Source organism: Leptodactylus fuscus, chromosome 7, assembly GCF_031893055.1.
Source record: "Leptodactylus fuscus isolate aLepFus1 chromosome 7, aLepFus1.hap2, whole genome shotgun sequence".
Taxonomy (NCBI): Eukaryota; Metazoa; Chordata; class Amphibia; order Anura; family Leptodactylidae; genus Leptodactylus; species Leptodactylus fuscus.
The window spans coordinates 109654026-109798204 of record NC_134271.1 but is presented as its reverse complement, the minus strand read 5'-3'; the positions used below and the strand labels follow the sequence as shown (position 1 = coordinate 109798204).

Genomic DNA, 144179 nt, shown 5'->3' with positions numbered 1-144179 from the left:
CTACACCCTTGGCCTGGGCCAACTCATAGAATCTCATGGCTTTCAGTACCACTGCTATGCCGATGACACCCAAATATACATCTCTGGACCAGACATTACCTCCCTGCTGGCCAGAGTTCCAGATTGTCTAGCGGCTGTAGCCTCCTTCCTCTCCTCCCGCTTTCTCAAACTCAACATGGAGAAAACAGAGTTTATCATCTTTAGCCCATCCTGTATGGCCCCTCCACCTGACCCATCTATCAAAGTTAATGGAACCCCACTTACCCCTGTCCCACAGGCCCGATGCCTTGGGGTTACCCTGGACTCTGACCTATCCTTCAAACCACATATTCAAACCCTCAACACCTCTTGTCGCCTCCAGCTCAAGAACATCCACCGAATCCGCTCCTTCCTCACCCCGGAAACTACCAAGATGCTCGTCCAGGCCCTCATAATCTCCCGCTTAGACTACTGCAACACCCTTCTGCATGGACTCCAAACACCCTCGCCCCCCTCCAGTCCACCTTAAACTGTGCTGCTCGCTTAATCCACCTCACCCCCCGATCTTCATCGGCTGCTCCCCTCTGCCAGTCCCTCCACTGGTTACCCATAGCCCAGCGAATTGAGTTCAAGCTACTAACGCTAACATACAAAGCCATCCACAACCTGTCCCCTCCATATATCTCTGACCTCATCTCCCGCTACCTGCCCACACGTAACCTCAGATCCTCCAACGACCTCCTACTCCGCTCTGCCCTCATCCGCTCCTCACACAACCGTCTCCAAGACTTCTCCCGTGCATCCCCCATACTCTGGAACTCCTTACCACGACACATAAGACTGACCCCCACAATCACAGGATTCAAGAAGGCCCTGAAGACTCACCTATTCAGGAAGGCCTACAACCTCCAATAACACTATCACCGCACCGCCATCTGTACAGTCTCCCCCTCTCCTTCTGTCTCTACCCCCTTCCCTCATAGATTGTAAGCCCTCGCGGGCAGGGCCCTCTACCCCACTGTGCCAGCCGATCACTGTTAGTATTATATCTACCTGTATATTCTATGTAACCCCCAAATGTAAAGCACCATGGAATTAATGGTGCTATATAAATAAACAATAATAATAATAATAATAATCAAATCCCCCTTTTTACACAGAGCATGTTTAGAAAACCCTGCCATAGATCTCAATGAGTCGGTCCCAGTCTGTATATGGCCAAGAGGACTATGCTGAAAAGGATACTGTAATACATAAAATGATTTCACGACACTCCAGAAGGATGGGAGACCAGTGGGAGGGTTTCACCCCATTCAGGATCAGTTGTAAAGTATAATCCAGGTACATGGTAAATTGGATAATTGTGATTTATTTGTGCAAAATTAATCAAACGTAATATGCAATCCAAAAGGTGTGTGTAAACGTTTTCCGTCCTTATAGGACCTTCATCAGACCACTGGATTGCTTGAGGTAATGAGAAATAGAAGAACCGAGCATAATGAGGGAAGTGAAATATGGAAGCTGCCACTGTAGAGAATGCTCCGGCATATTACGGTGGATGAAGTTTGCATAAATAAATTGCGATTACCCACGATTTACCGCATGCCTGGATTATACTTTACTACTTATGCTGAAAAGGATTGCATTAAGGCTAATACTACATGGCAACTTCAGCTGTGAATCCCATCATGCACACCACAACCACAACAATATTTTGCCCCTTTATATATGCCCCCTTAACTGGCCCCCATAGTGATTTAGGCCACTTCTTGCTGGCCCCTTGGAGTGCTGAAAGGGAAATGGAGGTGGAGAAAGCCATGGACAGGAGTGGGGAGTGGCAAGTAAATAGCGGCATTAATCCAGTGGGGAATGGCGTATTACAAAAAAGCAGCAGGGGGGCAACCAAGCCCCCTAAGGAGATGGACCCCATATGAGCCACTACAGCTGCTATGGTAGTAGTTCCATGAATGATCCATTCTTTTTAACCGGAACTGGATGTTAGATTGTAGTGGTTGTTAATGTATGGCATTAATATTAGAGGAGGGGTTTTCGCCTCCACATTATATGTTCAGGAACGTCTACCAACCTTGGCAGCACCTTGCATGGTCCTCATAGGAACAGTAGTTATTGTTTGGCATCTCTATATTTATACGTTATGTTTTTATACAGCATATGTATGTATGTTATACAGTCCTATGAAAAAGTTTGGGCACCCCTATTAATCTTAATCATTTTTAGTTCTAAATATTTTGGTGTTTATAACAGCCATTTCAGCTTGATATATCTAATAACTGATGGACACAGTAATATTTCAGGATTGAAATGAGGTTTATTGTACTAACAGAAAATGTGCAATATGCATTAAACCAAAATTTGACCGGTGCAAAAGTATGGGCACCTCAACAGAAAAGTGACATTAATATTTAGTAGATCCTCCTTTTGCAAAGATAACAGCCTCTAGTCGCTTCCTGTAGCTTTTAATCAGTTCCTGGATCCTGGATAAAGGTATTTTGGACAAACAATTCAAGTTCAGTTAAGTTAGATGGTCGCCGAGCATGGACAGCCCGCTTCAAATCATCCCACAGATGTTCAATGATATTCAGGTCTGGGGACTGGGATCGCCATTCCAGAACATTGTAATTGTTCCTCTGCATGAATGCCTGAGGATTTGGAGCGGTGTTTTGGATCATTGTCTTGCTGAAATATCCATCCCCGGCGTAACTTCAACTTCGTCACTGATTCTTGAACATTATTCTCAAGAATCTGCTGATACTGAGTGGAATCCATGCGACTCTCAACTTTAACAAGATTCCCGATGCCGGCATTGGCCACACAGCCCCAAAGCATGATGGAACCTCCACCAAATTTTACAGTGGGTAGCATGTGTTTTTCTTGGAATGCTGTTTCTTTTTGGACGCCATGCATAACGCCTTTTTTTTATAACCAAACAACTCAATTTTTGTTTCCAAAATGAAGCTGCCTTGTCCAAATGTGCTTTTTCATACCTCAGGCAACTCTATTTGTGGCGTACGTGCAGAAACGGCTTCTTTCTCATCACTCTCCCATACAGCTTCTATTTGTGCAAAGTGCGCTGTATAGTTGACCGATGCACAGTGACACCATCTGCAGCAAGATGATGCTGCAGCTCTTTGGAGGTGGTCTGTGGATTGTCCTTGACTGTTCTCACCATTCTTCTTCTCTGCCTTTCTGATATTTTTCTTGGCCTGCCACTTCTGGGCTTAACAAGAACTGTCCCTGTGGTCTTCCATTTCCTTACTATGTTCCTCACAGTGGAAACTGACAGGTTAAATCTCTGAGACAACTTTTTGTATCCTTCCCCTGAACAACTATGTTGAACAATCTTTGTTTTCAGATCATTTGAGAGTTGTTTTGAGTAGCCCATGATGCCACTCCTCAGAGGAGATTCAAATAGGAGATCAACTTGCAATTGGCCACCTTAAATACCTTTTCTTATGATTGGATACATCTGGCTATGAAGTTCAAAGCTCACTGAGGTTACAAAACCAATTTTGTGCTTCAGTAAGTCAGTAAAAAGTAGTTAGGGGAATTCAAATCAATAAAATGATAAGGGTGCCCATACTTTTGCACCGGTCAAATTTTGGTTTAATGCATATTGCACATTTTCTGTTAGTACAATAAACCTCATTTCAATCCTGAAATATTACTGTGTCCATCAGTTATTAGATATATCAAACTGAAATGGCTGCTGCAAACACCAAAATATTTAGAATAAAAAATGATTAAGATTAATAGGGGTGCCCAAACTTTTTCATAGGACTGTATGTGTAACATTTTATTAGGGAATTATTACAGTTACTATGCTGCAGTATATTTCTATCCAGATGCCCTGGTCAATGCATAAGCCAAGGTAATATTAAAAACAAACCAAAGCAGTAAACCAAACCTTCAATTTTTTTGGCATATTTTGATTACAATTTCCGCTTTTTGCATGAATGATCCATGTTATTTTAATCTAAATAAATTGGCTGTTTGCATTTTATGAGGTGCAGTAAATTCAACATGCCAGTGAAAAAAAAAACTGTGGTAATAGTGAGGTTACTGGGTCACCAATTACAAGTCATAAAACAGTAAATATGGTTGCTAAGCTAAGTGAAAGAATTTCGGATCTCCGTCCCTCTAAATTGCCTCCTGGTAATGATTACACCAGCACATTCCTCTTACTTTTAATGTGAGTGTAGCTTTAAGTCAAATATGTCCATAAAGAATTTATATATAGTGAAATAAATTCCGGTCTGAAGCCAGATGTAGTCAGAAAGCAGCGGCATTAATGAATGGTCCTGCTAGTGAATTACCGCAAAGCCATTCCTCTATTTAGCCATCTTAGTTTCACATTGGACTGTGAAAAGGTTCTTGCTGCAAGTGGGTTTTTGTGCGAGTAGGCAAAGGAATTCTGGCTATGTGACGGTGATTAAACCAACAAAACGGCTCTTTGATTCGAGGGAAACAATCGTTGTGTGTTCCGTGATTTTTGGCTTTTATTATAAATGAACAAAAAAATAAAAAAAAATGTATGTGCTTGGCACTTTTGTACTGCTGAGGATGCTTGCTGCTTTCCTTAGGGAAGCCACTTAAGCAATTCCTCCAGGGCCTCCTAGTGGGCTCCCTCTACAGGGTGTCAATATCATTCATTCCTCAGAACAATTGAAGGTAGGACACACCATGAACAGCATTCCTTGCATTCCTCTGATATGCGCCTTGCCATGTCTTAGATTTTCCTCTTTGTTCTTTCTTTATTGTGGTTGCACCTCCAGACACCGCACTTCCTGACCTTACTTGCCTTAACGGCTGATACCGGGGCGATATGAATTAATGGTGTCCAATTCTCAGGTTATGCTGGAAATATATAACAAATAGGGATTGGTGCTGCATGCCCATAGTATATCATCTTAACGTCAATGGTTAGACTGAAATAGTATGCTTATTTTATTATCTGTCCATGCAAGGCCAGTTTAAGGAGCCCCGGCCTTTAAGGTATAAAAGACACTTACAGGCCAACCCTTCTTTATGACTGGATAGCATCTTCAAACAATCATAGGTAGTGGTAAGGACTTTGTATAGATTCCCTAAGCCCCCAAGGTCTACAAATACAGTTATGCAAACAATTATATATCAATTTCCTGATATTGCTATAATTTCTCATATAAAGAGTAACTTTCACTACATCCACCATCCAACAGTGCCATCCCACTGACTCCATTTTTTTTTCTCTAGTCCCCACCATTGCTCATCAATCACTGCAGATACAGATGTACCTCTCAAAAAGCTCAGAATCACACTCCCTTGCCTGCTCCTGCCTGACAGCACCCACTTGACAGCATACAGCCTAATTATCCTATCAAGCACCAAAACTAACAGCATTGATTGCTCCGGAATGGTGGGGGCTAGAGAAAAAATTCTTAACTGTTCTGCAAAGAACTGGAGTTCTTGGAAGTGATGAAAGGTCACTTTAAAGAGGTTATCCAGTTACTAACATTGATAGTTTATCCTTAGTATAGGCCATCAATATAAGATCCACAGTGCTTTGACAAGCAGGACTTCCACAGATCACTGGTACCCAGGTAACCTGAAATTTTTGCAACTCTTGCAACATAGGGGCTATGATGGGAAATAATACTGTGTGGACCGGGCACTTTGAAACGTTATTCTTTATGGTGACTCTGCTACATGACATTATACTGTGTTGAGGGACCACTATGGGCTGTTTGCAGGATTTGTTATAGGACATTATACTGTGTGCAGGGGCTGCTATGGGACATTGTACTGTGTGGAGGGGCCGCTGTGGGACATTATGTGACATTAGTGACGTGGTGGCTCCCCACGTCACTCTCGGTGCCAAAACCCAAATCCGCCCCCTGTGTGATCTAGCCCTTACTGTGTGTGCTTCAGTGCGTGGCTAGTGTGAAAACAAGAATATTTCAGAATCTTTTTATATGGATAGTCATATAAAAGAGATAAAATGTTTAAGATAAGAACTTGATTTATATAAGTTGTTTTCCAATGATACATTCCTTTTTAATATGGCACAGTATAAAGAAAGGCAATATTATAAAAGACACAGCAGGAAGTGCATAAAACATTTATAATCAGACTGAATAGAATGCGAGCTGTGTCATATCTTTTAACATGCCATGCTTTGTCAATAAAGATAAAGGTAGAGTTGTTTATTGTGGATTTATGCCAACATCAATTTAGATGTTTACATCAGGAAGTCGTGCAAGTATGGGTTTTTGTGAGACGTGTTTTTAATGTTCAGTAACATAATGCGGCCTAATAACATTGCAGTAAAAGAAATTATCTCAAAATATTTTGGTATTTAGATCTTTAGCATTGAATTTAGAGATGGGCGAACCTCTGAAGATTTGTTTCATTGATTGGAAAGGTTTTGCCCAAAAGAGATTTGTTTTGGGCCAAACAAGTTTATTACAAACCAGAGGTGAAATTATTATACTCTGGGGTCCCTTCAGAACCCAAAGAATAATAGCTGGAGACCCAGCGGAGGTGTAAAGAAATAAAAAAATATTATACATCCTATCCTACTAATATTATAAATGTGAAAGTTTGTATGTTTGTGTGTTTGGACGTTTGGTCCTCAATCGCAAGAACAGCTGAACGGATTTGCCTAACATTTGGCACATACATAGATTGTAGCCTGGAAGGAAACATAGGCTATTTATTATCCCAGTAAATTACTGGACTACACGACCGCTAACAACTAATTTATGTTCACTGGCGGCGAAAGTACCCGAGATGACATCATCACAGGTCCTTCAGCCGTTCTCTGATACACTCGTGTGAGCGTGTGGGCGGAGTAATTTACGCTGAGACCGGGCAGTGTGGAAGATGAAAAACATGGCGGCCACTTGACTCTTGCAAGCGGAGCGCACAGGCAGCTTTACTGTGGGGCCATGCGGTGTTTATCGGCTGCACCTTCCCTGTAAGTACACCGGTCGAATGTAGTGTTCTACCTCAGCAGGGGAGGTCCAGGGGAACTGTGCCTAATTACGTCTAATATCAGTTCTGCCTGCTCTGCCACAGCAGGTGGTTACACCTACGGCAAATGCAGTGTATTTTCAGACCCCAGAGTATTATAATCAGAGACCTGGGGGAATAAAAACATAAAAAATTACTGTTTCTTACCTGTCGCCGGCTCCTACGCTGTCTTCTCCGCTGCGTCCTTCTTCTATGACGTCGAATGTGACATGACCCGGGAAGCAGGCCAGGTTCATGTGACGTCAGAGACGTCAGACAAGTAGGAAGGAGGCCTGGCAGGATCGAGGAGAGGTAAGTAACAGTGTTTTTTACGTTCCCTTACCTCTCCCGGTCCGCCGATCATTATACTCGGGGGTCTGCAAAGACCCCCGAGTATAATGATAGCAGCGGTAGTGGCTGTCACTGGGCCCCGAATGTCCCGGGCCCTGTGGCAGCTGCCTCCGCTGCTATGGCGGTAGTTGCACCTCTGGTGTAAACCAAAGTCGGGCCAGTAGCGAGCATGCAGCCTGTGTGTGGACACAACAGGGAGGGTGGCCGCAGGCAAATTGCAGAAGTACCCCTTCTGCCTTTGCTAACACACAAGCTTCTCACACAGTGCCTTTACAAACACCACTGTCAGTTGCCAGATGTAACAGAACTTAGGCACACCTAGAGAACAGCAAACTTTGCCCCCATAGTCAGAGATGTACAAACACCTTGGTATGCTGCACATATGCCAAGATGTAGCAGAGCCACCACGCGGGCGCAGAAACATTATAGCCGACAGCAAATCAAAACTTATCCGCATGTCTTCGCCAGTGGATGAAGTTGATAAGGTCATAGTTGTGTTTACGACTAATTGACCAATAATCTCGGGTAACTGTCGTCATCCTAATTAATAAAGCTGAGGGCCGGAGGTCAAGAAATCACACCACTCTGTGTATTGGTATTCATTCTTCTCTCAGCTAAAATGTATGCTGACACACTTTTTTATTGAGCCCACAGAGTTAAATAGCATCAGAGAAAGGAAGTGATATAACAACGTAAGTTTTCATATTAATTCCTGATTGGTATGACACATCTCAATCAAACAGAAAAAGTTTAAGCAGTGCCATATATAGCCAGCTGGTCCCAGTCCTGCGTGGTGACCTTGGGGCACTGTCTTGTGGCAGCAAGCCATGCATTTGTTTTTCTTGAACCCATGTTGGATACAGGCACCATCTTATGATATAACATTATAGCAGTTTCAAGCATAAGCAACTATATCTAGCATTCAGCTTTTAAGGCTAACAAAGTTTTTTCATAAATTACATAATTATAAACTTCACAAACTCACGGGCAGAAGCTAGTACAGTATAATGCAATTAGAATGGTTTGAATCAAACCAGATTTAACTCAAATTTTCCAAATGTCTCAGTGGTTCCTCACCCATGAAATAGATGTGAAATTATTATACTTTCAGGTCTCTTCAGACCCCAGTGTAATAAGTAGAGGCCCAAGGAGGTATAAAAACCTTAGTTATACTCATTGTTCCTCCATCTTCCCTCTTCTGGCTTCCTTTCGGCATTCAGAGCTTTCTTTTGGTCCTTATGTGGTCTCTTTCAGCCCCTTGGGTGTTGTCATGTGCCCTGGGGTCGCCACTGAGGCCTGGGATTCGGTCTCAGCAGTCACATGGGGCATGCTGACTGAAATAACCCTAAGGCAGATGACGTCAAAGAAGAGGACCGAAAGAGAGACACCTGAGAGAAACTGAGTATAAGCCCCCTTGCACACAAACATATGAATGGTCAGCGTGCTATCCAGGTTTTTCGCGGATAGCACACTGACCCATTCATTTCTATGGGCCTGTACATATGTCTGTGAATTACCGTCCGTATCTGTGGCTCCTATTCATTGACTGAATAGGGCTGCGGAAGCACGGCCGATGCATGGGTGACACATGAGCCCGTGCTGTTCATTCATGGCAGCCGGTTAGCACACCGTGTGCAAGCGCCTTAATTGTTTGTTACTTTTTTACATCTCTCCTGGGGCTGCACCTATTATACTCTGGGGTCTAAAGAGACTGGTTCACTCATCTCTAATTGCATTATATTGTATGTATAATATATAGTATTATAGAATATTGCTTTAACCTCTTCACACTTCATTAATTTTTCATTTTTAAGTTTCCGTTCACAGAGCCCCATAGGGCTTTTTTTTTTTTTATTGAACAAATTGTACTACCTACTGGCATAATGTAATATTCCAAACAAAGTACTGGGAAGCCAAGAAAAAAATCTGAATGAAGTGAAATACAAAACAAAACACATTTGTTTTTATGGTATTCATTGAGTATTAAAAATTCTATTACCTTTATTCTGCAGTTCAGTATGATCACAGCAATATCAGATTTATATAGTTTTTGTTATAATTTAATACCTAATATTTTGTTTATATTTAGTTTATTTAGTTAGTTAATATTTTTAGTTTATATTTAGATTTAAATTTAAAATTTAGTTGTTAACATTAAAAAAAATATTCTATGTATGCATGTATGTGTTCTGGTATTGGGAATATTTCTCTATTTCTGTTCAAGGCCTGGTTCACATCTTCTTTTGGTATTCCGTTCGAGAAGTCCGCTTGGGGACCTCCCAAACGGAATTCGGGAACAAATGCATTGACAAGTGGTGAGCAATGAAAGCACATGGACCTTATAGACTATATTGGGGTCCAAGTGTTTTCCACGCAGTGTCCGCACAAATCATGCAGAGAGGAAAATACCTCATGAACTACTTTCCTCTCCGCATGACTCGTGCAGACACCACGTGCAAAACACACGGACCCTATTATAAACTATGGGGTCCGTGTGCTTTCTCTGCTCACCACTTGTCAATGCGTTTGGTATTCCGTTCGGGGGGGGGGGGGGGTCCCCAAACGGACTCCCCGAACAGAATACTGAATGCAGATGTGAACCAGGCCTAAGAAACTGTGTAAAGTCCTTTTTGTGTAGGACAAGTTACAGTTTATATTGATACCATTTTGGGGATTGCATAATGTTTTTGGTTGGTATTCAATTTATTGCCAAGGCAATGCAGTGAAATAACATATTGAGGTGTAACTGAGGGTTTATTGACCTCTATTGCAGTAATATTATATTTTTATGGAAAATGGAACAGCTATTTGAAGTGGTAGTGGTGTTCCCTAAGTGCAGCTTCTGTTTCTCAGGCCATGTGACATCATGTTCATCAGACACATGGACTGTTTGCAACTTAGTCGATTTTATTGAATAGGGTCGAACTGTGATACTAATCACTGCTACTATTATATGTATGTCTCTGGGAACCTGGATGTTGCACCCCTTCTGCGCTTCAATTGATGACCTGTTCTAAAAATGGGTCATTAATTGATAATTACAGAAAAACCCATTTAAGGCAATGTATAGAGTGGTATGTACTGACTCATAAAGGACTCATGTAGTGGCACCTTGAGTACTAGCGGCTCTGCAAAACAGGACTGTTAGGACTCAGTCAATCTTGCATTAGATATGGTTATTATAGAGCATAATGTTAAAATTCATTAATATTGCCCAGATCAATGGTCTTTTACCATGCTATCATTTCCAAGAATGGCCTGCTTGGTTTGACTCCCCTCCTCTTTTCTTGGTTCCTTGCCCCGGGAGGGACAGTATTTCTAAATATGTACCCCATTAACATTGCGCTGTTTAGCCGAGCCATATGTTGAGCCAAACTGTTTATGCTCCACTGAAACTCCACCGATCTCTCTAAAGTCCTATAAATGAGCATATGAAAGAAGTGCTGAGTATCAAAGTAAAATCTATGGAAATATTTGGTTCTATAAGTAACCATGAGCACAGTTAAAAGCTGAGGAAAACATCTGTGTTATTTATAATAAAGGAAAAAGTATTGGAGGCTTGGCCGGCTCCCAATAAAATAAACTGCGACAGCTGGCGTTCAGCTCTGCCATTCCCCCACAATATCTTACTCCTTGTTATATTTTATTTGTTTGCATCAACATCTTCCTTTCTCCATTAAGAGATGATAACACCTAATAAAACCAAGTCACAAAGCTTCGGCGTGTCGCGTGTAATAAAAGAGTGCGGATCTGTGCAGCGTTAATTATTACTATAGATTACACGTCAAAGGACTCTTTCCACTGACAGGTCTGTAAATAATATTTTCAGAAACATCACATTGTGATGTCAGAACCTGACAATTCTATAAAGTCAATCTCTTCCTGCAGAAGCCACCTGTCACAGATCACTTTTATAGGTGGTTACTTCCCCTGTGTCAGCATCATACTTTAAGAAAAGAGGTTCTTCAGCAGCTGCAGTGTGTAGGAAACAGTTCTACAAAGCTTATTTTTGAAAATCTTAAGGCTAAGGTCACACACAGCAGAAAAGCAGCTAAAATATGCTGTGGAGAAAAATAGTTAAAATGCAGCAGAAAAAAATGTAGCAATATCAGTATAAGTCTATGGGGAAAAGGCAGTGATTCCGATTTGTTTTCTAAATGTGTGAATGAGATTATACAAACTCTAATTGACTTTGCTGGTACTGTAAAATGCAGTGTTTTTTTCTGCAAAAGCCCAAAATGCTCGAATTGCTCACTAATGGGCAAACCGGTACTGGATTCCCCGTTAGTGAGCGATTGCTGCTTTCAGCTGGATGTGCAAATGCATAAACAAACCGTGCAGCCTACACTGACTGCAGAGTATGACCTTTGCCCCGGCGCAGGCGCAATGACATAAGTCATCAGTGCCTGCAATCAACAGGAGAAGGACCCCTAGTGGTTCTTCAGGTAAGTATATTTGTGGGAGGGAACTACTGTGGAAAATGTAATACTGTGTGGGGAGGGGAACTACTGTGTAGCATTTAATACTGTGTGGGGAGGGGGGATACTGTGGAGCATTTAATACTGTGTGGGGAGGGGGATATTGTGGAGCATTTAATACTGTCTGGGGAGGGGGGCTACTGTGGGGTATATAATACTGTGTGGGGAAGGAGGCTACTGTGGAGTATATAATCCCTTGTGGGGGCCACTGCGGGGAAGATTCTATTGTGTGTGGGTGCCACTGCAGGAAAGATTGTACTGTGTGAGGGCCACTGTGGGGCATATTGTACTATGTGGGGGTCCTGTGGGGCAGATTGTACTGTGTGTGGGGAAACTGTGGGACAGATTGTACTGTGTGGGGGCCACTGTGGGCATATTGTACTGTGTGAGGGCCACTGCAGGAAAGATTGTACTGTGTGAGGGCCACTGTGGGGCATATTGTACTATGTGGGGGTACTGTGGGGCAGATTGTATTGTGTGGGGGGAAACTGTGGGACAGATTGTACTGTGTGGGGGTCACTGTGGGACAGATTGTACTGTGTGGGGGCCACTGTGAGCATATTGTACTATGTGGGGGCTACTGTGGGGCAGATTGTACTGTGTGGGAGCCACTATGGGGCAGATTGTACTGTGTGGGGTCACTGTGGGGCAGCCTGTACTTTATGGGTCCCCTCACTATTTATATCACACAGTATCTGTTTTATATCAGACATAATATTAGTACATTACATTAACATTACATGGTCACTATAAAACAGATCCTGTGTGATGTAAATAGTGAACATTAATTGTCCAATAGTACCAAATACAGAGACCTTTGCCTATCTATACAAGCTCTTTAAAGCCCCACTCACACGACTGTAATTTGTGAGTCCACAATTGTGGATCCACAGAGTTTTAAGGTTTAATTGCGGTGTTGGCACTCTTTGATAATTTATTGGGTTTTGGGTTGCAGTTTGGGCACTTGGTCTCAAAAAGGTTCGCCATCGCTGGGCTAGTAAGTTAGGCTCATAAAGAACATATACTGCATGATGTCCTTTATAAGTCACAGAACGATCTGGATTGAATGGATTTTGCCTCTTACCAGGAGGCCCACTGAAACTCTAGGGCTCAACAAGATCTGCAGCCAGCCCTGCTGTGGGCTACCAGAAAAATTATTATGGTAGCCAACCTTGCATCAACCCCTAACAAATGATTTCAATAAACAGAGCTCCAGATTGAATCCACTTTTCTTGTGAAGTGGTAAATCTGTGCCAGCCAGTCTACTCCCTGTACATGGACCATTTCTTCATTACTCTTCTTGGGACCTCCTGCAAGATTATCTACATTTAATTTATTAAAGGAACCGCTTCACAGCTGACTCTACCCCCCTCACTCCCCCCCAAACACAATGAAATCCATAATTTGGATGAGCACTAGGCTAGTCCATGCATAGATCCAGATGGTAAACCCTTTTAAAAGAACAAAACCCCCTTCTGTTAGATAAACAGCTTGAGAATTATGTCATGTTCACTGTATGAGGAGCTAGAAGCCCCACATGCATTATGTTACGTGTCTATGTACATTATGTAGATGCCACTTTAAGTTTTAGAGTTGTTTCAGTCTTTTTCATGTCACTACTTTAATGGTTTATGAGGTTGTTAATAAATGATATATGTAAATGCAAGATTTTATATTTTACTAACTATATCAGTTTGCTGTACTATTCTGCACGGTCTATAGAAGTGCGAAATATCGATGGTTACAATATTCATGTAAATGGGAAGCAGGGGAACTGCTGCTCTGATAACATTATGTATTATATATTTCTAGCATTTATGTCTCTCTAATATATTTATGTAAGGGCAGAACACTACATCTCATCTCTTATCCAAAAAGGCATTGGAAAATTTAGTTGAGTTTGGCTAATGGGAGCAATGACAATACAGCCTATAGTTATGAGTCCACTGTATTCACAAGCAGAGCACTTCCCCACCTCACTTCTGCTCCCATGTCTTACAGTGTCCTGTATATATGCGCATACATAGGAGCATGTCAAGTAGGAAACACAAGCCATAGCTTTCATATCACTTTATCATAGAATAAATGGACGTGTATTACATAGAATAAACAGATGTAATGGTTTTTTTTAATTTCCAATGAATTGTCTTCTGTTTTGTAGAACTTCATATTCCAAGCAGAACACCGTGCACCTTGCGTTGTGAGGATTTATACCAATGCATTTCTGTAAATCTGCCAAGAAGTAATCCAGTATTTCATCACTAGATGCCATTGTGTCCTGTTTCTGTAAATGTCCATTTTCTTGAAATGTAATAGTTTCATCCATTCCTCCATGTTTTACAACTATTGATCGGAGGATCATTTTCATTGTGAATGTTGTAAGGTAACTGGGGAAATGGATACTCTATATTTTCCCAATTGATTAACACGGGAACATAATAATGAGAAGGAGCTTAACTGGCAGTAATAGGATAGTCAGCTCTATTCTTTCTTACTGGCTTTCTTGATCAATGATACACTCCATCAGGGCACTTCAATGAATTCCAGGTCACCAAACACATTTTATATAAATCAATAAAGTTTTGTGTTTCATTGTAAAGCCAGGATACAGACTTATGTTCTAGGCGTCTTGCAGATGCATATCTTTACATATGTATAGTAACTGGGGTCTATCCTCTAACCCAGACATCCACAACCTAATAGGATGGCTGTAATGTATTGATCTTTAATGCTATCTATCTGTCTATCTATCTATCTATCTATCTATCTATCTATCTATCTATCTATCTATCTATCTATCTCATATCTATCTATCTATCTATCTATCTATCTATCTATCTATCTATCTGTCTGTCTGTCTGTCTGTCTGTCTGTCTGTCTGTCTGTCTGTCTATCTGTCTATCTATCTGTTTGTCTATCTATCTGTTTGTCTATCTATCTCATATCTATCTATCTATCTATCTATCTATCTATCTATCTATCTATCCATTGGATAGAAAAGTCAAAGACAATGTAATAATTATGTGGACTTAACCATCAAGATGTTACTTTTTGGAGGGCAATCAAGGGTGTATAAAAGGACCTTGGAGAGATCAGCCCCCCCCGGTGACCACGTTCTGACCAGCAGTTTGTAAATTTGGTGTTACCTTTTGGATTATTTAAATAGGTCTCCTGATACTGTCATAATCTGCATATAATGTCCGGCAGCTCCTGAAGCCACTCTCTCATGGTAGCACCAGGGTTTAACAGATGATGAGACAGGTAAATGTGGGGCCACAAATACAGTATTATATTAGGAAATAATGGGGGTATATGGGAACCCCCAGTCATAATTTGTTTGGGGCCCCAGAAATGGAAAATATTCCCCTGGGTATATGTGCCATAGTAATACAGAGGATGGAGGTCATATTAGTCTAAACCAATGGTTCCCAAACCAACAAGGGGTTGCAAGCCATCAGTGGCAAATGGGCAGGGTGCCTCATGACATGGGGGGGTTGGGAAGAGCAGAATTATTTTTTTAATCAGCCACTACTTATTGTATGATTTGCCGTTGGTAGTAGCCAATAATTTTTACACACCTGTCCATGCTCCTCTGCTGCCACCTCTAGGTGGCGCTGCACTGACATCACATTACTGAAGAATACCAGGACGTTACGTACAGCATTGTGGCCATCAATGTATGGGGCCCCTAGTTTTGACAGGCTTCTCAATATCAACAAACAAATGGGGAAGACCTCAGATCTCCAACAGAAAGTGGGAAAGAGAGCACACAATACCAGACCCTTCTATTTTGGGGATCTAGATGTCTCACCAACACCACAAACCAATGAGACATCTGACTAATCTGCCAAACAATGGCCTACATTCTGCTGCCTGCACTATTATTAGAATTACTTCTGCTCATAGTAATTCTAATAATACCAAGTAATGAAGGGACTTTCTATTCAAAAAAAAAAAGACGTTCCCTCATATACAAGACTGTTTTCTTGATTTGGAGTGGTTTGTATGTCAGCATGGGCTCACATTATGTGTAACATGCTCATAGGGCCCTGGTAAGTGATGGTGCCCACTATCACCTTCAAAGCAACTAGCTTCTAACTACTTAGGAATGAACCTATAACCTATAATAATGCAGTGCAATCTACAAGCAGCATGTTATATAGCAGGGGGAGCGGAGCAGGGTTATATAGCTTTCTGGGGAACAATTCAGTATAACTGGTCCAATATTTATTGAAATCGTTGCTGTTTCTGTGCTCAGGACCCAGTGAGTAGCTGCACTATATGGTATTATATTTATTAATAATTTATCAAGCTTCTTTTCTTCCTTTGTAAATGATTTAATTGCAGAATGACAATCCAAATCCCTCAGCAGACTCGCACTGTACTATACTGCCATCCAGTCACTTCCAGTGCTCTCATCTGACTGAACTGCTACTGTGTGTGCTGCATGTCTAACCATGTCTCAACCCGCACACACAACTCAGCTTTCTAATACTGAGATAGAGAACTTATTAAACATCCCTTATATGGATTTTCTCACCTCCTCCTGCTCTATAACATTCTGCCTGCAGATCACCCTGTATTCTCAGCATCACGGATCACCTTGAAGTTGTATGTAAGGGATTGAACTAATGCACTTTATATCTCACAATTACTTTTGTGTTGTTGGAGAGAAATTTGGAGTGTTATATGGTGATCTACTGAAGAGCAAGGGGGCCATATACTGTTGCCACACGGGGGTCCTGTGCCATCTATATCCACCCCTGGTGTGTGAAAAACAGAAAATTGGTAACCCTGCTCAGACCTCTTATACACTTTCGATGACATCAGTTCCATATTGAGATCCTCTTCTTGCTGTAGTTATTTTGGAGAGCCCACATCTTTATCATTTTGTAGATTTTACCCTGAATGTAATGTATAGAAATTAAACAGATGGCCCAAAATCCTATAATCTACAAAATCCTACAGATATTAGAACTTTTCCGGTTTAGTGACAACCACAGCCATGGTAAACATAAACAGGCTTAGTCCGTGTAATGCATGAGAGGAATGTAAAGATAAAAGAATGAAATTCATAAAACTCATAGACAAAGAGTTCTAGGTTATAGATACATATAGATTCTAACTGTAGCCATTGGGTGGACTGTTTATATCCAGTTGCCGACAGTCATTGATGATACTAGACTGGGAGCGAATTATTCAGAGGGTTCAGGGTTCACAGTAGCTCAGCATTTTTGCTGACCTAAGCCAGTCCAGGACAAGTTGTCCTGGACTGGCTCAGCGTCACCGTCTCGGCAGCCCGGCACGGGAAGCGAGCGGTGGATTGGGGGAGGCCCTGTGGACGCAGCACTGCTCCAGCGGCCTCCCCTCACGCTTAGCAGAGAGCAGGTCCTTTCCCTTCCTGCTCTCTGCCTGCTAACGCCGCCCTGTCCGCCCCCTCCGCTCCTCCCCCTCCTTCTGGGGGGGCGGCTTTCTGTTGTCCGCCTCAGGCGGCAAAAAAGCTAGGTTCACCCCTGGCTGAAACCAGTAAATGACGAACACTTTGTGCGTGTTAGTAGTACAAACACATACCCACAATACAAAATCCCCCATAGGTCTGTCAGTCTACCCCACACACAATAGATCATGACAGACAGATGGCAGTAAAAATCCAATATAATGGACCTTGGTTCTGACAAACATTAGGTACTCGTAAGTTTATGTATGACCAACCATAAGCAGACAGTCGAAAATCTGCTACTTTAACAGTCTAAAATCTAATGTGTATGGCCAGCTTAAGTGACTGCTGTGGTATTGCAGGAAAAATAAGCATTTATATTGCATTTTGCCATAGTTAACAGCAGATTTTGAGGGCTCACAGCATTGATATCTACTATAATTTCCTTTTTGATGGTTAAGGACCATGCAAAGTAAGAAGATAATGTCTAATCTCAAACACCACGATTTTGATTCAGCAATACTAAAGTTTTTTTGTTCATTTAAAAATATTATAACAAGATAAAGTAAGTCTTTAACAGTATTCAGTGAAGTTTATGCTCCAGATAACATGATGCTTCTGATTTTTATTTCTGTAGAATCCAAAAAAAGAAGCAGAACATTTTATCACATTACATGTCTCTGTTGTACTTTTCTATGGTCTAGTTGTTGCTCACTTGGCTGAATAGAAAAGAAAAAAGTGACAATCACTACAAAGGCCTCTTCTTGTCTTGAAGAGACAGACTTGTCAGTGCAGCCTCTATGCCCTTCTTCAAATAGACAGAGACCTCTACTTCAGCTCCCAGCATGGAGACTAGCAGAACTTGCCACCAACACTCGGCTCACTCTATTCTTTTACAACACGCATTGTGCTGAGTTTAAAGGCAGAATTCAAGAAATCCTGTTCAGTCCATAGACAGTGGTACACACAACACCCGCGTCCTTCCCATTCTTCATGAACTGGATTCTAAGGTCCAGCTGCACATTCACTGAATTCCTTTTCTACAAGAAAATAAAGCAACTTATTCCTTTATCGCTTGGACAAGGAGTTGATAGACACACTATAGAGCCGAGTGCTGCAAGTAATTGCTCAACAGTTTTAGCAATATATTGAGTTTTGGACTTTGCAAAAAGACTCTTTTTGAAAGAAATAGAAAAAAGGTAATGGAGTTCGGGTCAACTTCTTAAAATGTCAGTTCTATCAGATTCTGGAAAATTTTAAAGACAACTAATATGGCTGTCAATAAGGGCTTGTTGCTATAGTGAGGGTAAAGGAAGCAGCCACATTTGCACGTGGTAGGTTGGGGGTCCTATTACAGATTTTGAATGCTGACCCAGGAGGTTCAAGTTCTGTCTGACCCTTAGAAATGCAGATGAAAAATTCTCCTTTGAATGCAATCTGTTAATGTGACCATAGTGTACCATGACTCTAGTGGTTGGTAAGAAATTCTTAATGTCACAGTCCTTTAAACCCAAATTTTTCATCTAGCACTATCTGTAAAAAATAACAGACAGCCAATGAACCCCAATGTTGTCAGTGGGGTCACTCATGATCTTTTACTCTTGCTGCAATTGAACTGACCCTTTGTTCACATCTGCGTTAGGTAATTCGTTCGGGGAGTCTGCATGGGGACCCCACGAATGGGCTACCGAACGCATTTGCAAGTGGTGTGCAGTGAAAGCACACGGACCTCATAGACTATAATGCTTGCTGCGAGATCTCCGCACGGAACATGCGGACATGTAAGTAGATTGTGAAGTTCTTTCCTGTCCGTGTGTTCCTACAGATACAGTATCTTGCGGAAAGCACACAGACCCCATTATAGTCTTTGGGCTTTCACTGCACACCACTTGCCAGTGCGTTTGGTATTCCTCATGCGGACTCCCCCAAACGGATTACCAACGCACATGTGAACGAGGCCTGAAATGGACAAAATAACACAGATGTGAACATATCATTATGTTTGTGTGACCAGCGTGCCATTCACTTCAATCAGGCTGTTGACACATTACAGTTCCGGCAGCCCCATAGCAGTGAATGTAGCACTGGTCATGCAAGCACACTAGTGCTCCATTCGCAAGGAGGCCTTAGGATGACTTTTGGGCCCCCATCCTCTTGATCACTGTGGGACCCACCACTTAGGGCACCAGTGATCGGACACTTATCCTCTATCCTGTAGATACACGATAGGTCTCCATAACAGGACAATCCCTTTAAATATTACACAATGCTAATGTATGAGATCTTGATGGGACTTGGCAGCACCGTAAGTGACCGTCTGCTCCACCCCAAGTGTGAGAAGGAGCACTATCGCAAGTCCTTGCTTCCAACTGCGACCAGGCTGTATAATCTACATCAGACCAAGTGAAGATCACTCTGCACAGAGAACTAATGATTATGATGTCTTCCTTCTTTCTCTTCCATTCCTTAGCTGCTATGGACTCCTAGTATATCTTCTCTTCTCAGCATATGTGTGTCTACTTCCGTAATATATTACTGTGTATTATCCTGTATCTGTATTACTATGCTGCTGTAACATACTGAAATTTCCCCACTGTGGGACTATATAAGGATTATCTTATCTTATATATCAATAGGTTGTCTGTATAACACATGACAGGTCCTCGAGAAAGTGAGACGCTCCTTTTAGCTGTTCTCAACTTTGGCTAATAGATAACTGTCCTGATCCACTTCCATTAATTCAGGATTCCTTAAAGAGACTCTATCACCAGAACAGTCACTATTGAACTATGTAAATAGCCAGATAGCTGGGGTTAATGTGAATAAAAGGATTTATTCTGCTACCTGGTCAGTGCCTTTGTTGCTGAGATATTAGTTTTTTTCTTGAAATGTTAATGGAATATTTGGAGCAACAAGGGAATCAATGTTGCTCTCATCACAACAAAGAGCTACCTCCCTACTATGACTGTCAGGGACAGATAGTATGCATGTTCGTCATATATGGGAGGGAGGGACTGAACAATGGAAAGCATTCCTCTTTGGTGCAATAAGAGCAATGGTAACTCCCCTGTTGCACCAAACAGCTTATTAGTATATCAGGAATAAAAGAGTTACTATCTCAGCAATGGGGTCACTGATCGGGAAGCAGAAAAAAAGTGTTTTATTCACACAATCCATGGCTATCTTATAGTTCAATACAGACTGTTATGGGGACAAATTCCCTAAAACGTGGGTTTTGTAAACTAGATTTCCCTCTAATAATAATAAACATTAGCAAGAATAACTTATTTCCCCTTTAAGTATTGACTAGAACTTCTGTTTCCTATTATTTGGCTCAGTGAAAAATGTTTTTAATAAAATAAAAATGAAAAACAAAAGACAAAAAAAAGCTTAATGGAATCAGTTTTGCTTTTTCATATGTTAAAGCTAACATTTAATATCGAGCCTTGCTTCTTGGCAGTTCAGAGATAGTCATCAATGAGACAAGAGTCTTCTGACATGGCTCCAGTTTTCTATGCACAGCTGCGATAAAGGAAGATTGGTGGTGTACTGTACAAGTTGTTGCTAGACAAGAATTTAATATTTCCTTAAAGTTGTTGGATTCTCTGTTCCAGAGATTGTAAAACACATGACTTTTCAGACCCCAGAGTATAATAATCAGAGACCCAGGGGAGAATACAAACATAAAAACACACTTATTATTTACCTCTCCTGGGCTCTGGCGCACTCCCCGCAAATGATGGAAGAGACATTGCTTGAGCCAGGGCTTGCGTCACGACGCATATAAACGCAAGCACCGGAGTCTGGCACATCACCAAATAGGCCCAAAGCCTGCTGGAGCCCGGAGAGGTAAGTAACAGGTTTTTTTTATGTTAATCTCACCTCCCCTGGGCCTCTGATCATTATACTTGGGGGTCTGAAAAAACAAAAAGGGTTGATTTCCCAGATTCACAGAGGAGCAGACAAATCTCTAGGGGGAAATAGTGGTCATTTTATATGTGACATAAGTGTCGTACCCCCAAAAAGAGGATGGCCAACACATTTCATGCCATGTTACAAGAAAGGGGGAACGGTGATGTTTAGAAGTGGTGTAGCCTTGCTTGAGAAGTTTTGTAGTGCATGCAGTGTGCTCTTCTCCCAGATTTTGTTATCCAAATGTTGGCAATAATTCATTATTACAGCTTTTCTCTAGTTTCCATTTTCAGCAAAAAATAGTGGTTGGACTCTTCTTACCCATTTGGGATACAAACCAATGGATGTAATAGGTGTTATGGGCTGTAACAGGCAATGACAACCAGGACAGTCACAATAACATACCTACACTTAAAATATTATATAGACACAAGCAGAAAGAAAAGATGGGGTACTAAGAAAGAAGTGTAAAGGTAGTTAGATAATCCAAGAGATGCTAAGAGAGATGTAGCAGAGCTGAATATGGATAGTTCACGAAAGTAATCAGATGGGATATGGTTAAGTAAATGTGATGTAGCAGTGCTGGTTATGAAGTAGGTAGGAGGTAGTTCAGGCGGCCAGACAGAAGATCCAAGCTTCAATAACATTGACAAGGTTCTATAACACTATAGTAACCCTATATGTAACTTTATGTAACACATCTTAATAAACATTTTCATTGTGTTTCCCCCTTATACACAAGTTATATAACGCCATGAAGCAACTTTCTATTACTCATCTTGAGAGTCAGATCAAGAAGTGAAGAATAGCGGCCTTCATGATATTGTTACACTGTGGAATTCCACATTCAGCCCATGTACAGTGAGGCAGTGTTTACTTAATGTCCGTCCGCTGAATGCATCCCATTCTTCTGTCTCTTCAGTATGTCCACAGTTTAGTCAAATAGAAAAGCCCCATTTTATAGCACTCCAAATATTTAATCTGAAATGTACATATCTGACATTTGTAGCCATGTTCAGATAAAAGCTAAGCTAAAATCTGTAACTAAACATCTGTGCAAATACTTCATTAGGTAAAATTGATATAATCTACAAATCACTGCAAATAGAGACAAAATTGGCCATGGGGTTAATAACTGAAATGTTTCCTATTGGTCCTTTACACCTGAATGAGGCTTGCAGAAATTCATGCACATGAAACAACCCCAATCAAATGCAGGGAACAAATCTGCAGTCACATACATTTCAGCAATAACTATGTCACTTGGCATACATTGGTATATGTTGTCTAATGACTCCCACTGGAAAGAAAATGTATAATGTGTAGGATATATATTTTTTTTTTATTGAGACCCTATGTATAGGAAAGTATAGCAGACTACTCTTTCCTTCACAGACAAGAAGGTATACTAATTTCATAGGTCCAAAACATACCAAAAGAACACACCTTATGGCCTCTGTTAGGTGGAAAGGCACCCCTGGATATATTTGAGATGTGGGCCTGACATTTGACAAAAACAATGCACCCAGATAGAAATGTTAGATTGCTACAAATCTTACCAAGCAGTTGTCTCAGAGAGATATGTAGATGATTACAGATGATGTCTGGCTCTACTGGCTACTTTTGGGTAGTGTGCCTCTTGGTGAGAGATCATCAATTTCCTTCGTTAGACACTCGTAGAAATTTTGTCCAATTAAAGGGAATCTATCACAAGGATTGGGCATCTTAAACTAGACATATAGTGAAATTTCTTAGGGTCAACAGAATTTAACATTGCTTTCCTTTTCTAAATTATGTCCTCCGTTCCCGAATAATTTGTATAAAAGCTATTATGCAAATGAGCAGCCTGGTGCGCCTGGCCCTATATTCTCGTGGTTGCGCTAGGATTTATATTATCGATACATGCTCACTACTCCCGCTCCTTTCTGAAGCCTAAGGGGAGCCACCCTTGTGGGTGATGATGAAAATCCTGGCGTGACCACCAGAGTACAGAGACAGGGCCAGGGGAGACTTCAGAATCTGTGCCTGGTCTTATCATTCTCCCATTAACAGTGACACTGTGACCAGTCAATATGAAGAAGGCGTGAGCAGCCTGGAGTGTCGGAGATGCCCTTGGTGCTCCAGGCTGCTCATTTGCATGATAGTTTTATACAAATTGCTTGGGAATGGAGGACCGAATTTAGTAACGGAAAGCAATGTTATATTCTGCTGGTATTTCACTATATGCTTAGTTTAATTTGCCTTGGTGACAGATTCCCTTTAACAGACTTTGAGAGATCGTTCTGACCTAGTTGTTAGGATGTATTGAGAGCAATGGTTACTTGAGCGCACGTACCCATTGCAAACAGGTTTCGGACTACCCAGACAGATCACTGGTAGACAGCATCATTTGACCTGCCAAAGAACAAGAAGTTTCCTTGTGCACCATCCAGAAGCATATGGTGCCTTCATTAAACACCCCTGTTTCTGCCTGGACCATTTCCATGGACTTAGCAGAAGAAAATTTGGTGTCATAGGACCCATTATATTTCTTGACATTGCCAGCCTGAAACAGCCAGAAACCTGCACTGCTATAGACTGGAGCTATATCATTTTGAGGCATCCAGGTTCTGTTTGGGATGTGACAACTATTAGCTTTGAGTATGGAGACTTTGTAGTGAACATTTCAATACTGCTTTTGCAGTGGAGCCCCAACTGCTGGTGTTATGATCTGGGGAGCCATTGCATACATCAGTTGCTCACCCCTAGTAGTGATAGAAGGGGCACTAAGAGCTCAGTAATATGTACAGGACATCCTGTGACCACATGTGTTATCACACAGGGCAGGGCTTCAAACTGACATTTCTCAGTGGGATAATGCTCGCCCATACACAAATAATGCACCTTAGGAATTTCTCCTCCAGAATGTAACACTTCCTTGGCCTGCCAGTTGTCAGATTTGACAACTTTAAATGTCCTTGATCTACAGGCCCAGAAAAGACATCTGAGAGCAAAGGTGCTGTAGGATAGCATACAGAATCTATTTACCTCCATGCCTGACTATATCTCATCTTCTATGTATTCCAGGTACTAGAATCTCATTTCAATTGTACAGCTTTCCCCATAAAACCTATCCTTTAAAATCTCTCTAATATTATAGTCACTTACATATTTCATTGTTACATTCACATATAAAAAGTTTCATTCTATTCTAACGTTTTCTCTTTATTAATGTTTTTGTCCGCAAGTGTGTATACATGAAATTTGAGCAGATCTGTAATAGCCTAGAGCAGTGATGGCGAACCTTTTTGAGACCGAGTGCCTAAACTGCAACCCAAAACCAAATAAATTATCACGGAGTGCCAACACGGCAATTTAACCTTAAAACTCTGTGGGTCCACAATTGCGGACCCACAAATTACAGTCATGTGACTGGGGCTTTACAGATCTTGTACTGAAAGGTAAAGGTCTCTGCATTCTGTACTTTTAAACAATTAATTTTCACTATTTACATCGCACAGGATCTGTTTTATAGTTTACCGTGCAATGTTATTACATCCTGTACTAATTTCACGTCTGCTATAAAACAAATACTGTGTGATATACATAGTGAGGGGACCCCACACAGTACAATCTGCCCCTCAGTGGCCCCCCACACAGTACAATCTGGCCCACAGTGGCCCCCACACAGGATTATACCTGTATACTCCACAGTAGCCCCCTCCCACACAGCATGAACTGGTCCACAGTAGCCCCCTCCCACACAGCATGAACTGGTCCACAGTAGCCCCCTCCCACACAACATGAAATGGTCCACAATAGCCCCCTCCCACACAACATGAAATGGTCCACAGTAGCCCCCTCCCACAGAGCATGAAATGGTCCAGAGTAGCCTCCTCCCACAGAGCATGAAAGATCCACAGTAGCCCCCTCCTACACAACATGAAATGGTCCACAGTAGCCCCCTCCCACACAACATGAAATGGTCCAGAGTAGCCCCCTCCCACACAAGATGAACTGGTCCACAGTAGCCCCCTCCCACAGAGCATGAAAGATCCACAGTAGCCCCCTCCCACACAACATGAACTGGTCCACAGTAGCCCCCTCCCACAGAGCATGAAAGATCCACAGTAGCCCCCTCCCACACAACATGAACTGGTCCACAGTAGCCCCCTCCCACACAACATGAACTGGTCCACAGTAGCCCCCTCCCACACAACATGAAATGGTCCACAATAGCCCCCTCCCACACAACATGAAATGGTCCACAGTAGCCCCCTTCCACACAGCATGAAATGGTCCACAGTAGCCCCCTCCCACAGAGCATGAAATGGTCCAGAGTAGCCTCCTCCCACAGAGCATGAAAGATCCACAGTAGCCCCCTCCTACACAACATGAAATGGTCCACAGTAGCCCCCTCCCACACAACATGAAATGGTCCAGAGTAGCCCCCTCCCACACAACATGAACTGGTCCACAGTAGCCCCCTCCCACAGAGCATGAAAGATCCACAGTAGCCCCCTCCTACACAACATGAAATGGTCCACAGTAGCCCCCTCCCACACAACATGAAATGGTCCACAGTAGCCCCCTCCCACACAGCATGAAATGGTCCAGAGTAGCCCCCTCCCACACAACATGAACTGGTCCACAGTAGCCCCCTCCCACAGAGCATGAAAGATCCACAGTAGCTCCCTCCCACACAGCATAAAATGGTCCACAGTAGCCCCCTCCCACACAACATGAAAGGTCCACAGTAGCCCCCTCCCATACAGCATAAAATGGTCCACAGTAGCCCCCTACCCGCACAGCATGAAAGTCTACAGTAGCCCCCTCCCACACAACATGAAAGGTCCACAGTAGCCCCCTCCCATACAGCATAAAATGGTCCACAGTAGCCCCCTACCCACACAGCATGAAAGTCTACAGTAGCCCCCTCCTACACAACATGAAATGTCCACCGTTGCCCCCCTCCCCTGACAGTGCAAACAAACACAATATAGTTACCTGAAGAGCTGCCGGGTGTTCTCTCTTCTGTTCACTGCGCGCGCTGATGACTTACGTCATCACGCCCGCACTTGTTCAGAGGTCACACTCTGTAGTCAGTGTAGGCCGCGTAGTACGCGTGGCCTACACTGAGCTACACTGACAGCTTTCAGCTGGATGCGCATTTGCACAACCAGCTGAAGGCAGCGATCGCTCACTAACAGGGAATCCTGCATCGGATTCGCCGTTAGTGAGCGATCAGGGCGACAGCACGCGTGCCAGCAGAGGGGGCTCTGCGTGCCCTCTCTGGCACGCGTGCCATAGGTTTGCCATCACTGGCCTAGAGTATACAAGTGTATACATACAGTCCTATAACTCTATGTATGTAATGTGACGTAAATGGATCCTAGGTTTGAATCCTTTTTGGGAATCAGGATGATTGAATTTGGCGAGAATTTACCAGGAGAAGACAATAACAAGCAGAGGCTTCTTACATGCAAATGGCAACTCCTCCAACAGCTCACTTAGCACCACTTTGGTTTCCTCCTTTCCCAGAGTTATTAGCCAAGGGCAAGAGGTCATAGGAGCCTGTGATCCACAAAATAGATCACCACCTGGTCACTTTAGCCTTTTACTGCTCTCTACGGGTGGTCTTTATCTGATTAAATAAGGGGTAGCCAAAACAGCAAACAACAGAGATGTAACATGGGGAAGACATAGGCTTATAGAAGCATCTGCCCTGCCTGCTGTCACTAATATGCCGGGGATGCATGCACTATAGCAAACATACTGCATCATGGAAGAATCTATCTATCTATCTATCTATCTATCTATCTATCTATCTATCTATCTATCTATCACACATATAACTCTGGTATTGTAAACTACAGCACATCACATGGAACAAGTCCTACTTTTTCTGGTACTTATAGCATTCCTTGTACGTATACCATAAATGACCACCCCATGTCCACAAAAGACTCACAGCCCCATTGTTTCACCATACACCGTGACCAATTTCATTGGAAATCTTACAAATATAAAGACCATTTCTGACCCATTTTAACTTATTATTCTAATACTTCTAAAATAAAAATAGAGCAACTTTGCAAATAGTCTTGCGGGCAGGGCCCTCTACCCTGCTATGCCAGTTGGTCATTGTTGGGATTATATTTGTTTGTATATTATTATTTTTTTTTTTTAATTTGTACATTATGAGCCCCATACAGGGATCACTATGTACTTTTTGTTTCTTATCAGTATGTCTTTGTGGTATGGGGGGAAAGCCACGCATACAAACTGCTTGCAGATGTTGTTCTTGGCAGGATTCAAACCCAGGACTCCAGAGTTGCAAGGCTGCAGTGCTAACCACTGAGCCACCTTGTTGCCTATTGCTTGTATATTTTGCGTACCGTATGTAAACCCTAAAATGTAAAGCACCATGGAAATAATTGTGCTATGTAAATAAATAAATAAACAATAATAATAATAGTCTTTCATTTGTTTTGTGTCTACAATTGCTATGCAAACCTATATGTTTCCATAACAACAGACTACAAACAAAGCCTGTGTAGTCAGATTCTGTAGTCATATTGTCATCCATCCCATATATCTTTATAAATCAGGAATATCTTAGTCTACCATCTCTCCCTATCTTTCCAATCTGCAGAAGATATTTTGCCTGCAGTCAGACAAACCTATGTGTGTGAGAATGTGACTGAACTCCTGAGTTTGAGGATCTTCATCCAACTGTGGGTGGCCAGTTTGGGTACGAAGTCACCATTTGGTGTTTGGTGGCAGTACATATGTAAGGTGATGGCTGCACACCATTTGTGGGACTTTGTCACTTGAACTTTTTAGGTGTGTATTAAGGTCAATGTTTCGGTCACATAAGAGGTGGGACTCACACCCATGAGGCTTTTATGTTATATCCTGTGAATACCAGTCAGCTGCAGTCAGGGGAGCCCTGAGCAAATGCAGAATGGAAGGGCATATGAAAAATGTCAGGATGTCTCCTTTTAATTTTATGCCCCACAAATCTTGCTAACTGGAAAAATGTTTTTGGTTTCCTTGCGTGGTCCTAGGTACATCACAAAAGAAATGATGTAAAAATGCTGACTGCATCAAAGGCATCAAGACATCATGCACATTACCAGAATAAAGGAGCAAATAAAAAAGCAGTTGCTTTGCTCAGGACTGCTTGTTACATAATCTGCAGATGTTTTACCCGGCATGTATTAATTATAGAGTGTCTTATAGAAATTCTCACAGTGTACGAGCTCAGTCTGACATCAAGAAGACTCATGGTAAATGATAATTATTAAAGAAAACCTCCGACAGGAAGACAATGTCTGTCCTAATAACAGCCCCACCCCCTCTCCCACACCGTACAGCTAAAAACTCTTATACCTACCTTATACGCCTCGCCTCAGAAGTATGGACATAATAAGCCATCTTTGTAAGGGGAAATATCTCTGTAAAAGCACTGCGGTATATGATGGCGCTATATAAGTAAGCAGAGCTAAACAAATAAATAATAAATAAATAGGGGGTGAAAATACTGGGTGTATATCATATGGAGCACATATAGGGGACCACATTGGTCTCCGCAAGAGAATGGAGGTCTGATGTGGTCACTTACACTAACTGTGATGTCTGGGTGTACTGCTAGCTGTAAAGTAAGCTGGGTAGTAAGCCTGACACTTACATGGGTGCCTATCTATCTATCTATCTATCTATCTATCTATCTATCTATCTATCTATCTATCTATCTATCTATCTAATCTATTACACAATCCTATCTATCTATCTATCTATCTATCTATCTATCTATCTAATCTATTACACAATCCTATCTATCTATCTATCTATCTATCTATCTATCTATCTATCTAATCTATTACACAATCCTATCTATCTATCTATCTATCTATCTATCTATCTATCTATCTAATCTATTACACAATCCTATCTATCTATCTATCTATCTATCTATCTATCTATCTAATCTATTACACAATCCTATCTATCTATCTATCTATCTATCTATCTATCTATCTATCTAATCTATTACACAATCCTATCTATCTATCTATCTATCTATCTATCATATACAGTACAGTATATACAATCATATCTATCTATCTATCTATCTATCTATCTATCTATCTATCTATCTATCTATCTATCTAATCTATTGCACAATCCTATCTATCTATCTATCTATCTATCTATCTATCTATCTATCTATCTATCTATCTATCTATCATATACAGTACAGTATATACAATCATATCTATCTATCTATCTATCTATCTATCTATCTATCCATCTATTCTATTACACAATCATATCTATCTATCTATCTATCTATCTATCTATCTATCTATCTATCTATCTATCTATCTATCTATCTAGCTAGCTAGCTAGCTAGCTAGCTAGCTATCCATCTAATCTATTACACAATCCTATCTATCTATCTATCTATCTATCTATCTATCTATCTATCTATCTAAGGGCTCGTTCACATCTGTGCCCGGTCTCCGTTCTGCAGGTTTCCGTTTCCTGCACGAAACAGAGGCAGGAGACGGAAACCTGCAGAACTCTTTCCTACCCATTCATTTGAATGGGTTTGAAAGATGTCCGGCGGTGAGCGTTTTATGCTCTCCGCCGCGAAACTGTTGTTTTTAAAAATCGGACACAGAGTCGGACATGCAGTACTCTGTATCTGATTTTAAAAAACTGGTTTCACAGCGGAGAGCATGCAGAAGAAGGAAAGCTGAGAACGGATTGCTGAACGCTAGTGTGAACCTAGCGTAATCTATTATACAATCCTATCTATCTATCTATCTATCTAATCTATCTATCCTATCTATCTATCCTATCTATCTATCCTATCTATCTATTATATATAAACAGTCCAGTCATATTAATGTGACCACCGGCTACTTTTGACGTCAACGTTAAATAACCAATCGTAGAAGACACGTGTCATCAGCCATCTGTGTGCACTCATCATTGTGGAAGGCACGGTGGACCAACACAAGTATGCATCTATCCTTGCAGACCATGTTCACCCCTACATGCGAATTGTTTTTCCTCAGGATGATGGCATCTACCAGCAGGACAATGCGACATGTGTACGTGCGTGGTTCGAGGAGCACCAGGATGAGTTTACTGTACTCCCTTGGCCAGCAAGTTCTCCGGACTTGAACCCAATCGAGAATCTGTGGGACCATCTCGATCAGATTGTTTGTGCCATGGATGCTCAACCGCGTAACCTAGAGCAGCTGGCCACAGCACTGGAGTCGGCATGGCTCAACATCCCAGTGATCATCATCACAACATCCCCTCTCTTCCTGCATGTCTCGCAGCGGTCCGCTCTGCCAAAGGTGGCTATTCTGGATTTTGACAGGTGGTCACATCTCATATCTGCATAATTATCTCATATTTATCTTTGTCATCTACAAACCTTCTGTGTATTGTATGTAACCCCCAAATGTAAAGCACCATGGAATTAATGGTGCCATATAAATAAACAATAATAACCTTGTGACCTCTAGTGATATATGTTTTACAACCTACTGTATATTACAGACCAGATCTGTATTTACACCTCTGCTGGTTTCTACCATGTCTGACATTCACATTCTGACATGCAGGGAATGCATCTGTAGCCAGACACCAGCCGCTGCAGGTCATTACTGCAGTCAATAATTGGCTGATAACGCATTTCCAGTGTCCAGACTGCAAACAGGAAACAGCACCAGGGACTTTTAAGTGTCAGGACAGAGCAAGGGAGGAGGAGCCATATTTGGTCATGTTTTGCCAACCTCAACTGTATAGGATCAATATATTACCCCTGCATGTTCCCCAGCATCTGTACTTCATCAGGCCGGGGTCAACAAGGGGTGTTTTTAACCGTCAAATCACCCCCTTATGTCTGCCGCTTTTTGCTAGTTTACATACATATCAGAATTTTAGGTGTCAAAATCGGGACATGTCACCCCCACATCACCTAAAAAAGTTTGGTGGAGTTATCAAGGACAAGCCAAATTTGCTGGAATTATATTTGAAAATTGAGGACAATAGCAGCAAATTTTGGACAAACATACATTAGAGTGCCCTCTAGGAGGTTTCACATGGGCACACTTCTGACATGTATATGCTACATATACACTCACCGGCCACTTTATTAGGTACACCATGCTAGTAACGGGTTGGACCCCCTTTTGCCTTCAGAACTGCCTCAATTCTTCGTGGCATAGATACAACAAGGTGCTGGAAGCATTCCTCAGAGATTTTGGTCCATATTGACATGATGGCATCACACAGTTGCCGCAGATTTGTCGGCTGCACATCCATGATGCGAATCTCCCGTTCCACCACATCCCAAAGATGCTCTATTGGATTGAGATCTGGTGACTGTGGAGGCCATTGGAGTACAGTGAACTCATTGTCATGTTCAAGAAACCAGTCTGAGATGATTCCAGCTTTATGACATGGCGCATTATCCTGCTGAAAGTAGCCATCAGATGTTGGGTACATTGTGGTCATAAAGGGATGGACATGGTCAGCAACAATACTCAGGTAGGCTTTGGCGTTGCAACGATGCTCAATTGGTACCAAGGGGCCCAAAGAGTGCCAAGAAAATATTCCCCACACCATGACACCACCACCACCAGCCTGAACCGTTGATACAAGGCAGGATGGATCCATGCTTTCATGTTGTTGACGCCAAATTCTGACCCTACCATCCGAATGTCGCAGCAGAAATCGAGACTCATCAGACCAGGCAACGTTTTTCCAATCTTCAATTGTCCAATTTCGATGAGCTTGTGCAAATTGTAGCCTCAGTTTCCTGTTCTTAGCTGAAAGGAGTGGCACCCGGTGTGGTCTTCTGCTGCTGTAGCCCATCTGCCTCAAAGTTCGACGTACTGTGCGTTCAGAGATGCTCTTCTGGCTACCTTGGTTGTAACGGGTGGCTATTTGAGTCACTGTTGCCTTTCTATCAGCTCGAACCAGTCTGGCCATTCTCCTCTGACCTCTGGCATCAACAACGCATTTCCGCCCACAGAACTGCCGCTCACTGGATGTTTTTTCTTTTTCGGACCATTCTCTGTAAACCCTAGAGATGGTTGTGCGTGAAAATCCCAGTAGATCAGCAGTTTCTGAAATACTCAGACCAGCCCTTCTGGCACCAACAACCATGTCACGTTCAAAGGCACTCAAATCACCTTTCTTCACCATACTGATGCTCGGTTTGAACTGCAGGAGATTGTCTTGACCATGTCTACATGCCTAAATGCACTGAGTTGCCGCCATGTGATTGGCTGATTAGAAATTAAGTGTTAACGAGCAGTTGGACAGGTGTACCTAATAAAGTGGACGGTGAGTGTATGTCTCCCATTGTACCAAACTAGAACCCAGATTTTTACCATCAGGGCATATACATATGTAACTGATTTATTGCAGAAATTTTTGAACCCCAATATTACTTCCATTTATAATAACGGAGCTGTTTAGGTACCAAGCACATATCATTCAGATGAATAGGACTGCTGCAGAAATCTCTGCAAAAAAACCTGCCAAATGTGAATTCTGCCTTAGACTGAGGCCACACATTGAGAGCAGAATTTTTGGCCAATTGAAAAAAACCGCTGTATTTTACAGTCAATTAGATTTTATTTAATCTCAGCCCCACATTGTGGAAAAAACACTGGAAATTCTCGTTTTCCACATAGGGGAGAGCAAAAATGCAAGACACAGAGGAAAGCGAGTGAGAACTGCAACCATTTTTGGGATTGTATTTTTTGCTGTGTTTTTTAGCTGCATTTCGTGGCGTGTGGCCTTAGCTTTATAGGGCCTATGATTGTAGCTTTTTACATATAGGACATTTTCTATTATTTTAGAATATTCACCCCTATACACAATTACGTACACCGCTACCACTTGCCGTCTACGTAAGTACATAGTTTATCCAATCAGACTGGAAGACCTGTAAAAAAACCATTACACACCGAATCTAAATAACGTGCCAAATTTTCCTTTTCCAAAGCACTTTATTACCAAATGTAAACCAGATGCTTATATAAAAGATTGCAAACAGTAATTCATCGCCTTTCCTGAGGAGAAATATGAAGCAGATGTTATTCATACATCGCAGGCCATGAAATAATAATGAACACTGAAAAAAAAAGATTAAAAAGAAAAAAAAAATCCTGCAGGTGCAAAGGGCAGGAAAAAGTGTCTGTAGATAAAAATAGAACGTCCCCTTTAAGGACTCCCATCCCATTTTACTCTATGTTTACATAACAGTATGGACGCGTCCACTCGCTGCTTAATCGGAGGGGGAGTTGGGATGTAGGATATGTAAATTTGGCGTTTTCAGTCCATTACTACTTTTATAATACTGGAGATTATTGTTAATAATGGTAGAGGGCAGCAGACCCGTTCAATAATGGAGGGGACGGGATACAGAAGCGATATCAGAATAGGCCACGCCTCTCGCACCCCCCGGGGGTAATCCGGTGTCCTGTTGCCACGGCACTTGGAGAGCAGCGGGGTTCCATTTGTTGTCTGGAGGGGGAGGAGGAAGGAGGTCGGTCTGGCGAGTCATTCGCAGCCTCAGAGCAGGAGGGCGGAGAGGAGAAGAGGAGGGGGGCCAACAGCATCTTGTACGGGGAGCTGGATCAGCTTGTATCCGAGGAGAGTCTGCAGCGAGCGCTGGGCGGTTGGTTCGCGCACCCCCGTGACCTGTGGAGTGGAGTGTCCCGGCTTGGCCGTTACCGGGTCTGTGCCTGGGGCGCTGCGCGGGCTCGGCCGGACTTGGCGGATGCTGGTGACAAGTATCTGCGCCACGGCTCGCTGAGGATTTCACTGGGCTAGTCTCTATGAAGTCGGCCGAGCAGCTCCCCGGGGGGTTGCGTTAGCGATTGTGGAGGGGATTGTGGCAGCTCGCGGGGGATCATCCATGTTTTCCCCGAGTCAGGAGGAGCACTGCGCCCCCAACAAGGAGCCCATCAAGTACGGGGAGCTGGTGGTGCTGGGGTGAGTTGCTGTGTGTGTGTTCTGTGGGTGCTGTGTCCTGGGGGTCACATGTCTGACCCACTTCTGTTCCTCCTCTGTATGTGTATTGGGGCGCCCCTATGAGGTGTGATGTGACCGCTGGTATTGTGTAGTCACGCCGTCCTGCAACTTTGTCGTGTACAAAACAGTTCTACCCTTCATATATGTCAATAGGAATCCTGTGAGTGATTTCTGTGAAGTTTCCGGGTGCCAGATGGCGACAACCTTGTCATTTGTGTACGTCGGCCTCTGAATTGATGTATTTCGTGACCCATTCTGTAGGGGTGCAGAGTTGTGCCCAGGTATAGACCAAGGTGTAGCTGTCCTACAGAATTCCACAATTTCCCCAACTTCTACTTGCTTCAGAGTTGGAGTTGTTTAATGTGACACAACTTAGTTGCGCTCCCTTTTGTTTTACTTTTGCGGAAACCCTCATGCGACTTTAACACAACTGAGAATTGCCCACCAAGCGATACTATGTGTGTGTGTTTATCTATGTATAATGGGCATCATTGTAAACGTTCACTTAAAGGGGGTAGTGCCAAGTTGGTATCTTATCGTCGATCCAGTGTCTGATCGGTGACTGAATTCTGGGACCCCCACTGATCACGAGAACAGGGTCCCTTCTTCTTCTGTCAAAATGGAGCAGCGATCCCAAAGTCATGCTGACTGTCTATGCAACCTAATGGAACAAAGTTGTTTGCAGCCGCCTCATAGCGATGAATGGAGTAGTTTTGCGCCCGTCACACGGGGGTCCAACAGATCTCTAGTCTTGTGATGTCGGGGTCTCTCAAATCTGACCCTAATCGGACCCCTGTGTGTAGCTACTGAGTTGTCAGCTTGGCACAGCCACTTTAACTTTTCTATTGGCTTCTACTGGACTGTTGTTTGTGGGCATCGTGTGGCAGAACTAATACCCCAGGCCTGGCACTTTAAATGGGATGTGCGTGTTGCGGTACCCCTCAGTGCTTGTCTATGGCAGAAGTTGCCTAACTCCATCCCGGTAACAAGACTACCTTGTTTAGTATTTGTAGATTGATGAGTCAGTCTGCAAAGAGTTTCTGCAGCAGCTGATATGTACTGATCTGCTCTGCCAGTCTGTGACCTCCCCCATCATAGTTCGGCTGGGCAGTGCAGCTATTATTATAGCCCAGGGCTGGGTTTATTTCTGACAGCACATTGTCGCAGAGCTGGCAACCACAGCATGTTCTGCAAACAAACTCCTTTTATTAACTCTTGCACGGCGTTACTTGCCGGAGTCCCAGCGAATGTGCCATCCCATAGCGTGGTAAGGAGAGCGGCAGTGATCCTGCTGGCACACACAGACCTTGGCCCTTGTTTGTGTTCCTGCAGGCCTTGTGTATGCTATATCATGTTACCCTCCTTCTCCAGAGTCACTGCTAGTACAGATCTGACGCTGCTGCCTTCCTCTGCTCACTACTGGCTCTGGATTCAGATCTATGTAGCAGGGCTGAGTTTGTCAGTGCAATAAAGCAGACTTTGTGGATTGCCATGATATCTTAGGCCTTGGGGCCATGTTTGGTACAGTGACATAGTTGAGTGATTGTTGTGTGACACTTGTTTGCAACTTTGTCACAGAGTTGTTAGTAGAGGACAGGGTCAAGTACATTTGGGACAGTGAATTGTTGTGTGTTGGATTATTACTAATAAAATAAAGGTCATACAAAAGCTGCAAAATAAACTGGAAAGGAAGCTACTAAAAATAAAATCTCCTGATTGCTGCTTTTTTATTGTTATGTTGCCTATTACATTGCCAAGTTCATTGCCGCCCCAAAACACCATGGCATAACAATAAGCAAAAATGCTACTTGGGGTCTTTTCACACTGTCCATCGTAGACCTACATTGGAAGAATTGTGCAGATGTCATACTATAGGCATAGTTGCCCTTAGTTTGTCATTGCAAAAAAACCCACTACATGCCACGTGGTTTACCGGCATAGTGGAGATCGAAACACTCTTAGCCTCCATCAGCCAATTGTGGGCCTATGGTTATGTTTGATACGTACTGGACACTACAAAATGCATTGTGAAGGCTACAGATAGCCAAATCTCCATTGCCTGCAGGGAGATTCAGTAGCCGTCTAACTTGACCTGCAGATTTCTTTGAGCCTCCCCCCCCCCCCCATCCCTACAGCTTTTACCCTTAGGCTGGTCTTACACGACTGTAGTTTAAGACCGCAAATGGTCCACCATTGAGGGTTTTCAATTGCGGACGCTTTATACTCAATGCGGCCTCTTACACCACCGGATATTTTATCCGTGGTGTGCCAGGCCGCAACCGAGGTCCGCACTTTTTAGAATATGTCCATAATGGCCGCAATTCACGGCACTGCACGGACTCGCCCATAGAAGTATATGGGCGAGTGTGGCAATTTACGGGCATCTGCGGAGTCTATGTTGCTGATCAGCAACATGCGGACTGTAAAAGCATTACGGTCGTGTAAGACCAGCCTTAGGCTGTGTCCATAAACAGGAACATAGGAGCTGTTTTTGAAGCCGATTATTGACATGAATCCGTCTCAATTTCCGGTCAGAATCTTCTTCTTATTCAGAAGCTTCTTATTTTTCAGGCCGTTGACTAAAGAAGTGTTCCACTTGATTTTTGTCATGGACTCTGTGGCTGATCCTTCCGCAGAACCAGAGACGCAACGTTACTGCCGAATCGTCTCATTTTCAGTAAATCTGAGAGTAAGCATGCAACAGAACGCTGAAGCAATTTCTCCTGTCACAAGGCCGCCTCACATTCCTCCTCACTTTCCGTTGTTTGAACTGCCCTTTAGTATTGCAAAGGCTGAAACCCGCACGCAAGACCCGCCATAGAAATAGTCTTTTTACAGGTTTTTTTTACACAGCACATGAGTTTTGTTACACTCTGATCTACTTTGCTGCATCTGTAATGGTCATGGGTTAGTTGTCAGTGACTTACCCTCAGTGATTTCACCAAGTGTGGCCCCAGCCTAAGACTAGGTTCACACTACCGTTACTTAATGTCTGTCCGTGGCTGCCATTCTGTGACTGGTGGGAAGATCCATGGCAATGCAAACTACAAATCGGGCAGAAATCTACAGCTCTGTAACTGTTTTCTGCCTTTATATTGTCATCTGTCTGCATATGCCCTGTAGGTTACTCTGCTGTACAATTCTGGTCTAAGTACCCCCCTATGAATGAGGCCTTCTGCACTCCTCCTCACCCATGCCACAGTTCCCTGCCACTCCCTTACTATCAGGTAGTATGGGAATAACAGAGCCTAGAAGATTAGTATGTCTAAGGCTGAGTTCACACAGAGTTTTTTTGGTCAAGATTTTGAGGCCGAATTCGCCTCAAAATCCTGACCAGAAAGACGTCTCTCATTGGTTTCAATGGACCGGTTGTTTCTTTTTTCCAGAACCCGTTTGTTCCGGCTACCGGAAAAAAAGAATGGACATGCTCATTCTTCAGGAGGATTGCGCCTCATGAATCCGCCTGAAGACACTCCCAACTAGGCCCATTCATTTGGGCCAAATCTGGACTGCAGTGCCGTGACTGGATGCTTATGCACTGCACCAGCATCCAGTCGCGGCTACCCTGTATTTTGGACCGGAACCTGAGGTTGCCTCCGTCTCAGATTCCGGTCCAAAATACTCCATCTGAACTTAACCTTAGGCTGACTTTAGTTGGGTGTAATTGGTTAATGAACCGTGGACTGTATGGTGGCTCTGTTTCCTGGATCTCCACTAGTCACCTATGCTGCTAGGACTCCCTGCACCCTGAAATGTTTTCAGGACAGGTCAGTAATTTTTATTATAGACAACTGATGTTTGGTATCCGCGTCCCTTCTCAGTGTTTATTCTTTGGATATACAACTGATATACATGTTATTTTACCAGGGAGTGTATTTTGGGCACCACATACTCCTGTGTGAAGTCAGCCTTAGTTATTTTATAGCTTTCAGCAAGCAGTTTTTATTGGCTGGATAACCCCTTTAAATTTTGCGTGGCTGTCAGAGGGCACATTTAGACTACACAGAAGTGGCTTTCAGCAGTATCCTTTGCTGCCTGGCTTTAGACTCTTATATATTGTACTCCTAGCGCGGTCCAGTCTGTACTCTTATAGCAGAAGCCTGTCTGTGACTTGTCACTTGTTTGCTGTCACTTATCCTGTTTGCACCTCTGTCCCACATAGAAAGTTTGTTCAGTTGGAAATGGGAACGTGTCCTGGACCTGCGTGTGCGCCGTAACTGTATATCATGTATTAGTCATGTAACGTATATCAGCTGTTAGCTATATCTACTTTACTAGAACACAGACGGAGAAACATAAAACTTTACTGTAAGATATTGAAGGTCGTTCAATCTCTTTTGGAAGAAAGAATGCCCATCTAAATATACCGAGCCCAGGAAAAGCTGAGGGGCAGTGGTGGTCCTTGTGGGGGTCTCTGAGTGTAAAGCCCAGCCATTACACTTCTCTTCTCCATCTGTAATCCAGAGAAACTCCGCATTCTGTGCCATTCCAGAAGCTGGTATCGAGTAAACATTACAATCCTGCTACTTAAATGACCAAATATAGAGCTGCCCGTCTGTGCGAGCATAGTCAAGTGGTTGGCACCGCTCGCTTACGCTAAATCTAGCCCTGTTTATAAATGTATGTTTAAAAATAGTGCGGAGCAATGCTTGTCATAAATAACGCTGCAGATGACTGCATTGTTCACATCCTCGTGTGCAGAAATGTATGGTAGCTGGGCATCTGTGTGGCACACCCTCTGTCACCCTGCTGCCCACATGCTGGTAAACTAGCATGTCCATGCACATGTTGTGTGCTATTCTGTATCTCTGGAGCATTATGGATAATATTAGCAATGAATGAAGATTGTACAGTGAGTTTTTTTTTTTTCTTGCTTCTTGAAGTTTTGCAGCCTCCTGGGAAGTGTGAGCTAGATGTAGAAGTCCTGATAGCAGGAACAGTGAGAATGGGAAGATCATGCCAGATTTCTCTTCCTCCTGCCCCCATGCGGTCCCAGAATTCTCAGTAGTATGGACATGCTGGGATACAGGGTAGTGGTGATATTTCCACCCAGGATAGGCCGTAAGGTTATGTACACATAATAAGATGGGGCGTTCCACGGCCAAAGTCTGATGCTCGGATTTGTGCTGTGAATATACTGCATGCATGCAATAGATCCGTATCAGAGTTGCACAATGATTATCCCCATGGGCATTCAGTGATGTCCGACATGCTACTTATCTTTTTTTTATTTTTATTTTTTTCTCCACTGTGTAGACAAAAATCTTTGCAGAAATAGCATATAGTCAGACTTGTGGAAACCCTATTTACGTGCACTGGACACAGCTTGTCATTGGATTTGGTATGGATTTAGAAATGCAATGAGAAAATGAGCTCGATAACTTGGTGACAAATACAATGCCACATAGAAGATAGAGGTTGCAGTGGAGCTCTGTAGTAGTGCTATGCTATAAACCCCTGATCATGAAGGTCCTGATGTATCCCGCACCTATAATAGATCTACAGGTCTAAACCTATGGTCAGTCACAGTGTGCCCAGGGTCTGTCAGCAGTAATGTAACTGTATCTGAAGAGAAGAGGTTGGAGAATTTTGTCATCTAGTATTTGGCATGATTGTCCAAAATTAGGTTCTTTCACCATCTCCAGCTCCAATTTTATTCTTTAAGCAAAATCATGCTGTATGAGCCCCACATATGCGTGAATAGCCTTTAAAAAAGGCTATTCAGGCACCGCTAATCTTATTTTAACAGTTCTAAAATAAAACCATAAAAACATATATGTAAATCATACTTATCGTGCACGGTCAGACGTCATCTTCTGGCACGCCTACCTCTTCTTTCTTCTTTCGGCGATGCCCTCCGGTCCTGGCTATTCCCCGGCTTCATCGTCCTCTTCTTCCGGCGGGATTGGTTCAAATCCAGTGCTACTGCGCACATTCCGGCGCCATTTTTCCCATTGGCATAGTTCTAAGGGGAACTTATTATGCTCAGTTCCCCTTAGAACTACGCGAGCGTACTGCGCATGCGCAGCACACTTGTGAACTGCCATTGGGAAAAATGGCGCCAGATTGTGCGCAGTAGCGCTCCAGTGGGAGTTCGCACGTGCAAGGCTGCGCAAGGCTATTCACGCATATGTGGGGCTCATACAGCATAATTTTGCTGATAGAGCCCCTTTAATAGGTATCGCTCCGGCACAGTTGCAAAACTTCTTAGTTCCCACCATTCCTGAGCAAATAGTGTTGTGGCCAGTATGGTAAGTACTCTACTGTCAGGTGGGTGGTGCTGACCTTCTTGTTACAGCCTAGACCGCCAGTGAGGGCTGCAGAACAAATTCTAGCTGAGCCAGAGTCTGTAAAGCGACACTTATTGAAAGATTCACAGGATTTGCGAAAGGTCCTTTAAATACGGTCTGTAAAACCCAGACTGTGTATTGCCCCTCTTTTTCCAGACTGGAACTTATTGATGGAGTCCCTGTTGCCTTGTGGCTGTACTATCCCATATTATATACAGTATAGGACAGTAGAGCCGCGGGGAGACAGGAACTTTTAGAGTCCTAGATCACTCAGAGTCCCAATCTCTGGACCAGATTAATTTTGGGAAATGTGGGCAATTTGTGGTCTGCATTTTACGGAGTGTATGTGCTCATGTACATGGGACACGTGGAATCACTCCAGTTATATCTGCTAGACTCTGTTATGTCTGCTGTAGGGTCCGAGGGTGTGATACTGTGACTGTGCCCCCCCCCCCCCTGAACTCTGCTCTAGGTGCAATAAATTCTGTCAGTTCTCTTAGTGTCCCAAAGGTTGTGTTCACTTCTCAGCAGTGGTTTCTGTTATAAACTAAGAACACGACACAATGGTGGAGTCCTTCGAGCTCTGCTTAGGTGTCCATCTTTTATGGTGCTGAACCAAAGAGGCATGTTATTTTACCAAGAAGCGTAAGGGGCTGTTCCATCTGGTGGCGCTCATGTTCCTAGGTAATGGGTAAGAACACATCTGCCCTGAGATAGTTATTACACACCAGATTGATGGTGGTCTTCATTCTGTGATCGGGGATAATAACACTACTGTGTGCACCTTTACAGGAATATGGAGACATACAAGCCATTTTTGCGCCACTGTAGGATTTTGTCAGTTATAAGCTGCGTTATTTTATCTGTATGTGCTGGAAACCTTCTCGCTCGCGCCTCCAGTCGACTTTGTTTGCTTTTACTTGTATGTCGATATAGCAACAGATAAGATCAGAGCAGTGAATTGTCACTTTACACACTAGATCTGTTGTAGCTCAGGGCAATAAGTATTAAAGTCTGCCCGGAGGACTTTGACTTTTTTCTAAATGCGGAGATCCCCTTCTTAGTTACAACTTTCATCTCTTACGCATGTCTGTATTTATTTTGTACTTCTCTGTTGCAAATCTGCAGATCGTTCTGTCCCGAATATGTAGATGTACAACTGCTGGTGTCGGAGCCATGTTGTCTCATGTATTTTACACCATTCTACATATTAATTTGTTATCCATATTGGTCACTTTTTTTCTGGATCTGCCATTCATCTGTTGCGCATATCCACATTTAGCAAGGCTTCTCTGGTGCCAAAGGTGTGTGCCTCCATCATGCCAAGAATTAGTGTGGTAGCGGAATAGAAATCGCCATCTAGGACACAAAAACACAACTCGAGAAACTTCTAAAACTTTCCAAAAGGAAAACTACCCCATAGCAACCAATAATAACAGTTTTTATTTAATATTCTGCTCTTTGCTATAGTAAAAACCCCATCTGTCTTCTAGAATGTCTCTACATGAAAGCATGTATGTCTCTCCAATAAACAGGCAAAGGCCTGGTTCACATCTGTGGTCGGTATTCCATTTGGGAAGTCCGCATGGGGACCCGCTGAACGAAATACCGAACACATTGACAAGTGTTGAGCTTATGAAAGCACACGGACCCCGTAGACTATAATAGAGTCCGTGTGTTTTCCACACAGTATCCGGCCGGAACATGCGGATAGAGAATTACTTCATGAACTACTTTCCTCTGCATGACATTTGTGGACATCATGCGGAAAACACATGGACCCCATTATAGTCTACGGGGTCCGTGTGCTTTCAGTGCTCACCGCTTGCTAATGCATTCGGTATTCTGTTCGGTGGGTCCCCATGCAGACTCCTCGAATGGAATGCTGAATGTAGATGTGAACCAGGCTAAAGATTTAGGCTTCATTCACTCGACCCGTGACCGTGTGCCTTATGTTTAACGGAAGGTACTTTTATGATCCTATTGCAATCCGTTTGTGGGCAGCTCAGACCCCCTGTAAATAGATAGGACCTGCTGTAAAATATTGCCATGGAACGGAGCATCAGAAGCCCACTCGGATAGAACCTTAGTCGTGTTCGTTGAGCCGTAGTTGGTTACATTTGCTTCCATTTATCGTACTCGCCAACCTGTGGCTATCTAGCGGCTACAAAACTGTAACTCTTGGCATGCTTGGCCAGGATGTTAGGAGTTGTAGTCTTGCACCAGCTAGTGAGCGGCAGGTTGAAGCTGGCTGCTCTATAGACTTCTAGGTGTAAGATAAGATAGAAGCAATCCATCAATCAGTGTCTGTCTATAATTGCACCACACTTAATATTGTAAAGCGAGAGCTCCAGGAATCAAAATCTAAAACCTTCAAGACATTTGGTTTCCAACAGGATAATCATATTCTCCGAGGATTAAGGTAATTGACTTTGTTTTATGGCCCAGAAGTATCTAGTAATTGAGCGTGGTGTTGGCCAATTTTATAATTATCAGTGTAAATAATACAGTTGGGAGCTAATAAGACTCCAAATTGTTCCTCCGAGAGACTTGTTAACAGCTTCACTGCTAAAGAGACTGGTCTGGGTAAGCTAATGCCTTTTATGACACTGGTTTTGCTCTATGAATGGGTTTTAGTGGCTGCGTCCTAGGAAAGCCGATGTAGCTGCTTGATAGCGATTTTTATGAATTAACCTCCTGGAGCTGTGACTTGCGCTCGCATGTGCTAGTCCATACCATTCTGAGATGTGGAGACTAGAATATATTCTAGTCGGCAGCCATCAGAAGTATACCTGTTGTGAAACTAACTCCAGATATACTCCATTCACTTCTATGGGAGTTCCACGAACAATAGTGCAAGTATACATGTGGGAGTGGTAGTTTCAGCTTCCTAATGTAGAAAGATGAGCAGCTGTCAGCCATGTTGTATTTATTTGTAGGATAGATTATGCGAATGGTCGGGTCAAATGGAACTGATGAATAAGGGGGGGGCTGAGCTGCAGTACCTGGCACCACCTCAGGAGGAGGCCACAGAGATCCACTGAGTGCAGAGATACTAAAACATATTCTATTGTCCTCAGTGTTATGGGCCTGCTGCATTAGCGTTTTCTTAAAGCGAAAGTTCCCGTTGCACGGAACCGTTGAGGCCTCTGCAAAGGACACGGGATGTCATAGTGGGGCGCGGACTTCCAACAAAACAAGACAGTAGAGCAGCAGGATTGTACTGCACTAGGAGACACCACAGCACTGAAAGGGGTCCCCCCCCACCCTTCCTGACCTAATATGATTTTTTTTTTACTTTTTTATTATCCTAGACCAATACTAAGAATTTCTTTTTCAGGGGTAGTCTCTGGATGCCAGACCCTGTCCATATGCTTTAAAAGTCTTGCACTAGGGTGCAGCATATTGAACCAGTAAGGTCCAGTTCACATCTATGTTCGTTATTCTGTTCAGGTAGGCCGCTTGGGGACCCCCGAACGGAATACCAAACGCATTGACAAGCGATGAGCTTATGAAAGCACACGGACCTCATAGACCAGGGGTAGGGAACGTACGGCTCTCCAGCTGTTGCAAAACTACAACTCCCAGTATGCATACTGGCTCTGCTGTTCTGGGAACTCCCATGGAAGTGAATGGAGCATGCTGGGAGTTGTAGTTTCACAGCAGCTGGAGAGCCAAAGGTTCCCTACCCCTGTCATAGACTATAATGTGGTCTGCGTGGTGTCCACCAGGAGCATGTGGAGAGAAAAGTACTTCATGAACTACTTTCCTTGCAAATATACAGTTTGGAGCATCAAGGGAGGCGCCATTGCTCTGAACTCCTAAATTCTAAACTGCTCTAATACATCCCATAATGAATGGAACTGAGCTATAGAACGGCCGTGTGACCAACAGACATGATGTCACTTCCTGAGAAGAAATCTGCCATGTTTTCTAATCCTGCACAACCCCCTTAATATGCTTCACCCTTGTGCCACTCCCTTTAATTTAGGGCATATGGACATCATAACAGTTCTAGACCTTGTACCTCTATGCATTGCATGGAATATGTGATCATTGAGGGCTGACATCCAGTACCACTACCTTTCAGCTGTTTGAAGAGGCCACAGTACTCATTGTTGTGTTCCTCAGTCACTTAGTACAGCAGCAGCTTAGTCTCATTCAAGTGAATGGGGCTGGGCTTCAATACCAAGCACACGTACCCTCTACGATATGTACGCCACTTATTGGCATACAGTGAAGAGGCTGCAGCATTCTCCCAAATGCTGCAGCTTCTTCCACTAGTGGATTTGTGTGGGTACCAAGTGTCAGACCCCACAATCACATATAAATGACCTATCCCAAGGACGAGTCATCAATGTACAAGTCCTGGAAAACTACTTAAGTGTTTGTGTTTTTGACCACACATTGATCTGCAGATTTGTAAGACCTTCTTATGCAATCTGTGGCTCTCTAGTTGTGAAACTGCGACTCCTAGCCTCACATGATGACTTGTAGGTTACATCATGTTCTTTTAACTGCTGTGTGCATAAAAAGAAGAAAAAAAACATTTCTTAAGAAGCCTCTTTTTATTGTGGTACTATATTTGTGAATTAGGGTGGGTTCACATCTGCACCCCAGTCTCTGCTTTCAGGTTTCAGTCTTCTGCCAACAGGAGACTGAAACCTAGCAGACATTGTCTGCCCGTGAGTGTTTTGTGGTATCCGTGGCGAAACAGTTTTGTCCGATTTTGTGTCCGGTTTTAAAAAAAAAAAAGAAACAAAAACTGCTGCTGTCACTGCGGAGACCACAAAACGCTCACGGGCGGGCACTTTGCCTGTTTCCGTCTCCTGTCCAGTTTCTCAGGCAGAAGACGGAAACCTGAAAGTGGAGGCTGGGCACTGGTGTGAACCTGCCCTTAATTTTTTTTTTTTTTCTCCAGTAAAGTTTAAATTTATAGTACACGTGAATGTATTATAATTAATTACATTTATTCAGAATTTTCTGTTAAATACTCCATGGGAGACGAGACAGATTGTCAGCATCCAGAGGAATCCAATTACATGCTGCTCATATAACACTATGGAATGGGGGTGGGGCAGGAGTTTCCTTCATGTGAGAGAAGAGCAGAGACACATTCAGGTATTCTGTAGGTAATAGAAAGTTTTCTATCCCACCTTGTGCTTTATTCACAGTAGTACTGTTCAGCCTTGCTGCGTAATGTTATCCATGCTGATGACCTTTGTACAGATGGGGGAGCAGGATCTCCTGACTTCTCCATGTGCTGTCTATGGGAAACGACGGTCTCCACCACAACTGAGGATTAGAGTTAGAGCCTGCAAAGGTGAAAGCTACTAAAGGTTGGTTCACATTTGCTTTTGTATTTCATCCGTGGAGAGTCCGCATGGAGACCCCCCGGACGGAATGCAATTGCAAGCGCTGTGCTGTCAAAGGGCACGGACCCCATAGACTATAATGGGGTCCGTGTGCTTGCCGTGCACTGCCCACACAAATCATACAAAGAACACCTGTTAGACCTCATGTACACACATTGGCTTATCCTGGAAAGTCCTCTGACAGTTTAGGTACACTTTATTGCCCAGAATGTGATTGTTTTTTTTTGCATTTAGATTTGTCACTAGAAGGTGCCTCTTGAACACCATGTACAGTCTCCTTTCAGTCATTTATATCCCCCGTTTTTTTTCGTTGGTGTCTTTGTAAAGCAAACAATGTGTCGGTGGATTTGAATATTGGCATTTGGCCCTTCTGTCTCTTTGTATCCACTGAGCTTTCAGGTCCCATCTGTATTTCCATTGCAAGGACCAGAATTTACCAGATCAGTCTCGGAAAGCCAGATTGTCAGACATCTGCAGGCAGCCTGGAGGTCAATGTGCACCGATTTTCACCCCCTCTCTGTTGATCTGTGTAATAGAAAGACAAACCCTTTTCTATGCGCTGCTCGCTGTTCTGCTGACACATAAGAGTTCAGTAGCGGGTCAGTTTGCTGTGCTTTACATCTGGATGAACGCGTTTCAGAGAGACACCAGACTTTGTCATTTCCTCTATCACTGCAAAACATATAGATTTGATAAAACTAAGGGTCCTCCTTATCTGGAAAGCAGAAAGTAATGACTTAGATTTTTCTTGCTTCTGACTGTGCTGTGTAGTTTCTGGCACTTTGAATGGAATTGTGCATTAGATCCTGTACTTTATTGTGGTCTGGCAGAGATTGATCTCTGAATAGTTTCCAGAACTTTAGTAAAGCATTGCTGCAGTGCCACAAATGGTGGATTCTGGACTGGCCGCACTGTCCAGTAGGTGAGGATCCTGGTCATATGATGGACACACAGGTATACAGCACAGCTGTACGGTAAACCTAACATGCATTGCAAATATTTCATGACCATGACAGACGATCGAGCAGGACACTTATTTATTTATTTTTCCAGCGTCTTGCTGCAGTCTCTGCCTAAAGGCAGGCAGAATCATATCGGAATCTTCCACAAAATCAGCTGCAAATTCACCATGTGAATGGGGCTTTATGATAGTAATATAGCCCCCATAGTACAGGTACCTGTGAACACTTGGGAAGAGGGAATCGGGTTGAGCGATTTCGTGGTTCTGATCGCAAGACCCCACCTGAGGTTAATTTGTACCGTATTTTCCGGACTATAAGGCGCACATAAAAACCTACGATTTCCTCAGAAATCGTAAGTGCGGCTTATAGTCCGGTGCGGCTTATATATGGATGGAAGCGGCGGCAAAGACTGCGTGCCGCTTCCATACATACATAAAAGGCACCGTAAGGGTGCATTCACACTACCGAACGCCGGCGTGTATCACAGCCGTACACGCCGGCGTTACAGCAGGGCTTTTAAAACGGGGGGGGGGGGGGGTAGTTTAACCTAACGTTTATGGTTGGGCTCTATCAGCATGATTTTGCTGATAGAGCCCCTCCTCGCCTGCCGAGCGCTTCCAATAGAAGCGGCTGGCACGTGGGGGGTTAAGCGGCCGCTGGCAAAGTCTGCCTGCCGCCGCTTTCAATAAGATATAATGCGCACCGGACTGCGGCTTATAGTCCGGTGCGCCTTATATATGAACCGAGACGGACTATAAGGCGCTCATGGGCAATGCGGCTTATAGTCCAGTGCGCCTTATAGTCCGTAAAATACGGTAATAGAACCAGGGGAAAGTGAATATTGAAACTTTCTGTAGAACCCCTTTAAAAAAAATCCAGACATAATCTACACCCAAAAGGATTGAGAAATCACTATAAGGGTGCATTCACACTGAGTAAACGCTAGCTTATTTTGTAGAGTAAAATTACACTTGTAAATTTTGCTATCCCATTGACTTCAATGACATTTTACAGGCGTATTTTTTACAGGCGTATTTTTACACTTGTAAAAAAATATCATTGAAGTCAATGGGATAGCAAAATTTACAAGTGTAATTTTACTCTACAAAATAAGCTAGCGTTTACTCAGTGTGAATGCACCCTTAGGCCTCGTTCACATCTGCGTTTGTATTCCGTCCGGGGGAGTCTGCATGAGGACCCCCCCCCCCCCCCACCCGAACGGAATACCAAACACATTTGCAAGCGGTGTGCCAGTGTGCTTGTCGCCACATCTCCACAAGGATCATGCGGACAGGAAAGTAGATCACAATCTATTTTCCTGTCCGCATGATTCGTGCGGGCAGTGTGCGGCAAGCACACGGACCCCATCATAGTCTATGGGGTCCGTGTGCTTGTACTGCACACGGACCCCATCATAGTCTATGGGGTCCGTGTGCTTGTACTGCACACAGCTTGCAATTGCGTTTGGTATTCCATCGGTGGGGGGGCTCCTCATGCAGACTCCCTGAATGGAATACAAACGCAGATGTGAATGAGGGGTTAGATAAAACCCTAGAAGTCAACAGACTTGGCTGGACCTCTGCCGGCTCTTATGATGGGATCTTTATAGTGCGGCTTTCTGTTGCACCAATAGGCGGTATGTACTAGTACGCAGTTTGGTAGGATATGATTCACTTCTGTGTGACGACTTGAGTCTCACCAATTGAAATGTCACTCTGCAACGTAGTTGCTACTCGGCACATGGAGCTACTATTGTCACTAGACAAGTGTATCTGAGCAATGGTTTCTGCTGGAAAAGACAATTGTGATCGCTCATAACTCGTCGTCATAAAATTGCAATTTTTAACCAAACCTCACCCTAATGGGGGATATAGTAAATAATAAAATAATGACCTTCTTACGAATTCTGACATGGTTGGAATTATTACAGTCTTATTGTCACTCATGGGCATGCAGAGGTTGTCTAATGAGAACACTTGGCAGTAAGTCCGGAGATCCCGTTTGGCACACAAAGCGTTCTTTTTCCAAGGGACTGTTCGGTTGTATTTACTAGTTTAGCATTATTATGACATTTTACGTATGCTGTAATATTAAAGGAGCCTGTCCGAGTGGTGACGGATTCTCTGAAAAATGTAAAATTATTTCATGACTTGGCCCAAACTTGTTTCATAAACACAACCCAGATGTCTAAGGATAAAAGAAATCTGATTAACCCGACTGGGTGTCTACGAGAGGTCTCATGACAGGGGCTCAACATGGTTAGTGCATCTTATTTCTAGAGATCTAGGACTTTGTGATCCTAGAAGAAAAGTTCTCCTGTTCAGGAATCTCTGTATGTATTATCTGTTATGCAGTAGGCAAGTGGCAGAGCGTGGTGATGTCTACATATTAAAGGAATTGGCTAAAGAATAAATGTCGGGGTTCCTACCTGCGTCCTCTTATGACGTTCACATCGGTGAAATTCAGTCCGTGTGTGAGCTGTATTTATAAGGCTGACACTATGGCAGGAGACAAACTCCTAGCATAAGTTATCTATGGTCAGAGTCAGGTCGGGGTTTAACTCTGTGGTCTCTCTTCTGCTGGCCGTAACTTTGTGGTCAGCCTTCTGCTGGCCAGATTTTTGAGGCAGTGATCACTGTTACACTAATACCAGAAGATGGTGGGGTAGCTGAGAAGAGGGGAGCTGCTGCTGCACCATTCTTTGGTACTAGTGCAGCCCTGCCCCTCTCATTTCACAGCAGGGAACTTTTCCATAGAGAAGAGCAGTGTGAGCCATATTTATTTTTTTTGTAGAAGATAACAAATGGCCGACACTTTAGCTTTTTTCTTTTGGCCTATCCCTCCAGAAGCCCCTCATATGCTTCTGGAGGCCCTACGATGGCAAAATGAGCTAGCGTCCACCTATTATATCGTGGACATCCAGTTTTTCTCTGTCTCAATCCCATTAGACCCTCATGGATGTTTCTCATATTTCCCTTTTTGATGTCCTACTCCAGTTTAGTAGTGCTGAGCTCTCAATGACGTCTGTATCCCGCAGTGATGATGCTGCGTGTTTCCTCTCTAGCTGGAATGTTCAGCAGCATTTTCCATCTAACAGGGGAACAGGATTTTCCATTATAAACTGGGAATCTTATTCTGTTAGCAAACCAGATTACTCTTAAAGGGGCTGCCCAGAAGTTAGTATAGAGTTTAAAGGGAAAGTCCAGCCTGGATAAGAGTTAGGTGCTGATTGGTGGCTCCAACCACCAGAAAAGGGGGGCCTTGGTGTCTTGTCCCTATCAGTCACAGGAGGTGCTTGAATTAAGACTGTGCCGTACAGCCTTTCAAAGTCTATGTATCTGGGGGGAATTTGTCACCTATCCAGTGGACAGGGGATGTATGCTGCAAGCTGGAGCACCCCTTTAACACATTCAGTAATTGCATAATAAAGAGTCTACTAAAATTCTTTGCTTTTGCAGGCTTCGTATTTGGTCTGTGGGGACTGGCACCTGTACCCCCAGGCAGATCAGCTATTACTGCAGTGGATGGTGACTGCTTACAGCTACACCTGTTCGTGTAATAACTCCGATTCTGCCGTCCCATCCACTGCATAGGAGCAATTCAGCTCCTATTACTTGAATAGGCACAGTTGCGCTTATTCCGCATCCAGTATCCAGGTGCTGCTGGAACAGCTGATCAATGTGGGGCCTGGGTGTTGGACCCCTACACATCTCATACTGATAATCTATTCTGTACATAGGTCGTAGCTATAACAAAATCCCTTCGGGGTCTTTCAATCCCTTTAAGTACTTTGCTTTACTAGCTGAGTATTCTGTTCTGGCTGTCGGAGTTCCCTTTAGTTTCCCTGCACATGCTGCAGACTTTCCTATATATAACCCGGCACATCCAGACCACGTTATTACGGTACTTTATCCTTCAGGACTATTTTATGTGTCGGCTGCTTTCATTTATCTGACAAGGATATCTGCTTGTACAGACCAAGATAGTAGTGAAAATCTGAATTACTTGAGTCTTGAAATCCAGGTAGGGAAAGGGGTAGACTAGGTGGGCCATGCGGTTCCCGATCTGCAGCTCAATTCTACGTTACTATGGAAACAAAGGTTTTGATTAGAAACAAAGTCATGTCAGGACAACTCCAACTCCTACATGTTCTCGCTTTTACTATCGCGTTAGCACAGAGGAGAATATCCTCATCACCGAAACCTGTATGTAGGCTGAGCTGTTACAATGGGGAATATGGTGGTATATACAGGACGCTCTAGGTCTGACAACTCTCTAAAACCCAGATTGTAACACCATCGTCAAGGTGCTTGGCTGTCATATTTAATAGGTCTGACTCCATGTTAGTGGTATCAGATTGGATATAAAGGATCTGCAGTGCTTAGTATTGTAACTTAGCTGGAAATGGGGCTGAGCTGCAGTACTAGATGCGGCCTGTGGACAGGGGTGGTGCTGTTTGTGCAGGGATCACAGCAACCCTACTGCTTTACATGTAAATGTAGGCTTAGATGTAATGTCTGTGATTCCCAAATGATTGGATGCAGTGCAGGATTGGAAAACATGGCTGCCGCCTTCTAGAGTTGTGGAGGCCGTCAGGAAAACATTACCAACTCTAGCTTGGGTTTCAAAATAAAATAATTTTTACATGTATAATTAATATTGTTTATATTACATGTATAGTTTCAATTCCTAAGAAAATAAATGTGCAGCAATCACTGGCTTTTTATTGAATGAGAGAAGCTTTATTTATTTCTTCTGACTAATCATGGCTGTCAGTCTTGAAGGAGTTGGGCTGTGGGAAGATGGAGGAGTACGGGTTACCAACAGTTGAAAGTAAAGTGAAGTGATTTAACTCAGGTGAGTCGTGGATTCATTAAGTGGCACTTCCTCGGCTCTGGCAGTGTTGGCTGTCGGTCTGCAGGCCATGGCGAATACACATAGAATCACGCCATTTTCTGTGTGAAGTAGGGGCCTCTCCCATATGCAACCTGGGTTGACGTGGAAACAGCAACTGATTCCGCCATATTACCAGTCACATGAGGCAGCGCCCCCTACTGGATCCACAGCCTACCAAGCTGCACCTTATTTTACCCACTCCATTCTAGAATCTAACTCGACTCCATACCCCACATTTTAATGGGACTGTTGCGATGTTACCAGTGGATGTGATGTCATTTCCTGATAAGAAACCAGCCTTGTGTTCTAATCTTGGATAACGCCTCTAAGATGCTTTCACTCATTAGGACATTGCACATGTGTTCTTTTTTTTTTATTTATTTTTTTTTAAAACCAACCAATAATCCTTGTGTTTTGGTCCTTTGAATGGAACGTGTATAACCTGCTACAGGATAGCAGTCAATAATAATGGCTGTGCCTTGTTGCAGTGTTTGCAGGTCCTGTGGGGGTGCTATGTAATATTTTGCCCCATTACCTCTCTTGTACTACACGTAGGGGTGGACTTCCAGAACTGGCACTTTTTACACAGCTGTAGACAAATTCTCTGCAAGATGGGGGACATTGGGTTTTTGGTGTATAATAGAAAGTTGTACCATGTCTGATGGCAGGTTATGGATTACAACTTGCACGGTAGAATTTTTATTAAAAAAAAACAAACAACCGCACCCCCCTGAAAAGCTAATAAATATGTATGAAGTATGAGCAGTACGATAAATACATTGCATTGATTTTTGGGCTGCTCACTATGTATTACTGTATAGGTGGTAGGTTTTCTGGATATCAATGTTCTTCTTCTCTAATGAGCATAAGATTGCTTCCATCCATGTGCCTTTTGTTAGAAGAAAGTGACATTGGTCCGTATGGGGTCTGTTGATCAGGTAGAAAGAGTAAACATTAGTTATCAGTGGGGTATTCTGTGTCTGTTACATTGATAGCTTATCCTTGGCATAGATACAATAAGAGATTGGTGGAATTCTGAGACCTGGCACCCCCACTGATCAGCTGATTGCAGCGGCTGTGAGCGAGGCCTGCAGCCTGTTCCTAGTGATTGACTTTACGTCCATCAGTCAAGTGATCCTTCTGCTCCTCAGTTTCATGTAATTGGGACTGTGCTGGTATACTATGTACATCCACTATCAGATGATCGGTCAGACTATTGGACACCCACCCCTCAATCTGATATTGGCATCCCTGCAAATTGCTGCCAAGCAGTGCTTCCCTATCCTGTTTCTTTACCTGGTGTGGAGGCGAATGATAGCTATGGGTATGGTGTTTCACATTTAGCTTTGCTGTATCTGTAGAGCTACAGAAACGGTATAACGTAGCTGTGCCGCACTGTGTCTGTAGCCTCCTTTCACCTCCATAGGAGTTCCAGAAGCAGTGTAGGGCAGCACTATGTGAGTTCTGGCAGTTCTGTATGATCTATCCCAAGTCCACCTTGGATCTGACTCTTGATTCCCATCCCATATTATTCCCATGAGGCACGTAGTCCGTTGCAGAGGATCCTTATCAGAGGAGTAGGTTTGTCACTGCTTACGACTGGACGTTCCTCTAAATGTAATGCAATGAATTGTCCTGAGGCCGTCCTAAGTGCTCATGTGCAGATCTGTTTTGGTCTTTAACCACCATGAAATTCTCCTAATGTAGTTAGTGCACCTGCTTTGTAGCTTGACAAATGACTTGTTGAAAGCTGCTGGGAAATGTGGGATGTTTCACATTACTTCCCGTTCTCGAATATCCATTACCGGCTACCGCTTGATACTGAACCGTGTGTTCATTTTGGCTTCTTTACATCTTGATTAACCAGTTTTTGTTGCCGCCTGTAAATTGGGGACATATGGCCGCTGTCGGTAGAGTTTAGGTGGGTTGTGATGAAGCAGAGATTATTCTTTATGCTCATTAGTCTCTGAGCCGAAGTCAGACTTCTCTGAAATTTTTGGCTAAATGTTGTTTTTAGCCTGCAGCACTGATCTATATCATGAGATCAGCCGTGGTTTCCTTGCCCGCGTCTGGGACTGATGAAATTTTAGCTGTTCAGGATAAGGGTTTTGAAGAACTGATGAATACTTCTATCCTGGATATATGCGTATTATATACATATCTTATACAGTATATACCCAAGTTGGTTAAATGACTGTCGTAGTATTGTGTTGCATTGCATAGAATATACATGGGAAAAGTTGCTTAAATGCAAACAATTCTGGTGCATCCACATTGTAAGTTCACCGGTAGCCAGTATATATATATATATATATATATATATATATATATATATATTTATGTTCTGATCTACATAAGCTGTGTATGTAATTCATATGGGTGTAACAGGGGCATTGCTTTAGATTTATCTAGCCCAATATTGTGCCTGATCATTGTGATATTACAGGACACACATAGAGCAGAAACTTCTTATAAGAGTATAGTCACATGTTGCATTTGACAACTGCATCTGCTTTTAGTGGTTTTACAATTGAAATAGGGTCTCCTGTGTCGGGTTCATTTCGGAGCCTTTGTCTCACATTCCATAGATTTTGACAGGAGTCAAAAAGTTTTTATATGCACTGCTAGGATACGACACAGATGTTAAAGTTTATAAGGTCCACATTTGCGTTTAGTATTCCGTTTTCGGGACTCAGCTTGGGAACCACCCCAAACCTATAGACATTAAAAAAGTGGTTACCTTCAGGAAACCCCTGGACCCCATAGACTATAATGGGGTCCGTGTGGTTTCTGCACGAACCATGTCGAGATATAAAGTGCAGCTTGCAGGACTTTTCTCTCTCTGCATGTTTTGTGCGGAAACCACACGGACCCCATTATAGACTATGGGGTCCACGGGTTTCCCAGGTAACCGCTTTTTAATGTGTATAGGTTTCCGTTCGGGGGGTGCCCAAGGGGTCCTCCTGAACAGAATACCGAACACAGATGTGAACAAGGCCTTTGAGATATGCTGGCAAAACCTGACCATTTTGTATTTTGTCGGGGCCTCCAGATTCTTGCCCAAAGGATATCATTTTTATTTTTATTTTTTTTTAGGAGTGGGGGAAATTATACATGTTGTTTTTCAAAGCTTGATCATTTTGTCTGCCAGCAGCTCATTCCTTACTCCCTATTTCCTAATTACGTCATGGAAGACAGACTTGCACATCCTCAGGGAGCGCCCTCTATTGGACTGCATGACTGAGGCACTGACTTCCTAATTACATCATGGAACACAGATTTGCATATTTTTCCCATGTTCCCTTGCACAGTGAAGCGCTAATGGCTTAATAAGACTCCACACACCGGGGGCCACATGGTGGCTCATTTGTTAGCACTGCAGCCTTGCAGCACTGGAGTCCTGGTGTTCAAATCCCACCAAGGGCAAAAAACCATCTGCAAGGAGTTTGTATGTTCTCCCTGTGTTTGCATGGATTTCCATCCTATATTCCAAAGACATACTGATAGGGAAAAAAATGTATATTGTGAGCTCTATGTGGGGCTCACAATCTACAAAAAATAAGACTCCACACACCTAAATGGTGGTCTCTCCCTATGGAGAGACTATATCCCCCTATCCCTACTTTATGGCACATGCACCACCTGGCTGCACTTTGCTCTTGAGCCCCCTGTAAAACGATGTATAGACCATTTTATGCTTCATTATACAGTAGCTGCAGGTATCTAGTTCTTTATCATTTAAAGGGGTTGTGCAAGTTGGTGGGAAACATAGCTGAATTTTTTTTTTCTTCTCAGGATGTGACCTCTTGTCTGTGGGTCACATGGCCATGCTGCAGTTTAGTTTCATTCTTTTTAATAGGATTGAGCTGTAGCACTTCCATGTGACCAGCGCATGTGAGGTCAATGTGATACTGTTTCCAGTGCTTATGGGCCCCCTAAGGCTCTTGGGCCCTGGTGCGACTGCACCCCCTCAATTCACACCCCTATTTGGAATACTCCTTTAACATTGTGTTTGGAGCAGCACATCAGATAAAGACATCTTGAGTAATGAATTTGTGTCCCCATCACTTTGTGTAGTAGTGATCTATGAAGCCCCAGATAACAGGAGTTTCCCTGCACACAGGTAGGACTTGCGTGGGCTATTACGTGGTCTTCTCACATGTGCAGGTAGTTATTACACTGTTTCCACAGAGGAGTGTGAGGAAGAAGAGGGGCAGAAATACCATTCTAATGAGCGCATAAACACCGCTAATTCTTGTTTTCTCTTCCAAGACCACTTCTGTCTCAGCCAGCATTTGTTTCCTTTGATCTCGGTGAAATAACCTGAATTGTTAGACAATTGGCTTCCTTGTTTTCCCTGGTGGTTGCGCTCTGCAGGATCTTCTTTGTACTTGAAATTACATATGATTTTCAGGACTAGAATAGAATTTTTTTTTCCCCTTGATTGAAGCAAGCTTGCAATGGTTTCCACGCCACGACAGGAGATTATAACTCTTCCTAGTTGTTTTTTAGTCTCTTAACATGTTCATATTTAGAACTTCCTGACTACCGAATGTGTGCGGTTCCCATGTCCAGGCGTTTCCCGGCCATAGGTGACAGCTGCTCATTGTAAGTGTTACTGGACCACCAACCGCAAGTCAAAAACTCATCAATGTGAATAAAATCCACAGCACATTTTTTGTGGAGTTTTCAGACATGTAAATGTGGCGATCACCAAAGCAGACACTTTCTAGGCTTTTTGTTAGTAATTCTCCTGACCACTAGGTTGGATCTTCGGGGGGTAGGAGATCTGCCTAATATATCATAAGGCATATGCCGCTTACTAGATTTGAAGTATCGAAACTCAGACTAATAGGATCAGGACTTGTGTAGGAAATGTCAATCTTGATAAATTCTACTAAGGGGTTGTAAACGTGCAGCAAAGCACATGTGGTTTCGCCATACGGTTCTTTCCTGTGCGGCACACGGTAGCCCCTCATGCGCAGGGATAAAGCCCAGCTTTAGGGTAGTCCACTTGTACAAGCGAAATGGATAACTTCTGAAATCTTATTCCCTCGAAGAATCTGTAGTAGAAATTGTCCTGCAGATTTTGTGCAGCAAATTTTGTGAAAATTGTCCCATGTTGGCCATAGCCTGTTGTAATTGCTATAACAGTAGCGTGCATATAGCTAAAGTGTGCTGTATAGGAAATTTGGCACAACCTCACCCATGGATAACGCTGTAAGGGCCCCTTCACACAGAGTATATGCTGGCTGATTCTGAACATGTAAACATTCCGAATCAGTGGCGTTTAAAACGGATCCCATTGCTTTGTATGGGAGCCGGCGTACGTGAAAGTGGAAAGCGTAGAAAGTAGATTACCCGTTTTTAACCCCCTTAGGCCTAGTTCACACAGGGCAAGGGGGGCGTATTTTGGTCCTAATTTTGACGTGGGAAGCCGCGTCAGAATAGGATTAAAATACTCCTGACACGACTTCTGACAGTCGCGACACTCTGGTCCGGCGTAGGCCCAAATGAATGGGCCTAGACCGGAGCATGCTGCCGTGAGGCGGACACTGCAGCTGACTCTGCCGCGGAATCCGCCTGAAGAAAGGGCAGCTTGCTTCTTTTGTTCCATGAATGGCAACATGCCGCTCACAGAAAAAAGAGCGCTAGTGGTCTACATAGACCGCTATTGTGAGGGAGCGGATTATGATGTGGATTCAGCACCAAAATCCGTCCCCTCTTGCCTCGTGTGAACAGGGCCTTAGCTCAACTTGCCATTCAGTAGGTGGCTGACCGGGCTAGTTTTATGTCTGCACTGTAAGCAAGAATGTTTTAAAGGGAATCTGTCTTCACAACCCAGCCCTGTAAGGGTCAGTACACAGAGTTTTTTTGGTGCTGATTTTGACACTGAATCCGCCTCAAAATCAGCCTCCAAAAAAGCCTCCCAATAGAACTCTATTAGGAGGCTTTTTTTGGAGGCTAAGGGCTAGTTCACACGTGAACTGCCCGCGCGGGTTTTGACACAGAGAGAGACGCGGCGAGCCGCGTCTCTCTCTTGTCAAAACCCGCCCACCGCGACCATCGCTGTCGCGGCTTAACCCTCTGCTGTCGGCTCAAATGAATGAGCCGACATAGGAGGGAGCTGCCGGGCGCGGAAGCCGCGCGACTGAGACAGCGCGGCTTCCGCCTGAAGAAAGGACATGTCCTTTCTTTTCTCCGCTAGCAGCAGCTCGCCGCTAGCGGAGAACAGAAGCCCGGCGGTCTCCATAGACCACCATTATAAGGGGAGGTTTTGGACGCGAAATCCGCTGTCAAAAACCTCCCCTTATACTCACGTGTGAACTAGCCCTAATAGAGTTTTATTGGGAAGCTGATTTTGAGGCGGATTCAGCATCAAAATCAGCCCCGAAAAAACTGTGCACTGACCCTGAATATATAGGTTAGGGTCGTGTGACTCGTGCTGTATTTTTTTTTTTTTTTTTGTCCCCCTCCCCCTTTGTGACTAGGTGTGTCTGCTGCCCAGATTTCGCTACTTTGTCAATATGCAGATGATCACTTTGGAGCAATGAGGATGTTGCCCAAACCTAGTCTGCAGACTCCCGTTAATTCACAATGGTAATTTAATTGTGGACCTGCTATAGGGAGCAGATGTATGTAGGAAGTGTCCATTTCTGGATTAAAAGCCTGCGTCTTTTAGGTTAAGATCTCCTGCTTTCCAAGCTTTCTCCTTGTTGGAGAATTGATGTCCATACAGCGTATATAGCGGACCACGGGATAATAAGGAACTGTGCCCCGCGACATTCCCAGTGCCCCGGTCAGTGTCCTGGAGAAGACATGGCCATAGGCTGACTCCTTCCTGTTATATACTGCCCTCTGACATGATGCTATCTCTTGCTGCTTGTGTTTTCTTGGGCTCACAAAGCCTTGCAGGATAAAGGGATTGGAAACAGGGGGGAAATGATGTAAGCGGGAGTCGGCGTGTTAATTAACATTGAAGGCATAATCTTCATTGAGCCAACTGGATATCTAGCATGTGCTTAAGCCACTTAGCCCAAAACATGTTGAAAAGATTTTGGCTGCTGCTCTTGTGACAATCCAGAGAGGATGTTAGTGGCAGAGTTAGCTTAAAAAAAAAATTCTGGCAGGTTTTGCAGCTGAACGTGTGACAAAATGCTGCAGGGATGTCGGTAACACCAGCATGTAGTGAGATATACCAGGCGGGCCCCTGTGAGAGGGGAGTTATGTGTAAACTTTGCTCCAATCGTAACCAGAATGGATGATCATGGCAGAAATACTTTAACTATAGATACAAAAAAAATCTAATATTAGTTGTAGTTATTAGTTATACTAGTTGTGGCTCTCAATGGGACTATCCAAAAACAATGCTTTATTTAAAAAAAATAAAATTTTACTTTTTTTTAAATTTGCCACTGCTTTAGTAGTCTCTGTAGCAGCCAATAACTGAGAAGAACACAAACTTATACAAAAACTTGGAGACTTTTAGGCTGGTGGCACGCATTGCCTACTTGTAGCAGGTTAGCTGCTTTAAGATCGACGCCAATCCCGTCCACACGCTACAGGAAAAAAAAAACCAGCAGCACAAAGTGTCTTATGCTACAGACTTCAAACACACAGTATGTGAATTATTGCAGCATGTTCACCAACTGTTCAACCTTCACATTTCACACGGGGGTTTTTGGACCAAAATTTGACGCGGAAGCCACCTCAGATCCTAGTCCAAAAAACGGCTAGCCGCGACTGGATGCCGGTGCACCAAATGAATGGGCCTAGTCTGGAGGGAGTGTTACGAAGTAGACGTCCGCGTCTAAATGAGCCGCGCAGTCTGCTTGAGGAAAGGGAATGTCGCTTCTTTTTTCCGCGAGCGGGAACAAACCGCTTATGGAAAAAGGAAATGACCGGCTCCCATTGACTTCAGTGGGAGGCGTTTTTTTTAGCCGGATTCTGTGTCAAAATCTGGCCAAAAAACCGTGTGAACCCGCCCTAAGGATTATTCAATTTCAACTCAAGCTCAAGTGATTGGCACAGCCTCTTTGACAAGCACAGTGCCATAAACTACATAGCTGCTTTACTTGGAGGTACCACCACATATTGATGGCCTATCCTAAGGGAATATACTATATATACTGTGCTTTCCTATTGTCTGACTTTCCTCTATTGACCCCATGAATAAACAATACTCCCTGTAAGGTGAGGACAGCAGTCTTGGATACCCACATGCCGTAAGTTGGAGTGGAATTTGAGGCCTGAGTATTCAATTTTTATTTAAAGTTTGTAAGTACGGTGCAGGCATAGACATGCATAGAACAAAACTGTTCAGTAAAGGTATGTTCACACAGTTTTTTGCAGGCAGATTTTGACATGGAATCTGCCTCAAAATCCATCTGCAAAAATGGCTCCCGTTGACTTCAGTGGGAGCTGCTTGCTTTTTTTTTTTTTTTCCCCGCTAGCTAGTAGTGGAAATAAGAAGTGACATGATGGCTGTGACGTCTGCGGCTCGAGACGTATTCCTGTTTAGGCCCATTCATTCGGGGCTACTCAGGAGCGGGATGCCTCGACAGAATGCTCATGCTGCATCGGCATCCTGTCGTGGCTAGCCGCGCGGAAAGTTCACTAGGCGGAAAAGGTTTCTCCCACCTTTTCCTTCGTGTGTACATACCCTAAGGCACCGTTCACACGGGGCAAGAGGGGGGCTGATTTTGGCGCGGAATGTACATCATAATCTGCCCCCTCACAATGGTGGCATCCTGCTGCTAGCGGAAAAAAGAAACTAACTGCCCTTTCCTCAGACTGAATCCGCGTCTGATTCAGCCGCGGCGTCCGCCTCGTGGCAACACGCTCCGGACTGAGCTCATTCATTTGGGCCTAATCCAGAGCAGAAAGCCGCGACTGGATGCCGTGCACTGCACCAGCATCCTGTCGAGGCAGCCGTGACGGAATTTGCACATGCGGAATTGTGTGTGAACTAAGCCTTAATGTTGCATTTGGTCTGTATGACTTCACTGCCCAAACATCATATAGATGGAAACCTAGTTTAACATCAATAAAACAACATATAGATTAGGTCCATTTTATATGAAGCCGTTCACATGTGCAAGCCCACGGAATATACCCGCTTGTTCTTCTTTGCCAGGAGTTCCACAGGACGGTTTTTGGAGCAGATTCAAATTCTTCTCCAAATTGCGCTGTGTGACCATATCCTTTGAGCTAAAGCCAGGAGTGGATTGAGCAGGAGGTAGAGGTAGAAGAACTTCCTATATATTTCCCATTCCTTTTGTAGCCATTCTTGGCTCTGTTAGAAATAGCTATTGTCTGAAAGAGCCCTAATGTTGGCGCATGGAAAGGAAAACATTAAGAGTTAAATCTTCCAAGTAGATAGATGAGACACATGGGAAATGTGGGACACATGGGAACTCTGCTCCCAAATGACTTGGGAGGGTTTTGTGGAATGAATGGGGAGGATTGGGGAGCATGCGGTCACATGAATAAAGGTTAATGACGGTTTCCTCTGTGGTACAGCTGTTCGTGTGAACGCACTCCGAGGAAGTCTTCCTTCTGACATGTTCTGAGCAGCCCGTCTGATCACACTCGAAAATCTGACTGGAAGATGAAACGTCCTCCACATCAATGGGTCCTTTGTGCTCGTGCTCCAGGTCTTCCTTTGTCAGAACACGCTTTGTTTTATTGTGGTTCTTAAACTGTGTGTGTGGCGGAGGAATTCCCAAAATGTGTGTTTAGACTTCTAAATCTTTCACGTCAAACCCCCATACAGGAAAGACAAGCGGTTTCCATTCATTCTCATCTCTGTCATGGATCAGTAACTCTGGAGCACCAGACTAATGTACCTTGTCCTTTTCATTCTTCTAGTGAAACAAGTCTTGTCAGCGCCACCTGAAGAATAGGCCAGACTTTATCAGGCAGGAGTGAAATACGTTTCTTAAGATGGGCGTCTATTGTCGGGCGCTAATTCTAATTTCCATGTCTGCATATTAAAATGAAAGTGTATCAAAGTGAAACCTCTATATATATATATTAGTCCTTCAGTCGTCCTTGAGAATTCTTAAATCCTATTCAGCCTTTTGGTGTTTGTCTTTGGAAAAGTATGACTAAAACCAACATGGCCACTGTTGCTGGACCAATAGAGGCTTTCTAGAATCCTGAATGGTACATTTGTCTAGTTATACAACTGGGTGAACAGAAGAGATATGCCACTGTATAACTTTGCAGGATTTCTATTTGAGAATCTGGGAAAGCTGGGTGATTTATAGCTTCCATAGTTTCAGATAGCTTTACGCTTGACAAATGTGCGCAAGACAAAGACTTAAGAATTTTTGACACTGTGTAGATAAGTAGGATTGATAATTTGAATGGGCCTTAGAGGCTGAGTTTTCGCTAAAAGTTGAAATATCTGCAGGATTTTGCCGGGTAATATGTTCTCTAGATGTATAACCTACATACATGGTGTCCTTAGCAGTTTTTCTGATGCTAATAGTCCCATTATGGCTGTAGCACACTTTACTTTTCTCCCTGAGGCAGAGAGTACGTACAATACAGTACAGAGTAATTCTGCCAGAAGTAACTGTAAAATAGCAAACGCTGGACTGCAAATCTAGGTTATGATGCAGCTACACAGATCCATGAAACAGAAAAAGTCAATTATAAACTTTGTACTGTCCATAACTAACATCCGATCAACATTAATGCAAGCAGCTACAACAAGCAGCAACGTGCCGCTCACGGAAAAAAGTAAGTTAACGGTCTACATAGACCTCCATTGTGAGGGGGCGGATTATGACTTGGATTCAGCGCCAAAATCCGCCCCCTCTTGCCCCGTGTGAACGAGCTCTAAATCCTCTGAGTGCAGACATGTAGTGGCTATAAGGAGTAAACCCCCCCCCCCCCCCCTTCACTGTGAGCCCACCTTGCTTTTGTAGGTAACAAAGAATGGACATGGTCAATAATTAGGCTTGCTTGTGGAAGATGGCCACCATTTTTCGGCCCTTTTATCTTTTTAAAGAGCTCTCACGGTTTTTATGAGCACTAAACCATCATTACAGTAATACCAATGTTTCCTTTTTGTGTAAGCCGCCTGTCCTGACCTCACGACTCACGTGCCATATGTGGTATTGATTTATGTGTAATGTTGCACCACCATATTGTGTTCTGCCATTTTTTTTTCATAGTGTCTTTAATCCTGTTTACAGTGACTTGTTGAGGAAGAGAACCCCTTTCTCCAGGCTTCATTTATTAATTTTTTTATTTTTTTATTTTTTTGTATTTATTTCACTCATGGATCATGATTTGCAGATTTTACTATGTACCACCTGGGTTGCATAAATATCTGGCAGCAAAAAAACTTCATTTTAGAAAGCTCTATTATTGATGTACATCTTTTCCTACTCCCATACTTCGTAGTGCTACTTCCTTTTTTTTTCTACTTCATACATAGCGGAGGTTGTACTGTAAGGAACAGACCTTCACTATGGCTACTTTATACATAATGCTTGCCATTAGACATACTTGGCTAAAGAATATATATATATATATATATATATATATATATATATATATATATATATATATATATATATAACGCACCTAGGTTTTAGAGGCGGAAAATAGGGAAAAAATTTTTGAAGCAAAAACTGGTAAAATATTTAATATATGGGAGTTGTAGTTTTGCAACAGCTGCAAGGCCACATTGACAGGTGACCCTGCAGCTGTACGGGGATGCATAGAGTGTTTTTTTTTTTGCGGGGCCAGAAGTACTTTTTAGTTTACCATTTTGGGGAATATCTATTTCTTAGATCACCTTTTATTGAAAAAAAAACCGGTGGTTTATGATATATGATTTTCTACTTATATATATTCTAGGGACAGGAGGTGATTTAGAACTTTTATTTATTTCATATTTTTATTATATATTTTTAAAGCTCTTTTTTTTTTTTTTTTTTTTTTTTTACTATTTTATTCCCCCCTGGGGGCTTAAACCTGCGGTCACTTGATCGCAAGTCCCATAGACGGCAATACAACTGTATTGCCGTCTACGGGACATTCTGTCTATTAGTATTACAGCTGATCATAGACCCAGCCACAATACTAATATATAGCAGTGACAGGCCTGGGAGCCTCAGTAGGCTCCCGGCTGTCACCCGAACAGGTCGGCTCCTGCGATATCGCCACGCAGGAGCCGGCCTGCAACTTTACAGGTACGGGGCCGGTGGGGACCGGCCCCGGGGGAGAAGGGGCCGCTGATACTGACCCGGCATCCGCTGTACTAGAGAGGCGGATGCCGGGGAGGGATAGACGCCGGGGCCTGAGACATCGCTGCCCTGCCCTGCATGAAGCCAGCGGCGAGGGGACGGAGGAGCGGAATAGCATCACTCCTCCCGCTGCTGGCTTCATGCAGGGCAGAGGAGCGCAGCGATGTCTCAGGCCCCGACACCTGTAATGGCGTCTATCACTTGCCGGCTTCCGCCCCTCTATTAGAGCGGGTGCCAGGCGCCACGTTCGGCCTATAAGACGCACCCTTCTTTTCCCCCCAAATTTGGGGGAAAAAAAGTGCGTCTTATAGTCCGAAAAATACGGTGTGTATATATATATATATATATATATATATATATATATATATATATATATATATATATATATATATATATATATATATATATATTAGCTTTTACCCGCGACTTCGTCTGCGGTGATTTGAGAATATGGCGGACACAGACGTGTGAAACTGTAAAAGTGCTTTAAAAAGTTTGGTGGGCTAGCAAATGTGATGTGTTATATTGTGTATGTCGTGATACAGACAATGTGATGTGTTGTATTGTGTATGTCGTGATACAGACAATGTGATGTGTTGTATTGTGTCAGACAATGTGATGTGTTGTATTGTGTATGCCGTGATACAGACAATGTGTTGTAGTGTCAGACAATGTGATGTGTTGTATTGTGTATGTCGTGATACAGACAATGTATAGTGGAAATCTATATGTAAAATGTGAGTGAGTAGAGTGAGGGCTACTCCTGAGGTGACAGTAAGGAGTGTGCAGGCAGGTTGAGGCAGGAAATGCCAGGCAGTGTGTGTGAGTCTATAGCTGGGGCTAGGAGTCCTGCTTTTGTGAGTCTCCTGCTAGGAAGCCATGTTGTTTAGGGGCACCAAAAGTAGCCTGTGACTCAATCCTAAGGGAAAACTATGTTTGTGGAAAATTGCACGCAAATCCGTCCAGGCGTTTTAGCGTGATTGAGGAACAAACATCCAAACTCACAAACATCCAAACACACAAACTTTCACACTTATAATATTAGTAGGATATATATATATATATATATATATATATATATACACACACACACAATATATAATAATTATTAATAAAAAAAAATATGATTTTTATTTTTTTTTATTTTTTCACTGTATTACAATTCCTGCATCAGTGTTTGCAGGTTTTGCAGAGCTTGTGTTTTTGGATTTGAGGTGTGGAGGTTGGGGGGTGTCCAGGTCAGTGACCCCAGTAATATTTAGTTCTGACGTGTCATAGGTTGCACAGTGTTTGTTCAGTCTCCTTGTACAAGTTCTGCAGCCGCCCTCTATACTTTGTTTCAGTAACCTAAAACCTCTACTTACTCTGAATAGAAAATCCCACATGTTCGTATCTACGTCATAGTTTGTTTATTACCGCCACCTTATAGCTCTTAATACGGTGGGAAGTATAATGTTGCATGTAGCGCTATTTATGCTTGCAAATCTGCCAAACAGAGCCTCTAGTGTGAACACAGCCATTCTCTGTAAGCTAAACCCATCATCAGAGAAATCTTTTCTCTCCCCAATGTCTGTTACAATGTGTCAGTGTAGGCAAGTCCTATGTGTGTGGAGTTCAGAGGATTGTCACAACTGGATATATTGCAGCAAGTGCTCTTTTATGACCAGCATTGGGTAACTACAGGTTATGAATTGGTACAGTTAGTATAATTGCGTCTAATACTCCTTTAGGTTTTCCTGTAGTTCCTTCTTATTTTATATATTCAGGCTGCAGCAGAGCATGACGCAGCTTTTATTCGGTACGTGTATTATACCAAGCTGCTACTAGGAAAGGGTTAATATGTAATATCGACAGTGCTGTAGCTGCTCCCCTTCATGTGCCGAGAACATGTATACAGGCGGGTGTCTGGAAACCCTCCTTTGTCTGTCTTGTAATTACAGTCTCCAGGATTCTAGTTTGGTGGTAACCTTTTTTTGTCTGTATTTTTGCAGGTACAATGGCTGCCTTCCTAATGGAGACCGAGGCAGAAGGAAAAGCAGATTTGCACTCTATAAGCGGCCTAAATCAAATGGTGTCAGAGCCAGCAGCGTTCACGTGATCTCCACTCCCCAGGCCACTAAGGTGGGTCATATCTTTTACTTGTACACATCAGGCTGCAATGTATGTGGGATTTTTTGCTGTTGGATCAGTATAATGTAAAGGTTTTGTGTTGTATTGTGTGTTATAGCATCATTGCCAGCAGTATTAGTATATAGTGGTACTTTGTTTGTTTTTTACTCCTGCTTTATGTGCTTGCATAAACAGGACCTTTCATGTGCTCTAGCATTGAGCATGTTGGATACCATTACAAAGCGGTCTGTGCACTTCATTCAGCGATAGGTTCCTTGGTTCCAGAAGTGCTGTTAGTTTTGGCTAGCGGTACAATGGCTTACATCTCAGAGTCATTGCTGGGTGGTAGAGCACAGCCCCTTTTGCAGTACAAGTCTATGCAAGTGTACTGATGGGGCGCTCCCCAGCGATGACTCTGAACTGTAAGGTTGGCCATCTTGACAGTGCAGTGATATCAGTAGCCAAAATTAATGGCACCAATATCTCTGCAATGGAGAAACTTTGAAACAGAACTGAATTCACCACACAGTGTTGTCATGGTATATAACATGTCCTGAGGATACAACATGGTTCTCTCTAATGGGTTATTACCATCTGTTAGGATCAGTGTGTGTGCGCGCAACCTCTGAAACTGACTGCCATAATCTAAAACATGAAGGGGGAACTCCTTAGGCATACTGCAGTTACCTGCACGGCATGTAGCTGGTGCACTGACTTCATATGTTCCTGTTCCTGTGGTTGGACTCCCGTTTTTTCCAGGCAGTCATAAAGTGATGGCATATCCTAGTGATCTGCCGTTTATAAGATGGCAATACCCCTTAAAGTCAGCGGCAAGGATATAGTAGCCATTGACTAAATATACTCCATGTGTGAGGAGTTGACAGGCGGCATGTTGGTAAATGTAATGTATAGCACCAGAGCTGTCCAGTCATTGCCTTTTTGGAGCATAGTCTAGATTTTCTGAGAGAACCTCTGCAGTAATGTTCGTCTTTATTTATTTCTCCTCAGATATTTTTATATAGGTTACTTACTATATGAATTATGAAATTTAAGAAAAAAATATTGTAGTGAACCAGGAAATCGGCGCTCTCCGAATGCATGCTGTGCTAGAGTAGATGCGGAATAGATAATGGCATGAGCACACAGGAATTATTCTTCCAAACCGGTCCAAAGACGTAGACTGCCATATGCTGTTGGCTGCACTCGGTGACCTTTACTCTAAACCAATATAAATTGTAGTCAGAATTAACCTGCCAATATGTCTCTGGTCTGTGGGAGGAAACTCAAGTGCATGAAGGAAATCCACAGTCAAACTGCTTCCAGATGGTACCATGGTCAGAATCTAAACAACTTCCCCGGCACGACATGACGGCTATGCCAGCCATTGTGCCATTTTATTGCAAAAATCAGGACTGTTTTTAAGTCCTAAGAGATCCCTGGCTTATAGTCTTATTACACTGACCGTACAGGTGCAATGATAAGTTCAGGTTGCCTATGGCATAGTCAACATAATGATCAAAGATCTTGGGAATGGTTAAAATGTTGGTATATATAATGTATGTATATGTGTGTGCAGCACATTCACACTCATGTAATATTTTCTATGGCCCCATACACACTCCTGTATTATCTTGGGTCTGTATAGGGTAACGTGAGGCTGGAGCACTCAGGGCTGGTCCTATCCCTCTTGGTTTTGTATTGTGGAATCACTGCAGGAAATGAATTGGTCTCACCGATATCTTCCATGTGACATCTGTTCCTGAGGTTGTATGATGCAGGTACAACAGGTTATCTGTTAACCCATAGACAGAAATGGAACCTAAAAGACTTGGGGTTGTCCCAGCTCATAGAAAAGAGGGGGGGGGGGTGTTGTAAAAACAGTTCCTTGTGCTTGGTATTGCAGCTAAGCCGCGTTCATTTAAAAGGGTGTGGGCTGTAAGCAGAGCATGTATGTGGACTACTGTTTGAGAAGTGTGCAGCACGTTTATATCTACTGTAACCTCCTGTATGGATACACACAAGCCAGTTTGTCATTTAGAAGTCTAGAGGAGTTGTCATGTTTGCATTTGCGGTCACCCGTCTATTGGTCACGAGTCAATGGTTGGTTTTCTTTTAAATCCAGATTCTATTTTATGCATCTATTAAACAGATCCACTAAACTTAAATGGCCCTTTAAATAATTGATAGTGACTTTCTAATCTTATTAGACAATTGCATCGACCTTTACTTATGGCACTAAGCTTGGTATTAGCAGTTACCTACAGGGTATTACAGAGGTTACATGTAGTTTTGCACAGTTTAAAAAAATATTTTCCTTTTTTTTTTTTTAAATTATTTTTATCGATCGATCTCCTATCTATCTATCTATCTATCTATCTATCTATATATTTTAATTATTCTGTAAATAGATGTTCTCTTAGCACGCTTAACCAGACATGTCAGGAGATTTGGACAGGTCCTTTGTAAATGCACTTTATTCTTGCCTTGCTTCTTAAAGGGATCCTATCACTAAGACATGATTTTTTTCTAACTACCACGTCGGAATATCCTTAAGAAAGGCTATTCGTCTCCTACCTTTCGTTGTTTTCTCCGCACTGCTGTTCACCTACAATCGCGATTCTTGTTGGTATGCTAATGAGCTCTCTTGCAGCACTAGGGGCAGGCTCCAGCGCTCAGATAGCACTGGGGGTGTCCCCAATGCTGCGAGAGAACCCTCTACAGCGCCGCCTCCTCTTCTTCAGCAGCATAATCTTCAGCCTCTTCTTCCGGCGGTGGCTTGTAACTTCTAAGGCTCGGGCCTTGGGCAGAGCAGACTGCGCATGCCCACAGGCCACGAGAAAATGGCCGCTTGCACAGTATTGGAAGCGGCCATTTTCTCGTGGCCTGTGGGCATGCGCAGTCTGCTCTGCCCGAGGTCTAGAAGTAAGAAGACGCCACCGGAAGAAGAGGCTGAAGAAGAGGAGGCGGCGCTGGAGAGAGTTCTCTCGCAGTATTGGGGACGCCCCTAGTGCTGCGAGAGAGCTCATTAATATACAGACAAGAACCGGGATTGTAGGCGAACGGCGGCACAGAAAAGACGACGAAACGTAGGAGACGAATGGTCTTTCTTAAGGCTATTCTGACGGGGTACTTAGAAAAAAATCATGTCTTAGCGATAGGATCCCTTTAAAGGTGCTGTGCCTTTGAGAAAGTTATTGGCTGCTGCCGCAGCTCAGGACATGATGCAGAACCGCGTTCTGTTTGTTTCTGCTGCTGACCAGGATTTTGTACATGAACATTTTGTTCCAGTTGTTTCTTCTGCTATATATGGAATGTGATCTGAACACTTGCACATGTGAATTCCACCCAAACATCTGTGGATAATGTGAGGAAGTCCGAACCGCCCCCTTGGAGATGGGACCTGCATTACATTCTCATTATTCTCATTTCTGAGGTCGCAAGAAGCTTATGCATAATTGAGTTTATTGGAAAGTCTGATTCATTTGTCAGGAACAAAAAAAAAATCTATAATTTTCTCATCCAATATTAATGGCTCTATATGTGTAGCGCATCTTTTGTCTCAATGACTGTGTATTTTACAGCTGTTCTATAATGTTTGCAGATCGGCACCTATTGTTGTGGTTCATTTATAGCAATTAATGTGTCAATGTATTTATAAGTCTATTTAGAACTGAACTATCAATATTGTACGTCCTACATATGGCTTTATCTTTATGTAAATTCAGCATAAACAGTATTCTGCGTTCAGGGCGTGTTAGGACCTCAGTCTAATGACGACAAGGACTCATCAGATCCTTTGCTTCCTATTCTCGCACGGATTTCTTTGCTATGTTTTTGAAATATTGCTCTTTTAAAGAAACGCTCAGAAAAAATTATAACTTCTATAATGGTAATTCACCAGCAATATTCCAGCAGTTCAGCTGGATCCATACACTTTGATCCCTTACACTATGGACGGCGGTGTCATGTGAACCCTCAGTCTGACAGTCCAAAGCTTGTAATGTAGACAGAAGGTCAATCTCTTCTGTATGGGGGGACTTCCTGTGAAATCCAGAATTGCATTCATATCGATCAGAAACCTGCTCTGTCCTCCTTTTTCCCTCCCTCTGCCTGTCCCTTTAGTGCGGCTAAATATATAATTTCTTCCCTATATTACAGATCAGGAGTAGACACATTAGCATTAAAGTTATAAAACGCACTTGACACACACACTGTCTATGCTATGATTGAGTGCTGTGTGCAGAAACTCCGGTGTATTTCTATGAGCTGCAGCTTTATATCGCAACTACTTTCTCCTACTTGTAAGAGCTGACAAGGGGAATCCATGACAAGAAGGATCCATGCTTATAAAGCATTTATATAGGAATACACTGAGATTCTGCACTGCAAGTTAGAGGACAGTAGTTCTATGTCACTGATTTGTCCTTTTTGCTGTAATTAGATAGGACTCCAAAGAGCAATTTTAGTATTTTGAGACTCTCTTCAGTCTCTGCAAAGTCAGAGATGTGATGGACCTCATTAGGGGTAACTGTATTAAAGGGGCAGAAAGAGAGCAAAGATGGCAGACATTCCATAAATAACAAACAAACATGTATACACAAGGCTTAGGCACAGGCTTTTACGTTTATTTAATTTAATAGGGCTATTCCCATGTTGACAATTATGACTACATCCATAGGTTATGCCTAGGTGAGACCCACATCTTTCTTGACAAAGGGGCACTGTTCACAGCCAATGTGAGTTGGAGAGGACCACATAGGTAAGTCTCTCTAGTCACTTGCAGAATTCCAAAAGTAGCTGATGCTGTTTTTGCAGGTACCATACAGGTGAATATATTAAAGAATGGTTATTTAATACATAAATGAATTTTCAATGGCTTCAATAACTGTGATTTCACCTTTGCAAAAGCCTTTGATGTTTGTCTGGTAAGCTTGACTACCGAGACCTCTGCCGTACAGCAGAATGAACAAATTGAGTGGCACTCTGTGAAGACTATGTTCCCATCACTGACCATAGCCTAATGTGCCTGTGAATTGGACAAGGCTGTAGTACTAGACGCAGCCTTTTATCTATATATACACTCACCGGCCACTTTATTAGGTACACCATGCTAGTAACGGGTTGGACCCCCTTTTGCCTTCAGAACTGCCTCAATTCTTCGTGGCATAGATTCAACAAGGTGCTGGAAGCATTCCTCAGAGATTTTGGTCCATATTGACATGATGGCATCACACAGTTGCCGCAGATTTGTCGGCTGCACATCCATGATGCGAATCTCCCGTTCCACCACATCCCAAAGATGCTCTATTGGATTGAGAGGTAGTGACTGTGGAGGCCATTGGAGTACAGTGAACTCATTGTCATGTTCAAGAAACCAGTCTGAGATGATTCCAGCTTTATGACATGGTGCATTATCCTGCTGAAAGTAGCCATCAGATGTTGGGTACATTGTGGTCATAAAGGGATGGACATGGTCAGCAACAATACTCGGGTAGGCTTTGGTGTTGCAACGATGCTCAATTGGTACCAAGGGGCCCAAAGAGTGCCAAGAAAATATTCCCCACACCATGACACCACCACCACCAGCCTGAACCGTTGATACAAGGCAGGATGGATCCATGCTTTCATGTTGTTGACGCCAAATTCTGACCCTACCATCCGAATGTCGCAGCAGAAATCGAGACTCATCAGACCAGGCAACGTTTTTCCAATCTTCAATTGTCCAATTTCGATGAGCTTGTGCAAATTGTAGCCTCAGTTTCCTGTTCTTAGCTGAAAGGAGTGGCACCCGGTGTGGTCTTCTGCTGCTGTAGCCCATCTGCCTCAAAGTTCGAGGTACTGTGCGTTCAGAGATGCTCTTCTGGCTACCTTGGTTGTAACGGGTGGCTATTTGAGTCACTGTTGCCTTTCTATCAGCTCGAACCAGTCTGGCCATTCTCCTCTGACCTCTGGCATCAACAACGCATTTCCGCCCACAGAACTGCTGCTCACTGGATGTTTTTTCTTTTTCGGACCATTCTCTGTAAACCCTAGAGATGGTTGTGCGTGAAAATCCCAGTAGATCAGCAGTTTCTGAAATACTCAGACCAGCCCTTCTGGCACCAACAACCATGCCACGTTCAAAGGCACTCAAATCACCTTTCTTCCCCATACTGATGCTCGGTTTGAACTGCAGGAGATTGTCTTGACCATGTCTACATGCCTAAATGCACTGAGTTGCCGCCATGTGATTGGCTGATTAGAAATTAAGTGTTAACGAGCAGTTGGACAGGTGTACCTAATAAAGTGGCCGGTGAGTGTAGTTGTGCTGGGAGAGGTCATAGAACTTTCTATAGTGCTGTATCTACTCCTTCTGATAAGCCCCTCACCAATCTACTGCCAGTTTCAGCCCCAGAAATGCTAGTTCCATCTTCTCCAGAAGTTCAAAGATTGAGTTGTCCGATACACTCCAGTCATCCAGGGGAAGACTCCTCTTCATATCTCACTAGCCTCCTTATTGAGGCTGTTTATATGGTGGTAGACACAATGGGGCCATGTTAGATGGTGGCAGACTTGTCTGTGAGATTAATTGGGTTTTGAGTTTATTTTCCAGAAGATGACAAAACAATTACACAAAACTGTTAACTGGACATCAATTTCTCTGGTCATCCAAGTAGATCCTGCTCCTTGAGCAGTTCTTTTTGCTGTTCTTTCTAGAGAGATTGTGTGGGCAGATTTCCTCTCCGTAATCCCATTGAAGACCACCAGTCAGACCCTCTTCTGCCTCAAATGGCAGATAACAGGGTACAATAGACAAACAGAATTCACCACAAAAACAACTCATGAGGAAAAAGGAAGGAAGTATTGCCATTCCAATTATAACCCTTGCCAGATCCCAGGACATGCCTGCTCCGCCAATCGCTAGCGGGAGTGGTGATCTTCAGGCCATGCCTGGCTCTGTGGGCGTATCTTCTGTTTCGAGTCGGGACCAAAAATTAGACACGCCGTGGCCAGTGGTTGGCCGAGTTGACATTTCCTTTGTGTTGACCTTAAAATCAACACCTGGGGACTCCGTGAGAGGTGGTCAGTAAGTTCCTCATCTCATCCTCCTCATTTTTTATTTTTTGTTCCTCCTCTGAGCAATTTACCAAAAATTCCCCGCTTTCAGGTTGACTTGTGTGGCTTGGAAAGCTTTGGGTGTTGTATTCCAGTAATTGCTGTGTAGCCTGCACTTGGTCTCCCTTTAAATAGAAACCCAAAGTATGTCCTAGCGTGTTAAACTTTCCTGGCGACATTCTGGATTCATCTTGGGGTGTGTACGGACGTTTTATATAAAACAGATCTGTTTTGTGATGTGAGCCGGTTGTGTTTGCAGCGTCCCTGTTCTAAACAATCTTGCATTGTTATATGGTTCGCAGCCAAGGAGAGGAACATGAGTAGGAGTTCTCCCAACTGCCTGCATAACTTCCACAACTTGTAGACTTCTACGCTGAATCCCCAGAACACACACACACCCTGTTCTTAACCTTTCTTAGACCCCAAGACTTTCTTCTAAGCCGCTGCGGCTTTACATAATACTCTGTGAAAGGTGTGTTCTTCTGCGTTCTTCTGTAGGTATTACCATCAAAGGAGATTATGACTGAGCTCTGCTATGTAAGGGATCCTTCTGCCTTGATCACATATAACCTTGAATGCCTTGGTTCCCGAGGGCACAAAGTGAAGGGTATAATTCAATGTAATAATTCTATATTTGCTCCTCTTGTCCAGATAATTCAGTATCTCAGGAATATGTTCTTGCAGCTGTTGTAGGATCGATCATCATTCTAATCCAGATAAAGGTCCCATTCTGTAATATATTGTATTTTGTTACATTTATGTTAATTTATGCTATAAAGCATGACGGCCTCTGAAACTTCTCTTGCACTGATGTTACCTACATCCACGTGATGTGACTTTTGTGACGTGGTCACTGCGGAGGCCTGAGATTGGCTTCAGTGGTCCCAAACTAAGATGTCCGGGGAGAGGTGAGTGACGGTGACCTCAGAGACTAGAAGACCTGACCAATGAGGGTTCTCCTCTGGTTGACTGAGGAAGATGAGTCTCTCTTAAATCTGTAGACTGTTGTTTCTTACAGTGATGACTTTACAGCTTCCTCTATAAAGAGCACTCGTCGGCTTTATCTCCTATTACCATAAAGCAATATACACGGCTGTGTCTGGGTTTTACTGTGTGGCCACTAAATGAAGGCCTGTCTGTGTTTAGTGAAGTATATTTTCTCTGTGGGAAGCTGATTTTAGCATAGGACCAATAAAATCTCTACTGCTCGCTGTCCTACAGAGAATGGAATTTTGCACATTTTTGTCCGCCACTCCTTTAAATGCGGAGGGTAAATCTTTCCTAAATTTTAACTTCAGTTTGTAGATGTGTGTAAATATATAATATATATAGTTGTGTGTCCATATATATTTATAGTCAGAACCAAAGAAAGCCACAATTATGTTTGTGTGTGTGTAGTTGATGCTACAGAAAAACATTGGACATTCTGATTTTGGTGAACTTATTTTAAGGATGGATCATCAATATCAAAGTCTCAGGAATCCGTTTAATGGGGGTTGTCATGACGGACGATCGGTTTATTCCTACAGGACAGGCATTAGAAACCCCCATTTTAAGCGGCTGATGTCAGGGACCAGTATGAATGACCACCTACTTAGTAAGTGGTCCATACAAGTTAGTAACTCTGGGTAATAGCAATGGGTCCTAACTGGGATATGCCCCACATATGATAGCTATATACCCAAATCTATAACATGGGAAAGGGCATTTGCTTGGTGCTGTAAATGTATCTTCCTTAGTGTGTGATATTCTAGATTCTGCCTTGCAGACAAGGCCTAAGTATGAACACTATGAAGACTATACTGTAACCTCACCACCCCTAGGCAGATCAGATCACAACCTGGTACATCTGCGACCCACATACATTCCACTGGTGCGCAGAGAACCGGCGGTTACCCGTACCGTGAAGATTTGGTCAGAGGGAAGTGTCGAGTCTCTAAGGGACTGCTTTGATATAACTTTATGGGAAGTGTTTCAAGACTCATTTCCAGAGGACATTGAGGGACTCACACATTGCATAACGGACTACATTAATTTCTGTGTGGACAGCACGGTACCAACTAGGAAGGTGAGGTGTTTCTCCAATAACAAACCATGGATTAACTCTGAGATTAAAACTCTCCTCAAGCAAAAAAAGAGAATTTTTAGGTCTGGGGACAAAGATGGCCTGGGGGCGGTTCAGAAACAGCTGAGACAATTGATCAGGGAAGGGAAAGCCAACTACAGACGGAAGATGGAGCTACAGATGGGGGAGGGTAGAATCTCTGAGGTGTGGGACAGCCTTAAGGCAATTTCAGGACACAAGGAAAAGACAGGGCGCCGAACAGTAGGGGACAGGAAGTGGCTTAACGAGCTTATCTATTCTTCAATAAATTCGACTCCAAGCAAAAGCTCCCTCCACCAGCATGTCAGCCAACCGCCCTCCCCTGACACACCAAGACCCAACCCCCACCGACCTGTGGTCAACTGCAATCTGACTATCTGATCCTGCAGGAGTCTCAGGTGTGTAAGGAAATGAAGAACATTAGAGCGAACAAAGCGGGGGGACCAGATGGTATAAGCGCAAGAGTTCTTAAAATGTGCAGTGACCAGCTGTGTGGTATTATAACGCACATGTACAATATGAGCCTGAAGCTGGGGGTAGTACCTCAACTGTGGAAAACATCTTGCGTGGTACCAGTTCCAAAGAAACCCAACCCGATGGGCTACAATGACTACCGACCTGTAGCACTGACATCCCACCTGATGAAGGTCCTAGAGAGACTGGTCCTGACACACCTACGCCCCCTAGTGAGCTTCGCTCTGGACCCCCTCCAGTTTGCCTACCGGCCAGGCATTGGGGTAGATGATGCCATCATCCACCTTCTTCATAGAGCTCTCTCTCACCTGGAGAAACCCGGGAACACTGTGAGAATAATGTTCTTTGATTTCTCCAGTGCGTTCAACACCATTCAGCCAGGGCTACTGAGGGAGAAGCTGAACCTTGGTGGTGTGGACCATCACCTGTCCAACTGGATCCTAGACTACCTGGCAAACCGCCCTCAGTATGTGAGAGCCCAGGACTGTGTGTCTGACACTGTGATCTGTAGTACGGGGGCACCACAAGGTACAGTTCTTGCCCCATTCCTCTTCACACTGTACACTGCTGACTTCAGGCACAACTCATCCAGCTGTTACTTACAGAAGTACTCCGATGACTCTGCTATAGTCGGTCTTATCACTGATGGCGATGATAGGGAATACAGAGACTTAAACCGGGATTTTGTTGAATGGTGCCAGCAGAACCAGCTCAGGATTAATGCTGGGAAGACCAAGGAGATGGTGGTGGACTTTGGGAAACGGAGGAGTGCTCCGACCCCGGTGGAGATCCAAGGAACATGTATTGAGATAGTCAGGACCTATAAGTACCTGGGCGTGCTCCTCAATAATAAACTAGACTGGGCTGATCACCTGGAGGCGCTGCACAGAAAGGGCCACAGCAGACTCTACCTGCTCAGGAGGCTGAGGGCCTTCGGAGTCCGGGGGACACTTCTTAGGGCCTTCTTCAACTCTGTGGTTGCCTCAGCCATCTTTTTCGGTGTGGCCTGCTGGGGAAGCAGTATATCAACCAGGGACAGAAATAGACTTGACAGGCTGATCAGGAGGGCCAGCTCTGTCCTGGGGAGCCCCTTGGACCCAGTACAGGTGGTGGGTGACAGAAGGATACTGTCTGTGGTGACCTCCATGCGGGAGAACAAATCCCACCCCATGTATGGGACCCTGATGGGACTTGGCAGCACTGTAAGCGACCGTCTGCTTCACCCCAAGTGTGAGAAGGAGCGCTATCGCAGGTCCTTCCTTCCAACTGCGACCAGGCTGTATAATCTACATCAGACCAAACGAAGAGCACTCCGCACAGAGAACTAATGATTATGAGGATGACCATGAGGTCTTCCTCTTTCTCTTCTGTTTTTCCTTAGCTGCCATGGACTCCTAGTATATCTTCTCTTCTCAGCTTATCTGTGTCTACGTCTGTAACATATTACTCTGTATTATCCTGTATCTGTATTACTATGCTGCTGTAACACGCTGAAATTTCCCCAAGGTGGGACTATTAAAGGATTATCTTATCTTATATAGCGCTGTATATCAGGGGAAGGGTCTCTTTCCAGTCCTGCTTCACACTATATATACCTGTTTGCTATATGCTATTTTCTGAGGGATTAACCTGTCTCATTTTGGTATGCAGGGTCTGTGTATACAAAGGGAAGGAAGCAGCGCTGATAGTTTGCAGGCATGTGCAATGTCACTCAGTCCTACAGAGGAGGTGAGGCAGAATATAGTGCTAAGAGATATCATGTATATGGATAAGAATGCATTTACATGTTTTCATGGCGTATCTTCACTAGATTATAAAGCTGGATCTGATCGCTGTTTTATTAGAGCTGTCACGGCATGTAACTCCCAATTTCATTCTGGGGGTTTAGCGGGATGTTACTGCATGTAAACGCTGAGTTATCTGCTCCCATGTAGAATGCAGGTAACATGGATCATGCGTCTCCCTTCACAAGTGGAATACTGTACATGTGTCACTTGTACAACTGTGTTAGGCTACGTTCACATCACATCCCGCAAGCCTGACTTTTTGTCTGGTGATGTCACTGAGAAAATAACAGACCCCATAATGATCAATGAGTTCCTATGGAATCCATAGTTGTCATTATCATTAGATGGACCATCCTTACTGTTTTGGTCCTGTGATGGACCCGAACAACTCATGGCACTATGCTGATGTGAACGCACCCTTATATATCATTAGGAATGTACCACTCTACAGTGGGGCCCAGGTATCATTGGCTGCAAATTTTTATGTATGCATAGTAATTCATACATTGTGCAACTTCAGTGCACTGCAATTGTAGACAACCATATACAACATTATGTTCCATGTCCAGGCACTTGGCAGGTACATGGCTTAGGCCTGTCCTGCCAAAATTAGTCCGTTTGGCCTGCTTTGATATTGGGGTGATAGTTTATGTGGAGATTGGGTTAGTGGCGTGCTGCTGCTTCTTCTTGCAATTATTTTGCTACATTCCTTATGTTGTTTTGCAGCATGAAAGTGGGCAGTGTATCATGACACGACCACATGGCCGCTGCTTGCCTTTTTGGAAATAACCATTTTCTATGAAGCATGCTGGGGCTGATGTATGATACCGATTTGTAACGCTTTGGTTTTATTGATGTTGGACATTTCCTGCTTTTTCACTCTTTTTATTTGTTGTCCAATACATGAACGTCTTACCTGTGAATCTAGCTGGCTCAAGCAGGCACTGACAGCAGTGTGACAGGCATTGACATAAAGCAGGGGAGTTCTTGGCACCAGAAGAGCTTAAATTTACCAGAGGATCCAGGAACAGAAATACTTCAGGTATATTGGAAATGCACTTTATCTTGTAGGACGACACCCCCTCACCCCTTCCAAACCCCCTCACTCCCCCACATACCTTTATAAGTAATATGATAAGTAATAAGTAAGTAATAAGCAAGCGGTATGAGCTTTTACATCTATGGTAGAGATGGGCAATGCTCTGTAAACATTTATTATTCCATATGACTAAGATATTTTTGGTGGCTGGGTGATCACGCCTGTCATAGAAAGTAAAGGATAGACAGAGAATAGCGGACTACCCAACTGCCTGACCCTCACCCCCAAGCTGTAGTTATTAAAGGAAAGAAGGGATCAGGCATGTTAGCTTTTAGATGCCCAATCCAATCTACTGTAAGTCTGGTACAGGGGCTAAGGCCGGCCATACACCTTAGATTTCAGATACTGATGGGATTTTTCATATGAACGATCCCATTAGCAGCATTGAACACTAAACTGCCTGTATGGCTGATGATTGATAATGCCAGTCTTGCGCGTGATCTGCGATTTTTGGTCAATCAGGTCAAATAAAGTAGTTTATCAGCCAGCCGTTCAACATCCACAGCCATTTCTGACAACAAAAATCTAATGTGTATGGCCAGCTGTAGACTATGTTCACATTGCATTTGCACACCATAGGCCGTCATTCACCTTCCGAAGGCCAAAAGAGTGTCTGTACACTGTATACAGTGGTGTACATTAAAATTCCGGCAGTATAATGGGAAAAGACAATGCCTAGTGACGACTCCGTCTATATGCACTATTAGGGCATATTGATGTCTGGAGGGAGTCCACTGCTTAAGACCTTTTGTCTGCCAGAGCACTCTGGTTGCCCTATTGTGGGCACACATTACATGGATGGCCAGCAGACAATGCTCAATTTTCCCTGCATTGGCTATGACCTACCTAGATGAGTTGTCCCTGGGAAATGACTGGTGCTTTGCCAACCATATGTTTTCATAAGGGAATTTCTTCAATCCAAACCTTTGACCGTAAGAGTTAAATTGTTATGAATCCATTTTGTAAAAACTTTTAGTTAGTGAATCAGAGATGGTTATGGCTGATGATGAACAAAAAGATCTTGCCCACAGTTCAGTCATAGAAAATGATACTTAAAAATTTTAAAGTGACCATAATTAATTCCAAAAGTCTAACCGTAATAATCCTGTCTAGAAATAGCCATGCTGTTGGTCTGAGGATCCAGTTGGGCAAGTGACATTCTAAGACTTTAGGCTTTCTGTGAATCGGTACTCTGCTCTCTCAGGGGTGCGGATCAGAAACTAAAGCGTGCAGCGGAGCATCTTCCTCTGTGTTGTATCGATTGGTGAGGCTCGCATCCCTGAACCCTTGCCAATCATTATGACACAGCGGAAAATGAAGAGGAATTAGAGGCGGACATCCTCCTCAGATTGCTCTACATTTTCTGTCTCTGCCGCAGAATATTTATGCAGCTCACTGGCATTGCATTGTGGCTTTCCACCACTGTTTAAGCCTGAATGAATGGGCCAAATTAGAGAGGAGCCTTGGACTCCGGATAAATCCGCTTCGGAATCTGCAGAAAGAGCGAGCAGGACACTGATCCCCTTTTTTTTTTTTTTTTTTTTTTTTTTTTTTTTCTTCCATAATTATTAGGCACCCTGCTCCGCTCTCTGCCTCACACTGGAACAAGAGCAAATTATTTATATTTTCTAGGACGTCCCCATGACAGTACCACGGGAGGCTGCCCTCTTGACCTCTGAGCGGGACAGGAAAGAGAGGTTAATGGTCCCCAACCCACCTCCCCTCTCCAGTGTTCTTCCTGTCCCTCTGAGACAGAACGTGGAGAGGATCTTGTACCTGGCAGGGAGGCGGATTGAGGGTCCCCAGCTTGGCCTCGTTCCTAATCCCAGGTTCGTGGCTAGCACCCCTTGGTATAGTGGTCCTCTAGCCATGGGTTCTGGGGGCAGTTGCAGAAGTTACTCTGCTCCCTGAGCACCCATGTATGCAGCAGCCATTCACAATATCTGGGGATCTTGTCCTGCTGCTGGCGTTCCCCGCTCTGCTTCGTGCACTTCCGTTTGCGTGATGATGTCAGATGCCAACCGGAAGTGTTGCAGCTGCCATCTTGGAGGTGGCATTCTGTTCGATAGGCAGGTTGGAGTGCTGAGGGTGCGGTGTCCATCGGATGAGGTGGCGCATCAGCGTTACCGCCTTCTGCTCAATCGCCTGAAGACTTCAGATGGCGAGTAGGACACCACAGCAATGTGGCCTTCGTGGAACCTGTGTGTCACAATTGTTTAGCAGTGTTGTAATGGAGCAGAGAAATGGGGGAACCCAAAAACCTCGCCCTGAGGCTGACTTGGATCAGGAGTATGTAAGTACAATGCAGGTGGGCTTGGCGCTGTTTAATGGCTTATTGGTGTACTGGGCCTAGATTTGTTGTGGTTTTTTTTAGGATAAGGATATGCCGCAAAAATTCGACACTAAAAAACATAGGAAATGTGTAAATTGCGCCAAGTCCCTTCCTGATGCATACAAGAAACAATTTGTCAGGACTGTCTAACAAAGGTAATTAAAGATGAAACACCTACCTTTATGTCGGAGTTAAGAACACTAATTGGGGCCGAAGTAAAAAGTTCTGTTTCCTCCCTGCTCCAGTCGCAGCTTATTCACTCCCTCAATCTCCCAGGAAAACAGAAGATTTTGGTTTTTCCTCCGAGAATGCTGAATCTTTAATTCAGCCACCATGAATGTACCTGTTGAAGAACAACCTTGTTCTATTTAGGATGAGATGTTTGGCGACCTTGTGGCAAAAAGATCAGTGGTTTTTCCGGTTAATGACTACCTTAAGCGCCTAATCTTGTCTGAATGAGAGGACGCAGGGAAACGGTTATTTATTCCCAGAGGTTTTAAAAATTAGCTGTTCTTTAATCCTGAGGATTCCAAATCATGGGAAGAGCTTCCCAAAGTAGATATTCTGGTAGCTTAGGTAGCCAATAAACCTGCCCTTTGAAGAATCTTTGCAGCTGAGGGGCCCTATGGAGAGGAAGGCAGACCCTCTGCTTAAAAAAAAAAAAAAATCATGGGAGTTCTTGTCCGCCATTATTTCCACAAACATAACAGCTACCTCCATAGCCAGGTCCATGTTTCTTTGGCTGGGTCAACTAGAAGATCATCTTTAGAAGGGAACTTCTGGGGAACAGATCTTGAGCTCCATCCCCCTGTTGAAACAGGCAAACTGGGTTTGTGGCAGATGCCTCAGCTGAAACGGTCCGTTTCGCCGCCAGGAATGCTGTTCTGTCAAACTCCTCTAGAATGGCCTTATGGTTGAAAATGTGGTTAGGAGATACGGCTTCAAAGAATAAGCTTTTTATAATATCCCCTTTACTGGGGGTTTTCTATTTGGTCCAGTCTTGGATAACATCCTGGAAAGGGCAGGAGATGGGGGGAAAAATTTTTTTCCTGAGGAAAGGGTTAAAAGGCAATCCTTACGGAAAAACTGCCAGCTTCCCTCTGCCACCTCAACTTCCTGTAAAGGGAAGAGGAAGACTGATTGCTGGAGCTATCCAAAAGGAGGTAAGGGCCTAGGATTTTTGCTTAACCCGAACAATCCCAGCCTTTCAGAGAGACAATGACACCAACTCAATAGGAGGAAGATTGGCGGCAGTTTCCATCTGGTGGTCCAGTATTACAACAAAACCTTGGGTATGAAATAACCTGGCACAAAGGTACATTATAGAATTTACAGCTTTTCTGCCAGAATAATTTGTACTCTCCTCCTTCCCATCCCAGGATCTACAGCAAGACCTGCTTTTGGACATAAGGAAACTGTTGCACCTACAGGTGATTCTCCTGTCCCAGAAGAACAACATTTCAGGGGCCACTATTCAAGACTCTTCTTAATAAAAAACAAACAAAAACAAATCGTTCCTTCTGGACCAGCATCAACTTAAAAGACCTCAACAGGTCTGTAAGATATATAAGGATCAAGATGGAGTCTATAAGATCTTTGGATCCTCTGATACGTCCAGGTGCGATGATGTGTACCATAGATCTCAAGAACAATTATTATCATGTGCCTTTCCAGAAGTTCCTAAGGTTTGTAATTCGGATAGAAGGAAGGACTCTCCACTATCAGTTCAGCTGCCTGTCCTTTGGGATATCATCTGAGCCAAGGGTATTTACAAAAATAGTGGTGGAGATTATGGCCTTCCTGAGATCTCAAAATATTCTGACTGTTTTCTTTCTTGATGACTTCCTCCTGATTTCCAACTCCAGGGAGGAATTAATCCATCAGAGGGATTGTGTCCTATCCCTGCTTCAGTTTCTGGCATGGATCATAAATTGAGAAAAATCGGGAGCATGTTCTCTAAAATTCAGTTTTTCCAGGAAGGACAACTGTTCTATAAGGAGCGTGAAGAGAGTTTTAGGTCCCATGACTTCTTGTATTCAAGTGGTTCCTTGGGCCCAATTTCACTCAAGACCCTTACAAAATCATCTCCTCTCAAACTGGGACGGAGATCAGAATTCTCTGGACAACAGAATTCAGATTCCCCAACAGGTAAAATCTTCCCTTCTATGGTGGCTCGATCCAGCAAACCTGGGCAAAGGATTGCTGTGGTACCTGGGTCCTCAGACGGTCATTGTCATAGTCACGGACGCCAGTGGAATAGGATGGGGAGCATCGGTAAAGGACACAGCGGCCATGGCCTGTTCATCTTCTGAGCTGCTTCTTGAATTACAGGGAGTGGAGGGTGGTTTGGGAGACTCTGAAAATGGCAGGTGATCTTCTACGCGGATCACACCTGAAGGTGATGTCATATAATGTCAAGGTGGTCTCCTTTCTCTGTCAGCAAGGTGGAACCAGGCACGCTCTTCAGGCCTTAGCTACAACAATCTCTTGGGCAGAATTGAACTTTCCCTCCCTTTTGGCAGTGCATATAAAGGGTTCAGAGAACCTACCTGCAGACTTTCTCAGTTGCAAGAGGTTAGATCTGGCGGCTTAGTCCCTAAATCAGGATGTTTTCTCACAACTAACACTCAAGTGGGGGATCCCAGAAGTAGACCTCTTTGCTTATTCAGAGAACGCCAAGGTAAGGCGCTTCTTCTCCATCAAAAAAGAGGAATGGGAAGCAGTAATTGTTGCACTGACCCAGGATTGGGTCATGGAGCTGGCGTATGCCTTCCATCAGTTTCCGCTAATCCCCTTGGTGCTGAAGAAATTATTATTGGTCCCGTCTTCGCCCAAGAGAAGTTGGTTTTCCATCCTAAAACAACTGGCCGTGGAAGACCCAGTTCCTCTTCCCTTGAGACTGGACCTATTATCTCAGGTGCCACTGCTACATCCAGATCGAGACTTTGAAACTTAAGGAGGTGAGGTTTATCAGACAATGATATTTGCACTCTTAGGGTATGTTCACACATCAGTATGCCATCCGTCAGTTTGAATTCAGTTTCACACTTTAAAACGGATAGCGTTTGCTATCAGCATCAAAAGGTGTCAGTATACAATCAGTATGTGCTTCAGGCCGTTTTAAAGTGTGAAACTGAATTCAATCGGATGGCATACTGATGTGTGAACACACCTTTAAACAAAGTCATAAAGCTGTAACTTCTGCCATCTATACAAAGATCTGGAAGAAGTTCTCCTGGAAGCTTCCGAATATCCCGGATCCATTCAATCCAAATATTGCATTTATCCTGGATTTCTTGCAGGCAGTATTTAACAGGACCTATCTCCTAGTACCCTAAAAGTAGAAATCGCTGCGTTGAGTCACTTATATGATTCTAGTCTAGCTGAACATAGATGGGTCAAAAGATTCTTTCAGGCAAATTTTAGATCGAGGCCTTCTATTAGGAGATCTATAGCGCCCCCTGGCCTAGTCCTTAAAGCTTTAGTTTCTCCCCTGGAGGACCGTGTTATTTTCAAGTTAGATCCATCCTTTATCCTGAAAGTAGCGTCTTCCTTTCACAGAAATCAGGAGATTGTGCCTCCCTCTTTCTGCCCAGCTCCCAAAAACGCACAGGAGGAAGCTTACCATTGCCTAGATGTAAGGATAATGGTCCTTCATTACTAGGAAAAAAAACTGTTCCCTTTCGGAAAGATCAGAGCTTTTGTCCTCTTCTCAGGAAAAATCGGGTAAGAAGGTATCCAAAGGCACCCTGTTAAGATGAATAAGAACTTTAATACAACAGGCCTATTTTGTGAAGGATCTCCTTCCACCAAAGGGAATCAGAGCTCACTCCACTAGGGCAGTAGCCTCTTCCTGGGCAGAAAGAATGGAAGCTTCTGTTGATCAGACTTGTAGGGCCTGCTATATGGTCTAGATTTCATACCTTTATTAAACATTATAGACTGGACATTCTTTCCAGTCAGGATGCTGGCTTTGGACGTAAAGTTCAGACAGTAGTCCTCCCTCCCCCTGACTGGAGTAATTTGATGCTGCTCCAATGGTGCGATCATGGGGACGTCCTGGAAAGTAGGAATAGGACCTACTGGTAATTATGTTTCCAGGAGTCCTTCATGACTGCACCGTGATATACCCTCCTCTATGCGTTACTTCTGGTTAGCAGATATGACTATGAGGTGTATGTGATGTAACACATACCGGGAAGAAAAAAAAACGTGTGTGTATAGTGGGTACCCACATATATTTTATTTTATTATCAGTCATTTCTGTTGAAGCTTTGGTGTAGTTATTTGGAAGAAACACTGGAGAAGGGGAGGTGGGTTGGGGACCTTTTAACCTCTCTAACTTCCTATCCCACTCAGAGGTCAAGAGGGCAATTTCCCATCCTGGTCCCGTGGTACTGTCATGAAGGACCGGATAGACAATTACCGGTAGGTCTAAGTCCTACTTTCTTAGAAAATACACATCCGAAAGTCCAAGCAGCAATTGAATTTGACCAGATAACCTCTGGTCATGACGGAAAGATGTCATTGGCTGCTCCATTTCTTCTGCAGTGGCCACTACAGTGTAAACCTAGTATTACATCTGCCCGTTAAAATGAATGTGCGAATACGTATTACATGGGTGCTGAGCTGTGGTCGCCCATTGACGTCCCTATGTTCCAATAGGGCATATTGTAAGGGGTTGTTGAGCGAGACAACTCTTTTAATACTACGTAGGATAAATAATCTGCTTTATTGTGTCTTTTTCTGAACAGTTGGAGATTTCGTTTCTCCATCTAGATGAACATTGTAATCGATTTCTCTCCATCGTCGCGCATTAATTAATTCCCATTGTGGGTTAGAGCGGATAGTACATAATTTATGAAGGATTCGGTTACAGAGAATCGTTTAGCCATAAATATTATTTACAAAGCATGCCTTATCTCTTCGAGACGTTTCATTTAGTTAATTTAATCTGCTTTCTATATTAGCCGGCTGCCGCGTGGAGCCATTAGTGCCGTACTTACCACTGATAATATACTACAATAACACTCGCACAGGAGTTTATATGAAGAGGGGTGTCCTGCATTGTGCTTTGCGCTGCTCTCCGCTCATACATTCACTTAGTGGCGGTTGCATATAATTATAGATTTCATTTGGAAGTACAGTTAATATTTTAAGAGCATTCATTTCAATTGTATTTCCTCTTTGCAAATTGTTATAGGGACCGTTTTTGTAGCAGATTGATTTTGTATGGCTCTGAGATCAATGGTGTTAATATGACAACCAGACTGACTGGCGGTCGGGTAGCCGAGCTCAGTGCTCGCTCTATCCTGGGGATACTTGGTCTTTCTATGTTCAATATGTATTGTCTATTTAACTATTTATAGGGGTATCTCTGTATTGTTGTATTAGGGTATATAGAAGTCATAGAAGGGGAACACTTGTTCTGGATCCTACTCTGAGCCGCTGATACTCAACCCAGCCCATCATCCTACATTGGCTGCCATGTAATTCTCCATTTGCCCTGTGGGGGCAGTGTTTGGTTCTTTGCTTCCCCAGCACTAACAGAAGTACATTGGGGATTTCAGGTGCTGAACTCGAAGCCAACTTCATCTAAAGCAGGGTTTGTTGTATTCACAGTATGCATGTGCTTGGTTGCATTGCTCCCGGCCAGGCACGTTACTGAGCAGTCATTGGCAGTTTGTTCCGAGGCTCTTATTTGGGTCGACCTTTATCATTTGAGGCATTGGAGGGGATTTCCAAATATGAATAAGATTTGATGATCTACAGATAGGCACAGGTAGGTTTAGGTGTATATGCAAGCGATTGAGCAAGTCTCAGAGTAGCGCTGCTGGAATTTCTCCATCTGCATGTAAAATTGTTAAACGTGTTTCACCACTAAGGGTTAACTGTTAGTTTTCCGTCCTGGTTTCCAAGTCCTGTTATTAAATAGGAGGGGAGAGGAAAGGAACCATCTACAATGTTTTCAGACTACATTGATTCATGTCAAGTGAACTTTACAGGTCATTAAAACTAGAAGGAGAAGAAAAAACATCCAGATGTGTGTAGTAAAAAAAAACCAGACTATAATCTGATTACAGATTACGGTATATATTACCATCTAGAATGTGATTACAGAAAATACAAGGTCCCTGGCTAAATATACATTTCTTAAAGGGGTTTGCTTTTTATCCCTCTACAAACACTGCCACTCTTGGCCATGGACTCAGCAGGTATTGCAGCTCTGTGCTATTCACATGGACATATATGACTATAATTGCTATGATTTTTGTTTCCTCTTGCCTTCACCCCTGGTAGTATTGTTATGTGAAGGTAACTGCGGGAATGATGACATTTACAGAGAGAGCCTCGTTAAGTGTTTGTAATCAATAAAGTTTTGTTTTTTTTTTTCCCTGGCAGGCAATCAGCAGCAGAGGTCAACACAGCATCTCGTACACGCTCTCCAGAAACCAGACCGTGGTTGTGGAGTATACTCATGACAAGGACACCGATATGTTTCAGGTGACTATAGGATTTCTAGATGAGTCCTGTAAAACAAGTGACTTTTATTCTGGAAGTTCTTATTACAATAAGGTATTAAAGGGATTCTACCACTAAAACACATTTTTTTCTAGTTACCACGTCGGAATAGCCTTTAAAAAGGCTATTCGTCTCTTACCTGTGGAAGTGCTCTCCGCCGCGTCGTTCGTTCAAAATACCAGCCATAGTGCGGGCACCGCAATTTCGCGCATGCGCAGTACGTTCGGCAATCTTCGCCGAACAGAGCGTACTGCGCAGGCGTCCGACAGTACGCTGAAGAAGCAAGGGGAGGACACCGAAGACCAGAGAGGCGGCGCTGCGGTCGGTTTTCGAGCTGCAATGGGGACGCCCCCATCGCTGCGAGAGAACTAATTAGCATACCGGTACAAACCGGTATTTTGAACGAACGGCGCGGTGGAGAGCACTTCCACAGGTAAGAGACGAATAGCCTTTTTAAAGGCTATTCCGACGTGGTAACTAGAAAAAAGTGTTTTAGTGGTAGAATCCCTTTAAATTTCATTTTTGCCTTCTTCTAAAGGTATATATTAATGAGAAAGAAGGCTGCAGTATGTGTCACTGTATAGACAGTCAGGGGGCATGCGTCATCTGTAGGATCACATTAAAAATAAAGTTAAAAAAAACACCAAAAAACTGTATGCCAGCATAGTCTGGGTCTTGTGGATACATTCAGTGTATGCGGTGTAATTTTTCCTGGTACCTTTTCCTTCCCTTTACCTAATTGCTATAATTGATCATTTTCACTATAAATGTGCTGTGTACTCTAACCAATCAGCTACTTCCTCCTTTGTGGCAGAAACACTGCAGCTTCACATCCCTCCTCTCCCCCACTGTCTTCAGTTAGTAAAAGGTCCACCTTCAGTAAAAGCAGGTTTCTGCAGTCAGGGAAAGGGAAATACAGGAATGTGGAGAAGATGTTATGTTCTCCATATAAATTATAGTGCAAGTGTCTGAGCAATCAAGAGGATAGAAGTCTGCAATTGCACCATGTAACTGGAGCCCCACTCTCCGCAGATTCTCTATTTTCTTCTATAGAACGTCTGGACCCCCAATAATCAGACTATATGTCCTATTTATAGATAACATATGATGTCATTAGTGCAAAAACACCTTTAATGATTCAACTTTTTTTTTCATATTTTCATGCAACTTTTTATTGCCTCCCCCCCCCCCCCCAAGTCCCAGTAATGGAACTGAATATTTGATCCTCTGATTGTTCATATAACAGAATGTAATGTAATACTTCTGTATTATGTTGTAGTATGTCTGGCTCTGCAACTGCCTATTAGACCTGCATTTGCCTGACCATAGACCAGGACTGGCGTATATAATGTCACAGTGTGTAGATGTGTATGCAGGGGTTCTTTTCAGCAAAATGGATTAAATAGTGACCTTACTGATTCTTTTGTTCTTGTTTTGGTACTTTGTAGATCGGAAGATCAACAGAAAGTCCAATTGACTTTGTTGTTACGGACACGATATCTGGTAACCAGAACGATGAGACTCAGATAACACAAAGTACCATCTCCAGGTTTGCGTGCAGGATAGTCTGTGACAGGAATCCACCGTTTACTGCTAGAATCTTTGCAGCAGGATTCGATTCTTCCAAAAATATTTTTCTTGGTGTAAGTATGGGTCATACATTGAATGAAGTGTATCATTACACTAAGGCAAATTCTTTCTTGCAGTCAAGTTGTATGAGATTAGAGTCTTAAAGGGGCTGTGCCATTAGGGGAAACTTATCCCTTATCCACAGGCCAGGGGATAAGTGTCCAGACGCTGGGGTCCCGACCATTGGGTCTCAGCCAGGTAATGGACATTATTTTCATAGGAAAAGAAAGAGGCTGGACTTCTCTTCCATCTTCCATTCGTTGCAGATTTCCACAACCAAGTCCATATGGAACACTTGCACATCTCTCAGACTTGTAGGACTGTTCATCAGGTGTAATATTTACACCGTACGTGAACCTGGCCTTATACCTGGCATATGAGACATGTGCTAACTATTGATGGGACAGTCTTTGAGCTCTCTGAGAAATTGATCTTTTCAGCAGCCGTCTCTTCCTGCCCTGACTGTACATTGACTGAATTATTGATCCTGGTTTATCTATGCTTGTGGTTCAGCTGTCGTCTCTGAGATAATTGGCCATATGGAATTGTTCAGGAGATACAGCCAGTCCTAGGCCCTGCCGCACCACCATTAACATTGTGTTCTCTTCTTTGGTGCACCTACCCTTCCCTAATCTATAGGTATACTATAGACCTGTATTAGTCAGTTCTTGTTCTTGAATTATTTGGATGCCAATAACTTGAGAATTTGCATTCTTCACTTTGGCATGCAAAAGATTGTTACCCTCAGACGGCCTGACATTGAGGAGGGGGACAATATGGATATCAGCTAGAGGTCTGCAGTCTGCATATGGTGGTCACTGGCAAGCAGATACCCCAAGGATTCCAGCAGTGAAAACTGATGCTACAAAGTACGTGATTATATTGACAAAGGATGACCACGTTTGCCTTTCTATATTAGGAAAAAGCAGCTAAGTGGAAGAATCCTGATGGTCATATGGATGGATTAACCACCAATGGAGTTCTTGTAATGCATCCGAAAGGAGGTTTCACTGAAGAATCCAAACCTGGTGTTTGGAGGGAAATTTCCGTTTGTGGGGATGTCTACACTCTCCGAGAGACCAGGTCTGCTCAGCAGAGAGGAAAACTGGTAAGCTTTGTTATTTTTCTCATTGTAGATGGACAGTAGTAATTGGAAAATTATTAGACTGACCCTTTACATTGTCAGAATCCAACTCACTGGTGGCATATGACAGGGATATGCCACCAGTGACCACCACTGCAGTGGTCACATCAGTCAGACTTCCACCAATCAGACATCCGTGGCATATCCTAGCAATATGCCACTAAGGTCTTTGAGACTATTCAATTTTTTTTTCTCACTTTGGGTAACTCTTGTTCTGACTCTTACATAAATAGCTTGATAGCCTTGGTCAGTCAGACACGGTAAAGCTCCTGTCTTTGATGAGAAAGGGAATGATTGTATTCTTATAAAAGTAACAGACCACAAACTCTAATTTATATTATAAAACTATCTATTGTGTAATCAATATCTGGGCCACTAACTTTTTTTCTGACTTCACCCAAATTAGTCTCCAACTTCAACTCCACAGCCCTGAAAGAGTCCCAGAATCCCAGTCTAGAGATCGGATGGAGTCCCATGGATATGATCCCCACCAGTCAAGCACTTATCCCTTAAACACAGGATTGGCTTTAAGTGTCTTTAGTGGGAAGCCCCTTTAAAGGACATTGATGTCTGGTGGAGGTCTGACCGCAGAGATCACTGCTGAAGATACCAGCCTGCATTGCAGTTTCCTAATGCTGTTTTAGCAAAATTTCTTCCTTAACTATAATATGGCATTGGAATTCTGCAGTGCAAATGGCCTACGAACCTAGCGTTTTAGCTTCTGGTATATTTGGTGGCTGCAATAACCACCACTATTGTGTGACCATACTCTGGTGCAGTAAATTATAGAATTCCACATCATTTTTCTGTTCTGTCCTCTTTTTAGGTGGAAAACGAAACAAACATTCTTCAGGATGGATCTCTTATTGACTTATGTGGAGCTACCCTCCTCTGGAGAACAGCAGATGGCTTGTTTCATACACCAACCCAAAAACACATTGAAGCCTTGAGACAGGAGATTAACGCTGCCCGGCCTCAGTGTCCGGTTGGATTAAATACTCTAGCTTTTCCAAGTATTAACCGCAAGGATGTAGTGGAGGAAAAACAACCTTGGGCTTACCTTACCTGTGGCCATGTACACGGATATCACAACTGGGGTCATCGGAGCGACACAGAAGCCAATGAGAGGGAATGCCCTATGTGCAGAACAGTTGGTCCATATGTGCCTCTCTGGCTTGGATGCGAAGCTGGATTTTATGTAGACGCTGGCCCTCCTACACATGCTTTTAGCCCTTGTGGACATGTGTGCTCAGAGAAATCTGCCAAATACTGGTCTCAGATTCCACTTCCTCATGGTACCCACGCGTTTCACGCCGCCTGTCCTTTCTGTGCAACACAACTGACTGGCGAAGAAAGCTGCGTTAAACTTATTTTCCAGGGCCCGATCGACTGATGCTATTTATAACAAGAGATAACGTTTTGTTAATAAAAAATAAACAAAAGCAAAAGAAAAATACTGTGAAATTTTCACCACTAATAATAGAATTTTTTTTTTTTTTTATAATGTTATTAAAGGGGCTCAAATAACTGATGGTTTTTGTGTCCTCAAGTTGATCAGATGCCAATACGTTGGCATGTACACCAGCAAATTAGTCATGGATATATATTTTTTTCTTTTAGATTTTTATATCTGTAAATCTGTTTTGATACAAACCCTTTGCTTGAAAAAGGATTGGTTTTGCTGTTTTTTGGGTTTTTTTTAAACTTTTATCCTAATTTTTTTTTTTTTTTTTTTTAATAATTTGAGGTTTGGAAAGTTCTTTCTCCTATGATGCAAGCTGTTTACATAGCAAAGGCAGCCATCTTGCAAGCTTGGCCAGCATTTATGTAAATGCCTCCTATAGGTTCACTGGCAAATGCAGGTCATAGGTCTCTAGTCAATGGGTAGGCACAATATTGGTTTAGGCCCTTAAAACTAAAGCATCTAGGAAACAGCAAAGTGTTGTAGTTACTGGGAGTCTGGTGGGTCCAGAATGATTTTTAATAGGAACAGAAACATACCTTTGTGGCCACAAACCAATGAAAAGATGATCTCTTTATGGATCTAGAAATCAGAACGTGCATGTGGGTCGGGGGCCTTATTTGCCTGCATTTACCTACACATGGCTGCAAATGCTCTGGGGTCCCTCTGGAATCGCTGCACAGACACTACTGTCTTGTTGTGATATGTGATAGACAATGGCTGAAAATGTCAGTGTCACAGCTGTGTGTGGGCAAATTGGGCCCACAACCTCTACACTTGTCGACTGGGCACAAAGGCATGTTTTTGTTCCTATTAAAGACCGCTACATGGCACTGGTATTGGCATGGGAGGCATTTTGGTCCAGTTTTTATGTCCAGATGGACTATCCTTTTTATAGCCTACCCTGTGAATGCAGGATCAACCTCATTTTTGATAAATAATGGCTCCCACCATTCTCGCTCAATCCCGCAGCCACTGTAGCCAGAGAGTTTGCAGCATGTGCACTGTTGTTGAACATGCTTGCTCGGCTGTTTTCAGAATTCCTATAGAAGAGAATGAAGGTAATCGGCTACCTCTCCTACTACAGCAGCCATGAAACCCCTGTTTTCATGATCTCTTGGTGTGCATAAATGTTCTGGGCAGGAGTAACTCTTTAAGCTGAGGCCCCACGTTGCAGAAACGCAGCTTTTTTGTTGAGCCAAAGCCAAGAGTGGATTGAGCAGAAGGTAGAAGTGTTTGACCTTCCTATATATTGCCAATTCCTTTTGTAGCCTTTCCTAGCTTTGACTAGAAAAAAAATAAAAACGCAACAAAAGAAGCTGTGCTTCTGCAATGTGGGGTATCAGCCTTAAAGAGGATCTGTCTACATGCCTGAAATTCACATACCTCACCCTGAGCATTTTGGTGTTATTGCCACTCCAAAGATAGAAGCCCTTTTAGTGCTTATGCAAGTTACGTGTATAGTAGCCAAGTCAAAGAAGTCGTAAAGACTGTTAAAAAAAACAAAACAAAAAAAAACAATAAAAAACAAACATTTTTACATATAAAAAAAAAAGTATCTCATTTGTAGTAATATGCATGAGAATTTTCCAGGCCTGGATCAGTGTCTGAACAGGGACCAGAGCTGCTGTACTTTAATCTATTACAGCATTTGTTAGCTTGTTCCTTACCAATGGCAAAGAACAGGTGGACAGTATTTTGGATGATGGCAATGGCATTTATTGATTATAGAATCTTACTGTGAATGTCGGCACTTTATATGTGGCACCTACTCAGAAGCCGAGTAGAGCCCCAGAGCTATTGCCGAGAGGACTCTGATCACGGGTATATCTGAGGCCTCAATAGTTACAGGTTCAAGCCCCATGTGGCGGCTAAAAAAATAAGTCTTTTAACCTTCCACAGCAGAGACTTGCTGCTAATGCCCACAATCAGAGTTCACTCTGATTGCAGGCCAGGACCCCCACCCCCTCAATTTAAAAATAAATAAAAATATTGCGTCCAGGGCCGATCCATACCTCTATCATTGTAGGTCGGGCTCCCCGACCTGTTCGTCTGAAAACAGAGAGCCTTATGAAAGCTCCCAGGTCTGTCTTTGCATTATAGCTATTGAGGCTGGTGTACGGCTAATAAAATGGTAAAAAAAAAATAAATTTAAGTATAAAAAAAAAGAAACGTTCAAATCCACCCCCCTTTCCCTAGAATACAGATAAAAGTAAAATATTACTATGAAACACATACACATTAGGTATCCCTGTGTCCGAATACACCAGGTCTACTAACTTCGAAAAATATTTTTCCTGTACAGCAATCGTTGTAGCGGGAAAAAAGTGCCAAATCGCTGTATTTTAAAGGTTTTGCCTCTGATAAAAGTTTGATTGAAAAGTCATCAAAGCCATAGACATTCCCCAAAGTAGTATAACTAAAAAGTACATCTGTCCCTGCAAAAAAAAACACTCCTTCTGCATCCTTGTACAGAGAAATAGAAAAGAAAAAAAAAAGAAGCTTGGGTGTCTGCCTAAGGTGACTCTTAACCTTTTTTTTTTTAAGGGGTTAACATGTAAATAAAACTATATAAATTTGGTCTTCCCACAATCGATCTGAAACATAGAATACAGGTGCCATGTCATTTTGGCTGCAGCGTGAACGCCGTAAAACCAAAAAGCCTGCAAAAGTTGCACAAATGTACTTTTTCTTGAAATCTACCCCATTCTGAAGCTTTTTTTTTTTTTTTTTGCTTTTTTTCCCAGCTTCCCAGTACATTATACAAAATAATTAATGGTAACATTATCAAGAAAAATTTGTCCCGCAAACATTAAGCACTCATATGGCACTGAGAACAAGAAAATAAAAGATGATTAAAAGTTTATAGGTAAATTTAAAAAAGAAAAAATGTATAAAAAAAAAAAAACAACTTTCCCTAGATAAATAAATTGGCTATGTTCACATCCAAAAATAGCTGAATTATAGAAAAAAAAAAAAATTGTTCTATATAGCAAACATGGCATTAAAAATGATCAAAATTGCCTTTTTTGCCTTCCAAAAAAATTTAAGAAGTGACTACAACATCAGACTACAAAAAGTAAAAACTACATCTGGTGTCACAAAAAACTTTACACAACTCTGTGCACATCTACGGATGTTGGATTTTTATGATTATAATCCAAGCATGACAAAGATATAAATTTGGTATCTCTCTGAATGTCACTTTTACCGCACAGCGAATGCTGTAAAAACATTACCTTCATACTGTGTGGCTAAAAATACTCCTAAAAAAATGACTAGTAGCGGAGGATTATTACTCTTGGTTGTGCGAACTTTGGTGGGCAGTAAGCCTGCATGACGTACAGCACAAAGGATTATACTTTTGGAATGGTTTGAACAGTTTTGGGTGAACAAGGTACCAAAGTGCTCTGGGTGACGGCGCCCTGATGATGTATTTCTTTGGGTTTTTCCAGACATGGTGATGGGTCTTTTTTAAGGTAGACTGCTCTCATGGTGGATATTTCTGCTGCATATTTGCATAACACAAGGATTTCATCTTTTGGATTTCAGCCCTCTACATTGAAAGGAGTGAAATCTGTAGTGAAAATCCACAGCAGAAATTCACATGCCATGGGATTTAAGGGTAAGTTCAGATGGAGTTTTTTGGTCCGTAACCTGAAGCGGAGGCTGCCTAGGGTTCCGGCCCGAAATACAGGTAGTCACGACTGAAAACCGGTGCACTGCACTGGCATCCAGCCGCGCACTCCGCTCCAGATTAGGCCCAACGAATGGGCCTAGTCCGGAGGAGGGAGTGTCTTCATTCCAAATCGCGAGGTGAAACAGCCTGAAGAATGAGCATCTCACTTCTTTGTCCGGGAGTCTGAACAAACCGGCTCCTGGAAAAATGACCTGATCGGTTCCTATTGATTTCAATGGGAGCTGTCTTTTTGGTCAGGATTTTGGTCAAAATCCTGACCAAAATACTCTGTGTGAACTTACCCTTGAAGTCCACACTGATTTCCTAGGGAATACTATCTGCAGCATGTTGACCTGTATGGCTGGTACTGTGATACGCTGTGTGCAAATCTACATAGAAATTCTGCAGCGTTTACACTACATGTGTGATTACCCCAAATTTACCAATTGACTTTGCTTATGTCAATGTCCTGTTGACCCCTTGAGATCAGCAGAGGCTCCTGTTGTATGTAACATGGGTTATCTGGGGTAGGCCATCCATATTAGATCATCTATTCCTGCCTATTGGCTCACTACAATTTCTTCCTATTCCAGAGAATTCAGTACCAGTTGCAGTCATTACAAGTACAGGTCTGTGCCTAGTAAACAACAAAGGGTACCGGTACCAGCCAGAGAATTGTAACCCGTTTCAAACAGCTAGTTGGCAGGAGTGCCCATCAGTAAGGCCCCACCTTGATTCTGCCTCCCATTGTTTTCGATGGCAAGCAGAGATCACAGCAGGATGCTGAAAAAATAAGCGTCCTACTCTATCTAGCCATGGAGTCTGGCTCAAGACTCCTATATCTCTATATGACCACTTTGGCGTAGTCGGCAGGATTATTTTAACCTGATAAGGCCCATTCATCTGGGCCTAATCCGAGGAATAAAGCCAGTGCCCTACATTAGCAGTCTGCCACAGGGAGCCGGCCCGGGAAATGGAGAGGAATGCAAGGATATCTGTCTCAAATAGCTCTTTATTTTCCAATGTGTGATCCGGGCCTAGCCATTGTTTCTGCATGCCTGGTCCCACGTATATAAAGTTAGTAAATGGGTATACAAGATTAGAATTTTTTTATTTTTTTTTATTTTCCCCTTGACCATAACACATTTTAAGAATTACTGAGAATGACTTTATATATACGGGTGATTTGGGATCTCACACGACTTATTTTGGAGGCAAGGTTAAACTATTGATTTCCTTTGTTTACAAAAAAAAAAAAAAAAAATCCCGTTTTGTCAAATAACTTTTGCTTGAACCCCTGGATTTTTTTTTCTCACTGTAGTTCATTCTCTGCATTTTTTTTCATGTTCATTTACCATGTTGAAGTTATCAGATTGCGTCTCAGGTACTCCTCGGGCACATGTCCTAACTGCTTAGACAGCGTCACAGTGCAAGGGCTTAACTACAGGGCTTAAAGCAACAAAATGCAATGACTCAATAATAACGTGATGTCACGCTCCCCATGATTTGTGTTCTCCTCGTCATTACGTCTTGGCTCTCTGAATGTACCTGTATTTTTCCTCTGCATCTGTTAAGCTGCAATCCATTTAGTTCTATAAATAAAATCTGGGGTGTGCTTACCATCAGACCATGCATGGCATCTTGAGATCAATTGTACCTTCTTAAATAAGAAGCTTGAGGTGTTTGTGTGTTTTTTTTTGTTTTTTTTTTTGTTCTCTTTCATAGAATGTTATTTTTCACCTTGGTATATATTTAAAGGATACAAGTTTTTCTGGCAGTACAGTGTTTCAAAAGTCCTGGGTGATGTTGTGGACTTGCTTTACTAAAAAAAAAAAAAAACATGAATCTAGCACTGGGGTGAGATAAATCACTTACTAGAAGCAGCATCAGTGTCTCCGTCTGTGCATCTTTCTCTTCATACACTTCTATAGGCTAGAAAAAGCTGAATTCAAAGTGAGTAAAGAGGAGAATGTGCTATGTGGAGAGGAAGGCATCTTAACTGCCTAAAAGGTTGTATCATAAAAGACATTTTTGAAATATCCAAAGGATAAACCATAAATATCTACTAGACGCAAGTCTCATGTAGGCCCACCCAACTGGGTCCATGCTGACCACCAAACTAAGCTGTCATTGATGGTCAAGTTTACAGAAACAACCAAGCTCACTGAGCTATGCTGTTTCTGTAACTTCTTTAGAAACCAATGTGAGTTCTAGTAAACATGTAACAAAGTAACCTTGTGTTTGAGATGTGGAGACATTTTACTATTGATTTATGTATTTACACAATACACAAAACAAGTATAATACTAACAATGACCAACTGGTACAGTAGGATAAAGGGCCCTGCCCTCAAGGGCTTACAGTCTATGAGAAAAGAGGGATAGCGATAGTAGGTGGTGGTTGTAGTAGTTGGAGGCCTTCCTGAATAGGTAAAGGTTGTGAAATGACAGTTACACACAGCACATAGCGAGAAGAGATCTTGCTCCCATATCTATTTCACATACACTGCAGCAGCATGAAGGACGTTGTACAGCACTACTTAGCACTGTTACTGTCAATATGACACTCACTAGCAGCAGCTTCTCCCCTCACCATAGACCACTATCTATGCAGCTGTAACCTGATCTTTCAGTGATCTGACCCTCTCTAAAGATAGATTTTTACTAGTTAAATGAGTGATCACCGGAGAAAGAGACATTTTTCTTTTTCACGTTTCTTAATGACTTATTCAAAATTTCCTAAATTAAGTTATTCTTTAAAGAATTAGGTTTGCTTACTAAAATCAGCATACTCCTCTAATATATGGCAGCATTCCCTCTTCCTCTTCTCAATATTAGTACTATATAAGTGTTCTCCATTGCTCATTGCTGACACTGGACTATGAGGTCAGCCCTCTGACTGTATAGTGATATCGGTAGCCGAAACTAACAGCACTGATATTACTGGGAACGGGGCACATACCTGCAAAAATGAAATTCTGCCGATTTCAGCAAGCAGGCCTCTCTGCCATTGTATATAACATGCTTTTTTTTATGAAAGCTGCTCAATATATATATATATATATATATATATATATATATATATATATATATATATATATATATATATAATGGCAAACCTTTTAGAGACAGAGTGCCCAAACTGCAACTCAAAACCCACTAAATTATCACAAAGTACCAACATGGCAAATTAACCTTAATACTATGTGGATCCACAATTGCGGACAGTTACGGACCCGCCAAATACAGTCGAGTGTATGCAGCTTTACAGAGCTTTCAGTGATACACACAACTTTGTACTGAAAGGTAAAGGTCTTTGCATTTGGAACTTTTGAACAATTAATGTTCTCTATTTACATCGCACAGGATCTGTTTTATAGAGATTGTGCAATGTTATTACAGCCTGTACTAATATCATGTCGGCTAGAAAACAGATACAGTGTGATATAAATAGTTAGGGGACTCCATGCAGTACAATCTGCCCCACAATGGCACCCAGACAGTATTATATGTTCCACATTGGCTCCCTGCACAGTATTATATGCTCCACAATAGCCCACCCCCCAGTTTTATATCTACAGTAAGCCCACACACATTATCTGCTACTTACTGTCCCACAAAGAGCGTCATCCTTCTTCTTCTTCTGACTGAAGGCGCTGATGACTTACGTCATTGTGCCTGCGTCAGGGCAGAGGTTGCGCGGACCCCTGGCCTATACTGATAGCTTTCATTTGCATTTGCACATACAGCCGAAAGCAGCAATTGCTCACTAATGGGGAATTCTGTACCGGATTCCCTGTTAGTGAGCGATCGGGGCAATGGTGTTCACCATCACAGGCATACAACCCCTGGCAAAATTATTGAATCACCAGTCCCTGAGGATGTTCCTTCACTTGTTTAATTTTGTAGAAAAAAAAAAAAAGCAGATCACAGCCATGAAAAAAACTAAAGGCATTTCATATGGCAACTTTCTGGCTTTTAACACTAAAAGAAATCATGAAAAATAATTGTGGTAATAATTGTGATTCCATAATTTATTCCCTGTGCTTGTTCTAAAAATAACTGTTAATGGCTACTACAATTATTTTTCTTGATTTTTTTTATTAGTGTTTCTTAAAGCCAGAAAGTTGCCATATGAGATGCCTTTAGTTTTTTCCCATGGCTGGGATCTGCTTTTTATCTACAAAATTAAACAACTGAAGGAACATCCTCAGGGACTGGCGATTCCATAATTTTTGCCAGGGGTTGTATATGCTCTGATAACATACTGAAATGAACCTTGCATGTGCAACACATGACCCAGGACAGGTTTTAGAGATCATGAAAACTAATGCATATGGAAAAAATATTGGAAACTTAAAAACAAAACAAAAAAACAACAACCCTTTTTTTTTATTATGCGAGAAGATTTACTTGCTGAGACTGGAATCCCCCTTCCCAGCTGCAGTTGCCTTTCTTTGCGGTGGTATTGTGAACAAGAAATATTGACTGCCATAGGCTGGAACCGTATTTTATTTAGCAACAAATCCAGGTTCTGTAGGATCTGATAATGGGCGGGTTCCAGTATGGAGGTCAGCATTTTCTGTGACATGACACACTTCCATCTGCAGAGCCATAGTATACAGTAGTCATCACCCCTAGTAGTGATCTGAGTTACATGAACAGTTCAGTAGTATGTGCAGGACATCTTGCAGCAATGGCTTAGATGTCTTTTTACAGCAAAATAGCATTGATCCATATGGAAATGTAAAGAATGCTCATTACCTTCACTCCTCCCTTTAACCCCTTCCCGACATGCGCCGTAATAGTACGGCGCGTGTCGGGTCTGTAACTATGGCGACCGCCCGGGAGCCGGGCGGCCGTCATAGCCGCCGGGTGTCTACTGCTTCAAGCAGTAGACAACCGGCTCTAATGCCTCCGATCGGTCCCCGGACCGATCGGAGGCATTAACCCCTCTGGTGCTGCTGTCAAAGGCGCCGGAGGCGCCATTTTCCCGGCGGCGCATGGGCGCCGCCATTTTGGCAGGGATCGCCGGCTCCTGGAGCATGCTCCAGGGCCGACCCCCCGTTGCCATGACAGCCGGGAGCCTTGTTAAAGGCTCCCAGCCGGTCTGCAAATTCTCTCTTTTGCAGGCTGGTGTATACAGCCTGCAAAAGAGATGATGCTTTATTGCAATGCATTAGCATTGTAATGCATTGCATTAGTGATCAGACCCCCTGGGGTTCAACACCCCTAGGGGGTCTAATAAATGCAAAAAAAAAATAAAAAAAAAAGTAAAAAAAAATATAAAAAAAATATAAAAAGTATTAAAAGTTCAAATCACCCCCCTTTCCCTAGAACAGATATAAAAGTAGTTAAAAACTGTGAAACATATACATGTTAGGTATCCCCGCGTCCGAAATCGCCCGCTCTACAAATCTATACAAATATTTTTCCTGTTCGGTACACGCCGTAGCAGGAAAAATAGTCAAAAGTGCCAAACCGCCGTTTTTTCACTGTTTTAATTCTGATAAAAATTTGAATAAAAAGTGATCAAAGCAATAACATTTCCCGAAAATGGTAGAACTAAAAAGTACACCCGGCCCCGCAAAAAAAGACGCCCTATGCATCCCCGTACACCTATGTATAAAAAAGTTACGGCCGTCGGAATATGGCGACTTTTAGAAAAAAAAATTTTTAACACCGTTTTGGAATTTTTTTTAGGGGTCAAAATGTAAATAAAACCATATAAATTTGGTATCCCTGGAACCGTACCGAAACACAGAATATAGGGGACATGTCATTTTGGCTGCACAGTGAACGCCGTAAAACCAAAGCCCGTAAGAAAGTCGCAGAAATGCATTTTTTCTTCAAATCCACCCCATTCTGAATTTTTTTCCTGCTTCCCAGTACATTATATAGAATAATTAATGGTGGCATCATGAAGAAAAAATTGTCCCGCAAAAATTAAGACCTCATATAACTCTGGGAGCGGAGAAATAAAAAAGTTATGGGGTTTAGAAGGAGGGGAGTCAAAAACGAAAAACGAAAATCAAAAAATGTCATCGGCGGGAAGGGGTTAATGGTGGCATCATGAAGAAAAAATTGTCCCGCAAAAATTAAGACCTCATATGACTCTGGGAGCGGAGAAATAAAAAAGTTATGGGGTTTAGAAGGAGGGGAGTCAAAAACGAAAAACGAAAATCAAAAAATGCTATCGGCGGGAAGGGGTTAAATGGTCACTAACTTTTCAACAACTCAATCTTAAATAATAGAAAATGTGATTCTGGACTGAAATGTAATGCACTTGATTTAAAGAGGACCATTCACCGATTTGGGCACAGGCAGTTCTATATACTGCTGGAAAGCCGACAGTGCACTGAATTCAGCGCACTGTCGGCTTTCCTGATCTGTGCACCGGGTAAAGCGCTATCGGTGCCGGTACCGTAGCTCTTTTCAGTCAGAAGGGCGTTTCTGACAGTCACTCAGGGACGTCCTTCTGCCCAGCAGCGCCTATCGCACTGTATAGTGTGAGCGGGGAGGAATGCCCCCTCCCCTCCTGATAATACTCGTCTATGGACTAGTATGGACCACTCACACTGTACAAAAAAAAAAAAAAAAAAAAAAAAAGTTCATAGTGAGTGGAAGCAGTGGCGTAACTACCGTGGCAGTGGCGGCCCCGGGTCATCAGGGGGCCCGGTGACAGTCGCTACCGCTGCGTTTTTTTCTTAATAGGCCGGTAACAGGCCCTATTTACCTACCGATCCTGGCTGGGCCGGGATCGGTAAGTGACACCGCGGGCCCCACAAAGACTATCATTATACTCGGGGGTCTTTGCAGACCCCCTCGAGTATAATGATCAGAGGCCAGAGAAACATAAAACACACTGTTACTTACCTCTCCACGATCCAGGCAGGCTTCAGGCCTAGTTGTCTGACGTCTCTGACAACACATGAACCCGGCCTGCATCCCGGGTCATGTGACGTCCAACATCATTGAAGAAGGACGACAGCGGAGGACTGTAGCGGACACAGGGGACAGGCAAGTAACAGTTTTTTTTTCAATGTTTTTATTCCCCCTGGGTCTCCAACTATTATACTCTGGGGTCTAAAAAGACCCAAGAGTATAATAATTGTTTATGGGTGTCCACAGTGGAGCATAATACTGTGTGCAGGGGCGACTATGGGGGATAATAGCGCGTGCAGTGGCCACTAAGGGACATAATACCGTGTGCAGGGGCCATTAAGGGACATAATACCATGTGCAGGGGACCACTATGGGGCATAATACTGTGTGAAGGGGTCACTAGGGGCATAATAGAGCGTGCAGAAATGCGTACGAGGGGGTTGGTCGAGGTCTTCGGTGTCGATGGGGGGGGGGCATGTCAAAAGGTCGCCACGGGGCCCTGCCATTCCTAGTTACGCCACTGAGTGGAAGGTAGACTGTGAAGAGAACACAGCCCCTCCCCTCTTCATTCACAGTCTCCACATGTCTGCAAACTGCTTTCCCTGTATATGGGACTGAACTGGAAATTTTACAGCTTACAATGTGAGAGAAATCTACCATGTCCTTGTCCTGGCTACTTGATTTAATGGTGATGGGATGGTAGGCTACATTCACACTACTGTTATTAATGTATTTTACTGTCATAGGATAACAGCTATGGACAGAGACAGAGCCCCCTCCATCTCTATCCATTCCCATTGACTTTAGTAAACAATATGATGTGCACTGTCTTCTTCATGTTTGTTTAGTTTTGTAATGAAAGAAAAAGTTGCGCATGCAGAAAAGTAAGCGTTTCAGTCGTTTTATTTTATTAATTATTATTATTATTATTTTTAATATATACATGTTGGGGTGAATGCAGACAGACACCTGACGGTCCTATGATTGATGACCCTACCCTTATCCATAGACAGAGCAGCTTTCCTTATCAATTTCTCTTTCTGTGTCAGGTGTTTGTTTAGCTGCATCATATCCTGTATTTGCAGTCCATGTCCATCTTCTATTTTATGTTCTCTTTGGCTTTTCATAGCTATTTTACAGTTACTCCTGGCACAATTACATGTAAAAAAATGAGTAATATAATGAATAGGGGTTGGAAGATTTCTCCTTATTTTACATGCCCTCAGTCTGAGAGATATGTAAAATTTTCTGCTAGTGTCAGAGAAACTTATAGGGAAACCACATACTGTATAAAACTTCCACAGCGGGAGAACATGTCATTTCAAATCTATTGGTTGAACTTAAAAGACATCAACCATGTTAACTATGTATTGCCTCTCATGGCAGGGCTTCTAACTTATATTTTTACAGAAGGATGTTGCTCGCTTTGACACAGCAAGGTTTTCCTAGAAATGTCTCTGCTTGCAACACAGCCTTGGCCTGTCTGGCCTCCAGATTTATCACCAATCAAGCATTTATGGGACCAAGTAGGACGCCAGCTTCAGCAACCTACAAATGTGCTGGACCTACAGGCGAGCTGTAATGTCTGTGAGGGAATGTGCAATAGGATTCCGTATAGAACTTGTAATGCTTCCATGCCCAATCCTCTTACTTTGTATCCAGGCTAGAGGTGACCCAACAGGGTACTAGAGCTTTGTGTAATCTCACAACCAAATTGTTTCGCTTGTCAGCTGCATTGGAGTTTTAATGCTGACGGGGTAAAGGAAATGGAAGGCGCTGTGGTTAAACGGAACGGAGTGTAGCAGAGGAGATGCTATCGCTGCTCGCCTCTCTTCTCATTGTCTGCACTGTGATATTCTTTGCTTTTGTTTCTCAGGCCTGGACTGATCATATAGAGAATATTTGTGTATATGATGCATATTATACTATACGGATGTGAATAAGATGGGAGGAAGGGATCCTTCTATTCCAACATAAAGGAGATTTCCTGTTTTGTCTTTTGGTCATGTATGAATGTTTTGGATATGACATAAAAGTCTTAAATGTTGGCAACTGAGAACCTTATCTGCGAACCCTGACCCTCCTTTGCAGCTCAAAGCAACTCTGTGAGTAGGCCTTTATGGAGAGAGTCATGGACAAGTGTAGCCATCTCAACATTGAAGAGGGCGCCCCAAGTGCCCACTTTGGCCCTTACCAATCAGTTAAAATCCATCTGCTTATCTGGCCTTCCATCTGCCCTTGTGGGGATAGTTAATACACATTAGATGGTTGGTTAATATACATACAAATTTATGCCGGAAATCTGTTATATTGGAACGCTCCCCTAAAAGTGTTCTCAGAGACCTGTTCAGCATCAGATCATAAGACAGATCTCAGAGATAATATCTCTATAGTATTATGTATATCGGCATGGGGATCTTTGAGGTATGCTATTCTCAAAACCTCAACTGCAAACACAGACAGGAAAACATGTGAATGACTTGTTCAGTATTACGAAACATCTGCACTCCGGGAAATGTCACAACTGCCTAAGTAACAGAAAGCACATTGCACCATCACACAGCGGCCATTGTGGTGCCTATAAGCTAATATAGAGAGAAGTCTATACCAAATCAACCTGGACGTCTTCATTGAAAATCACTAAATCCTGGTATGACAAGTAGCAATTCCCAGTACATAATATACTACTAAGGGCTCGGTCACATCTGCGCCCAGTCTCCGTTTATACAGGTTTCCATTTCCTGCACAAAACTGAGCAGGAGACGGAAACCTCCAGGACTCTTTCAAACCCTTTCATTTGAATGGGTTTGAAAGATGTCCGGTCGTGAGCGCCAATGAGCGTTTTATGCTCTCCGCGGCGAAACCAATTTTTTAAAATCGGACACAAAGTCGGACATGCAGTACTCTGTGTCCGGTTTTTAAAAAAATGGTTTCGTGGCGGAGAGCATAAAACGGCCGGACCCGGTCTGACAGCTTTCCGTCTTCTGCATGCAGAAGACTGAAAGCTCAGAACGGGCTCTGGGCGCTAGTGTGAACCTAGCGTAATAGTGAAATAAATAACACACTATTTTACATGGTGATTGTTGGCCACCGTGTTTAGTAATGTAACCAAAAAGTTAATAAGCTATATAATAAATCTGAATAAATATCAGCAATGATGAACTGCAGGGAGGCCTTTCATGGCAGCATAGGTCCCAATATGCATAATTAAAAATTATAAACCATTAAAAATTATAAACCAAATCCCAGTACATATCTATATATATCTAAATATTTCTAATTAATGAAATAAAAACACAAGACAACCAAAATTTCATTAGTGGATGTTATTTGGCCACGGTGTTTATTTAAGGTTAACAAATAACAATAAATAATTCAATAAATAAATAATTTAAATAAATAAATAAATAATAAATAATTTTAAAATAACCAAATCCATCAATTCAACTTCTCAATAAAACAATAAAACAAAGTCCAATCAGCAAAAGCTGATCGACTAACCGCCTTCAACAAACACCATGACATTCATCTTTTAACACTTAATCCTTGGGAGGGAGGGCGGGGGCTTGATTGAAGATCTTCTTCACGAATGACCAGAACAGCTGATATAGCAGGTATTTATATTTAAAATTCCCGCCAACAAACTGTCAAACTCCAATCAGCTGATGAGACCAGAATCAGCTGATCCCTAGCCACGCCCATTTCGAAGCTTCTAGAAGGTCTCGACAGCTGATCGGAGTTCACCCTTGCCCTACTTTCCTACTTGAGGTAAATTCAAAATTAGGCGGGAATATTAACCCTTCCTATTCTAACTGTACAACTGTAATTTCACTTCCCTGAGGAGAAATAAAAGATTTTAATGAAACAGCATTAACCCTTTATGCTGGAACCATACTACCATGAGTCCCCCAGAGCTATTCAGCTCCGTGGGGCCCCCCCATTCTGTAAAGCAGCCGTTCTCAACCTGGGTGTCGAACGACCCTTTCACAGAAAATTATCGTGGCGTTTTTTGACACGTTTTTTGAATGTGGCCATGAATTAGTTTTGAAAAATGCCTTGTGGTTTTTGAGGCGTTGTCAATTACACGTCAAAAACCGCATCCAAAATCCACCTCGAGGTTTTTCCGCCTCCCATTGACTTGCCTTGATTTTTCTCAGGTGGAATCCACCTGAAGAACAGACATGTTGCTTCTTTTTTGCCAGTAGCGGAAAAAAATTACAAGCGGATTACATAGGACTGTATGGTGAGGCGTTTTTTGGAGGAGGACTTTGAGGCGGATTCCACCTCTAAATCCTGTCCAAAAAACTCTGTGAACACCGCCTTAGTATTCTAAAAGTCACATCCATAGCAGGTTCACTTTAAGGCTAAGGCCCCACGTAGCAGGCTGTAGCAAAAAATAGTTGCGGGCAAAACTGCGGCAGAAATGCATCACATTATTACCTGCAGTGCTTTTCAGGGTCAATTCACACAGAGTTTTTTGACAAGGATTTTGACAATATTGGGAGGCTTTTTTTGGTGGCTGATTTTGAGGTGGATTCAGCGTCAAAATCCTCGCCAAAAAACTCTGCCACTCATAGAAAGTCAGCAGAGGAAACATATCTGCTTCAATTTTACCTATAGCGAAACCACCAGTATTTCCAGCATAGGTATAATTGTCATGCTGCAATTTACAAAAACACAATGGCCTATCTATCTGCAGAGTTGGGTTTGTATGCTGCCCTGCACTAAGCATAACACAATATCAGTTTTATCTGGAGTGTTCCTTTAAGTGGCTGCCCTGTGTATGGGCTGTATCGTGGTGTGTAGGGCGATATTATGCAAGTTCCTCCCGCTGGTTTTAGAAGGTTCTTTAGCATCGGAGGAGGTTCCACGTTTTATCCAGGGCCGCCGATAGGGCAGTACTACCGCTACTGGCGTCAGGGGCCCGGCCAAATTGAAAAATTGGGGGGGGCCGGCCCCTGGCGCCAGCAGTCCAAGGGCTGGATTGGGGGACGGGGACCGATCGGGGCCCTGACATTTCGATCGGGCCCCCTGCAGTGCCCACTGCCCAGGCCCCAGGTCAGAGGAGGTTGTTTAAGCCAGTGTGCCGGGGAAAGTTCCCCAAACGCGTGCCAAGATTGGCACGGGAGACCTACTGTATATTGCAGGCACAGCAGCCAGTCCCCGTGTACTTGTAATGTAGGCGGAGCGTCCTTACACTGCTCTACTAGAGCTCAGGTGTAGGACACGCCCCCTTCTCTCCCTGCCCACCAATCAGAGATGAGCCCCTCACTGCACGGGATATGGGACCTGCTGCTACACGTGAGGAGGAGCTCCTGCCGTCTGCAGCCCTGAGGAGGAGAGGAGGAGAGGAAGCTGAACAAAGTGAAAGTAAAAGAAAACACCAGGTTAGTAACTATTCTTATTAATGTCAGGCATTTGGGGTTATTAATTTAGTTTTAGTAACTCCATGTGCCTCACATTAATAGCAATTAACCCCATCATGTCCCTCATATTAATCCCTGTGGCTCACATAAGAGTTAATAACATGTGTGACATATGGGGGTACTATATAATGAAGATATTTACTTAATTATTACCTCCATATGTCTCACATATCAGTGTCCCTTATGTAAAGCACACAGGGGGTTAATGTGAGGGACATGATGGGGTTCACTGCTATTAATATGAGGCACATTGAGTTGTAACCTGTAATATACATGACCAAACTTTTTATACACAACTGTGGATATAAGTACAGACCTATACATTTCTAAGGACCCATATATACAGCCATTCTTTTTGTGGCTGTGTATCTGGGCCAAATTGAAGAGCTGAAAATTATAGAGCAGGTCCTATATCTGTCCTATACATTCCCTATATCTGTCCTATACGTACCCTGTATCTGTCCTATATATACCCTATATCTGTCTGCATTTGTGGCCCTGTCAATTAATTTTTAATGTTTATATCAGTGAAAACCACATGCGTGCCACTTGTATGCAGGAGGTGTAAGGCTGAGGCCCCACGTTGCATAAACGCAGCGTTTTTGTTGCAGATTTTGCTGCAGTTTATTTCAACCAAAGATTCAACCATTTAGAATCTATATTATTAACTATATGTATAATATGTACTGTTTTAGTGTCATTTTGTGCCATTTTGGTTGGTGGTGTGCCCCGGGATTTTTGAAGTGTAAAAAGTGTGCCGCGGATCAAAAAAGGTTGAAAATCACTGGTTTAATTGTCGCAAAATGAAGTAGTCTTAAAATGGTGGGGGGCCCCAGACACTTAGGCTGTATGGGGCCCCAAAATTCCTGATGGCGGCCCTGGTTTTATCAGTACACATTCCACTGACTACAACAGACAGGAATAGATTTTCTCATGCTGCTCTGCGACCGGTAAAATAAATAACACAAAAACAAACATGACACCTATTTCTCTAAGAGTCCTCCCTGGAAATTCAATTACCTCCCAGCCTGTCATTAGATACTAATATTATGAGCGCTTCAAATCTGCTGGTAAACAAATGAGACTTCTCCTCTTATACATGTATTACGCCGGCAGACAGCTTGAGATACATGGCAATAGAACGCCGCTCATTGGAATTCACTCTGTGATCCTGTGATATGATTATGTTGTCTTAATATTATTCAGAAGAAATGATGTGAGAACTGCAATTATTTTCCCAAGCCGTAAAAAAAGCAGCATTTACCAGAGATAGGAATCAGCAGCAAGAGAGGGGCCCGCTTGTCACTGTGCACACTCCATTGTATGGCTGTCTTTAATGCAATTTAACTGATGATTTTGTTTAATTTCTTAAGCATGTCTTAAAGGGACACACACACAAGAATACTAACAATTTTGGAATTAATTGTAAACAAAAAATGCACTTTATTAAAGGAACATTAAACATAAATGTTTAAAATCCCATCAATTCCTTCCTTCTGTATGTATGTCTCAGACTGAAATAAAATCTGAGAAATATATAAAGAAACCTCATCTGTATTCCAGGAGATCAGCCATATCCCCAATACTCCTCCTCCTCCTCACTATCTTTGGTCTGGCAATAAGACAACTGGCTGCAGCAGGAGCTTCTCCCCCTTGTATGCAGCAGTACTAAAATATTATTAAGCTTCATCCTTTCTTTGTTCCACTGGGGGATTATGGGAAAAATATGCAAATCAGTTTTCCAAGATGTAAATAGGAAAACATAATCCCCCAGTGGAGCGAAAAAGACTTGTAAGTCTCCATACGCCTGTAAAGGTGCTCACTCCCTAAGGAGTGTCATTATCCCCTGATCCTGGTCTATAGTCTCTCACTCTGCCAAACTAAAATCCCTATGCTGTGCTGAAGAGATCCATCAGATTGAAACAGCACTGTCAACAGCTGGGAATCTGTTCCTTTTGGAACAGAAATATTAGTTTGGCTAAACCTTTCATCATAGCATTAAAGGGATTCTACCACTAAACCGACATTTTTTCTAATTACCATGTCGGAATAGCCTTAAGAAAGGTGGTCTCCGTGGCACCGTTCCTTAGAAATACCGGTTTTAACCGGTATGCAAATGAGTTCTCTGCAGCAATGAGGGCGGGTCCCAGCGCCTAAACGTCGATGGGGGCGTCCCCACTACTGCCCGAGAGCTCACTCCGACGACGGCGTCCATTTTTGGGAGGCCGCTCTTGCTCATGTAGTTCAATACAGGAGCATACTGCGCAGGCGTCGGAAGTTGGACCGACAGAAGAGGTGGGGTTGCAGCTGAAGATGGAGGCGTCACTGGAGTGAGCTCTCCGGCAGCCCGGAGGGCCCGCCCTCATTGCTGCAGAGAACTCATTTGCATACCGGTTATAACTGGTATTTCTAAGGAACGGCGCCGCGGAGACCTTGTCTAAAGGTAAGAGACGAATAGCCTTTCTTAAGGCTATTCCAACATGGCAATTACAAAAAATGTCGGTTTAATTGTAGAATCCCTTTAAGGCTTGTTGAAAAGTCGTGCATGATGTTTAAGGGGGCTTCTGCTAGAGGGCAGCAAGCAGGGGCTCTGTTTTCCTATTTACATCTTGGAAAACAGATTTGAATACTTTTCCCATAATCCCCCAGTGGAGCGAAAAAGGTTTGTATGTCTTCCTACGCCTGTAAAGGTGCACACTCCCTAAGGAATGTTATCCCCTGATCCCATGACAATCATGAGAGTCTTAGGAATCATGGATGGGGTTGACATATCTGGGTATATGACTTCAGGATCAGACTACACAGGGTTTGTAGTCTGTAATAATGGAGACGTATAGCTCTATATAAATGTTTTATACACTAAACAACAGATTTTTAATCAAGACTGTTGCGAAAGTTGCTCTATTTACTTTTTTATATGACTAAATTCACATTGCCATTCCCTGTCCGCTGCGCTGTTCTGTCAGAGAATGAGAATAACACAACTGATGCTGGGAACAAGCGCAGGAACAGATTGATAAGATAATAACATTAACAATCTGCTAATAAAGTGCATTCAGCTGTTTAATCCATCTCCTGGGGAAATCAATGAGAATGCTTGTAAGGATGGAGCAATTATATCTGTCCATGCAGGTACTTTACATTGTAAGAGACGCCATCACTTGTACTTACAGCTGTACAAATAAGTGATTTATATTAATATTTAGGAGGGCACACTCCAATCTAACGTGTAGTGGTTCCCAAAACACTCAAGTCAGATTGCATTGTTGAGGTTTTACGCAAATATTGGGGCTTTATAATATATTACTGTATATTGTAGAACCAGGATTTCACTGGTTCCTATGTGTGGGAAGTAGATTGACCTGTAGGAGCCACAAAATGGCCCTGTGCAGGTGGTTCCTATTTAAAACTTGAGTCTTGTACCAAAGTGAGACAAGCATTGGTATTGAAGTGGTTATTTGTCCTAGAAATACCTCACTCATTCAGGACTCTTTCCTATTAGCCAGTCCTGAGAGTCCTTGATCTGGAGGACTTCACAGCTCCATGGATTACATGACTAGACCAATTTAATAAGAACTATGTATTTCTTCATTTCCCCTTTGATGGAGCTGCAGGGAACTTAGATACTTAAAGTTGTATTATAAACAGCGCAAATATTCATGAACGAATATTCGTACAAGCATTGGTTCCTGACAAATGGACTGTTTAATGGAGCCAACAATCAGCCAATGAACAAGTGATTGCCCAGGTGGTCTGCTTATTTTGGCAGGTCAAAACCCTGTCTAAGGGTTGGTTCACACTAGTGCTTGTATTCCATCCACATGGAGACCCCCCCCCCCCCCCCCCGAACGGAATACCAACGCTAATCCAAGCGCTGTGCAGTTAAGCACCCGGAGCCCATAGACTATAATGGGCTCCATGTGCATGCCGGCAAGCACACGGAGCCCATTATAGTCTATGGGCTCCATGTGCTTTGCTTTGAATTGCGATTGCATTCCGTCCGGGGGGGTCTCCATGCGGACTCCTTGCGGACGGAATACAAGCGCTAGTGTGAACCAACCCTAAGGGTCCATTCACATGGAGGAAAATGGTGAATTTGGTGTGGAATTTCAGCACCGAAAAAAAAAGAGCCCACCATTGACTTCAATGGGTTCCTTTTTCATAGTGCTTGTCAAGGCATTTGTTAGTCTGTTCAGGTGGGGGTGGGGGGTCCCATGTGGACTCCTCCAAATGGATTACCGACACAGATGTGAACCAGGTCTGAGATGGGCAGATCCTCCATGTCATCATTACCCTCATGTGTTAGCGATATACTGAAGGATCACCAGACAGAACATACGTACACAACAGACTAAAACCTGAGAACAAAAGCAGGATCCACATAATAAGAGGACCTTCAGTACGTCCACATTGTGGAGTATCATACACACTAGGGAAAATGTGAGACACAATGAGTCCTTCCAAAACCATATTAAAGCTCGTCATGTGTTTGGGTACATGTCTCTTCTAACCCTCATGTTCTTCTTCCCAGCCATCTGTTCAAACACGCAATACACCAGGGCATTCATTCTTCTTGGCATGTGTGAGAATTGTTTGTATACTGAGACTGCACACAATGGGAAAATAATATGTTCAGGCAATGTGCAATATAATGAAGTCAAACTAATAAAGTCCTTTCTGAAGAAGAACATGTCTATTCCTGTAATACACAGTGTCATCATGGTAGACAAGATTCACTGGCCCAAATTTATCAATCTAAGTAAGTACGCCAGTTTTCTGGAGTAAACATGCTTCATTTTTAGCCCAGGGCCATTTTGCACCAGAACATGAACTTTGTCCATTTTTTGACTCCTACAATACTTTTAGGGAAAGTGGGTTGTGATCCAAGTGGAGTCAGGGTGGGGACTCTTCTCTTCAGATTTACTATAACATATCAGACTATTAGCATAGGTTAGAGCTGAAACGTACACCAGTTTTACCATGAACATAACCAGAATACATTTATAGACAATTAATAATTAAACATTTTTGGAAATGTAAATATTCAAAAACTTTGCAGAATTTTAGATTTTCTCTAACCATCTTAGTGGTGACAGTCTGTCGTCTTGAACGTTTGCCAATGGATAGGACCATGAATTCAGGAATTTTCAATGATCTGGCACTTGTTAGAGACCCAGCCATGGTATCCTTGTGGTGACCGGATTATCTGCACAAGCATGGAGTGTCGCTGTATGATAACCCGGCCACAATAAGGAAATCCTGGCTGGGTTCATCATATATGCCAGACCGTAGAAAGATCCTGCATTCACTGTCATCTCCATTGGCAACTGATCAAGACAACAGACTATCACTTCTAAGATGGTTAGAGGAAATCTTGTAAACTCGGCAAAATGTTTAATTATTAATATTTGCAAAAATGTTCAACTTTTAATTGTCTACAAATTTACATATGGTTTGTTCATGAAAATACCCCTTTAAGTGTCCAGACCCTCTTACTAATCTCAAGCCACGGAGTAATTGTTTAGGATTGGAATAGTGAATGCCACTCTTAGTACATTCCCTCCACTATATAGAAGAATTGTTTGTGACCTGGGGTGATATTACATAAAGAAGCAGACTTAAAAGAGTTGCCCATCAGATCGATGGGGGTCTAACACCAGGCACCCCTGCTGACTGTGGCATATGACCAAGTGGAGTAGGAAATTGCTATGGGGTCTGTGGAAGGAAGGGCCCACAGTTACCTATCATAACACTTTGATGTCTGGCATTCCAAGTATTGTCAATCCTTTCCCCTGCTCTGTTTATTGAGATTTATGATACAACCTGTAAGACATACTCCATTGCCCTGTCAGGAGATGATTAACCCTTAAATTAAAAGGCAGCAGCAGGTCAAAATAGTAAGTAGTTAAAGAGGACCTTTCATGGTTTGGGGCACAGCTATATACTGCTGGAAAGCCGACAGTGCGCTGAATTCAGCGCACTGTCGGCTTTCTCGATTTGTGCCCCGGGTAAAGAGCTTTCGGTCCCGGTATTGTAGCTCGAACGCCCTTCTGACTGTAAAGAGCTACTGTACCAGGACTGAAAGCTCTTTACCCGGGGCACAGATTGGGAAACCCGACAGTACACTGAATTCAGCGCACTGTCTGCTTTCCAGCAGTATATAGAACTGCCTGTGCCCCAAACCATGAAAGGTCCTCTTTAAATGATTAGTAGTAGGTAAATGATTATACTCTGGGGTCTCTTCAGACCTCAGCGCATAATAGGTGTAGGCCCAAAGGAGGTGTAAAAAAAATAAAAAACAACATTCCATTGCCTCTTTCGGGCCTCCCATAGCGTCTTCCTCTTCTGGGCACCCTGGTTCTCTTCTGTCATGTCACCGCTGTAGCCTGTGACTGGACCTCAGATTAAGTGTCATGATGTCACAGAAGAGCTCTTGCACTGTTCTATGACATCACACACCTGAAGAAGGAAGACACAGATCACCTGACACCACAAAGAGGCCTAAAGAGGCGAGGGAAGGATTGTATAAATGAATTATATTTTTTACACCTCCCTTCGGCCTCCATCTATTATACTTTGGGGTCTGAAGATACCCCAAAGTATAACAATTTGAAATCCAGTTGTAGCAGAAAAAATTTGAACTGAACCAGAGGAACGCTTAGTCCAAACGTTGGATGAAACCCATCTTTCCAGGTTCACCCATCCTTACTTATAGGAGTTACCTGTAAAGATAACACCACACATCCTGGCAATGCACAAAGGTATTACTTTCAGAAGGTCACTGGCCACTACCATCTGTTTTCACCCAAAACTTGGGGCTCTTTACCAGGTATAAAAGTGAACAAAAGGGCAAAACAAAAATAATAAATAAATAAAAAAGAAAATGGTGACTTTTTACTATAGACCCCAATAATCACAATCTCTCTTGATACGTGAGCGTGCATAGATGGGCATCATTTGTCATTTTAATGTAAATTCCAAGTTCTTACCTTTTCATCCTTCTTTTTCATTCTATTATTTTATATTTTCCGATTTATTTTGCTTCCAGCTATTTCAAGCTCCAGCCTCCAGTCTGTGCTCCTGACCTTTACTTTCTGTGATTTATGTAAATGGAATAAATATTTAATTTTACACTTAGCATCAGCGGGTACTTAACAAATTGTGAAGACAATGCCTGTTTTTTGCCTATCCCATCAGTCAAATTACTCCTCCCCCCTGAGATTGTTCGTCTGCACAGTATATGCCACTTGGCACAGAATTAAGGAAGTAATAATGGCCTCATGATGCTGACAATGGTTAGATAGATGGAAACAAATCAAACAGATTACAGCGTGAGCACAAGGTCTCCTCTGGTTCACCAAGTACCATCTGTTACATTTATACCATTACACAAAGTGACTGTGAAAAGACAACACAGTTCTTCGGGAGAACACAGCTGGTGTCCCTTCCACCATCACATCCAGAATCATAGGGCTGTATTGGTGGCCTAATGAGAGTGTCAGGAAAGCCTATTACTTTATATTACATACGGGGGATGAGTAGAGGAATAGATTCACATTGTATCTTCTGAATATCCCAAAGGAAGAATAAAAAAATATTATAACAAAGTGGAGCCACTCAATTTGCATTGCAAGCTTGCACATTGGATTCCCTTTCAACCACAAACTCACTTTTTTTTCATGCGGGTGCATTCAGAGGGTCAGGTTGGGTGCAGTTAGCCACATTAAGGGTAAGGTCTAAGTAGCGAGCCACAGCCAAAAAGCAATTGTTTTTTTCTGCAGTGCTTTTTATGCTTGGTTCACATCTGCATTCAGTATTCCATTCGGGGAGTCCGCATGGGGACCCCCGAACGGAATACCAAAAACAATTGCAAACGGTGTGAAAGTGAAAGCACATGGACCCCATAGACTATAATGGGTTCCATGTGTTTGCCGCATGCTGCCCGCATGAGTCATGCGGACATGAAAATAGATTGTGAACTACTCTCCTGTCCGCATGATCCCTGCAGAGATCTGGTGGCAAGCACACAGACCCCATTATAGTCTATGGGGTCTGTGTGCTTCACTGGCACACCGTTACTGTTGCGTTCGGTATTCCATTCGGTGGGGGGGTTCCTCATGTAGACTTCCAAGACGGAATATGAAGGCTGATGTGAACTAGGCCTTACAGTTTTCCTCCGCGGACTTTCTGCTTCAATTATTACCTATAGGGAAACCTGTAGCATTTCTGTAGGTATAAGTGACATACTGAGATTTCCAAAAATATCATGTTTTTGGAAACATGAACCCAGCCTTTAGATGGAGCAGTTGTGCCCTCTGAAATGGCACTAAAGTTGCACAAAAAAACCCCCAGTGTTTTCTTTGGTGCCACTTGTGACACACATGTTGTGATGCAACGATCGCACAAAATCCAACCTTGCTGTACCCTATATTACGTGTCAAAATCATGTGCAACATAACTCCCATAGACACCTATTGTTTTGCATTCAACAGAACTCACACGTGACTACAATTGCTTTCTTTATAATCTTTTCTTTATTTTTGCTTACTTCCATATTATTTAATATATTTTTTCATTCATATGCATTTCTGCAGCCATATAAAGTTAATTTTATATTAAAAATTTTAAAAAAGCCATTACAGATGAATGTATTCTGCCGCAAAATCACAACAAAACTTCATTGTGCGACATTGCACAAGGCGATGTTAATGCAATTTTTAATCATGTGACAAATTTGGCTGTGTAGTCCTAGCCTACAGTTCTTTAGTTCATATCTGTGTTTGTCTGCATTCTCCCACTATTTAGTGAGAACCACTCTAAGGCCTCATTCACATATGTTTTGGTAATGTGTTTGCGGGAGTCCGTATGGAAACCCCACGAATGGACTGCCGAACGCATTGGCAAGCGGTGTGCAGTGAAAGCACACGGACCCCATAGACTATAGTGGTGTCTGCGGGGAACATGCAGATAGAAAATTAGTTCAGAATCTACTTTCCTGTCCGTGTGACTTGTGCAGACACCATGCAGAAAGCGCACGGACCCCATTATAATCTACGGGGTCCGTGTGCTTTCACTGTACACCACTTGCCAATGTGTTCGGTAGTCCTTTCGTGGAGTTCCCATGCGGACTCCCTGAATGGATTACCGACGCAGATGTGAACGAGGCCTAACCCCAAGGGCCACTTGATCCTAATTATTTAAAGGGGCACACCATCCCAAACAATACAACTGACTGTTTTACAAGTGAATGGTGGATAAGTGCTCTATAACCCATCACTAGAGGGCTAGCTCATCATTACCATATAATTCTCCATATAGAGGTCCTATAACTGGCACAATTATAAGATATTTTACTGAAAATTGCTAATAGATCAGAAGAAGGTTCTTAGACAAAGAAGCCACCTGATAATATGAGGGGGGCGTTAAATTAACAATAGATTGTCCAGAAGTGAACGTCCCCTTTAAGTGTCATTGCCAAAACAAAATGCTTACAACAAGTGCACGGTAGTCTCTGTAGTCAATCACCAGCGTTACACTTGTCATATACTTTAAAGTCTTTACCTCTGATTTTTCTTACATTATTTATCACACTGAATAATTTTATTTGGCAGAGCTGTATAACCCGCACTTTATCATCAGACTCCTGAGCAGCGTCTACTGAGGAGAAGCAGATTTCACTTGCAAATGATTTCCTTTCCTCTTTATCTTGCTAAAATAAAATGCCTCTATCTTATTTTATTACTGAATATGTCTTTAAAGCAGCATACACACATATTGCTATATACAACACAAAATTCCTCTATATACACTAGAAATCATAGATCGGGGGCCCCAAATTCAGTACTCCCTACTACTTTGGCAGACCTGTCGCCTGACCTATGACATGGTCACTTACACATGCATGGTTGGCGTGTAAGACTATACTTTCCCAGCAGCCAGGCTTTCTCCAGCTCTAACAGCTGGATGCTGGGGGATGGAGAATACAGGAGGTAATACGATAAAATAAAAAAGTAACTAATATTTGCCTGTTTCACCCCCCCTCCGCTCCAGTGCCAATGGCTGTTGTTAAAGCGGTTATCCAGGACTATGATATTGAGCTCCATCCCCTCTGTTCAGGAAAGCAGCCACCACTGGCCACAGCTGTGATGTTATCATGTATGACACAAGACTGCTATGGCTGCAGTGGTCATTGTTATAGCTGCAGTGAAATATTCAAAGAGTAGTGGGAATGCTGCAGCTTCAATACTAGAGCAGAGAAGGATTTAAAAGGATTGTCCCATCTCAAAGATCCTATCTATACGGGTAGTTTATGTAAACTGAAGACTTTTTCTAAATATATTGCTTTAGAAATTCTGCTTTGTTTGCCTGCTATGTGACCTTATTCCTTCCATTGTTTACACTGCATTGCTATAGCCATGGACCTGGGAGATAGGACAAGTGACATCACTTACTCAGTGCCAGCAGGACAATCTGTTCAGATAATTGCACTTTGCTGATAAAGCCTGGTCTGTTACGTCTTTATGTAAACACACAGATAACACGGAGTCTATTCTGTACAAGAATCTACATATTATCTGACCTACAGAAGCTTTCTATGTCCGTTCAGCAAGAGGGAGGAGGGGGGAGAGCATTACAGGAAGTGAGAAACAGAGACTGCACGCAGCCTGGCTGAAAGGCTGAGATGGGAGAACCCCTTTAACAGGTGAATATTGGTCATTTTGAGAGTTGTCACGTTGGGCTTTTAGCCAAATTCTTAATTCTGCCTGTATGCAGCCATCAGGAAGGTTAGCTAACCCCATATGGATTCATAAATCTGCATGCAGTCAGAACATGGAATATAGCAACAATATATCACAATCACAAAATGTATTAAACTTAGAGCCTGTTCACATGGAAAACTGGTGCTGATACTGGGTTGTTTTCAATGAGAACCAGAAATCGAAGTAGGAGGCTAAAAATGAAGCGTCCTTCTCAAACTTACCCCAAATCCTGTGGCTTATTCCCCTGATTCATCCCATTCATCTGAGCCTGATCAGAAGGTGAAAGTGGCAGCAGAAAGGCGGAGTTCTACCTGGTGCCAGAGGGGTGGAAATAGCTAAAGAATTACAGGCCGAAATTCCTCCTCCATTTCTGCCATATGAACATACCCCAATACTAAATACATTCTCAATATACAAAAATGCTAAAACTATTGACGAGCTGACAATTTATTTTATGCACAGAATACATTTTTAGATCCCAAAAGTTTATTTTGTAGCAGAGAATGTTATTTTCCACCCAGAATTGTATTTTCTTCCTTAGTTTTAGTTTGTGTCATAATGGGGCAGATTTATTAAACGGTCTAAAAGAAAAGCGACTAATCATAGACAGCTTACATTTCTGAAAAGGAAAACTTTGTTGTTATTGGTTGCTATGGGCAACTAAGATACTTTCACTTTTAGGCCTGGTTCACATCTGCATTCGGTATTCTGTTCGGTGAATCCGCTTGGGGACCCCCAAAATGGAATATGAAACGCATTGATAAGCGGTGAGCTTATGAAAGCAAACGGACCCCATAGACTATAGTAGGGCATACCTCCCAACCGTCCCGATTTCCGCGGGACAGTCACGATTTCCGCGGGACAGTCACGATTTGGGTGACATGTCCCGCGGTCCCGGTTGGAGGGAGGTATGTCCCGATTTCAACTCAGATCTGCGTCCAGAGGACGCAGATCTGAGTTGAACACATATGCGGCTGAAGCAACGAGCTGACACAGGTCAGCTCCTCGCTTCGCCGCTGCCCGCCTCTCTCGCTGACACATGCGGCTGAAGCGAGGAGCTGACCTGTGTCAGCTCCTCGCTTCACTGCTGCCGCCGGCTCCTGGCTTGTAGACGCGATGTACAAGCCAGGAGCCGGCGGCAGCGGCAAAGCAAGGAGCTGACACAGGTCAGCTCCTCGCTTCAGCCGCATGTGTCAGCGAGAGAGAGACGCAGCGGCGAAGCGAGCACGCGAGCAGCTTCAGCCACATGTGTCAGGGAGAGAGGCGGGCAGAGAGCGGCGAGAGAGCGGAGGAGAAGGTAAGTTTAATGTGGAGGTGGAACATGAATCTGGGGGCAGATGAAGGAGAGGACGGCATGACACTGGGGGCAGAGATGGAGAGGACATGAATCTGGGGGCAGAGATGGAGAGGACATGAATCTGGGGGCAGAGATGGAGAGGACATGAATCTGGGGGCAGAGATGGAGAGGACATGAATCTGGGGGCAGAGATGGGGGACATGAATCTGGGGGAAGAGATGGAGAGGACATGAATTTGGGGGCAGAGATGGAGAGGACATGAATTTGGGGGCAGAGATGGAGGGACATGAATCTGGGGGCAGAGATGGAGGGACAGGAATCTGGGGGCAGAGATGGGGGACATGAATCTGGGGGCAGAGATGGAGAGGACATGAATTTGGGGGCAGAGATGGAGGGACATGAATCTGGGGGCAGAGATGGAGGGACATGAATCTGGGGGCAGAGATGTGGGGACATGAATCTGGGGGCAGAGATGGAGGGACATGAATCTGGGGGCAGAGATGGAGTGGACATGAAACTGGGGGCAGAGATGGGGGACATGAATCTGGGGGCAGAGATGGAGAGGACATGAATCTGGGGGCAGAGATGGGGGACATGAATCTGAGGGCAGAGATGGGGGACATGAATCTGGGGGCAGAGATGGGGGACATGAATCTGGGGGCAGAGATGGAAGAGGGACATGAAACTGGGGGCAGATGAAGGAAGGGTGTATATGAAACTGGGGGAGAGATAGAGGGGGGACATATAATTTACGGGTGACTGTAGGAGGATTATACTGTGTGCGGGCACATGAAAAATTAACGAGTGGGCGGAGTCAACACAAAAGTGGGCGGGGCTAAATTTGCGCCGCACATTTTGTCCCTCTTTCGGTTCTTCAAAAGTTGGGAGGTATGTAGTAGGGTCCGTGTGTTTTCCATGCAGTGTCCGCACAAGTCATGCGGAGAGGAAAGTACTTCATGAAGGCAGTTATCACCAAGGGTCCTACAGCAGTCTGTATGATTGGTACCCCACTGCCTGAGGGTCTTATATCAGGGGTAGAGATGAGCGAACACTAAAATGTTCGAGGTTCGAAATTCGATTCGAACAGCCGCTCAATGTTCGTGTGTTCGAACGGGTTTCGAACCCCATTATAGTCTATGGGGAACAGATACTCGTTAAGGGGGAAACCCAAATCCGTGTCTGGAGGGTCACCAAGTCCACTATGACACCCCAGGAAATGATGCCAACACCTCTGGAATGACACTGGGACAGCAGGGGAAGCATGCCTGGGGGCATCTAACACACCAAAGACCCTCTATTACCCCAACATCACTGCCTAACAACTACACACTTTCCACATTCAAAAAAACCTCTATCAAAGTGGGAAAATACCTGGAAACCTTCTTTACTCCCCAAATGGATGGACACAAACCCCAATTTAAGCTCAACAAACAGTAACAACCACCCCTTTAAATCACGTTCCCCATGACAACCACAAATGGAATAGGCAATGGGAATTCCAAAAGCCCTCACCCTTAACTGTCATTTTGAGTGTGTGTGTGTGTGTGTGTGTGTGTGTGTGTGTGTGTGTGTGTGTGTGTGTGTGATGTGGTAAGACCTTCCAAAATTCACTTTTCTAGCCCTTAACATGAGCCCTTCCAAACAAAGTTACATGACCTTAAGCTGAGCTACCAGCAGAGATTGAGGCCCTTGGCATGAGTAGAGCCTTGCACCAGCAGTGTTTTTGGCACTTAGGGTGAGTTGAGCCTTGTACCAGCGTGTGTCCCTTAACATCAGGCGGGCCCTAAGTTCTGCGCTTTGCACAAAAGTTCCACATTAACTAGGCTGAATGGTACAAAGATTAGTAGGCCCGAGAACCAGGAACAGGTCTTGCAATGGCTGTCGGATAACGCTTAAAGCACATTGTCCACCAGCCAGTCAGCCTCTACCTCCTCTTACCCAACAGTCTTGTCCTCCTTCCACCCAAAATTCCCAATCTTCTCAGAACAATAACCCCAACTGTCCCTGCTCCCCAGAGCTGTTCTCCCTTCCTTTGACTGTACCGCAACCTGCCCCTCCATTTCGCGATTCCACGGACCTAACAGACGAGTATCTGTGTCCAGATGCTCAAACACTAGAGTCTCCTCCATTCCATCTCCGGTCGATTTGGTGGCGGATGACCAGCAACCCACCCTCATCGACGACGATGAGACGCAGTTGCTGTCAGGGCAGCCAGTTGACATGCGCATTGTGCAGGAGGAGGAGGCGAGACAGGAGTTGGAAGAGGAGGTGGTGGACGACGAGGACACCGACCCCACCTGGACAAGGCAGATGTCAAGCTGGGAAAGTAGTGTGGATGTTGAGGCAGGTGCAGCACCAAAAAGGGTAGCTAGAGGCAGAGACATGTCCAGAGGCAGAGGTCAGCTGCTTTGCCGAAGCCAGGCCAGACCCGGAATGTCCGAAGATGTTCCCTTTTGTACCCAGCCCAGAAAAACTCCCCCATCGAGGGCACGTTTCTTGAAGGTGTAGAGTTTTTTCAAGGAATGCGCCGAGGACAGATATAGTGTCGTCTACACAATTTGCCTCTCGAAATCGAGTAGGGGCCCTGAGAAGAGCAACCTGTCCACCACTTCAATGCACCGTCATTTGGAATCCAAGCAATGGAATCAGTGGCAGGCAGCAACGGCAGGACAAACGTCGCCCGCCGTTCATGCCACTGCCTCTGCTCACAGTGCTGGCGATGCACTCCAGAGGACGAGCCAGGACATCACTTCATCTGCCTCCGCCACTTTGTTGACTTCTCCCTCATCCTCCCCTGTTTCTGTCTTATCTCCTTCTCCTGCACCATCAAAGGCACCATCAGGCGCTTCTTTACAACAACCCACCATCTCTCAGACATTGGAGCGCCGGCAGAAATACACCGCTAACCACCCACCCACGCAAGCCTAGAACGCCAACATCGCTAAACTGCTGGCCCAGGAGAGGTTGGCGTTCCGGCTTGTTGAAACTCCCGCCTTCCCGGACCTGATGGCAACTGTGGCACCTCACTATGCCGTCCCTAGCCGTCTCAACTTCTCCCGGTGTGGCGTCCCCGCCTTGCACCAGCACGTGTCATTCAACATCAGGTGGGCCCTTAGTTCCGCGCTTTGCTGCAAGGTCCACTTGACCACCGACACTTGGACAAGCGCCTGTGGTCAGGGATGCTGCAGTGCTTATCTTTAATGACAGGCAGGGTGAATGTGGTGGAGTCTGTTCCCCGGGTGCAAACTGGGGTGGCCTATCTCCTCTCCCAGGCCAAAATTCATGGCAGGAGTAGACTGAAACCCTACGACGCTGCAACCTCCACCACAGCTACTAGCGGCAAACGCTAAAACACTGGTGTGGGGAGACGTCAGCAGGCGGTGCTGAAGCTCATCAGCTTGGGGGACAGACAGCACAGTGCCTCCGAGGTCAGGGATGCCATCCTGGCTGAGATGGCATTTTTTTTTCCCTGCTACACCTGGGGCCTGGCATTTTTACGCCTGTGATAATGGCTGGAACCTGGTAGCGGCTCTGGAGCTTGCCAGCCTCCAACACGTTCCATGTTTGGCCCACGTCTAACCTAGTGGTGCAAAGTTTTTTAAAAACATACCCAAATGTACCGAAGCTACTGTTGAAAATGCGGCGCTTGTGCGCCCACTTTTGCAAGTGCACAGGAGTCGCTGCTAGCCTAAAAACACTCTAGCAAGGCCTACATCTGTCCAAACACAGGCTGTTGTCCGTCATTCACACACGCTGAAACCCTACAATACCATATCTTGAGCAGGGTGTGTGAGCTGCACAGACCTTTGATGGAGTTCCATCTACAAAACCCAAGGGTTCCTCAAAGTCAGCAACCAAAGTTTCTGCACCATGAGTTTCCAGGGGTGGCAGAGTTATGGCTAGGGGAAGAGGCATGGATAGGGATGATGTCTAGGGGCAAAAGCAGTGTGGATGTGGAGGCAAGCTAAGCAGGAAAAACTGGGGGTACAAGCTAAGGCATGGACTGGGGTGATGTCTAGGGGCAAAAGCAGTGTGGATGTGGAGGCAAGCTAAGCAGGAAAAACTGGGGATACAAGCTAAGGCATGGACTGGGGTGATGTCTAGGGGCAAAAGCAGTGTGGATGTGGAGGCAAGCTAAGCAGGAAAAACTGGGGGTACAAGCTAAGGCATGGACTGGGGTGATGTCTAGGGGCAAAAGCAGTGTGGATTTGGAGGCAAGCAAAGCAGGGAAAATGGTGGCTAGAGGCAAAGGGATGTCCATAGGCAGCAAGGGCAAAGATGCAAAACTCTCCCGTTTCAAGAATTTTCCTGACTTGTTTCCCCACAAAACATTCCTGGGAGGAGGGCTGAAACACCACCCTCCTCCTCCTCCGCTGTTAGATTTACCCCAGCTACGAGCTGAAAACGCTGCAACACTGGTGTGGGGAGACGTCAGCAGGCTGGGCTGAAGCTCATCAGCTTGGGAGACGGACAGCACACTGCCTCTGAGGTCAGGGATGCCATCCTGGATGAGATGGCAATTTGTTTATCCCCGCTGCCCCTGGGGCCAGGTTTTTTAGCTTGTTGGAGGGCTCTGGAGCTTGCCAGCCTCCAACACGTTCCATGCCTGGCCCACATGTTCAATGTAGTGGTGCAATGATCTTTAAAAACATACCCCAAATTAGCTGAGCTAAGGGTGAAAGTGCGGCACTTGGACACCCACTTTCCCAAGTCTACAGTACCTGGAGCTAGCCGCAATACACTCCAGCAAGGCCTACATCTGCCTGAAGCACCTACTGTTGTGCGAGGTCACCACACGCTCTAACCCTAGATACCGTATGTTCAGCAGGGTGTGTGAGCAGCAGAGACCTTTGATGGAGTACCAGCTACAAAACCCAAGGGTTCCTCAGAGTCAGCTCCCTCACTTTCTGCACCATGAGTTTCCATGGGTGGCAGACTTATGGCTAGAGGCACAGGCATGGATAGGGGTGATGTGTAGGGGCAAAAGCAGTGTGGATGTGGAGGCAAGCTAAGCAGCAAAAACTGGGGGTACAAGCAGCCGGTGACATCATCACTGACAAGCACAGCTGTCTGTCAGCTGACAGGCTGACTTTCACCAAAATGAACAGACAATGGATAGACTCATCATATACATGTCAGTTACATGACAAATTTAGTGCAATTTGCAAGTCCAAGATGGTTTGGAGATCTGCGGAGAGGAATCTCACCACCTCTTGCGGATGCCATCATTTGGAAGGCAAGCCCTGGGCTCAGTGGGTGAGAGCAAGCGCAGGATAATCGTCGTTTGGCCTGGCGGCCACTGCCTCTTCCACTGTTGACAGGGCTGGCGCTGCAGTCCAGACCAGGAGCCAGGACACCTCCACATCTGCCTCTGACACTTTGGGGAGTTCACCCTTATCCTCACCTTTTCCTGCCATTTCTCCTTTTGCCCGCGCCATCATGCGCCTCTTCCCAGCAACTCCCCATCTCCCAAGCCTTTCATTTCATGCTAAAGTACAGCGCAACCCACCCACATGCCCAAGGCTTCAACGGCCTCATCTCAAGAAATCTGGCCCAGGAGATGTTGGAATCCCGGCTGGGGGACACTCTGCCCTTTTTGGGCAGAGTGTCTACTGCGCCACCGCACTGTGCCGTCCACACCAGCACTTTCCCACAAACATGAGGCGGTCCCTAAATTCAGCGCTTAGCCCTAAAGTTCCATGTGACCAGTTACGAATGGACAAGTGCATGCGGACAGGGACGCTACCTTTCAATTTGGGCACAGTGGTTGAATGTAGTTGAGGCGTGGACCGGGTCGCAAAATGTGGTGGCCTGACTTGTCTCCCCACACAACATTCCTGGGAGGAGGGCTGAAACACCACCCTCCTCCGCTGTTAAATTGACCCCAGCTACGAGCTGGAAACGCTGCAACACTGGTGTGGGGAGACGTCAGCGGGCCGTGCTGAAGCTCATCAGCTTGGGGGCCAGACAGCACACTGCCTACAAAGTGAGTCATGCCATCCTCGATGAGACGGCAATGTGGTTTTTGCCACTGCACCTGGGCCCAGGCATGTTGTCATGTGTGATAATGGCCGTAACCTGGGATTGGCTCTGTAGCTTGGCAGCCTGCAACATATTCCATGCCTGGGCCACGTTTTTAACTAATTGCTGCTAATCTTTTGAAAAAGGTACCCCAATGTTCCTGAGCTACTGGTGAAAGTGTGGCGCTTGTGCGGATAGTTTTTAAAGTGTATAGTTGCCGCTGCTAGCCTCTATGCACTCCTACAACGCCTGTACCTGCTGGAACAACGGCTGTTGTGCGACGTCTCCACACTGCTGGCACTAAACATATCATGTGTTGAGCAGAGTGTGTGAGCAGCACAGACCTTTGATGTAGTTCCAACTCCAAAACCCTCGGGTTCGTCAAAGTCAACTCCCTCAGTTGCTCAACCATGAGTGGCCATGGGTGGCAGACTTATGTGAAATCCCATCCCATCCATTGCACTGGACACGAAACATTAGCATGCGCTCAGCACAACTTCGGATATGGCAGATGCGTTAAGCAGGGTGCAGGGTACAACACAGACCAGGCCCGAACACCAGGAACAGGTGTTAGAAATACTGCAGCATCTGCCATTTCCTTCCAATTTTGGGGTTTTGGACCCGCCACCGACTTGTCTGGACCTAAGTGGGGATCATGAGACACAGTTGCCATCAAGGCAAGCTGTGGTCATGTGCGGTTTGCAGTAAGGGGGCAGTGCGCAATTGGAAGAGGAGTTGGTGGATGACGAGGCCACCGACCCCACATGGACAGGGGTGATGTCTAGGGGCTAAAGCAGTGTAGATGTAGAGGGAAGCTAAATCAACAAAAAACCTGGGTAGAAGCAAAGGCATAAACTGGGGTGATGTTTAGGGGTGAAAGCAGAGTAGATGTGGAGGGAAGCTAAGCAGCAAAAACAGTGGGTAGAAGCAAAGGCATGCAAAACTCTACCCTGTTGGAAGACTTATTCCTAGGTCTGGAACACGTTAATGGCCCCCCTGGACAAATTACTGCCACTCAGGGGCCTAGTGTCACCAGGAGGGACAAGTATAGGCGCATGTTGTGGGAATACCTGGCCGACACCAGCTCTGTCCTCTCCGATCCCTCTGTGCTCTACAGCCTAAACTTATTTTCTCATCTTTTTTTCTGAACTGCACATCTCTTGCCTGCTTCCTTTGGGATCTTAGAAATGGTGGTCCACTTCCACAGATGGTAACTTCAATAGACAGTGTAACGGGAGTAGCTGAGGGATCGCTGTCTTAACCACTTTTTGGCACAAAATTAACTTCCAAAGCCAAATATGGTGCAAGTATATGATGCAAGGACACCTACACACCTATCTCTGACACATTGGGGAGTTCACCCTCATGCGCCCTTTTGGCCTGCACCATCATGCGCCTCTTCCCAGCCACTCCACATTTCCCAAGCTTTTCATTGCAGGCAGAAGTACAATACAACCCACCCCCATGCCCAAGCCTGTAACAGCCTCATCGATAAACTGCTGGCCCTGGAGATGTTGGTGTTTGTTTATGCTTCTGGAGACCCAGGCCTTCCGTCAGCAGATGGCAGCTGGGGCACCTCCCTATGCTGGGCCTAGCCGTTACTACTTCTCTTGGTGTGCTGTCTCTGCCTTGCGCCTGCATGTGTCCCATAACATCAGTCGGGCCCAGAGCTCTGCGCTTTGCTGCAAGGTCCACTTGACCACCGACACATGGACAAGCGCCTGTGGTCAGGGATGCTGCAGTGCTTATCTTTAATGACAGGCAGGGTGAATGTGGTGGAGTCTGTTCCCCGGGTGCAAACTGGGGTGGCCTATCTCCTCTCCCAGGCCAAAATTCATGGCAGGAGTAGACTGAAACCCTACGAAGCTGCAACCTCCACCCCAGCTACTAGCGGAAAACACTGTAACACTGGCATGGGGAGATGTCAGTAGGCCGTGCTGAAACTGATCAGCTTGGGGGACAGACAGCACAGTGCCTCCGAGGTCAGGGATGCCATCCTGGCTGAGATGGCATTTTTTTTTCCCTGCTACACCTGGGGCCTGGCATTTTTGCGCCTGTGATAATGGCTGGAACCTGGTAGCAGATCTGGAGCTTGCCAGACTCAAACACGGTCCACGCATGGCCCACGTTTTCCAACTTGTTGGTGCCATGTTTCTTTGAAACCTACACCATTGTGCCTGATATACAGGTCAAAGTGGGGCCATTTTCGTAAGTGAGAACTAGCCTCTGCTAGGCAGAAAACATTCAGAGCACACTCCTCTCATCTTCGCACCGTTGGCTGGCGGAGGAAGACGAGGGGGTTGGAGTGGCATCTGATGTCCCTATCCCACACGAGGCTAGAGGGTGCACTTCAGTGCATCCCATTGCTTCACCACAAATGGTGTGAAGGGGAGTGGAAAATGGAGGAAATGGAGAGTGACCCTTACAGTTGGGGCCAGCAAAGGCATGCCAAGTAACACACTGGCACACATGGCTGACTTCATCTTGGGTTGCTTTTCAACACATATTTCACATCATGAAGAACAAATAATACTGGATTTTTTCAAGCCTCGAACCCCGGTCTAGGTCTAATGTCTGTTCCTTTCTTATATTAGGGGAGAGGGAAAAAAAATTACTTCAGTGATACGTTTAGCGTACATAGACTGACTATTAATGTGTATCCCACTTAGTGTTGTTAGGGTTACACACCGTCACAACCTGGCTAAAGCTTCTATAGCTGTTAATAAAGTCAACATAACTTTACGGTATCCAAAAAGACAGCTGGTACCGACAGAGAGCAAGACAAATGTCACCCAAAGCTGTGAGCTCTGAACACCCACAGTGACTTTGGCGTCATCATCATTATAAGGGAGTGGGTGGTAATAAATAACTTGGCAGTGCCTAAAACCCAAAAAGCTTATACAACTATATTTACATTAAGATACACAAATGAAACTTTTCAGTAGCATGTCATGAGACAAGCTGATAAGCTCTTCCTTTGTGCAGTGCTATTTGAAAGTTAAACGCTGCCTTTATTTTAATTCTGGAGAAGGTGCAGACATTAGATTTAGAACATGTTGTCTTCATTGTCCAAATCCTCTATATAGGTAACGCGTTTTTCGGGCCGAGCTGTCTGGGAACGAGCTGGTGCAGCACTGACAACCTGGGTGAATATGGCAAGAGCCTGAGATGTAGGGTGAATGAATCCCCAAATTATTTGTGGAATTCCCAGTGAGACAATGGCACTGTATACCAGTATTAAAAATTGTGGGTGCACATAACCCCCATATATTCTTTGAATTCCCAGTCAGACAATGGCACTGTATACCAGTATTAAAAATTGTGGGTGCACATAACCCCCATATATTCTTTGAATTCCCAGTCAGACAATGGCACTGTATACCAGTATTAAAAATTGTGGGTGCACATAACCCCCATATATTCTTTGAATTCCCAGTCAGACAATGGCACTATATACCAGTATTAAAAATTGTGGGTGCACATAACCCCCATATATTCTTTGAATTCCCAGTCAGACAATGGCACTGTATAGCAGTATTAAAAATTGTGGGTGCACGTAACCCCCATATATTCTTTGAATTCCCAGTCAGACAATGGCACTATATACCAGTATTAAAAATTGTGGGTGCACATAACCCCCATATATTCTTTGAATTCCCAGTCAGACAATGGCACTGTATACCAGTAGTAAAAATTGTGGGTGCACGTCACCCCAATATATTCTTTGAATTCCCAGTTAGACAATGGCACTGTATACCAGTAGTAAAAATTGTGGGTGCACATAACCCCCATATATTCTTTGAATTCCCAGTCAGACAATGGCACTGTATACCAGTATTAAAAATTGTGGGTGCACATAACCCCCATATATTCTTTGAATTCCCAGTGAGACAATGGAACTGTATAGCAGTAGCAAAAATTGTGGGTGCACGTCACCCCAATATATTCTTTGAATTCCCAGTTAGACAATGGCACTGTATACCAGTAGTAAAAATTGTGGGTGCACATAACCCCCATATATTCTTTGAATTCCCAGTCAGACAATGGAACTGTATAGCAGTAGCAAAAATTGTGGGTGCACGTCACCCCAATATATTCTTTGAATTCCCAGTTAGACAATGGCACTGTATACCAGTAGTAAAAATTGTGGGTGCACATAACCCCCATATATTCTTTGAATTCCCAGTCAGACAATGGCACTGTATACCAGTATTAAAAATTGTGGGTGCACATAACCCCCATATATTCTTTGAATTCCCAGTCAGACAATGGCACTGTATACCAGTATTAAAAATTGTGGGTGCACGTAACCCCCATATATTCTTTGAATTCCCAGTCAGACAATGGCACTATATACCAGTATTAAAAATTGTGGGTGCACATAACCCCCATATATTCTTTGAATTCCCAGTCAGACAATGGCACTGTATACCAGTATTAAAAATTGTGGGTGCACATAACCCCCATATATTCTTTGAATTCCCAGTGAGACAATGGAACTGTATAGCAGTAGCAAAAATTGTGGGTGCACGTCACCCCAATATATTCTTTGAATTCCCAGTTAGACAATGGCACTGTATACCAGTAGTAAAAATTGTGGGTGCACATAACCCCCATATATTCTTTGAATTCCCAGTCAGACAATGGCACTGTATACCAGTATTAAAAATTGTGGGTGCACGTAACCCCCATATATTCTTTGAATTCCCAGTCAGACAATGGCACTATATACCAGTATTAAAAATTGTGGGTGCACATAACCCCCATATATTCTTTGAATTCCCAGTCAGACAATGGCACTGTATACCAGTATTAAAAATTGTGGGTGCACATAACCCCCATATATTCTTTGAATTCCCAGTGAGACAATGGAACTGTATAGCAGTAGCAAAAATTGTGGGTGCACGTCACCCCAATATATTCTTTGAATTCCCAGTTAGACAATGGCACTGTATACCAGTAGTAAAAATTGTGGGTGCACATAACCCCCATATATTCTTTGAATTCCCAGTCAGACAATGGCACTGTATACCAGTATTAAAAATTGTGGGTGCACGTAACCCCCATATATTCTTTGAATTCCCAGTCAGACAATGGCACTGTATACCAGTATTAAAAATTGTGGGTGCACATAACCCCCATATATTCTTTGAATTCCCAGTCAGACAATGGCACTGTATAGCAGTATTAAAAATTGTGGGTGCACGTAACCCCCATATATTCTTTGAATTCCCAGTCAGACAATGGCACTATATACCAGTATTAAAAATTGTGGGTGCACATAACCCCCATATATTCTTTGAATTCCCAGTCAGACAATGGCACTGTATACCAGTATTAAAAATTGTGGGTGCACATAACCCCCATATATTCTTTGAATTCCCAGTCAGACAATGGAACTGTATAGCAGTAGCAAAAATTGTGGGTGCACGTCACCCCAATATATTCTTTGAATTCCCAGTCAGACAATGGCACTGTATACCAGTAGTAAAAATTGTGGGTGCACATAACCCCCATATATTCTTTGAATTCCCAGTCAGACAATGGCACTGTATAGCAGTATTAAAAATTGTGGGTGCACGTAACCCCCATATATTCTTTGAATTCCCAGTCAGACAATGGCACTGTATACCAGTATTAAAAATTGTGGGTGCACGTAACCCCCATATATTCTTTGAATTCCCAGTCAGACAATGGCACTATATACCAGTATTAAAAATTGTGGGTGCACATAACCCCCATATATTCTTTGAATTCCCAGTCAGACAATGGCACTGTATAGCAGTATTAAAAATTGTGGGTGCACATAACCCCCATATATTCTTTGAATTCCCAGTGAGACAATGGCACTGTATACCAGTAGCAAAAATTGTGGGTGTATATAGCCCCAATTCTATTGCTAGGGGACTTGCAGGGTATTTCTGAGGTGAAGGTGGGGGGGCACACCGTTGGAACGGGGATTTGGGGTGTATATATGGGGTATACGGGAATACACTGTCAGTGTGTTCCATTCAGGATCCTGGGAAAGCTGGGTTGCGGCGATTGAGCCCGTCAGTGCCACGTTACACTGACAAGCTTCTCCCTGGAATTGAAGTTATATGTAAGCCCAATATATTCTTTGAATTCCCAGTGAGACAATGGCACTATATGGCAGTAGCAAAAATAGTGGGTGTATATAGCCCCAATTCTATTGCTAGGGGACTTGCAGGGTATTTCTGGGGTGAAGGTGGGGGGGCACACCGTTGGAACGGGTATCGGGGGTATATATCGGGTATACGGGAATACACTGACAGTGTATTCCATTCAGGATCCTGGGAAAGCTGGGTTGCGGCGATTGAGCCCGTCAGTGCCACGTTACACTGACAAGCTTCTCCCTGGAATTTAGCTCTTATAAGAGCTGTTGGTTGTCTTCTCCTTCCTATCCTAGCCTGTCCCTGCCTACCCAGAATCTAACCCCTAGCTAACTGGACGGAAACCTCCGTCCTCGGTGAATTGCAAGCTCAGAATGACGCGAAGCTGGGCGTCGCTGTTCTTTTAAATTAGAGGTCACATGTTTTCGGCAGCCAATGGGTTTTGCCTACTTTTTTCAACGTCACCGGTGTCGTAGTTCCTGTCCCACCTACCCTGCGCTGTTATTGGAGCAAAAAAGGCGCCAGGGAAGGTGGGAGGGGAATCGAGTAATGGCGCACTTTACCACGCGGTGTTCGATTCGATTCGAACATGCCGAACAGCCTAATATCCGATCGAACATGAGTTCGATAGAACACTGTTCGCTCATCTCTAATCAGGGGGCTTATTCAGCTGGCACCATCATCACATCATACACACAATATCTAACAATAAGTAAAATGAAATGATGTTAAGGTTGAAGTATTCATTTCCAGCTGATTTTGAGCTCACTTGGCCGTCTTTGATCTGACATCTTTAAATCTTGCATGCTTGAAGTGAGCGAGCATAAGGCACAGGATTTGTACATAAAATTGTTCTGTCCCTGTACTAGGATTTATTATATCTGCAATAAGAAAGCTCTATTGACTTCTCTTTCGAGGTGACCTTAGAAAGCTGAGTCTGCTGTATAGAGGATTGAATTTCTATTAAACGCATTCACACAAATATGATCATAACTGTCTAGCCGTGTATTCCAGTTAGAGGCCGTGTCTCTAAGAATGGTCAACGACTTAACCAAATCAAAAGATTGCCTAAATATTGCATACTGACTTCACAGGTTGGATTTTACATTCTGTGTATTTTTCTATATTTATATAGCAGCAATATATTCTGCAGCGCTGTATATACAATGAACTGTCTGCAGTGGAGACCCCAAACTAACAAACATTCTCTAAAGGGGTTTTCTAGTTGAAGAAGTAATAAACAGTATAGTGAGTGGCAAGGCCATTTGACCTCTACCAAAGTGTATGGGAGTGGTGGGGAAAAAAAAAACTCCAAGCACTAAATTGAATTAAAATTGGGTGGTATAGTATATGCTCAATGATCCTCTTAGTTACCCAATGAGCCATTGTGCTGACCCATATATCACAAATAAAAAATGATGCTTTACCTCTGTAGCTAAAGCTGTCATTTTGCAGGGTGAATTGAGGAAGAAGACAATGTCAGGATATGTTCCGACTTGGAGTTTAGCTTAACTCAGTCCCCTGCCCTTTGAACCATGTGAATACCAAAATGGATTCTATGATGAAAAATGTCAGTTCTGACTCTATGAACAGAAAAGATGCAGAAACATTTGAAGCCCTGACTATGACTCTGCCAGAGCTAAAAAGTCAAAATTTGTAGGCAACGCTATAATCAGATGCAAAATATACAGTATACTGTAGGTCAATGGGCTTTGTCTATAGGGCCTATATCAATTAGGCCCTCAGCTCTAACCTATATAAAATAACAATAACAAATAGGTTTGAGCGATCGGGATCGGAAAAGATCGGGATCAAGCAAATTTCATGATCGGGATCGGCTGGAAAATGATCAGAAATTGGTTTTAAAAATCTCTGACTAGGGTTGAGCGATCGGGATCGGAAAAGATCGGGATCAAGCAAATTTCACGATCGGGATCGGCTGGAAAATGGTTGGAAATCGTATTTTTAAAATCGATCCTGAAATCTCAAGATCAGCTCAACCCTAAAAAGAAACAATATGGAGCGAGTATGCAAATGTATATCCTACTGGGAAGAAATCCCATGTGAGTAGGATATTTGCAGACATTCCCATTTTGGGTCAAAGTCTGCCATCTGCATCAGCTGAAGGATAGGAGCTCTCTATCCTAAGTTGAAATAGATAGCCACCGTTTGTTTAAGGTCACCAACAGGAATACAGCCAAAGAGTCCGATTCTACATATCCCATAAATGGACTTGGAGCTTGAGGTGGAGCTTAGAGCTTCAGAGCTCAAGGACTTGAGGTGTTGTGGGACACATGAGGTGATAAGGACTTGGTAGGGAGAATGGGGACAAAGGACTGAAGTGGCTCTATAGGGAGGCTAACAACATTTCTGCCTCCCACTGTAGATATAGGAGAGGAGTTAATTTTCCTATAGGAAAAGGGTATCCTATGGCTATATACAACTCTTTGATGGAAAGGATCAGGAGATATTGTCAAGAATCACTCTGGTAGTGCATAGTCAAGCAAATTGCAACTGAATATGATGCTGGTCCTCCATGTAACATGTCCAAAATGACAGTTCACTGTTCCTAAAGGCACAGATGTCAAAAATGGCCCTGTGACCCATTGATTACAATGTGGCTACTCATGTGTTTGGTTTTGACAGACCGTCATAAAATATGTCTAATTTTGGTCTATTTTTTTGATAGAGGGTAATGTGAAAACGGTTCCCAGATCAATAAAAACTGGGCATTTCATGCATTTTTAAAGTGTTTTTTTTTTTTTTAATCATCTATGGTCATCTGAATATTTCAGTCCGCACTCCTAAGATGTCCTTTTTCTTAAAATTTAACTTTTAATTTTCCATGTACAAAATGGGTAAGTACAATACAAACAAAACAACGTGACAGTGAAGACACAAAAGTGTTTTAAAATCCCATTTTCAAGGTCTGGCTGAAGCGTTTCTGGGTACGCTTTACCCCTTAGTCACAGACATTATACGTGTTGTCGTCTGCCCCAGGAGTCCGGGATTTTCCAGCCGCGCACCCTGAAGATTGGACCATCAAACGGGGATCTGGTGAGCCACTACTTTACTTCTATTGTTGAGTTCATCTGAATATTACCTAATGTGGACAATCATTTCCAGTGCCATTGCCAAAAGGAAGACAAGAGGCCAGTTAGCAAAAGTGAACAAAAGTTGGAACCCTGAGCAGTGGAAAAACATTGCCTGTTCAAAGTTATCCAGATTTCTGTTGCTGATGGGTAGGTCAGAATTTGGCACAAGCAGATTGAACGAAAGGTCCCTTCCTGTCAGATGTTAATAGTTCAGGTTGGTGGGGTAACTGTTTGGTGGAATGTTTTCTTGGGTCCGCTGTTAGTTGTGGATGATACTCGTGTATGCTATAGCAAGTTACTGCTGTCCTGAAGGCCAAATGTGGTCCAATGCACCACTAGATTGGTGTGTCTAAAAAAGGGGCCATTCAGTAAATCTCTAGCTATGTCAAAAGTAGTTTTCCCTCAAGCAGGGCTGGTGTCAACACCCAGCCTACCCGGGCAATTGTTGGGGCTCCAAACTCCTGAGAGGGTCCACTTGGCAGTGGTGTAGGGTACGGGGCCCGCGGTCACCAGGAAATGGCCGGGACCCTGGACCTCCATGATAGTGGTTGGGGAAAACCTGTTTCGCCCGACCTTTATACACATTGTTAATGGAGAGGGGGCCTTGTGATCGCCAGGTTCCTTTCCATTAGAATCGAAGGCAGATGTCCGCCTCAAATTCCTCTTTACTTTCCGATATATGAACAGGTTTTAACTACTTCTACTAGAATGTCACAATGCCTATCACAATGTCTAACGTAAACCCTTAACCGTCCTCTGTCCCCGCTCCCACATTACCCCACATGATATGATGTCATCTCAGGATAACTTTATAGGTCCAAGCTCCATCCACATGTTACAGGACACGACTGGTGACGGCTCATAAAGTTTTATGTTTGTGTAATGACAGTCACCTCTATTACAGAAGTGTCTGACCCCTGTATAAGTAATGCCGCCCCTGCTACCTCTTGTGTCACCCCCTCTACCTCATAGATTGTAAGCTCTTGCGAGCAGGGCCCTCAGTCCCATTGTGTGAAATGATTCTCTTTGTAATGTATCTGTCTGTATTTTAACCCTACAAATTGTACAGCGCTGCGGAATATGTTGGCGCTATATAAATAAAATGTATTATTATTATTATTATGAATGGACCGTACTACAGTACATTCCTTACGTCTCCCTCAGCAAAAACAACCCAATTTCAATTGGTTTTTTTGCTGCAGTGTGGATGAGTTACTCCAAAATGGGCCCACACAAGCCTGGAGCCAGCCCTGCCTCCAAGCCAAGTCCTATGGCCACTTGGAATGGAGAGATGGCTGCACATCTTTAGTCATTAGAGCAGGATTCTGAGGGTTATTAGACAGCTGAGCACCTGTCCCACCGGTCCTACCTTCGCTACCCTATATAGAAGCACCATAAACAGATTAAAAGTTTTAAAGATTGTCCATCCATAGTACTGTAAGCGCATTTTGTAGAAGACATGTATTGTGGATCCTGGAGAAGACAAAATCTTCAATATTTTAATGTGATATATATACAATTGATGAGAGACGTATACAATTAATGTCCTATTGGAACCAAGTTTAATTGTAAGATGTCATTCAGAGACAAAAGGTCTCCAGCTCATCGCATTCTCCACCGAACATCTCAGCTTGGCTGCAATCTCTGTGACAACTAATATTCTTCCTTCTTGCTGCCTCACAGTCGGGGACGTCAGGTGTATTTAAGAAAGCTATGGCAGGCTGGCGGTGATTGCTGTTTCCAGCCACTTTGGTGTGCAAACTGCAGCTGAGTATCCTTGAAGCTTGAAGTCTACTATAAATCACCTCCATTCATCATAGTAATTACTTGGAAGCCACTGTCTGATAATTAGTCCTGCATGTAATTCATTTTACATTAATTATAGGAGACACCTCTTTTAATAACTGTTGCTGTGTGACATTCGCTGCCTACAAGCTGGGAAAACTGAATAAACCATCAATGTACCAAGCAGCTGTGAGGTCCTGCAGGTGCTCGACAGAAAGGAAAGGGTAATAGTCATATTGAGATATCGCCACCAGCTCCTACATAATTCATTCAGCTCGACATCTACATTGACGTAGCACTAAAGCCCAAACTGAAACAATGTAAATTATAGACTAAATGGAAGAGGTTCCTATAAAAAGACAAATGTAGTGTCTTGGTGAAAAATCGGATCTTAGTTTCCATAAATGAAAGCTGGATTCTGGCGGCTATAAACAACACCATTATGACCACTGTCAATTCATTCAATTAAGTGAAAAGATATTCTTCTATACAACATAAGTGATACATACAAAGAAATGGAGCCTAAAGGGGGGAACCGGAGATGGGGTTCTGCTTCCTGACATCAAAGGCATTCATTTGGGGCACATCTTGTAGGCCTCTTCCAAATGAGGAAGCCTTGTTTTGTATAGACATAAACCATCTCGTAGGTCTTAGGCCTAATACATATTAGATTTTGGACAGTTGTCTTGTGGCCGGTGATTATGCCAAACACTGGTATTTTTGTCTGAGATTCGGATGAAAATAGGTGGTATGTTTTCGGCAAGCTAAAATCTGCCATTAGTAATTCACAAGCGATAGTTCAGGGCATCTATGCAGCAAGTTATGTTAGGTCAAAACTGAAGAAGACCAGGTGTTATTTGTAGCAGTACGCCAGCCCACCACTGTTCACCACTGTTAGGAGTAGGGCCGGAGCCTCTGCAACGTTGTGTGGAGGTCGCCAGCCCTCTCATCACTGCGTCCCGAGGCCCCCTCTGGGTCTCGGGAGGCAAACCGAAACTTCCGCAGCGATGTGCAGGGATTGACGGTCTCTTCCTGAGCCAGCGGGCCAGAGCCTATTTAAGGATGGCTCTGACTCCGGACGGCTGCTGGATATTCAGTTTTCCTCCTTAGTTCCTGATAGTAACTGTTTATCCTGTATCAGATTGCCTGTGTTTCTGAGCCCTTGTCCTGACGTCTGTCTCTGCATTTTGCCTCCTGACTTATGTACTGTAGCTGCTCCTGTTTATGACCCTGGCTTGCCTTTAGAACTCTGCTCCCTGTTTTTGTACTGCTCTACCGCTTTTGTTACCGACTCGGCCTATCTGACCTTCGCTTTGGATTACCCACTGTACTACGCTGCCCTCTTGTTGACGTCATGGACCATACGACTATGATTGGTTCTCTGCTGCCACCTGCTGACCACCCACCTCAGCCTTCTGATACTACTAGCTAGCGGAAAAAAGAAGCGAGCGGCTCCCATTGAAATCAATGAGAGCAGCGGATTTTGAGGTGGATTCTGCGTCAAAATCCGCTGCCAACTTGCCCGTGTGAACTAGCTTTTAGTTACTGGCAGTGTCCACGAGGTAGAAGACCACCCAGCTCCAAGACTATATTCCCCCCAGAATTTCCACCTTTCTGATCAATAGCACTCAATCCAACCAGGAACAGACTGGCATGGAAGCAACCTCTTTAACCCCTTCCGGACATCCGCCGTACTAGTACGGCAGATGCCGGGTGTTTAACTATGGCGGCCGCCCAGGAGTCGGGTGGGCCACCATAGCTGCCGGGTGTCTACTGATTTACACAGTAGACACCCAGCGCTAACACCCCCAGTTGGTACCCGGACCGATCAAGGGCGTTAACCCCTCTGGCACCTCGTTCAAAGCTGACTGAGGCGCCATTTTCCCGGCAGTACATGGGTTCCGCCATCTTGTCAGTGATCTCCGGCGTCTGGAGAAAGCTCCAGGGTCGACGTCACATTGGCATGACAGCCTTATAAGGGCTCCCCGGCCAGTCTGCAGTGATTTTCTTTTGCAGGCTGCTGTATGCAGCCTGCAAAAGAAATGATTTTTTGCAATGTATTGTAAAAATTTGTCCCGCAAAGACTAAGACCTCATATGGCTCTGAGAGCGGAGAGATAAAAAAGTTATGGGGTTTGGACGAGGAGAGTCAAAAATGAAAAACGAAAATCAAAAAATGCCGTCGACGGGAATAGGTTAAAGGGTAACCACCACTAGTCAAGAGACGCTGAGCTTACACATCCCAGAGACTCAGAGTCTTTTGAGAAGGGCTGGAATAGAAATTCGATATCTGAAAATCCTTCAGTGTCATGTCTGTCTTGAAGTACATATTGATGCAATAAAACAAATAAGGCAGAGTCTAAACCAAGAGATAATCTGGTTGATCTCAACCAACAGCCTGACCCTTATACAAGTGTATAAGATCTGATGATAAAGTGTATCTGATCTGATGATCAGTCTTAAAAATAAAAAATAAAAATACAAAAAAAATTGCAAAACAAAACTCAATTTCTTTATGAAGTAAGAATGCTACAGGAGATTGTGTTGGCTGTGATTCTGCACGGCCCATTGGTCGGCTACATTTAGAACATAAGTAATTATCTCTTTTTATAGTCGCATAATCTCCAATTAGTTCTCACCCAGAAGACTAATACATGCAATAGCTCATTATTACAGAACAGGTAACTCTCCGCTATCCCTATTCATTTCTATTATTGGAACCTGTGTATCCAGCTCCAGAGCAAAACGGAGTTGGTATGGTGATCAATACACTATTAAAATGATGAACAATGCATGTAACAAATCTCTCCCAGCATATAATGTGCACATAGATGACATCAACTCACTAGGCATCATGCTAAAAGTTTAAAAAGTAGCAAGCAAAGCTTAGCAATATAGGATAATTCTTCTATTTGGACTGCACTTCACACTTTTTCTGACTGCAGGGGGCAGTGTTACAAAGCCAAGCATGGTATGCCGGTGTTGGAGAAATAAATGGGGCTGGGATGCATTTTGTGAGTTCATACATCCTAAAAGAGCTGCTGTACTTTACTGGTGCTGCTTCATTTTAGAGACTGGTAAAGGTGCAACAATTCATTCTCCCAACCAGTGTGCATTGGTTATGGCCTGAAAGTTAAGCCTCCAAAGCAATGGCTTGGACATACTGATTCCTGAGATTGCCATTGTACTTGGTGATATATGGCTGGCAACTGATCAGTCATGGATACTCATGCCATGAAGCACCTGGCTCAGCACAGTTTTGTCCTGATGTTAATGCAAGAGATGTTTACAGACTCTGCACGAATTGCTATGTAACATTGCGTGGTCTACCTGCACATAGCAGCTGTGCTGCTGAATTACTGTCAATAATATCACTCATAGTAAATTTACAAACTCACATGCTATGGTGGTATCCTATAACATTACCACACTGGTATATAAAAACATTGGCACTGCCTCCTAGATTGGAAATAAATTGTCTCAATTTTGGCACATTGGTGGCACTACTTAAACGGGTTGTCCCATCTCAAGGATCCTATCTAAACTGGTAGCTTATGTAAATTGAAGACTTTTCCTGAATATATTGCTTTAGAAATGCTGCTTTGTTTGCCTGCTATGTGAACTTTTCCCTTCCATTGTTTACACAGGCTTGCTATAACCACAGACCTGTGGGATAGGACAAGTGAAGTTACTTACTATAGATGTGTTACCTATTCTATTTGTGAGGTGACGTCTGCAAAGAAAATCCCTACAGAATTGGTAAGCATCAGTCTCTTATAAGGCTTAGTGAATTTTTAAAATATAGAAAGTGATATTTATTTTTTTAAGTATCATCAAAAATTTTTAAACAAATCAAAACTTGATTTAAAAAACCCCCAAAAACGAAAGATCATTTTCTGTTGACACGATCCCTTGAAGCATTCATGCCAGGTTCAGCTATGCAGTGATCTGGTGGCGGAAGGCTTGATAATATGGAAAACATGATAAGCAATATTTATTACACCTCCTTGGAAAGTAAAAGAATGTGAGATGAATAGTATTCACAATGAAGGCCATAGAGAAACAAATGCTTAGTGGTGGTTACATTGCTGTGAAATCAATCTACAACCTGCAGATTTGAAGTGTTTGCACTAGGTGGGGCTGCAGGTACTTTAGCAAAATATATGTGTATATCACAGTCTAGGAAAGCTGGATGACTCAAGCAGGAGTGCTTTAGGTCCTGATACACCTGCTCGGTACTATCACAGAAACCTGTATGTTTTCATAAGTGAAAACAGGCTCTCTAGATTTTTAACCACTTCCCACCATAGGCATTTTTCAATTTGTATTTTTGACTCCCCGCTTTCCAAACCCCATAATTTTTTTTATTTCTCCATTCATAGAGCCATATGAGGGCTTAATGTTTGTGCAACAAATTGTTCTTCATAATGGTACCATTTAATATTCCGTACAACGTACTAGGTAGCTGGAAAAATATTCTGAATGGGGTGGAATTAGAGACAAAATGCATTTGTGCAACTTTCTTACGGGATTCGTTTTTATGGCGTTCATTCTGCAGCCATAATGTCAACTGTATTATATGGGATGGTACAATTCTGGGGATATCAAATTTATATAGTTTTATTTACGTTTTAATCCCTCTAAACTCCAATATCCAAAACTTTGCCAAAAAAATTCCTTCCCGACTTCAATCTGGCATTCAGTATAAAACCCTGGATCAACGTGTCCTTAAAATCTAGAATCCATAACCCGTAATATTGTTCTCTTCAAGAAAGGCATCCAGGCCCTCTTTGAACTTGTTCAATGAATCCACCATCACCACTGTGCTGTTCTTACTGTAAAAAATCCCCTTCTATGTTGCTGGTGAAACTTTCTCTCCTCCAGACGTAGAGGATGTTCCCATGTCACTGTTACTGGCCAAGGAGTAAAAATCATTAGAAAGTTCTTCTGCCTCAGTCCATTTTAATTAAGCTTTGGCCAAGGGAACATGGTGGTTCTGAATTGTGTTGATATATGCCTACTTCTTTGATAATGCTTTAACTTGCATTTGTGGATTGCACAATGAACTGTATTCACAGACAATGATTTCTGGAAGGCCTGATGTACTGTACATCACAAACATCCAATGTTATGGTAGACCTTCTCCCTTGTAGACAAGGATTTCTCCAAATTTTCTGAATTTTTTTGATGATATTATGTAATGTACATGGTGGGGTATTCAAAGTTTTTGCAATTTTACATCAAGGAATATTTTTCTGAAATTGTTCCATAATTTTTAGACAATTTTTTTACAGGTTGGTGAAGCTTTGACCATCTATGCTTCCTAAAGACTCTGTCTCTTTAGCATGTCCTTTTCATACATAGTCATCTAACTTAGCTGAAAATTGACCGTCCAGTTGTTGTTTTTTTAATTAGTGACTTTTACAGCCTTTTGTTAACTTTGGCAGAAATTTGACATCTCAAAAAGTTGGGACAATTTCTAAAGGAGTTTTTTTTTTAAAATGAAATGGAAAAAAGTCCAACTTTCAGCTTCTGATTCCGTTTCTGTGTTCTACTGAGAATATGATTAGATGAAATTTCCAAATCATTTCATTCTTATTTTCTTTACAGCATCCAAACTTTTTAGGAATTTTGGCATTTTGCATTTCCCTCATCATGGATGGATCCAGCCATTGGCTATTCCCTTTCGTAGATGATATAATAAGTTTGGCTATTGCAAATGTTCTGTCTTATTCCTTTCCAAGTTTCCCATATACCCCAAGAGATCTACCTTCCATGTTTCTGATATACTATATACTAGGTCCCTCACATCCCTCCACATATGTATTATATTGAGAAATAATGCTTCTAAAAACGATAATATCTCCATAATAGGGGTTTGCACCTTTTTTTGATCCAACTAGTTGACAGCTTTGGGATTGTTTCTGTAAAATCAGGGGTCCTGTGCCACCACCGCAAGTAACATCCTTGGTTGCATGCATAACACTGTGCTGTGTTAAATAGGTGTAATGTCTATAATGCGATGTATGCTGACTGCTATAAGCTGTAAGATTGGGTCTACCATAATAGGACATGCTGGGTTGAAAACAGGGGGTACGTTCACTATTTGCGACTTTGCTAGATATAAGAACAAAGCACTGAGCTCTGGAGGAGAAAAAAGTGCTCATTGCTGTTATTGTGATTCCATTGAAGAATAATGTAGCATATGGTTACTCTATATTTACATGACAGTGAATATATGCCGTGTGATGGTCAATTTTTAATGGCCGTAACATGGCAAGAATATTTCACTGTGAGGGGGCAACACGGTGGCTCGGTGGTTAGCACTGCAGCCTTGCAGCGCTGGAGTCCTGGGCTCGAATCCCGCCAGGAACAACATCTGCAAGTAGTTTCTATGTTCTCCCCGTGTTTGCGTGGATTTCCTCCCATTCTACAAAGACATACTGCTAGATACAAAATACATTAAAAAAAAAAAAAAAAAAAGAATATTTTATTGTGAATGGGGGCTATTCTGGTCTGTTGTACCAGCCTGCCAAAATATAGATCATTCTCTATTTTAGGACATTTTCACTGCAATGTATAAGGGATTCGTAAAAATGGGCATCCCTTGGGTGCAAAATGGTTGTGAAAAATGGTCGGTTTTCATGGCGGTTTTCACTCTTGGTCTTCTGAGAGTTACAGTACACCTATAGAACAAGGAAAAATATCTTTGTACCGTGTTACCCAGTGGATATGAAATAAACTTTTTTTTTTTCTCAAATTTTTTAAAATCTCCTATAGACCACTCATTCTGCCATGTAAAGTGTTTGTAATACCTGTCGATTATTAGATAATTGCTCCATCCTTTCCACTTCAGATTACCTCTGTGTAAGTGACTTAGTGTATTACATGGATGTATCAGGCTGATATCTCATTTTATCTCTTATTCAATCATCGTTCTGGCTCATCTCCTCTCTTTTCATTGATTTATTGATAAAGTCCACCACTTCTGGCTCATTTATCAGATAATGTTTTAAAAGGAGATAAACATTAAAAGAACATTTCTATTCTCAGGTGGTCTCTCTTCATTATATACTGGCGCTGGTAAGTCTCTATAAAGGTGTCACTTATGTGATTTATCATTAGGAGTGGCTAAGAGACTGTCTTGACTGAGAACTACGGTACAGTAGGGAATGGTTGAGTCATTACATCCTTCCTCAATTTTCTGTTTATTCTTGCATAATGCAAGTAAAGGAGACAGATACATGTGTTGAAACATGAGTGACTCGATGTGGTACACGCAGTGCAAGAAACTACAAAAATATTGAATGGTGGCTGCCCAAGAGATGATTTATA

At 43.4% G+C, this 144179-nt stretch overlaps 1 protein-coding gene across 4 annotated transcripts; it reads left to right on the top strand.

The window, feature by feature from the left end:
• Positions 1 to 33719: 33719 nt before the first annotated feature.
• On the top strand, positions 33720 to 97073 carry PELI2 (pellino E3 ubiquitin protein ligase family member 2). 4 transcript variants are annotated; one of them, XM_075282765.1, is made up of 9 exons: positions 33720 to 34182; positions 66002 to 66131; positions 77443 to 77520; positions 78508 to 78621; positions 85370 to 85438; positions 87413 to 87514; positions 88981 to 89175; positions 90081 to 90269; positions 91132 to 97073. In XM_075282765.1, exons 1-9 carry the CDS (start codon positions 34106 to 34108, stop codon positions 91696 to 91698), a joined length of 1521 nt encoding a protein of 506 aa, XP_075138866.1. In that variant the 5' UTR covers positions 33720 to 34105; the 3' UTR covers positions 91699 to 97073. The 4 variants fall into 4 exon arrangements, with proteins under 4 accessions (XP_075138866.1, XP_075138867.1, XP_075138868.1 ...); XM_075282766.1 differs by lacking the exon at positions 85370 to 85438; XM_075282767.1 differs by lacking the exons at positions 78508 to 78621; positions 85370 to 85438.
• The last annotated feature ends 47106 nt before the right edge of the window (positions 97074 to 144179 follow it).

Coding starts and splice junctions, on each gene's coding strand:
- PELI2 (XM_075282765.1), top strand. CDS start 34,106: ATGTTTTCCCCGAGTCAGGAGGAGCACTGCGCCCCCAACAAGGAGCCC. Junction 77,521..78,507: donor CACTCAGTCCTACAGAGGAG/GTGAGGCAGAAT, acceptor CTGTGAATCTAG/CTGGCTCAAGCAGGCACTGA. Junction 78,622..85,369: donor CAGGAACAGAAATACTTCAG/GTATATTGGAAA, acceptor TATCCCACTCAG/AGGTCAAGAGGGCAATTTCC.